The sequence below is a fragment of the Tursiops truncatus genome, chromosome 21 (assembly GCF_011762595.2).
Source record: "Tursiops truncatus isolate mTurTru1 chromosome 21, mTurTru1.mat.Y, whole genome shotgun sequence".
In the NCBI taxonomy this organism is placed as follows: Eukaryota; Metazoa; Chordata; class Mammalia; order Artiodactyla; family Delphinidae; genus Tursiops; species Tursiops truncatus.
This window is the reverse complement of record NC_047054.1, coordinates 6,326,608-6,470,786: the sequence shown is the minus strand read 5'-3', so window position 1 is coordinate 6,470,786 and position 144,179 is coordinate 6,326,608. Positions and strand designations below refer to the sequence as shown.

Here is a 144,179-nt window from a genome sequence, read left to right as displayed (position 1 = left end):
TCCAATTAATGTATTTTTTTCTATTGCCAGTAGATTTGGGGAGGGATTTTATTGAACCTGTAGATAATGTTGGGTAGTTTGTCATGTTAGCAATATTAAATCTTCCAATCTATGAACGTGCATTCTCTCTCCATTTACTTACGTCTTTAATTTCTTTCAGAAATTTTTGTAGTTTTCAGTGTACAAGTCTTTTGTCTCCTTGGTTAAATTTATCCTTAAATATTTTACTCTTTCTGATTCTATCATGATTTTTTCTCTTAATTTCCTGTTTGGATTGCCTAGTGCATTAAAATAAAACCCATTTTTGTGCGTTCATTTTTTATCTTGCAACTTCGTTTATTAGCTCTAGCAGGGTTTTTTTGGTTGTTTTCGAAACTTTAGTGTAATTCTATCAGAGTTTGCTCCATATTTTTTGATACCCTGTAGTCAGGGGCATTCGCATTTAAGATTGTTTTGTCTTCTTAATGAACTGACCCCTTTATCATTACGTATTTTGTTTTGGCCCCTTCAGCTTTCTTTGGATTAGTGTTTGGATATTACTTTTCCCATAGTTTTACTTTTAAGCTATCACCATATATAAAGTGGGTTTCTTGTAATAATGGAGTCTTGTTTTTATCTAATATGAAAACCTCTGTCGTTTACTGGGTGCATTTAGACTTGTCACATTTAATGTTATGGATGTGTTTGAATTTAAGCTGATCATTTTGTTTTCTGTTTGTCCTGGTTTTAGTTGTTGTTCCTATCCTCCCCCTTTCCTGCACTTTTTGAATGTATTATTTGAATGTATTTATTACTATTCCATTTAAATTTATCTTTAAAAAAAACTCCTATTGCGTATTTTTTTCCTGGTAGCTCTATTACAACATACACACTTTATAGTCCAGTTACAGTTAATTTCTCTTTTTAAGCAAGACATAGAGGCCTTACAAGCATATCAGTCCCTGTAGCCTCATCCCTTTTTTATTACTGTCATATGTATCACAACTATGTACATTGGCAGCCTCACTAAACAATGTTCTAGTGTTTGCTTGCTTTCCATCACACACATTTTAAGCAGCTTAAAGAAAAAATACTTTATCCAGATATTTATAATTTCTCTTGCTATTCCTTCATTCCTTAAGTTTCAAGTTTCCCTTAGCCAGGAGAACTTCCTTTAGCATTTCTTTTAGAGCAGAAGTGCTGGTGCCAATAGCTCCTAGCTTTTTTCATTTGAAAGTGTATTTTGTATTTCCAAAGGACATTTTTGGTACATATAGAATTCTGGATTGATAGCTTTTTTTTTTTTCTTTCAGCACTTTAAAGATGTTTGACAGTCTTCATGCCACCATGGTTTCAGATGAGAAATATTCCATCATATGTAATTTTTATCTATATGTAATGTGTTTCTATCTACTGCTTTCATAGTTTTTCATTTTTTCTTCTTCTCTCTCCCTGTGTCTCTCCTCTCAGTCTGTCTCTCCTCCTTTTAAGTCTTCTTCTCCCATTCCTCTTCTCCCTTACCTGCTTTCCACTCCGTCCTTCTTTTTGCAGTTTGGTTATGATGTGTCTTGGCATGGTTTTCTTCAAGTTTTTCCTGATCGAGGTTCACTGAGGTTTATGTTTTCCCTCAAATTTGGTAAGTTTTAAGCATGCCAATTTTTTTCTAAATATCTTTTCTGCACCAATCTTTTTCTTCTCCTTCTGAGACTCCAATGATATAAATGTTAGATATTATTTCGATATTGTCCCCACAGGTCCCTGAGGCTCTGTTAATTTTGTTTTAAATCTTTGTTTGCTGTGTACTTCAGATTGGATTATTTCAATTAATTATTTTCTAGTGTGTCTCTTTCTGATGTGTCCATTCTATTGAGCCCATCCAGTAAACTTTTTAAAAAATTGTATCACATTGTATTTTTCAGTCCTAAAATATTCATCTTGTTCTTTTTAAAAATAGATTTTCTCTCTCTGTTGAGAACTTATTTGTACCTTTTGTTTATCTCAAGCATGGTTATAATTAGCCACTTAAAGACATTGTCCACAGATTCCAACATCTGAGTCATCTCACTGTTGGCATTTGATTGTCTTTTCCCTTGAGGAGGTCATACTTTCCGTAGTTTTTTATATTAAGTAATTCTGCCTTATACCTTAGACATTAAGTATTTGTGATATGAGACTTGGGTCCTGTCTGAGTGCTTTGCGAACGCTCATTTTGTGTGGTCTGTTTTAGCGGGCCATCAGCCTGGTCAGGTTGAGACTGCAAGTCCTTTTTGCCTTCAGTGGCAGTGTTTTCTATCTCGGTTCAGTTTTCCAAGCCTTTCTATTCTTCACTGGGTCTGTTCTGTGCATTCACAGCTCTGGATGAGCATGGGGCTTCTGCAGATTCCTACACAGACTTGGGGGATGACCTTCTCAAACTCACTTCTCTCTGGGATTTCCCTGACAAAGTCTGACTCTCCAGGGCCTCTTTCCCCAGTTCCTCTGACCATAAAGATAGTTTTCCTTTGGGATTTTAGGTGTCTCTGCAAGATGAGTTAGCTTTATGGCTGAGCTGAGAGAGAAAAAAGGCAAAAGAAAAAAGAAAAAGAAAACAGCTTCCCCATCCCCCCTGCCCACTTCAGCTCACAGGGTCCCCTTTTCTTAGTTCTCTGGCCAGAAAAATAGGGTTTCTCTTGGAGGTTTTGCTGTCTGCACCTGCTGTGTAGTTCTGCAACTCGGACTGCGCTCAGGTGAAAGTCAGGAGATAAAAGAAAAACACTTCTGGACACTCACTGGTACTGGTCATTTTTCAAATTCTTATTTCCCCCTCAATGTGCCTGCTGTTGTTTACTTTTCAGTCCTCAGGTAGTTGCTACTTGTATCCTTTTTAGAGATGTTAGCTACAATCAACTAGAGAGTTAAGGAGTAACACATGTTTGTTAAATGAAAAAAGTAAGTCTCATCTATCTCTCTTACTGGGCTGTCAGCTCCAGGAAGGCATGGACTGTGTCTCTTCTCCAATGTGATGTGATGTGCCTGATCCAGTGTGGTACACGGTGAGATCAAAATAGGTTTTGAATTAAATGATATTGGGCAAAGAAGAATGAGTAAGAAAATATTGAAATGATTAAGAAACAAGAAGTTAACCAAGAACATGTATAGGGCGACTACATATGAGAGAATGATAGAAGAATGATGGATCTTTTGCTTAAGACAGGAGATTAATGATAAAAACTCTGTAGACATACCAGGGTTTTGAAAGATATAAGTAGAGGAATTTTGCTGTTGTAATATTAAATAATAAACAAAGCTCTTGGCAGAGAAGGCAAACCTGAAAGTAATACACTGTTCAGTAAACAATAGAAATTGGCATGGATTTCCAAAAAAGAGAAAAACAATCATTAAAAAATCTGGGCTTTAGGTTTTGATAAGAGAAACAGTAATAGTGTGAGGTATAGAAAATAAAGAAAGAGAGGAAGCCTACTGTCCCCTCTGAACAATGCCTAATGAAAGGTTTGAAAGCCAGAGACAATGGGAGATGTCCTTTCTAACTGTTCTATGAGGTGTCAGTGCTTGTTCAAATGAAGCTTCAGAAAGACACTCAGATGCCGGATAACAAAATAGTCACAGGTCAAGGCACGTGACCCATATCGAGGGTCATCAGTACAGAAGAAGTAAAATTACACAGGATGGCTGCTGACATCCCTTGGCAGATGACAAGGGGAATTATCACGGGGATTCTTTAGTAGAACAGAACAGTGACTGATGTTCAGCCACACATAGCTGTAGGTCGTTCAAATGGTCTGTCTCCAGTGGTAGTGTTTTCGTTACAAAATGAAAGGGAGGGGGGGAAAGGAACATTTCCAAAATACATATCTTTCAACAGAAAAAGAACAATGTGTTTAAATCCCGTAAATTATTCGAATAGCACCGATTCAAGAAATGGTATGGTTGAATCTTAACAGTCTTATCTCTTCCAGAAATTTTGAAGCTATTTATAGGAAAACACTTTTAAAAATAATTTAAATGATTTTCAATATTTGTTTTAAAACATGAAAGGCCTTAAACACTGACTGTAACAATATGGTGACCATTTCTAGCCAATGTGATCATTATTATTGGATTACAGACATACAGAAAAAGAGATCAGTCGGGGAGGTGAGGAGGGAGAAATGGCACTAGCGACAACAGTGATTAACTGTGAACGATGTCCAGTGACTTACGAGGAAAGCTGGGGAGAAACCTTCCCTGCTCTAGTGATCTGACTAATGGAACGACCTTTAAATTTATACTTTTTTGTTTGCAAGTTAATAATAACTGGTAATCAGGTCTAAGTGTGATTTTTGTCCTACTGGATGAGCTATAATAAAATTGAAGTTAAGCTGCAGAGAAAGAAATCAGAGTGCTCACTCTAAAGTCCATTTTAGGGACTTCCCTGGTGGCACAGTGGTTAAGAATCCACCTGCCAGTGCAGGGGACACGGGCTCGATCCATGGTCCAAGAAGATCCCACATGCCTCGGAGCAACTAAGTCCCTGCACAACTACTGAGCCTGCGCTCTAGAGCCCGTGAGCCACAGCTACTGAAGCCCGCGGGCCTACAGCCCGTGCTCCGCAACAAGAGAAGCCACCGCAATCAGAAGCCCGTGAGCCTCAAAGAAGAGTAGCCCCTGCTCGCCGCAACTAGAGAAAGCCCGTGCGCAGCAATGAAGACCTAAAGCAGCCTAAATAAATAAATAAATAAAATTTTTAAAAGGACAAAAGCTCTGATAGGGTGTGTCACTCTCAAGAAGAGAAGAATAAAGTCCATTTTATCTGCTGAGATAAACAGAAACATATGAAGCCAAATGTTAATCTGCATGAAGAATATTCTTGATTGAGCATGTACACAAACACATAAGCCAAATGCAAATAAAGTATAAGAGTGGGGAGGAATGGGAAGCCCAGGTTATGTAGTGTAGCTTAGTGTTTCTCCTTCTAACATACAAAATAGGAGGATGCGTATTCCCGACATGCAGATGACGTTGTTTATATCACACACTAGGAGACTCCAAATAGATAACTGGCCCTGCAACCTAACTACCATTAGAAACAGAGACAGAGGTCAGTTATCCTAAAAAAAACTTGTCATTTTCAGTGGGTACCTCCCAACTTGTAACTGGTTTTTAGGTAATAATAATATTATTAGGTAAAAATAATTATTAGGTAAAAAAAATTATATTAGGTAAAAATAATAAGGCAACTTAATCTGTTATCCACAGATAAGGAACTAGCTCATTCCAGAAAGTATAAGTTACTCTGTTCAAAGCTAAACATTCAAAAATAATTATGAGACTATGTAACTAAAAGCTAATAGAGAAAAACTGGGAAAATTTGGTTAATTAAAAAAAAGGGCAGGCAAATGCAATGTGGTACTCTGGATTGGATTGTGGAACAGAAAAAGGACATTACTGGAAAAACTGGTGAAATTCAAATAAAGTAAAAAGAGAAAAACAACTTGTTATATACAAAGAAATCCCCATAATCATATTTTTAAGCAGAAACTCTGCAGAATGGGAAGAAATAGCACAATAGATTCAAAGTGCTGAAAAGAAAAAAACTCCCAAACCAAGAATACTCTATCCAGCAAAGTTATCATTTAGAATTAAAGGTGAGATAGAGTTTTCTTGACAAAAGTTAAAAGAGTCATCACCACTAAACTGCCCTTACAAGAAATGTTAAAGGGAATTCTTTAAGGGAAAAAGTAAAGGCACTAATTAGTAACAAGAAAACATATGAAAGTATAAATCTCACTGGTAAAGGTAAATATATAGTAAATGTAGTGAATTAATCACCTGTGAAGCTAATATAAAGATAAAGGCAAAACTTGTAAAGATAACTATAACTACAATAATTAGTTAAGGAATACAGAAGACAAAAAGATGTAAAATGTGAATCAGAAACATAAAACGTGGGAGAGGAAGAGTAAAAATGTAGAACTTAAGAGTACATTCAAACTTGTTATCGGCTAAAAAACAGACTTATAAATACAGGTTATTATATGGAAGCTTGATGGTCATCACAAAGCAAAATCCTACAGTAGATACACAAAAGATAACGGGAGAGGAATATAAGAATACCAGTAAAGAAAGTCTTCAAACCACAAAAGAATAGAGCAAGAAAGAAGGAACAGAGAGGAACTACAAAAACACCCAGAAAACAATAAAATAGCAATAAGCATATACCTATCAATACTTACTTTAAATGTAAATGGACTAAATGCTCCAGTCGAAAGAAAGAGTGGGGGCTTCCCTGGTGGCGCAGTGGTTGAGAGTCTGCCTGCCGATGCAGGGGACATGGGTTCATGCCCCAGTCCAGGAAGATCTCACATGCCACGGAGTGGCTGGACCCGTGAGCCATGGCCGCTGAGCCTGCGCGTCCGGAGCCTGTGCTCCGCAACGGGAGAGGCCACAGCAGTGAGAGGCCCGCATACCACACACACACACACAAAAGAGTGGCTAAATGGATTAAAAAACAAAACAAACAAATAAAAAAAAACAAGACCCATCTGTATGCTGCTAACGAAACTCACTTTCAGATCAGAGCAAAAATAGAGACTAAAAAACAATAGAAAAGATCGATGAAACTAAGAGCTGGTTCTTTGAAAAGGTAATAGACAAACCTTTAAGCCAGACTCATCAAGAAAAAAGAAAGAGCATAAATGAATGAAATCAGAAATAAAAGAAATTACAACAAGTAACACAGAAATACAGACGATCATAAGAGATTACTGTGAACAACTACTGTATATGCCAACAAATTAGACAACCTAGAATAAATGGATAAATTCCTATGGTATACAACCTACAAAGATTAAATCATGAAATGAGATAGAAAATATGAACAGACCAATTACTAATGAGGAGATTGAATCAGTAATCAAAAACTTCCCAACGGTCAAAAGTTCAAAACCAAATGGCTTTAATGGTGAATTCTACCAAATACTCAAAAAATATCAATCCTCCTCAAACTTCTCCCAAAAAAAAGAAGAGGGAACTCTCCCAAGCTCATTTTATAAAGCGAGCATTACCCTGATACCAAAACCAGACAAGGACGACACAAGAAAAGAAAATTACAGGCCAATGACCCTGGTGAACATAGACGTAAAAATCCTGAACTAAATATTACCAAACTGAATTCAACAATACAATAAGATCATACACATTATCAAGGGAGATTTATTCCAGAGTTTTAAGGATGGTGTAATATCCACAACCGAGTCAATGTGATACACCACATTAACAAAATGAAGGGAAAAGAAAAACATATGTTCTTAATAGATGCAGAAAAAGCATTTGAAAAAATACAAAGTCAGTTCATGATAAAAATCCTCAGCAAAGTGAATGTAGAGGGAACATACCTTAACATAACAAAAGCCATGTATGACAAGCTTAGAGCTAATAGCATACTCAATACAAAAACACTTTACAGCTTTTCCTGTAAGATCAGGAACAAGACAAGAATACCCATTCCTGCCACTTTTATTCAACACTGTATTGGAAGTCCCAGCAACAGCAATTAGGTAAGGAAAAAGTGAAAGAAATCTAAATTGGAAAGGAGAAACTAAACTTCATTATTTTCAGATGACATATTATATATAGAAAATCCAAAGACTCCATCAAAAAACTATTAGAACTAAAAAATTCAGTAAAGTTGTGGGTTACAAAATACACAAAAATTTGTTGTTTTTTCTATACACTAATAATACCAGAAATGGAAATTAAGAAAAAAATCCCATTTACAGTTGCCTCAAAAGAATAAAATACTGGGCTTCCCTGGTGGCGCAGTGGTTGACAGTCTGCCTGCCGATGCAGGGGACACGGGTTCGTGCCCTGGTCCGGGAAGATCCCACATGCCGCGGAGCGGCTGGGCCCGTGAGCCATGGCCGCTGAGCCTGCGCGTCTGGAGCCTGTGCTCCGCAACGGGAGAGGCCACAGCGGTGAGAGGCCCACGTACCGCAAAAAAAAAAAAAAAGAGAAAAAGAAAATACTTAGAAATAAATTTAACCAAGGAGGTGAATGATCTATATATTGAAAACAAGACATTAAATAAATTGAAGATGACACAGATAAATGGACACTTCCACGTCCATGGAATGGAAGAATCAATATTGTTAGAATGTCCATACTCCGCAAAGCAATCTACAGATTCAATGCAGTTCCTATCAAAATTCCAATGGTATTTTTGCAGAAATAGAAAAATCCTAAAATTTGTATGGAACCATAAAAGACCCTGAATAGCCAAGCAATCTTGAGAAAGAAGAAAACTGGAGCCATCATGCTCCTAAACTATATTACAAAGCTACAGTAGTTAAAAGAGTAGGTATTAGTAGTCATATAGTTATATAGTAGTTATATATAGTAGTAGTAGGTATTAGTAGTTATATAGTAGTTAAAAGAGTAGCCCAGAAATCAACTCACACATATATGGTCAATTAATTTATGACAAAGGAGCCAGGAATACACAACAGGAAAAGAACAGTCTCTTCAGTAAATGATGTTGAGAAAACTGGTCAGCCACATGCAAAAGAATGAACTTTAACCACTATCTTACATTAGACACAAAAATGAACTCAAAATTGATAAAAGACTGAATGTAAGACCTAAAACCATAAAACTCCTAGAAGAAAACATGGATGATAAGCTCCTTGCCATAGATCTTGGTTATGATTTTTCAAATCTGGCAACAAAAGCAAGTAAACAACTGAGACTACATTTTTCAATTTAAAAAGCTTCTGCACAGAAATGAAAACCATTAACAAAATGAAATGGCAACCTACTTAATTGGATAAAATATTTGCAAATCATATATCTGACTAGGGGCTAAGATACAAAATATATAAAGAACTGATAGAACTTAATAGCAAAAAACAGACAATGATTTAAAAAGGAGCAGAGGATCTGAATAGACATTTTTCCAAAGAAGATATAAAGATGGCCAACAGGTACATGAAAAGATGCTCAATAGGGCTTCCCTGGCGGCACAGTGGTTGAGAGTCCGCCTGCCGATGCAGGGGACGTGGGTTCGTGCCCCGGTCTGGGAAGATCCCACATGCCACGGAGCGGCTGGGCCCGTGAGCCATGGACGCTGAGCCTGCGTGTCCAGAGCCTATGCTCTGCAACGGGAGAGGCCACAACAGTGAGAGGCACGCGTACCACAAAAAAAAAAAAAAAAGTAAAGATGCTCAATATCACTAATTATCAAGGAAATACAAATTAAAACCACAATGAGGTATCATCTCACACCTATCAGAATGCCCATTATGAAAAAGACAAAAATAACAAGTGTTGGTGAGGGTGTGGAGGAAAGGGAGCCCTTGCGCCCTCTACTGGTGGGCGTGTATATCGGTGCAGCCACTATGGAAAACAGTATGGAAGGGCCTCAAAAAATTAAAATTAAAACTACCGTATGATCCAGCCATTTACTTCTGGATATTTATCCAAAGAAAATGAAAATACTAACTCAAAAATATATATGGACCCCCATGTTCACTGCAGCATTATTTACAATAGCCAGATATGAAAACAAAGTGTCCATCAACAGATAGATGGATAAAAGAGATGTGGTATACATACACACAATGGAATATTGTTCAGCCATAAAAAAGAATGAAATCTTGCCATTTGCAACAATATGGATAGACCTCGAGGGCATTATGCTAAGTGATATAGACTCAGGGAAAGGCAAATACAGAAAGAGCTCTCTCACATGTGAAGTCGTAAAAAATAAAATAAAATAAAGCTCACGGATACCGAGAACAGATTGGTAGTTGCTAGAGGTGGGGATGGCAGAAATGTTTTCTTTCTTTAGTTTAAATAAGTTGAAAAAATAACTTTAAAAAGCTAATCTAGAATGTTAGAAGTTAGGATAGTGGTTATTGGGTGGAGGCAGTGAATAAGAGGGGTTGGGTGCTGCTAATTCTACCTTGTTATCTGGGTACTGATTACATGGAATTGGTTAGTTTATAAAAACTTTCCAGCTGTATGTTTATGATATGTGTACTTTTCTGTATGCATATTATAACTCAATAAAAAAACTTTAATGCTGAAAAACTAGCAAGGTCTTTTGGGTGGTGCCCCTAGAAAGGAAGTGCTAAGCTCCACACTCCTTCCCCCATACCTGGTTTCATTCATCGCTTCCTTATGGGTGCCCCTGAGTTGTATCCTTTGCATTAAGCTCATCCTCTAGCCCAGCTAGAGATACAGTAAGTTCAAGACGTTGCAGTCTAGGCTACCTCCCCTGCCAGGGCAGCACAGATGCTCAGATACAATCACAGGGCCATGAGGGACCCCGTCAGCGCTGGGGGTGCAGAGCCAACGTGAAGCACGGTGACAAAGAAAAAGAATTCTCTTTCTCAAAAGCACAGTTTAAATGCTCTTTGCTGGCAAAGGCAATACTCTTCCTAGAATCTTCTCCCCAATTCTGGTGCCACTGCAAAGGGAAGTTAAAGAGCTTCAAAATCACCTAGTAGAGGTTTGGTGATCCACATGTTTACTAAAAAAAAAAAAAAGAAGAAGAAGAAGACTGGTTGTGGAGTTGGGAGACAAACCTGTCTGCATCTGCAGCCTCATGGCGGTGGCCGTGAGACACCACTTTCAGGTACAAACTTGGACCTGAATAGCATCACCCAGTATCCAGGGAAACATTTTTGGTTCAAGATGGCAATGTAGGGGGATTCTGAACCCCACTCCTCCCACAAACACACTGAACCTACAGCTACATATGGAACAAGTTTTTCTGTTAAAAAAAAAAAACCCTTAGAAAGTAGCTGAGCGATGACTACACATTAAGCAAATGAAAAGAAAACCACAATGAAACTAGTAGGAGGGACACAGTTACCACAAACCCACCAGGCCAGGCCACCACCAACTGGGAGGGAACTCACAACCCTGAGCTTCTCCTTGTGGAACAGAGGGTTTCATCCTCACATCAAGCGTTCCAACTTTTAAGACCTGCTCCCGAGAAATAAGCCCCCGAATATGCAGCTTTGAAAACCAAAGGGGCTCCCGTGCCCGAGACCCACAGGCTATGGCAGTCTGAGAAACGGCCTCACCCACTCCGCCTCACCTGCCAAAGGGCTCAGCACAGAAGCAGCTAATCACACCCACACTTCACGTGAAAGAGGCTCATTGGTTAGTCTTTTTTTTTTTTTTTTGGTGGTACGCGGGCCTCTCCCTGTTGTGGCCTCTCCCGTTGAGGAGCACAGGCTCCAGACGCGCAGGCTCGGCGGCCATGGCTCACGGGCCCAGCCGCTCCGCAGCACGTGGGATCTTCCCGGACCGGGGCACGAACCCGTGTCCCCTGCATCGGCAGGCGGACTCTCATCCACTGCGCCACCAGGGAAGCCCTCATTGGCTAGTCTTAAAGCACCGGCCTGAGTGGCAGGCTTCCAACTTAACATATACCTAGAGGCCTGCAGGGATACTCACCGGGGACAGAGGCTGCTAGGGACCACCTACCCCTGCCATCTGTTTTTTCCCCCCAAACCCAGGCCTTCTCCCCACACCTAATGTTCCCCTCTGCCAAGCTCCCAGCATGCTCCTTTTTTTTTTTTTTTTAACTCCAGGCCTTTGTTTTTGCTTCCCCCGCACTGGCACCAAGCATCAACACCCCCTCCACCTGGCCTGAGGCATCAGGCACCACCTGCTCCCTTCTCCCTGTGCAGCGCTCCAGAGCACAGGTGTGTCCCCAGGGGTTGGGGAGGGACTGTCACCCACATCTGTGGCCCTGATTTTCACGTCTGGTGCTACAGCTTCTGTGGCTGCCGCTAAGGAGAAGCGCCTCGACTACCTGGCTAGGGAGGTCAGGGGGCCTCACGTTCCTGGCGCCCAGTGGACTGTGACAGTCAGGGAGACAGTTCTTGGCAGACTACCGCCCCCAAGGGCGCTGCACGGGCGGCAGACTGAAACGCACCCCTCGTCTTTCTGAGAAAGAGGCCTATTTGTTCGTCTAGGAGCTTTGGGCTGGGGGCAGGATTCTGGTTAGGCACACATTTAGGGGCCTGTGGAGTTGCTCTTGGGAAATGGGGCCAGTGATGCAATCTTCACGCTCTCCCCTCTGCCTCACTCCAACTTTCCGCATCTCCCTGAAAGGAGCACGATTTCTGTAGCTACCACCAGGGGACACCTGGACATCACCTGGCCCCTGTGGCCAAGGGGCTCGTGCCTGCAGGTCCCATAGGGCGTAACTGATGGGGAAAGAGTTCTTAAACAGCTACCAGGCTCAGGGCACAGCAAGAGGACACAGACCCAGGCGTTCAATCTTTCTGTGAAAGGGACCAAGTAGTTTACCATCGTAGCTGCAGCCTGAGGTGCTGGCTTCTAATTAAACACACATCTAAGGCCGACTGTGACCCTTTCAAGAGACCTCAGGCGGTGGCACTGTCTTCTCACTCTCTCTCCACCATGCTTCAGAGCACCAGTATCTCTCAAAGGGGAGCTACTACAGGTTTCTGATGCCCCAGTTTCTGCAGCTGCCCCCTAGGAGATGTCCCTCGATCGCCTGGTCCTGGTGGCCAGGGAGGTTTGCTCCCGGCTCCCGTGAGACTGTAACAGTTGGAGAGACAGTTCTGGGCTGGTGGCCACCCTGAGGGCAATGCAGACAGCAGCAGACTGAAACACACTCCCAAGCTTTCTGTGAAAGAGGCTTATTCGCTCATTCTGGAGCTTCGGACTGAAGGGCAGGCTTTCGCTTTAACACACGTGCAGGGCCCTACGAGGCGCTCTCAGGGACCACAGGCTGGTGGACGTCACCTTTGAGCTCCTCCCCTGCTTTGCTGCAGCCCACCGCTATGTCCTAGAATGGAGCTTATGCACACCTCTGGAGCCCTGATTTTGCGACTCCAAGGGACACCTCCAGATCACCTGGGTCTGAGGACCAACAGCAGAAACACTTGCAGCTCCACAGGACTGTGGATATCTGCCCACTTGAAAAGCCGCTGCCTGGGGGTCTGGCTTCCCATCAGCCTGAACCTAAGTGCTGACTGCGATCTTCCCCTCTGGGACATGGACAGGTCTTTGCACACCCTCAACACGTGGGAGCTATTACAAATAAAAGAGACCACTTCAACAATAAATAAGGTCTGAGAGACAACCAAGAGGTAGAACACGGTTGAACAAGAGGGTTCCTCTCCTACGTGAGGACACTCTTTCAAAACTGGGAGAGGTGTCTTTCATCGAATGCATAGACACAAGCACAGAGTGTCAAGCAAAATGAAGAAAGAGAAGAGTTTGTTCCAAACAAAAGAACATAAAACCATGAAGAAAAAAAACCACTCAAGGAAATGGAGATAAGTAATTTCCTTGATAAAGAGTTCAATGTCCTGGTCATAAAGGTGCTCAGTAAACTTGGGAGAAGACTGGATGAAGAGAGTGAGAACTTCGACAGAGAGAAAATATAAGAATGTACAAAACAGACGTCACAGAGATGTAAAATACAATAAACGGGGCGTCCCTGGTGGCGCAGTGGTTGACAGTCTGCCTGCTAATGCAGGGGACATGGGTTCGAGCCCTGGTCCGGGAAGATCCCACATGCCGCGGAGCAACTAGGCCCGTGAGCCACAACTACTGAGCCTGCGCGTCTGGAGCCTGTGCTCCGCAACAAGAGAGGCCGCGATAGTGAGAGGCCCGCGCACCGCAATGAAGAGTGGCCCCCGCTTGCCACAACTAGAGAAAGCCCTCGCACAGAAATGAAGACGCAACACAGCCAAAAATAAATAAATAAATAAAATACAATAACTGAACTGAAAAAATGCCTTAGAGGGGTTTAACAGCAAACTAGATGAAGCAGAAAAAACAATCAGTCAACTTGAGGACAAGGCAGTGGAGCTCACCCAATCAGAGCAGGAAAAAGAAGGAAAAAGAGTGAAGATACGGCACAGCATCAAGCTTAATAACATTCCTATTACAGGGGTCCCAGTAGAAGAAGAGAGGAAAAGGGGCAGAAATCTGTCTTGAAAAAGTAATGGCTGAAAACTTGTCTAACCTGGGGAAGGGAATAGACATCCATAACCAGTAAGTCTAGAGAGTGGCAGTTGAGAGGAACCTGAGGAGACCCACACAAAGACACATCGTAATTAAAATGTCACAAGTTAAAGACAAAGAGAGATTATTAAAAGTAGTAAGAGAAGAAAAACTTGTTATGCACAAGGAAGTGCCCATAGGACTATAAGCTGATTTTTCAAAAGAAACTTTGAATATATTCACTCCCTTATGGCCTGCAAAGTGCTGAAAGAAAAAAACTTCCAATCAAGAATAGTCTCTCCAGCAAAGGAATCACACATAATTGAAGGTGAGATAAAGGGTTTTCCTCACAAGCAAAAGTTAAGAGTTGAAAATCACTGGATTGGCCTTATAAGAAATGTCAAAGGACTTCTTTAAGACCAAAAGAAAGGGCATTAAAGAGTAACAAGAAAACACATGAATGTATAAATCTCACTGGTAATTGTAAGTACATAAAGAGGTAGTGGGTTAATCACTTGTAAGGTTAGTCCAAAGATTAAAAGACAAAAGCAGAAAAATAATTTGTTAATGGGGTACACAAGATAAAAACGTAAAATGTGACATCAAAAACAAAATGGGAGGGGTATAAATATAGAAGTATAGAATACATTTAAACGCATGTTGTTATTAACTTAAAATAGGCTCTTAAAAATGTAAGTTGTTACACGTAAGCCTCATTATAACCACAGCAAAAACCTATAGTAGAGACACAAAAGATAATAAGTATCAATGCATACCACTAAAGAAGGTCATCAAACCACAAAGGACGAGAGCAAAAGCAAGGAATTACAAAACAGACAGGAAAGAATCAAAATGCTGATAAAGTACCTATCAATAATTACTTTAAATGTAAATGGAGTAAATTCTTAGAAGAGTAGCTAAATGGTTAAAAAACAAGACCCATCTATATGCTGCCATCAAGAGGTTTACTGTAGTTTTAAGTGTGTACACAGAGAGAGAGAGAGAGAGAAGGGATGGGGAAAGGTATTTCATGCAAAGGGAAACCAAAAGAGAGCTGAGTAGCTTTACATATATCAGACAAAACAGACACTGAGACAGACAATAAGAGACACAGAAGAGCACTGCATAATGATAAAGGGATCAACCCAACAAGGGGATATAACATTTGTAAATATTTAGGCAGTCAAGAGAGGAGCACCTACATATATAAAGCAAATATTAACAGAAATAGGGAGAGAAATAGCAATACAATAATAGTCAGGAACTTTAATATTCCACATAATGTTAATGGATAGATTTTTCCAGAGAGAAAATCAATAAGAAAGCACTGGCCTTAAATGCTATGTTAGACCAGACACTTAAACAAAAATATACAGAACATTTCATCCAAAATCAACAGAATACACATTCTTCAAGTGCACATAGAACATTCCCCAGAATAGATCACATGTTCAGCCACAAGACAAGTCTTAACAAATTTAAGTAGATTGAAATCATATCAGATATTTTTCTGACCACAACAGTATAAAACTAGAAATTACAATAAGAAAATTGGACAATTCACAAATATGTGGAGATTACATATCTTATAAACAACCAATGGGTCAATGGAGAAACAAAGGAGAAGTTGAAACCTACCTTGAGACAAATGAAAACGGAAATAAATCATATTAAAACTGATGGGATGATGCTGAACCAGTTTTAAGAGGAAGTTTATAGCAGTAAATGCTTATATCTAAAAACAGGAAATCTCAAATAAATGACTTAACTTTACAACTCAAAGATCTAGAAGAAGAATAACAAAGAAAGCCCAAAATTAGGAGAAGGGAGGAAATAAAGAGCATAAATCAATTTTTAAAAGACAATAGAAAAGATCAATGAAACTAAGAACTTATTCTTTGAAAAGATAAACAAAATTGACAAATCTGTAGCAAGGTTCACCAAGAGAAGGGACTCAAAATCAGACATGAACGAGGAAACGTTATAACTAATACCAAAGAAATGGAAAGGATTGTAAGAGACTACTATGAACCATTAAATGCCAACAAACCAGACTACCTAGAATAAATGCATAAATTCCTAGAAACATGAAGAAATTATGTGAATTTGGAGAAAAAATAAAATTATGAATTATGAAGAATAGAAAATGTGAACAGACCAAATTACAAGTTAGGAGATTCAATCAGTAACGAAAAAACTGCCCCAAAACAAAAGTCAAGGCCCAAACGGCTTCACTGGTGAATTCTAACATTTAAAGAGGAATTAACACCAATCCTTCTCAGTCTCTTCTGAAATATTTAGGAGGAGGGAATGCTTCCAAACTCATTTTATGAGGCCAGCATTACCTTGATACCAAAACCAGATGAGACACCACTAGGAAAGAAAATTAAGGCCAATATTCCTGACAAACATAGACACAAAAATCAACAAAATATTATCAAACTGAATTAACATTAAAAGGATCACACACAATGATCAAGTGGGATTTCTTCCAGGGATTCAAGATGGTTCAACATCTACAAAAATCAATCAATATGAGATGCCATGTATGACAAAGCCACTGTATCATACTGAACAACGAAAAGCTGAAAGCTTTCCCTCTAAGACCAGGAATAAGTTGGGATGTCCACCCTTACCACTTTTATTCAACATAGTTGGAAGTCCTAGCAAGAAAAAATAGGTAAGAAAAGGAAATAAAGTCATTCAAATTGGAAAGAAGCCAAATTGTCACTAATTGTGGGTGACCTGATGTTGTGTATATAAAACTCTAAAGACTCTACCAAATAACTGTTAGAATAAACAAATTCAGTACAACTGCAGAATACAAAATCAATATACAAATCTGTTGCATTTCAATACACTAAATAACTATCAGAAAAGAAGAAAACAATTCCATTTATAATTGCATCAAATAAAATGCCTAGGAATAAATTTAACCAAGGCTGTGAAAGACCTGTACACTGATAAATAAGATATTAATGAAAGAAACTGAAGACACAAATCAATGGAAAGATATTCCTTACTCAGGGATTGGAAGAATATTGTTAGAATATCCATACTACTCAAAACAATAAACAGATATAATGCTATATCCCTATCAAAATTACAAAGGCACTTCACAGAAATGAAACAAACAATTCTAAAATTTGTATAGAACCACAAAAGACCCCGAACAGCCAAAGCAATCTTGAGAAAGGAGAACAAAAAGGAATCACACTTCCTGGTTCCAAACTATATTACAAAGCTAGGGACATTGTATTGGCATAAAAATAGACACATAGATCAATGGAACAGAACGCAGAGTCCAGAAATAAACCCATGCATCTGTGGTCAATTAATTTAAGACAAAGGAGCCAAGAATATACAATGGGGAAAGGACAGTCTGTTCAATAACAGTAATGGGAAAACTGGACAGCCACATGCAAAAGAATGAAACTCAATAGTAATTTAAACAAACTTTAAACACAAAAATTAACTCAAGGACTTTCCTGGTGGCACAGTGGTTAAGAATCCTCCTGCCAACACAGGGGACACGGGTTCGAGCCCTGGTCCGGGAAGGTCCCAAATGCCGCGGAGCAACTAAGCCCGTGCACCACAACTACTGAGCCTGCGCTCTAGAGCCCGTGAGCCACAACTACTGAAGCCCGTGTGCCACAACTACTGAAGCCCTCGCGCCTAGAGCCCGTGCTCCACAACAAGAGAAGCCACCAGAATGTAAGCCTGCACGCCGCAATGAAGGGTAGCCCCTGCTCGCTGCAACTAGAGAAGCCCACGCGCAGCAAAGATCCAACGCAGCCAAAAATAAATGAATAAATAAATGATAATAAAAAAGAAGATTAACTCAAAATGGATTAATGACTTGAATGTAAGACTTGAAACCATAAAACTTGTAGAAGAAAACATAGGGATAAGTTTCTTGATGTCAGTCTTGCAATAATTTTTTTTTAATTGACACCTAAAGCAAAGGCAACAAAAGCAAAAATAAACAAGAGGGACCACCTCAAACTAAAAAGCTTCTTCACAGCAAAAGAAGACAAAGAAAACAAATATAAACAAAAAGAATAGGCAGTCCAAAGAATGGGAGAAAATATTTTCCAATTATATAGCTAATAAGATTAATATCTAAGGTTAATATCTAAGGTATATTAAGAACTCATACAACTCAATAGCAAATAAAAACCCTATTACTATCGTGTTTTTGTTTTGTTTTTTTTTTTTGCGGTACGCGGGCCTCTCGCTGTTGTGGCCTCTCCCGTTGTGGAGCACAGGCTCCGGACGCGCAGGCTCAGCGGCCATGGCTCACGGGCCCAGCCGCTCCGCGGCATGTGGGATCCTCCCGGACCGGGGCACGAACCCGCGTCCCCTGCAGCAGCAGGCAGACTCTCAACCACTGCGCCACCAGCGAAGCCCTATTTTTTAATATATTTAAAAAATGGGCAGAGCCTCATTTTTCTTATAGATGTACTGATGGCCAAAACGTAAATGAAAAGATCTTAAACATCATAATCATCAGGGAAATCCAAATCAAAACCACCATAAGATATCGTCTGACATCTGTTAGAATGTCTATCATCCAAGAGACAGGAGATAACAAGTGTCGACAAGGAAGTGGAGAAAGGGGACCACTTGTGAGCTCTTAGTGGGAAGGTAAGTTGGTGCAGCCGCTGTGGAGAACAGCATGAAAGATCCTCAAAAAATTAAAAATTGAAGCTACCATATGATCCAGCAACTCTGGGTATTTATCGGAAGAAAACATCACTAACTGGAAAAGATATATGCACCCCGACACTCATTGTAGCATTATTTATAACAGCAAAGATATGGAAACAATCTAAGTGTCCACTGACGGATGAATGAATAAAAAAAATGTCATATATATACATACATACATACACACACACACACACAAAATGGAGTGTTATTCAGCCATAAAAAGAATTAAATCTTGCCATTTGCAACAATACGGATGGACTTTGAGGGCATTATGCGCTAAGTGAAATAAATCAGGCAAATACCATATGATCTCACTGACTGTGGGCAAAAGCACTGAACTCAGAGACAGAACATAGATTGGTGGTTGCCAGAGGTGGGCGTAAGGCTGGGGGTTGGGAGAAATGGGTGAAGGTGGTCAAAAGGTACAAGCTTACAGTTAATAAGTCATAAGGATGCAATATACAGCAAGGTGACTATTGTTAATAATAATGTATATCTGAAAGTTGCTGAGAGTGGCTCTTAAAAGTTCTCATCGGGCTTCCCTGGCGGCGCAGTGGTTGAGAGTCCACCTGCCGATGCAGGGGACACAGGTTCGTGCCCCGGTCCGGGAAGATCCCACATGCCGCGGAGTGGCTGGGCCCGTGAGCCATGGCCGCTGAGCCTGCGCGTCCGGAGCCTGTGCTCCGCAACGGGAGAGGCCACGGCAGTGAGAGGCCCGCGTAACGCAAAAAAAAAAAAAGTTCTCATCAAAAAAAAAATTTTGTAACTGTATGGTGACAGGTGTTAACTAGACTTATCATGGTGATCATTTTGCAATATATACAAATATCAAATCATTATATTGTACACCTGAAACTAGTATAAGGTTTTATGACAATTACACCTGAATGAAAAATAAAAGGGTGACTCCAGATTTCCTCTGTGGTGTGTCTCCAGGATGACCCGGGGACCAATGAATCTAGTGCCTTTTATATGTATCCCATCTTTTATTCCCTACTATTTCTTTTTTCAGGTAATCGTTTGTACACTGGTGACTATGTTTTGTTGTTGTTGTTAAAGATTTTTCCCTTGAAAAAAATGCATTCTTCATTCTAATTACATTTACAGCTTGTGCATATCCTCCCACCTTCAGCCCACACAGGTCCGAAGACATTCTCCACAGGCACGTAAAGTCCTACTTTAAACATCTGTTAGGAAGTCAGAGCAATAAGTAGAATAAGTCTCTGTGATTGATTTTAAGCGGAATGATTTAATTTTGAGCTTTATTAACCGATAATGAACACTTTATTAACCTATAATGAAATCTAAACCATGAATTTTGCCGATGTCCATCTTATAACTGAGCTGCATTCTCTCCTGCGGGGGGTAAATGTTTGCTTTATGTTGTGTTTTTCTGGTGGTTTTATGGTATGTGGCAGAAAATCAATTTCCACCAGTGTACTTTGGGGCAAAGGTATTTATCTACATTGGGGGAGGGGAGGGAGACAAGGAATGATCCTTCAGTCCTGCCTTATTTTGAGTCAAGTCCAAAGGCAAAAGGTTTTAAAAGGAATGTCAGGTGACTCTCCAGGTAGTAAATAATCTATAAATAATGACAAATGGGAGAATGAAAGGAAAACCTTTCTGTGTAATCTGAGCCATCCACTGCAGAAGAATATATCATGACTTAATATTAAATATTTTAATTTGTCAGTGAATTCAGAGTATAGAAAACAACTTCTATCCAGAAAGTGATAACTGATTTGTATATGTCACAGGATACATTGTCACTTAGACTGACAGTCACCCAAGCCCAGGTACAGACCAGGGAATCAGAGAATCTCATTATCACTGTCCTGATATAACATTAACCCATGGCTGTTAGGCACGCATATTTGAAAGCAATGCCATTACGTATTAAGTGGTAATTGAAAGTTAAAATTATAGATGCTCATTTTTCTAACTGTGATCTAGAGCTACTTGGTGTGTGTGTGTGTGTGTTTCTGTTGGAATTACTTGAGCCTTTTATCCACGCTATAAAGCCCAATTTGTTTCTAGAATCAAGGATTCCAAATAAATGGGAAATTTTTCTTCTAAAAAAATAGCAAGGTGGTAGACTAAACATTCCAATTAAAAGGGAATTGTCAGAGGGAATTTTTGTAAAGACTCAACTATGTACTGTTTATAAGAGACATACATACTCTAAATATAAGGACAGATTGAAATGAAAAGGTAAGAAAATCAGCAAACATGAAGCAAAAGAAAACTGCTGGGTCTTCATGAATATCAGGTGAAGTATCAATATTTCTAGAGATAGAGAGATGTCCCAGTAATTAGAGGAGTAAATTCAATGGGAAGATGAAACAGTTTGACTGCAACCAATACTATAGCTTTAAGAGATATAAAGCAAAAAGTAATAGAATAAAAAAAGAAATAGATACATCAGCAACAATAATTGGAGATTTTAAGACACATCTCTTAGTAAATCATGACTTGAGGAAACAAAAGAATCAGTATGGATATAGAATATTTGACCCGACACCCTAGTTAACCTAATTGACATATACAGAACATGATACCCAACAACCAAAGAAAACACGTTATTTTTGCCATTACTTGGAACATTTATCTAAATAGATTACGTGTTGCACCACAAAGCAAATCATGACAAATTCAAAAGATCACTATCATACAGAATAATTTACATGACAGTAAGTTTGAAATCAAGAAAAGAAAATAGCTAGAAATTTTCTGAATGTATGGAAATTAAGTAATGCAATTCTAAATTATCCTTGGTGATGAGTGACGTCACTAAGATGGCAGAGTAGGAGACCCCCATCTCTGTCCTCCCACAGCAAACTACAATTAGATGCTCTCCACAAATGAACATCGCTCGGGGAGAGCTCAGGGATTCACTTAAGAAGCTTCACCAATACAGTGGAGCAAAAACCCTGAGAATAACGGCACAAAAAGGGTAAGAGGAACAGTTTCTTTAGCCTGCATCATCCCACCCCTCAGGCTGTCACTGCTCAGTGCCACGAGGTAGCTCACCGGCTGGAAAGACTTCCCCTCTATGGGAAAGGGAGAGCTGGGTCAGGGACCAGCTTCCCCGCCTTTCAGGGCCCCTCATGAAGGACCTGCTTCAGTGTCGCCACCCAGAGACTGGCATAGCTGAGACATCTAGAGATGGCCAGGAACAGGGAAGAAGGGCAGGGGTATCCATTACCAGCCGTGCGGTGTAAGCGATGGAGTCCCCAGTGCAGTGCTGTGCAGAAAACCAAACCCAGTAGCTTTCACCGCGGAGCAGACCAAGGGCCAGCGTAACTGCAGTGGACCCTCTGCAGGGTCCGCTTCTGAGGGCCTCACAGCACTGCACATGTGTAGACTCCAGCTGCCTGAGCTGACCCAGCTCGCACCACGGGGGGCACCCTGGGTGCGAGGCTCCAAGCCAGCAGGCAGCCCCGGCCTCTGGCGGAGTGCATGCTTCACAGCAGTCTAGTCCCCTGTGGCCGCCTCACAGCGGTGCACGCACTGTAACTGCACGAGCGCACACCAACAGCGCAGGCTCCCACCGCGGCTAGGGCACCCAGACTCCGCCCACACCACCACTGGCACGTGAACAGGGCGAAGCCCTGCAGTCACCCGTTTGTAAGCAGCCGCCCTGGCGTCTGGCACAGATACCCACAGCTAGCCCTGCAGCTGCTCAAGTGAACACTGGCACAGCCTGCGTCCCAGCAGCTGCCTGTGTACCTGAATCCAGCCCCAGTGGCAATCCTGTCACTGGCCTACCCTGCCACGTGGGCCCAGTTGAGCCTTGCGTCTTTGTGCCTGCGTGCAGCAAGCCCCGATTCCCGTCACCACTTCTCACCATCACGCACACTCCTACACCGAGCTCCTCCAGCTGTGTGAGCGCACACTCACAGCCCCGGCCCCTGCAACTGCTTTCACGTCCCCAGCTGGCCCCAGGCCTCACCGCCGGACCTGGCCCTCACCACAGCCTGTGTGCCAGCAGCCCTTGCCATGACAAGTCACCTGCCCTGATCCCACACCTCTGATCCGGAGGCATCACTGAAAACCCCAACTGAAGTCATGGACCCTGACGGCCTGAGCCAGCGCGACACCACGCCCACCCCCAACTCAGCGCTGTCGCGTGCCCTCACGCTTGGTGCCCTGCACCGCTCGACACAGGGCCACAGTACGCTAAAGCACGTCCCCACCCGCAGAAGAAGGTCTTTCCTCACTAAACTCAGCCCATGAAGTCTGGAAGAGGTGACTGCTTCCTCAAATGCGCAGATACCCATGGAGGGCTACAGGCTCATAGGAGTCGCGGAAACACACCTCCAAAGAAACACAATAAACTACCAGTGACTGACCGTCCCCCCCAAAATGGAGTTGCACAAGTTGCCTGATAAAGAGTTCAAAACAACTGATCGAACGAAGCTCAGACAGCTACAGATAAACCGTCTAAATTTTAAAAATACAAGAACAAAATAAGTTTGACAGAGAGGGAAAAAAACGACACAAATTCTGGAGACCAAGAAGGCTCATATTAGAAGGGTAAGAAGAGCAGCTACATTCGGACCACGACGCCCCGCCTCCAGGCCGTTGCAGCACTGCCCCGAGAGGGCATCCCTGGGCCTACAGGTTCCCCAGTGGGAAAAAGAAAGCCCAAGTTGGACACCCCGTGTTGTGAGTTGCTTCCCAGGAAGCCCGTTCACGCCCACCTCTCAAGGGGAGTCCTGTGAGGCCTGGTGACTGCAGATCGGATTGTGGCAGAAGGAGATGGGGCTTTACGGCCACCGGCTCTCAGATCCTGACAGAATGGGTACCTACGCACTGCGCCCAAGCAGTCGTGTGTACCAGCAGCTCCGCACATCTACAAAGCCCAAGTAGGGCCTCAGTCTGACCAGGGAACTTCAGTCCTGCCTGGTTTAGGACCCCAAATGGCTAGACTTGCCAGCCTTGGAGGCTGTTCCGCTGACTTTCCCAGGTAGGGAAACTTAATTCATAGCCCCATCTACCGCTAACTATACACTCCCTGTCCCCCACGACCAGGAAGCCTGGGTGGAGCACCTGAGAAGCTACGTAACCCAGCGCACTCAAGCTGAGAGCCCGGCCAGCTGCTCTGCAGGGCAGCAAAGCCAAGATGGTGGCCCTGGCTGGCAAGGGAACTCAGCGCACGGTTCTGCCTCATTTGAGACTTTAAACGATGAGCATGGCCAGCCCTGGAGCATGTCCATTGCCACTGCCGTCTTGGGGCCTGTTCTGCTGGCCCGCCCCAGGCAGGAAAACTCATTCATAGCCCAACTTATTGCTTGCTGCTGTCCCCAGACCTGCCTGATAAGGAAACCTAGCCAGTGCACCCAGGAAGCTGAGTCGCCCATCCTTCAGCCCCACTTAAAGTGGCAAATGAGCAAAGACCAGCCAGCAGCTCTGTCTGTCTGCAGAGCAAAGTCGGCAGCCCCATCTGGCCAGGCAGCTCAGTGTGCCATTCTGCCGGATCTGAGTCCCCAGACAATGAGCCATGCTGGCCTTGGGGCCCTTTCTCCCACCCTCCCCCAAACAGTGACGCTAATTCACACCCACCCAACGAGGAAGCCTGACCAGAGAATCCAGACAACTGCAGGGCCCATCCACACCCTGTGTGTGGGCAGGGAACCAAGCCAGCAGTGCTATCTACCGGTGCTCAGTCAGCCCCACCCACCCCGGCCCCCAGACCTCAGAGCTCAGGCAGCAGCTTCACCTAAAAATAGGTCCCAACAGCCAACGCCATGTGCCCGAGGATGCTACCAGCTGCCCCGTTCAAAAACCCAAGCAGAGTGGACTGGAGAAGAACTGTCTCTGCCCAAGTGAACCTGTGAAGTCTGGAAGAGGAGACTGCTTACTCAGATGCTTAGATACCAATGTAAGGAATCAGGAATCACACACATACAATATCAGGTAAAGATGACACCCCCAAATGAAACTAACAAAGCGCCCGTAACTGACCCTGAAGAAACTGAGATCTATGAACTGCCTAAGAACTCAAAATAATCTTCCTACTTTAGTAAAATACAGGAACACAGAGACACACAAATAAAAGAAATTAAACAATGCATGAACAAAATGAGAATTTCAACCATGAAACAGAAACAAAATCAGAAATTATAGAGATGAAGAATTCAATGACTCAACTGAAGAATTCAATAGAGAGCTTCAAAGGAAGATTCAACCACGCAAAGAATCAAACTCAAATATTGAATATATGTCATGTAAAATTATTCAGTCAGAAGAGCAAAAAGAAAAAAAGAGTGAAGAAAGCCTACGGAACTTTCTGGACACCACACACACACTATATACATATAGCGCCAGCATGCTGAACTGCAAAAAGCCAAAGTAAACAAATAATTCCTTAATGAAGAAAAGTGTTTGCTACATCAAACGTGAAGGCAAAGGTACTATTTCATCAAACATTTTGAAACATCATGGTATTACGGCATCATAAAAAAATAATTCTACAGCAACTGAACTCAAAGGCACAGAACGTTGAGATCTAGCAGATATTCAAAATAGCTATCATAAAGAAATGCAACAAGCTACAAGAAACTCAGAAATGCAATTCAATGAACTCAAAAATAAATGTACAGAAGGAGTTCTTTACCAAAGACATTAAAATTATAAAAATAAACAACAAATTCTGGAGCCGAAGAAATCAACGAATGAGAAGAAGAATTCATTAGACAGCATAGGTAAGAGTGCAGATCAGATGGAAAAAAGAATGAGAGACTCAGAGGATGTGAAGTTAGAAACGATTCAGTTAAAAGAGAAAAGAGAACTAAGATTTTTTTTTAAGTGAAGAAACCCTTTGAGAGTGACGGGATTCAATCAGAAAAGCAAATCTAAGAATAATTGATGTACCAGAAGGAGAAGAGGGCAGAGAGTTTATTTAAAGAAATAATAGCTGAGAACTTCCCAAACCTGGGGAAGGAGTTGGACATTCAAATCCACAAAGCTGGTAGAACATCTTATTATCTCCATGTAAAAAAGATCATCTGGACAGTTCCATTTCAAGATGGTGACGTAAGAGGATTCTGAACTCACCCCCTCTCACAAACACACAAAATCTATGGCTACCTATTGAACAACTTCCTCTGAAAAAGCCTAACACCTGGCTGAGTGACTCCTACACACTGCACAAATGAGACAGCCCACCCTGAAGCAGGTGAGAGGGGCTGGGACACGATCTCGCCATAAAGCCCTACCTCCAGAGCCGAAACCCCCGGTCAGGAGGGAACTCAGCAACCCCTGAGGAGTGAAGGGTTTAAACCCCACGTCAGGACTCCAACTTTTAAGACCTGCCCCCGAGAGGCAAGCCCCCAAACCATCTAGCTTTCAAAACCAATGGGGCTTGTGTCCCCAACAAGGCTATAGACAACCTGAGAAACAGCTCTGAAAGGGCATACACACCCGGACTCATGTGCCCTAGGGCCCAGCGTGGAAGTGGCTGATCGAGGGGTGCCCAGACTTTGTGTTGGGGAGACCCATCTGCTTGTCTGGGAGCATCAGCCCAGGGCCGGCTTCTGATCTGACGTACACCTGGGGGCTGCCTGGGGACAGAGGACTCTTGGGCGCCGGCTCTGGCTCTCCCTCTGCCCTGCTATAGCTGTGGGTGCTATTGTCTTTTAACTCTAGGCTTTTCTTTCCTGGGGGCACCATCTCTATACTCTATCTTTGACTTCCTTCAGCCGGTGGGCACCATCTTCACAATCACCCTGCCTCGTGCACTGGCTGGTGGAGGCCATTTTTCTTTTTTTCATTTCTGTTTCCCAGCAGATGCCATCGTGTTGCTCACCCTCTGCTCCACCCAGTGGTATCATCTTTGCACTCCAGAGCACCAGTTACTCCCAGAGGGGACCTTTTACGTGAATCTGGTGGGCTGGTTTTATGCCTGGTGCCTAGTTTTTGCAGCTGCCACCATGGGACATCTCTATTTTGCCTGGCTCTGATTTGTCAACGGGGCTTACACTCAGGGGTCCCACAGAACTGTAACCAACAGAGAAAGGATTCTTTAAAGGCTACCACTTCTGTGGCACGGCAGGAGTGAACAGACCCAGGAGCTCAGTCTTTCTGTGAAAGATTATTAGCTTATCATCATAGATGCATTAATTAGATTAATTAAACACACAACTAACTATAATCCTTCCCAGAGACCAGGTGCTATCTTCACACTCTCTCTGTTGTGCTGCAGAATACCGATATCTCCTAAAGAGAAGCATTTACACTAATATGGTGCCCTGGCGTTTACATCTGGTGCCTCAGTCTTTGCAGCTGCTACCCGAGGATGCCCCAGCATCTTTTGGCACTGGTGGCCAGGGAACCTTGTGATCCTGGGTCCCATGGGACTGTAACAACCTGAAAGATAGTTCTTGGCATGCTACCACCACCAGGGCGCTGTATAAAAACAAGACTGAAACACATCCTTGGTCTCTCTTTAAAAGAGGCCTATTTGCTTATCTTGGAGCTTCTGAATCCAGGGCAGGCTTCCAGTTTAGCACACATCCAGGGGACTGCAGATGTGTTTTCGGGGGATGTAGACCAGTGCATGCCATCTGTGCCCTCCCTCTCACTACAGCTCATTGGTACCCCCAGACCAGAGCCCTGACTTTTGTGACTGCTGCCCAGGGGACACTTCTAGTTCATCTGGCACTGGTGGCCAGAGTTGTGGTCCCACAGGACTGTATATATTGCATATTTAAAGAACTGCTGCTAGAGGGTCTGGCTTACAATCAGCCTGAGTCTAGGTGCTGACTGAGATCCTGGGACACTGACAGGTCTTGGCATAGCCTCAAATGAAAATAAAACAGAGTGAACCATCAGAAATAAAAGAATGTTGGACACTCAAAAGGTCTGAGAGACAACCAAGTGTGAGGGTAGTGTTGAACGATAAGGTGTATCTCTATATGAAGCCACTCCTGCAAGACTGGGAAAGGGAGCTGTTTTATCTAATGTACAGAAACCAAAACAGAGTCAAGAAAAAAATGAAGAGACACAGGGTGTGTTCCAAGCAAAAGAACATAATAAAATCTCACTAAAAAAAAACAAAACCTTTATGAAATGGAGAGAAGTAATTTACCTGATAAAGAGTTCAAAGTAATGGTTGCAGAGGTGCTCACCAAACTCAGGAGAAGAGTGGATGAACACCATGAGAACTTCAGCAAAGAGAGAAAATATAAGAAAGTACCAAATGTCAAAGAGCTAAAGAACACAATGACTGCCCTGAAAAATACACTAGAGGGGTTTAAGAGCAAACTACATGAGGCAGAAAAAATGATCGGTGAACTCAAAGAGCAGTGGAACTCAGAGCAGCAAAAAGAAGAATGAAAAAAAGTGATTAAAAAATATTAAAAATTTAATTTAAAAATTTAATTAAAATTTTTTTTAAATGATTAAAAACAAGACTCTATGCTGCCTACAAGAGACTCACTTCAGATGTAAGAACACACACAAACTGAAAGTGAAGGGACAGAAAAAGACATTCCATTCAAATGGAAACCAAAAGAAAGCTGGAGTAGCTATACTTATATCAGACAAAATAGACCTTCAGATAAAGACTGTAATAAGAGACAAAAAAGGGCATTACAAAATAATACAAGGGTCAATCCAACAAGAGGATATAACTGTAAATACTTAGGCACCCAGCAGAGCAGCATCTAAATATATAAAGCAAACATTAACAGACCAGAAGGGAGAAACAGACAGCAACACAATAATAGTAGGTGAGTTTAATGTCCCACTTTCATCAGTGGAGAATAAGTAAACATTAGCCTTAACTGACACAATAGACTAGACTTAACACATAGATACAGAACAGTCCATCCAAAAGCAGCATACACATTCTTCTCAAGCGTACATGGAACATTCTCCAGGATAGATCATATGTTTGGAGACAAGCTAGTCTTAATACATTTAAGAAGACATGTCATATCAAGCATCTTGTCTAACTACAATGGTATAAAACTAGAAATCAATTACAGAAAGAAACAGGAAAATTCACAATATGTGATTATACAACAAGCTCCTTGAAAAATCAGTGGGTCTAAGAAGAAATCAAAAGAATAAAAAAATACCTTGGGACAAATGAAATTAGAAATACAGCATTTCGAAACTTTTGTGATGCAACAAAACAAGTTCTAAGATGGAAGTTCATAGCAAAAATACCTACGTCAAGAAACAATTTGAAATTAACTTTATACCTCAGGAACAAGGCAAAAAAAAGATTAAACAAAGGCCAAAGTTATAAGGGAGGAAATAACAAAGATCAGAGACGAAATAAATAAAACAGTGTTTTAAAAGACGATAGAAAAGATCAATGAAACTGAGAACTGGTTCCTTGAAAAGATAAAATTGACAAATGAGTAGCTGGACTCACCAAGAAAAATAGGACTTAAATGAAAAAAAACAGACCTGAGAGAGGAGATGTTACTATTGATAACATTAAAATGCAAAAGATTAAGAGACTACTATAAAAAGCGTTATACACCAACAAATATGATATTTAGAAGAAATGGGAAAATTCCTAGAAACATATGACTTACGAAGACTGAATTAGAAAGAAATATACAGTATGAACAGGAAGATTACTGGTAAGGAGAATTGAATCAGTAACAAAACCTCCAAACAAAGTTCAGCCTTTACTGGCGAATTCTACCAAACATTAAAAGGAGGATTAATACCAATCAATCCTCTAAAACTCATCCAAAAAATGGAAGAGGAGGGAACACTTCTAAGTTCATCTTCAAGGCCAGCATCACCCTGATACCAAAACCAGACAAGGATGACACTAGCAAATTACAGGTCAATATCCCTGATAAACATAGTTGGTAAAATCCTCAACAAAATATTACCAAACTCAACATTAAAAGGATCATACACCATTGTCAGTATAATTTACTCAAGGGATACAATGATGGTTCAATATCTGTGAAATCAAGGTGATATACAACTTCATTTAAAAAAATGAAGGATAAAAGTTATATGATCAATATGATTTACAAAATTAATGTAAAATTGGTGCAGTCACTATGGAAAACAGTAGGGAGGCTCCTTAAAAAATTAAAAATAGAACTACCATATGATCCAGCAATTCCACTTCTGGGTATTTTTCTGAAAAAAAAAACGCAAACACTAATTTGAAAAGGTACATGCACCGTTAGGCTCATTGCAGCATTATTTACGATAGCCCAGATACGGAAACAATCTGGTGTCCATCAGCAGATGAATGGATAAAGATGTGATATATATATTTATATATATACAATGGGATATTACTCAGCCATAAAAAGCCATTGGCAACAACATGACTGGATCTCGATGGTATTATGTTAAGTGAAATAAGTCAGAGACAGAAAGACTGTATGATTTCACTTACAAGTGGACTCTAAAAACACAAGTAAACAAACATAACAAAACAGAAACAGACTCATAGATACATAGAACAGGCGGTTGCCAGAGGGGAGATGAATGAAATAAGTGAGGGAGATTAGAGATACAAAATAAACGAGTCATGGGGGTGTAATGTACAGTTGTAGGATACAGTCAATGATAATGTAATATGTCTGTGTGGTGACAGACGGTAACTAGATTTATTGTGGCGATGATTTTGTAATGTATAGAGATACCAAATCACTGTTGTGCACCAGAAAAAAAATCATATGATCATTTTAATAGATGCAGAAAATCAACTGACAAAATTCAACATATGTTTATAATAACAAGTCTCAACAAGTGGGTATTGAGGGAATGTACCTCGACATAATAAAACCATACATGACAACCCATAGCTAACACCATACTCAATGGAAAGCCGAAAGCTTTTCCCCTAAGATCAGGAACACGACAATGATGCTCACCCCTACCACTGCTGTTCACCATAGTACCGAAAGTCCTAAGCAGAGTAATGAGGTAAAAAAAAAAAAGAATAAGAGGGTTTCCCTGGTGGCGCAGTGGTTGAGAGTCCGCCTGCCGATGCAGGGGACACGGGTTCATGCCCCGGTCCGGGAAGATCCCACATGCCGCGGAGCAGCTGGGCCCGTGAGCCATGGCCGCTGAGCCTGCGCGCCCGGAGCCTGTGCTCCGCAACGGGAGAGGCCACAACAGTGGGAGGCCCGCGTACCACAAAAAAAAAAAAAAGGTACAAACCCAGTCTCAATTAGGTTCAATATACTATTTCAAAGGCTTCCCTGGTGGCGCAGTGGTTGAGAGTCCGCCTGCCGATGCAGGGGACACGGGTTCGTGCCCCGGCCCGGGAAGATCCCACATGCCGCGGAGCGGCTGGGCCCGTGAGCCATGGCCGCTGAGCCTGCGTGTCCGGAGCCTGTGCTCCGCAACGGGAGAGGCCACAGCAGGGAGAGGTCACGGCAGGGAGAGGACACAGCAGTGAGAGGCCCGCGTACCGCAAAAAAAAAAAAAAAGAATAATGAAAGGCATAAGAATTGGAAAGAAATAATTTAAGTTTTCTATATTTGATAACATAATTTTATATACATATGCATATATATATTCATATTCCTAAAGTCTCCAAATCAAAACCAGAATGAGACATCACCTTCGACCTGCTGAATGACTATATTTTTTGTTTTCATTTTTGGCTTCACCACACGGCATGCAAGATCTCAGTTTCCCAACCAGGAATCCAACCTGTGCCCCTGCAGTGGAAGCGCAGAGTGCTAACCACTGGACCGCCAGGGAATTTCCATGAGTGACTATCTTTAAAAAGATAAAACGTAAGAATTGCTAGTAAGGATGTGGAGAAAAGGGAACCCTCATGCACTGTTTTGGGGGATGTAAATTGGTACAGCTGCTATGAAAGACAATATGGAGTTTCCTTGAAAAATTAAACGTAGGTGGATTCTGGTTCAAGATGGTCACGTAGGAGACTCCTGAACTCACTCTCTCCTGGGAACACACTGAATCTACCTACAAATGGAAAGAATTCCCTCTGAAAGAAGTCCAGAAATGCCCTCGCATAGTGACATACATTCAGGAGGAACTCACAACTCCCAGCTCCTTTCTGAAGAGTGAAGGGCTCTGAGAGGGACGGAGTAAAGGGACAAAGTAGGTGATTAAATACTTAATCCCATGAGGGGATCATAAGTAGAGAGGGAACTTTGGGAGACCCCTGTAAGTTAATGATCAGTCAAGAAAGCAGGCTTGCTTAACAACAAAACTAACAAAACTGTAAATCAAGGCAATGACACCTGCACCCTGCTGGTTGAGGTCACTCTATGCACACTAAAAATAAAAATACAGGGGAAAGGTGACATTATACTGAAACCTGAGATGATTTACCATATTTTAGTATATGTTACCACCTTTTTGCTTATTTCCATAGCACCATGACTGTCCCGGTTGGGCCATATAGGGTCAAAAACTCCCCAACCCAAAGTGTAGGAGGAGTTAATGATGGAAGACTCAAAGAACAAGGAAGAAGGTGGTCTTTTCCCCCTCCCCACTTTTCCTTCGGTTCTAAAACTGTAGCCCACTAAGTTCTCAGGATGGTACCCTCTTGCCTGCCCACCTGTATCTCTCACAAGCATCCTATACTAATAAATGACTTCTGTTGCCTGTCAATTTGCCTCTTGGTGAATTCTTTCTGCACTGAGACAGAAGAACCTGGACTTCATTAAGTCCTGAGTTGAGTTCTGCAGTTTCAGACCAGGTGAATGGTTTTAATTAAAAGACAGTGGTTTTGAGTCCCCTCCTAAGTCAGGGATGGTGGGTTCAAGTCCCATCCAAGGAGGAATGTGGGTTCAGTCTGAACTCAAAATTTCGCAGCCCAGCTTTTAAATTTCCACCCAAGGGACAAGCCCCCAAATACCTAGCTCTGAAGGCCAACGGGGCTTGCATGCACGAGACCCACAACGTATGGGAAACCAATGGGCTCGCAGGACTCAGTGGTGATCCCCCCAAGTGTCAGCACAGAGGCCGCAGACTGGCACGTCCATCTCGCGGTCTTTCCGTGAGCTAAGCCTATTTATGTATCTTAAAAGCCGCAGTCTGACGGTCAGGCTTCTATTTAACACACATGTAGGGGCTGAATGGGCCCTTCTCTGCAGACCAGCAAGGCTGACGGCACCATCTTGCCACTCCCCTTCTCCCGAATCCAGGTCACCAGTGTCTCCCTGAAAGGAGCTTGTGCACATGTCTGATGCGCTGGCTTCTGCAGCTGCCACCCTGGGGTCACGCCCCCTGGCTGTGGTGGCCAAGACAGCTTACGTTCACCGGTCCCACAGGACTGTAACAAACGACAAAGCAGTTCTTAACCGGGTATTCCCCAGGGCTCAGTCCAGAGGGAGGAGACGGAAAGGCCCACTTCCCGGTCTTTCCCTTAAAGAGGTCTATCTGCATTCTTTAAAAGCTGCTGCCTGAGGGGCTGGCTTCTCCTTTGGGACGCTTACAGTTCTTCAAAAACCCTCAACTACTGGGAGCCAGAAACAACAAACAACACCTTCTCCCCCCATGCCCCCAAACACAAAGAAGAAAGCTTGGTCACTCACACAGGTATGAAGGAATCAAGAGGTGGGGTTGGGAGGAAGCATAAGTTTCATTTCTTACACAAGACCACTCCCTCAAGACTGAGAGAGGTGGCTGTTTATCTAACGCACAGAAACTACAACAGATGGTCAAGAAGGATGAAGAAACAGAGGACTATGTTCCAAACAAAAAGATAAAACTCCAGCACAGACCTTCATGAAACAGATAAGTCATTTACCTGGTAAACAGTTCAAAATTGTCCTCACCGAGGTCAGGAGGGAAAAAAATGCATGAACAAAGTGAGAATTTCAACAAAGAGATAGAAAATACAAGAAAGTACCAAACAGAAATCACAGAATTGAAGAATTCAATAACTGAACTGAAAAAGTCCACAGAGGGGTTCAATAGCAGAATAGATGAAGCAAAGGAAGAATCGGTCAGCAAACTCCAAGAAAGGGCAGTAGAATTTGTCCAAAGAGCAAAAAGAAAAGAAAAACAATGAAGACAGGTTAGTCTTACAGGACTTCACCAAGGGCACCCACATTTGCATTGCAGAGATACCAGAAGCGAAGAGAGAAAGGGATAGAAAGATTATTCAGAGAAATAATGGCTGAAAACTTCTCTAAACTGGGAAAAGAAACAGACAGCTACATCCAGGAATTCTAGAGTTCCAAAGAAGATGAATCCAAAGAGACTCATACTGAGACACATTATAATTAAAATGTCAAAAGTTAAAGACAAGGAGAGAAATCTTAAAAGCAGGAAAACAATGTGTTACATATAAGGGGACCTCTGTAAGATCATCAGCAGAGTTTTCAGGAGAAACTTTGCAGGCCAGAAGTGAGTAGCATGATGTATGTAAAGTGCTGAAAGAAAAATATTGCCAATCAAGAATACTCCAACCTGGCAAAACTGTCCTTCAGAAATGGAGAGATAAAGTGTTTTCCAGAAAAGCAAAAGCTGAAGGAGTTCATTACCATTAGACCTGCCTTACAAGAAATGGTAAATGGACTTCTTCAAGCTGCAATTAAAGGTGCCAATTACTATGAAAGTATAAATCTCACAGGTAAAGGCAAATGTATAGTTAAATTCAGAATACTCTAATGTTTTAATGGTAGTGGGTAAATTACGCAAAGTGAGAATAAAAGTTAAAAGACAAAAATGTCTTAAAAATAACTATAAACAACTTGTTAAGGGACACACAATAAAATAAGATGTAAATTGGGATATCAAAAAGAAAATGGATTAGAGTAAAAATGTAGAGCTTTTGTATGCGTTCAAATTTAGATTGTTAGCTGAAAATAAACGATTATAGATATACGATATTTTATATAAACCTCATGGTAACCACAAAACAAAAATTCATAATAGATACACAAAAGCTGAACAGAAAGGAACCTAAGCATACCACTACAGAAAATCATCACATCACAAAGAAAGAGAGCAAGAGAAGAAAGGAACAAAGGAATTATAGAACAGCCAGAAAACAGTGAACAAAATGGTATTGTATACGTCCACCAGAGGGCAAGTATAAGACTGTTCAACTGTATTCATGACAGTTCAGATCTGGACACAATACAAATGCCCATCCACACAATAGGTAAATAAATTGTACTCTATGCATATAATAAATTACTACACCACAATTAAAATGAAAGGAGTACTGATCCGTAGAATGAGAATGTCCCCACCAGGAGAGCAACAACATCTGTGTGAAGGGTACTTACTCTGGCCTCTCTCCATCTAATAGTTCTGAGGATGCAGAGAGCGGTTCTCCCCTAGATGTGTGACACCATCTCTCAGGAACCAAAAGACCTCTGATTTAGCCCAAACTTTTATAAAGTCTCTCACTAAAAAGGTTCTTTTAGCTTCTGAGAGAATTCTAAGTTTGAGGACTCAACTTCCTCCAAGGTGCCAGGTGGGAAACATGTCAAATCATCCCCCTCCATTGACCGTAATCTTTCACAGTCACCCACCGGGGGCCATGGACTCCAGCTTCCAAACAACATCCCCTTTTTCTCAGTTAAGATTAGCTTTAGCTATAATTCTCATACACACTCACACTCAGCAATGGCCCTAGAAGCTCCAAGATCCCAGCTCTTTCCATCTTACTCCTCTGCCACATGGCCCAAAGTAGCTCTTCAAGCTCCAGCCATCACTTTTTCATTCCACCACCCAGAAGAGATAAGTGGGAGAGAAGGAAAACACCCCTTTTTTTCTAAGACCATTTCCCAGTGGTCTCACAACAACTATGCTTACGTCTCATTGACCGAAATGTAGTCAACGTGGCCACACTTGGCTACAAGTGGAAGTTAGGAAAGGCAGTCATCTAGCTGCATGGCAATCTTCCTAGATTGACTCTGGATTCTTTCTATAAAGAAAAGGAGAACTGATATCAGGGCTCTCCGCTACTACCTCTAACCCAAAAATAATGTTTCCAAGCCTATCAGTAGATGCCAGCAATTGTTATACGGCAGCTTTGTGTGTGTGCGTGTGTGTGTGTGTTTCCTCTTCCTGGGAGTGGGAGAAGAAAAATGGTTGTCTACTTTATCGATGTGTAAATCACAGTTCAGCTGGCTCAGATGCCTAGTTACAAGTCCCCTACATACAAATGAGTTCCGTTCTGAGAGGGTGTTCGTAAGTCCAATTTGTTTATAAGTCCCACAACGTTAACCTAGGTACCCAACTAACACAATTGGCTATATAATACGGTACTGTGATAGGTTTATAATACTTTTCACACAAATACATACATAAAAAACAAACAAAAAATAAAGAAAACACTTTTAATCTAACAGTACAGTACCTTGAAAAGTACAGTAGTACAGTACAACAGCTGATATACAGGGACTAGCATGCACGTTTGCATCTTTGAAAGTTTGCAACTTGAAGGTTCGCCTGTAGGGGACTTACTGTACACCTGGATTTGGCAAGACCATTAAAAAGCCTTCTACTCAGTCACCACCCTGTGCTGTGCCTGGTGACCATAAACTGTGTATATCAAGGGCAACTGTTGCTGTGTTACTTGTTACATATTTATTATTGTCATTCTCTAGTGTTAAACGTAAAAACGACTTGTACTTCTCTGTACTCTTGGCTCCAAAAGCTGAGAGCCTACTTCAGGATAAAGCTGTCGTCTCATCACGAAGAGGTCTGCAGGGCGCCAACCTCATCTTGCTATCAGGTACCCACCTCTCCTCAGTGTTCTCATTTTATTACTTGTTCTGTTCTACAGACATCATTGTAAGCTGCCGCATAGTTTATTTGTAACAGACTGAAATGTACACACAACTAATGAAAAGTTATCACCATATGTCAAGTTTAAATATTTCACTAACAGACAAAATTAGAAAAGTCACGACTGCAGCGTCCCGCCAAAAGCATGAGTCATATCTGAAACGGGGTCCAGGAGAAACAGGTGGCCGGACGTTAGCGTCTGCAGAAGGGTTGCTGCTAGCAGGGCAGCTGGAAGGTGGCTGTAAGTCAGGCCAGCGCTTGGGTGTAGAGCCAGCGACTTACATGGTGCTCGGTACAGCTGCAGAGCAGGCGGGGCCAGACTGCGAAAGGCCTAGGAGCCCATGAAGAGTGTGATTTTAAGCTTAGAAAAGAGGAGTCACTGAAGGCTTTCCAGAGGGGGAAGAGTGAGATCAGACTGTTTTAGCGAGGTGGCACTGGCAGCAGCGTGGGGAGGATTTGAAGTAGGGCGGCAGCACAGCGGTCCAGATGAGAGGAGGTCAAGGGCTCAGCAAAGTCCCTGCTACCAGAAGACAGGAGAAGTCAAAAGGCATCTCCTAAAAAAGGAACTGGGATAAAGGAAGCCCGCCAGCCAGCTGGATAATATATAGGGTAGGGTGTGCACGGATGAAGCTGAGGGAAGATGGAAGGGTGACGTCAAGTCTTTTAGCAGCAAACTGAGAGGATTCAGGGAAAAGAGTGGGGTGGTGGTGGTGGAGATACTTTCTGCTAAGAACATTTAAAATTCTTGTAGAATTTTTAGGCTCGGATGTCGAGAAAGCAGATTTTTAAAACATTTTATTTTTGGCTGCGTTGGGTCTGTGTTGCTGCGTGTCGGTTTTCTCTAGTTGCGGCGAGCGGGGGCTTCTCTTCATTGCGGTGCACGGCCTTCTCCTTGCGGTGGCTTCTCTCGTTGCAGAGCACGGGTTCTAGGTGCGCGGGTTCAGTAGTTGTGGCACATGGGCTCAGTAGTTGTGGCTCGCAGGCTCTAGAGCACAGGCTCAGTAGTTGGGGCGCATGGGCTTAGTCACTCCACGGCATGTGGGATCTTCCCGGACCAGGGCTCGAACCCGTGTCTCCTGCATTGGCAGGCGGATTCTTAACCACTGGGCTACCAGGGAAGTCCAAGAAAGCAGATTTTTAAAAAAATGATTGTAGCTCGGGAGAAGTAATCTGTGGATTTGGGGGCCATTAGCAAAGAGTGGATGAGCCAAACGCATAGATGGAAACTCAAGGACGTCTGGGGAACTAGAGTGGTTGAGTGCGGAGAGGCATTTTCAGTAGGCAAAGGCTGATCACAGACAGGCTTAAAAAGGTTGAGTGAAGGACTGAGCATCTGACACGGGGACAAGGGTCTGGGCGGAGGCCACAAAGAGGAGGAAGAGATGGTGTCAAAAGCACCTTCTCGGGTAAGAGAAGCACCAATGGGTATTTCGACAAATGGCAATAACTTAGGGTAAGTTCTGTAACAGAGGCACCTTCAAGGGAGTGTTGAAGGTCAAGGGGCATTTACTACGGTCTGGGGGCTCTTTCAGCAGAAAGAAAACTTGAGCTAGGTCCGGATGGGTAAATTAGAGAGGAAGAACATTCCAGCAGAAACAATGGTGCTTACAAAAATGCTAAGATACCAAACAGCATGGCTGTTTTAAACCATGAAAGGGGTCTGTGGGAATGCAGCTTAGTTTAGAAGGCGGCAAGCAATGGTAAACATTGGCAGAAAGGCAGGTCTGGACCAGACTGGGAAGAGCTTTACAGGTGTCCTTAAGAGCACGTACCCCAAAGAGACGTAAGAAGTCTTAGCAGGATTGTTCCTAAACAACGAACGCAAACCTACTCAGAGTGGATTAGGTAAAAGGGAATTTATCACGAAGAATCAAGGAACTTGCATGAAGCCAGGTGCTGGAAGTCAGCTGGAGATCATGGGAGAGTCCGTGGGCAGCTTGCCTTCCTTCTCTCCCCTTCTTTCAGGGCACATGAGCTGCGCGCAACTTGCACTCATATCTCTGCACGTTCATTTGTTCTTCTCCCAAAGCATCAACACGTGTGTTTGGGGTTTCCATAGCACCAATTATGACTGCAATTCCTCATGACTCCTATGCTCTAGTGTTGAGTCCTGTCTGGCTCATAATCTGTACCTGATGGTCTGTAACTTCATTACCTAGGATCCAACACTGGAGGCTGGAGAGAGGGATTCCCTTGTACAAACCTGATCTTATAGATCTGTCTCACTTAGTCTTGCCTCTGGGGAGCACTGCCAAAGAAGGGGGCATAGAGTAGGAAAGCACCCCCCATGTTTCTACGTAGCAGGAGTGTGCTGGGGGTATTCAGTAAATCCTAGAGAAAACACACGGCACGTCTTCCTGGAGTGCAGATTTCCTGTTTAATTCATCAGCTTTTGATTATTTCTATAGCCTGATCCATGCCTAGCGAATAAAGTAAAAACACAAAGTCCTACCTCTCCAGGAGCCTACCTTATTACAGCAAGGGGGACACAGGTAATGCATACTGTGTCACATAGAAATAAATGTAATATAACATCAAGCGGAGTAAGAGGGAGTATATTAGGATCAGATTTGCTGCAAATAACAAAAACCTAAAACAAGCTTCAACAAGTTCAAAGGTTTTTGTAGTTTTGGTTTTTTTGCTTTCAAGAAGTCTGGAGGTAATAAACTCAATGCTGGTATGACGCGCCATAGTGTCAGGAACTCCAGCTATTTTCATATGATTGTTCTGCCACGTGTGCCTGCCAACGTGGCTGACGCTCCAGCCATTACATCCGATTTTACTAAGAAAGAAGAGTACACAGCGCATCTCATACCTCACATACACCACTTCCTTTTACCTTTCATTGGATAGTCAACCCATCTAGGAGGAAGAAAAGCTGGGAAACAGTCTTTATTTTAGGCAGCCATGTACCTAGGTAAAAATTAGGGATCTAATGATTATAAAATGGGAGGTGGGTATTGGGGAAAAACTAGCAATGTCTGTTGCAAGGTAAACAAGTAATAACAAAAGGGCACACGTGGTTAAGAGACAGTTTCTTTGATGACATTTAACCGAGACTGGCAGAGAGAGGACGAGCATGTCCATACATGGGGAGGAAAATTCCAGGTTCTGGGAAGGCCTGTCCTGCTTGATACACAGGAAAGACAGCAAGAGGTCAGGGTGGCTGACGCTTTAGAATGACCAGAGTAACTCACGGATCAACTGAAACCAGTTCCTTACTGCAGTAAAGAATGTCACCCAGATGGGAGAAGAAAGAGCATTTATGGGTTTGGGGGGTCTGGGTTTGAGGAGGGCTCTGTCCTGACGGCCACTGCGCAGCTGAAGCTGGGAGTCCCAGGCACGGCTGTGGTGCACACAGTGGGGAGGGTGTTCCCGGTAAGGCCTGGAGTCGGGGAGGCATCACAGGCAGGGCTTAATTTGGATTTGACTCCGAGATGCGAGTGCAGTTGACCCTTGAACAGCACAGGTTTGAACTGCAAGGGTCCACTTGTTCTTGGACTTTTTTCAATGGTAAACACTACAGTACTGGAGGAACCACCTTTACGTTACACTCAAATTTTTGATGGTGTGGAGCCCCAGAGCCCCTAGCCCCAAGTGGTTTAAGGTCAACTACCTCGAGCAGAGAATTAACAGAAAGACGGCCTTGGCTGCCGTTTCTGTTCGCTCAGAACAAAGCCCCACAGACCGAGGGCTTAAACAACAGCAATTGTCCCTCAGTTCTGGGGGCTAGAAATCCAAAAGCAAGATGTTGGCAGGGTTGGGTCCCCCTGAGAGCTGTGAGGAAGGATCTGCCCCAGGCCTCTCTCCTGGGCTTGGAGATGGCCGTCTCCTCCCTGTGTTCCTTCCCATCATCTTCCCTTTGTGTGTCTGTGTCCCAGTTTCCCCTTCTTCCAAGGATGCCAGTCATGCTGGATTAAAGCCCACCCTCAGGACCTCATCTTACCCCACCCGCCACTTTTAAGACCTTATCTCCAAATACAGGCACATCCCGAGGTGGGGGGCGGCTAGGACTTCGCCACATGGATTTTCAAGGGGACAAAGTTCACCCACAACAGCTGCTTGCAGAAGATACAGTGACTGGGAAGGGGGAGGGGGCTCGAGGATGGAAATAGGGAGGTTACATTCGTACAGGTGAGACATAACAGCACCTGGATGAGGTGGGGGGGTCTGGGTGACTGTGATGGTCAAACTAATAGTTTACTGAGGGATTGGATGTGGGGTGGATAGAGCAGAGTTAAGAATGACTAAGGGGACTTCCCTGGTGGCACGGTGGTTAAGAATCTGCCTGCCAATGCCGGAGACACTGGTTCGGTCCCTGGTCTGGGAAGATCCCACATGTCACGGAGCAACTAAGCCTGTGTGCCACAACTACTGAGCCTGCGAGTCACAACTACTGAAGCCCGCATGCCTAGAGCCCATGCTCCGCAACAAGAGAAGCCACCGCAATGAGAAGCCCCTCTCGCTGCAGCTAGAGAAAGCCTGCACACAGCGAGGAAGACACAACGCAGCCAAAAAAAAAAAAATAAAAATAATGACTGAGGATTTTAGCCACCAGTAGATTAGAACTGCTGCTTACTGAGCTCCTTCCTTCCTGCCTCAGGACCTTTGCACTTGTTCCCTCAGCCTGAAATGCTCTCATCTTCCTTCTGCTCATCATTCCAGTTTTAACTTAAATGTCTCCTCCGTACAGAGGCATTTCCTGACCTTATGATTTAAAGGAACTACTTCACAACTCTCTCTCACACCTCCCTATTTTAATTCACTGCTTGCCCTTGTAACTGGATCCATCTCTCACTGCTGACACTGAGACAGGGACCTTATCTGCCTATATGACCAGGTCCTAGACCAGGGCCTGGTACATAACAAGCACTCAATAATTGATTGAATGAGTGAGCAAATGAATGAATGACCTAGTGCCAATGGGTGTAGCAGGAGAGGAGCAGGGAAACAGAATAACCTCTAGGTTTCCAGCAGGGAGGACTGAGTAGATGAGAGACGAAACCCACCTCAACCTGGCTTTAATAGAGGCTTCTTTGTTCGTTAACTAGAACGCTGAGAGACGGGCTGTTGAATCAGATCAGCTGTGAAACACACCCTAAGGATTTCAAAGCCTTCATGTCCTATTTCTTAGCTCTGCCTTCAGGTTGGAGCCGACTTCCTGGCTGTAGAGTGCCAAGTTTCACCCTAATATTAATTCATCAGCCCAAAGAGAGGAAGGAACATTTCTGGTAGCATCTTTGGCAGAATCAACAAGCTTCATTTCCAGGACCCACAATAACCTCCACTTGAGTCTCAGAAGCCCTAAGGGGGTTAAGTTCATCCCTAAACAATTTTTGTGTGGAAACAGAAGTAGGGCTGCTTTGATTGTCCTAGAGGAGTGGTTCAGGAACCCATTACTCGTTTTTTACCTTGTTTTTTTAAACCCAGGTTATACTTAACTGCTATTTACTATACTGGAAATTGAAGTAGAAAGTTTAAAATATTTAGTAAGTCCTTTTAGAGAACAGTAAAGTCCATTGTATGTTAATATTTATGGAAAAAATTCAAAACAAAGAATTTAGAGGAGTGGCATTGTTTTACATTTTTTGTTAAATCTCTTTAATGTCTGGCTTAATTGAATACAGCTGGATTCTCTGCATTCCATCTGCTGCCATGATTTTTTGGTTGAGGCATCTGAAGAAAATCCAGCCTCAATCAGATATGTGATTAGAAAAGGGAAAGAGTTTCAATAGCCTTCAGATAATGTGAATATTATTTCGTATTATACTAAAACTCAGGAACTGGTCATTTCTTAAAGGTTGTTAGCGATGTGGAATTTGACATATCCAATTTTTGTACCCTGTTACATTAAAATCCATTGGTCTGTCTTGCACTTTGAAATAACCATTTACCCACATGTGATTTTTAGAGTCCAAGCACTGATTTATAAAATATTGGTTCACTGAGTTATGCAGATCTTCTAAATGTTGACATACAATACTGAAAGCACAATAAGTAATATCACCACAGAACTAAAGAAGTCCAGCTACTGAGAACATGTCAAGTTCATGAGAGCAAATCTAGGTTTTCCAAAATTCTAATGTTCATTGAAAAGCTCAAGGTTATTATCAGCAATATTATCAGTTGTTTTTCTTTGAAGTGACAGAGACGGTTTATTCATTTTTGATAAAATATCTACCAGAATAACCATAGCTTATCTGTTATTCAAGTAAAATTATGTTCTATGAAAAAACTAGCTAGTTGAGCTCACAAATCCATGTTTTTCCTCTAGAGAACTACTGTACATTAATCAGGGTGCAAACATGCTTCACACACACTTACCTTTTACTCACACATGTTAAAAGGATGTGTACTCAAGGGTCAGGATTTAATAGAATTCATGTTTATTGTTTTGTCAAGGGTATTCTTAAGTGAAATGAGTGGTTTTTCACCGAGAGTCCATGGTGATGAACGCGTGGCCACCATGCACTTTGTTATCACCGCCTTGATGCCAAGGTGCTAGCAGGTTTACCCACCAACATTACTCCAAATTCAATGCAAATAATGTTTCAGTGTCATTGTAAATATACTTTTGACTTTGGACCACCTGTAAAGGTCTTCAGGAGCTTCAAGGGATCAATGTCCAGACTTTAAAATGAAAACAAGAAAACCCACAAGAAACCACTGCCTTACATGGATCATGGCCTCTCCTGAGACAGTGGATGGAATCAACTTTCCCCAAAGCACATGAGTTCTGTTGGGGAGCGGTGGATATCTGATCCAAATGGAAATCTTAGGGCTCTCAAGAGCGGAACAGGGCAGGGCATGCACAAACAGCCACTGACGGAAGCACAAGAAAATAACTAGAAAGTTATGTTTATTACAACCATAACCTCTAGGTGTTCATTACAACCATAACCTCTAGGTGAGTAAGTCGGATTCGAGACAGCAGCAAGAACTTCATTCAATATTCAAAACAGTGTTTAAATCTTTTAGAACGAGAATGCCTTCTCTTGGGCTTCCCTGGTGGCGCAGTGGTTGAGAGTCCGCCTGCTGATGCAGGGGACACGGGTTCGTGCCCCGGTCCGGGAAGATCCCACATGCCGCGGAGCGGCTGGGCCCGTGAGCCATGGCCGCTGAGCCTGCGCGTCCGGAGCCTGTGCTCCGCAACGGGAGAGGCCACAGCAGTGAGAGGCCCGCGTACCGCAAAAAAAAAAAAAAAAAAGAATGCCTTTTCATTTTAGTTTTACAGATAAAAGTAAATGAAAGCTCGAATGGAGGCTGAACAAACACAGGCAGTGCTGGGCTACATTCTAAGTTGTTAGTGAAGAGAAGGTACTCTTGTGCCCTTCCTTCACACCGAGACAAGCTTCCCTTTGCTTCTACATTCAGATAGCACCCTTCTGTTCCCACTTAACGGTAGTCAGTTTACAGTATAGCTGATCGTGTTACAGCTTTCTTTAATTACATTCCACACCTGAGTTCAGGTAGGATCAATTTGGGTGTTCCAAGGCCCTCACACACACTAAGACCTCACAGCATTCAGGGTGAACGTTCGTGGTTTTTCAGAGACACAAGTTTATTCAATTCTGCTGTCAGATTGCTCCATGGAGACGCCAAGATCACGAGACTCAATACTTTGTCTTACTATCATGCCAAGTAAAATCTCCTCCTCGTGAAGTTTATAAAACGATTACCCTGTATCTTTTCTAGTATTTTACTTTTTATTTTTAAAATTTATTTATTTTTGGCTGCGTTGGGTCTTCGTTGCTGCGTGAGGGCTTTCTCTAGTTGCTGCGAGCGGGGGCTACTCTTCGTTGCGGTGCGTGGGCTTCTCATTGCGGTGGCTTCTCTTGTTGCGGAGCACGGGCTTTAGGCACGCGGGCTTCAGTAGCTGTGGCTTGTGGGCTCTAGAGCGCAGGCTCAGTAGCTGTGGCGCACGGGCTTAGCTGCTCCGCGGCATATGGGATCTTCCCCGACCAGGGCTCGAACTCGTGTCCCCTGCACTGGCAGGCAGATTCTTAACTACTGCACCACCAGGGAAGCCTGTTTTTAACTTTTTAGATGAAGTTTTATGTTTAAATCCTCCCGTCTGGCTTTTATTTGGGTGTAGGTTGTCGAGTTTGTTTATATAACATTTTCCCCAAATGTACAGAGGTAGTAGCATTTTTTGACTAATTCATTCTTTTCCCTCAGATTTTAAACGCCACTTTCATGAGACACAATACAAAACACACGTACACAGCAGCACCTGTGTCTCTAGACTCTTCCTTTTGCCCTGCTGAGCCGTCCGCTTCCACACCAGCAAGACACTATTACTGTAGCGTTACACTATGTGTCGGTACCTACCGGAAAAATCCCTCCCTCCATGGACCCGCTTCCTATTGTTGCTATCAAAAAATCAGCACCTACTTAGAAACTTAAATAAAACCAACGTATCTTACGGTTTTGAGGTCAGAAGCTCAAAGCAGGTGTCACTGGAGTCGGCAAGGTACCGAGCAGGGCTGTGTCCTCCTGGGGCTCCTGGGGACAGTCCGCGCCCGCGTCCCTCCCAGGCTCTGGAGCCTGCCTTCCCTCGCCGGCCCCCTTCCTCCGTCTAGGAAGCCAGCGAGGGCGAGCGAGCGAGCCCTGCCCCCAGCACGTCGCTCTCCGCTCCTTAACTGCCCCCTCCCACTTTTAAGGCCCCTCGTGACTACATTGGGCCCACCTGGAAAACCGGGCATTCGCTCCGTAAGGTCATGCATTGGCAATCCTAAATCCACCTGTGCCCTAAATTCTCCTTTGCCAAGCAAATTAACGTATTCATGGGTTCCAGAAATGACAGGGATGTCTTCGGATGGCCGTCACTCCGACTGCCATGCTCGGTAGCCCTCCTCTTCAAAAATTTTTGAGTTGTTTCCCTACATGAATTTTACAATGCGTTTGTCAAGTTCCCTCTCCTTCGCACCTCCCCCTCTTCACGAAATAAACCTAGTTTTACTGAAAATGTACTAAAGTCATAGTGTGCGGTTGAATATCATGCATCCTGACAATGAATGATAAAAACCAAGTTTACATTTATCATGCTAGAAAGGCAATTACTTTTCTGTAGAGGAAATGCAAAATGGTTTTCACAGTCAAAACAAAGGTATACTTTATCACTGATCTATGATAGTTACATAATAAAAGTTATTTTTCTGAATATTTTATTTTTGTGATGTCAGCTTGTAAAAATTTATATACTTAAAAATTATTTTTCTCATTCTAAATAAATATCCATGTTCAAATCCAATTTTTTATTTGTAAACTTGTGTTCTTTTCCTTGAAGTGCTCTCTGCCGCACAGGCTGATTGGAAGCTCTGTGCTCCGCAGAACCTGTTTCCACTCCTCGTAGATGAAAGCAAATGCCACCCGGTTACTCAAGCCTGCAACTGGGGAGGCATTCTTCACCCTCCCTGCCGCTCCTTATCACCAAGGTCAAGACTCCCGTGGATCCCACCTTCTAGTTATCTCCTGCAAAAGTCATCTCTTATTTTTCTCCTTTATTTTTATTTGCCTCTGAAATAAATTAATCCCACTGCCCCACCCCAGACCGCAAGGGTCATGACCTCAGGGCCTTTATCTGTTCTCTCTCTTTACCTGACACCCAGCATGAAGTGGGATATGGAAAACTGGATACATATTTGTTGAATCAATATTTTTTTGTAAAAACTTGAAACAATACAGGAAGTCCAGCTGAACTTCATCTAATCTTACTTCCCCTCCCCTGAGAAGACCGCTGTCATCAGTTTTTAGACATTTGCATCTAGAAATATATTGTTTTATTTTTTACATAAATGAGGTAATAGTGCATGTATTATCCAGCAACTTGCTTTTTTCACCTAACGCGCAGATCATTTGGGTACATTTAGGTACATTTGGGTCTACTTGGTCTTTTTCTAACTGCTGCATAACATTTCATGTGTCATCTTTGTGTATTCCTGTAACCACTCTGCTACTGACTGTTCATTTAAGTAGATTTCTTGATTCCAAAGTATCTGTCCATTTGATATGCCTGAGAAGATTCATGGAGTACAGACCACCTTGCATTTCACAACCGTCCTGCCCACTTGCTCCCCAGCCCCCAACCTTACCACACTGTTCTGCAGTGAGGTGGGAAAGGTGTAATAACTTTAGGACACCAGAGGATAATTCGCCAATTTCTTTTAATTAAGGTACCATTAAGACAAGCATTTCCAATCAAACTTTACCTTTATTTACAATAATTATCAGATTTTGTGATATACATTGATTAAATTGTATATTGCTAACAAGAGTCATAGCTCAATCCAGAAGAAATTTTAACTCTTAGGACCCTGATGACATAGTCTGATCAATAAAAGACTTGGAAGCATAAAATATATTCCATTAAGATAAAATGATGTGGCAGAAGTGGAATGAAAATGTTTTCAAGGAGACAAAGGATCAATGTAAAATTCTAATTGGTAAAAATCTTTTTTACATGGAGAATGTTGGTATTAAATCACTATGGTATTTATAACCCATGGGGTCCACTTAAAAGATTTCTGTAATTTTAACTATTTTTTAATTCTGTAATTAATTTTAAAATTTCACTTATAACTCATCATAACTTATTTCTTTTGTAACTAATTAAACTTATGATAAAATAATTTTAGCTATTAACTTACAAATGTGTGAGGGAAATACACAGCACACTTCTAGGGGGCATCCGAATAAAAAACAGAGAAGAGCGGCTCATTACCATGCTGCACACAGGTCTCTTCAGCCTTGAGAACCTGTGGGCTCTTAGCTTCAGTCCTTGAGACTCGCTGCTCTCACTTGGAAGGCTCGTTCACCTTCCTTCCCTTCTCTAGCTCTCATCTAACTCCACCCTCAAACTTCATCTCAAATCTCTCTCTACCTGAGAAGCCTTCTATGTGCCCCGACTAAATGAGATCTCGTTGGTATACGTCCCCAGTGTATCCTGAATATCCCCCTTTACGTAAAGGTCACCCCACACCTAAGTCCCTGCTAAATGCAATCAGTCTTTTCACTGTTATATCCCAGAGCCACTGTATACAGGCTGGGTTAGACGCGCTCTTTACAAGGAACCGTTTCAGTAGAGTGGTGGAAAAGGAAGTCAGACTGCAAGGGGTTAAAAAATGTACACCGTAAGGAAGTAGAGGCAGAGGGTGCGCGCTGAGTACAGCTTGAGAGAGGGGAAGGCAGAAAGGAGGGTAAATCTGTGACCAGCAGGGAGAGAGGAGGCTGAAGAGCACAGGGGATAAGTGAGTGTGTCGGGCTGGGTTTGGATATAAACAGGGGACGAGAGAGGCTCACGTTCTCAGTGTCCCCATGTCAGAACCTGGCACAGAACTCTACAACCAGGTGACTAACAGTAATATGGGGGTAATTCACAGGAAGTAACATACTTACATATCACAACATTTACTGACTGCATGTGTACAGATTGTAACATTAACACTGAACCAGCTTTATCTCTTCACACATTTTCCTAATTGTAGGGATGTCTGGTCTCAGTTAGTTAAAGGAAGCGTGATTAGCATTGGTTGTGCACAGTATCCATACCCGACTTTTTCCCTCCGGAATGAGTCTAGCTCTCACAGGGCATTACTTTCCACAGAAAGAGGGGAAACCGCGTTGAAAATCTTTTGAGTGTTTAATGCTTCCTGTTGGCAATATACCTGTCCAAATAACTGTTCCTTGAGCAATGTCTATTCACCTGGACTTGTCCCTCAAGGTCACCATTTACCAATCACGTTACATGATGTCAATCATGTAGAGACAGTCAAATCAAGCAGCCACCGTCCTGGCCCTGATTAGAATTTTCCGCTAAAATGTCTTCCTGCATAAAGCTACGCACAGGCTTGCATTCAGGCAAAAAAAAAAAATTTTTTTTCCACTTAAATCATTCGGCATTCTTCTGAAGTGCAAATATCCCTGGAAAGGATTACACAGTAAACCACACTCACTGTAGCCAAAGGGCAGTAGAAGGATTCAGAAGGCCTCAGAGTCTGTTTTGACATCAATAAAACGGCTGCCCTGATTTCCCAGATTTTTGTTAAGGTCACAGAAGTAAGTTAGTACTTTCTCCCACATGTGCACTCAAGTACCTTCAAGAACTACTCAAAAACTGAGGCTCATCATAAACTATCAGAAGTTAAAGCGCCAGGCCTGGGGAGGTGAAGCAAGAGTGAATTTGATATAAGGCCTGATAAAACCAACCAGTGTGTCAAGAACCTTGTAAACAGGCTGTCCAGCTGTGCGTAAACTTGTAGCGATGGGAAGGCAGGGGCCTGACTCAGAAACATGCAGGTGGGCGAGTGAAGGGCAGGAGAGGAGACCCTGTGCACCCAGCTGGGAGAAGAGGAGGAAGCCAGGAAGGCGGAGGGGGTGAGAGCCACCGTGGAGAGGAAGGTGAGCCTGGCCCGATAACCCAGGGCTGACGCCTTGACAGCGCTTATCGCACTGCTGTCACTGCGGGCCTTCCCACAGCAGGCCTGACCAGTCTCCGTTGCCAGCAGGAGTCCTCTTAGCCGCCCGAAGCCAAGGTCTGCAGCACCTGCGAGGTACCGCTGGTCACCGGTGCGCCCCTCGGAAAGGGACATCTCGGCTTACGGGTCCATCCCGGGGTCCAGGGGCCCTCAGGTGTGCAAGCAGGAGGTGGGGCGTTCCCTCAAGTCAATCTGCGCCCAGAGCCGGACCAAGGGGCACAAGGCCACCCGGGCCCCTCCTCGGCCGACACCCACCTTCAACCCGCTCCACCCGGAAGTCGCCGCTTCCCTTTGGGGAGGGGGCGGGGGGAGGGCAAGCTTTGGAGCATGCGCAGTAGCCAGAGCGAGCAGTCCACGCGTCCGGGCGGCAGTTGCGTGTCGACTGTCAGCACGACTCGACCAATCGGGAGACGAGTTCTTGCCGCTGAGCCCCGCCCGCGGAGGGGGACTATGGTAACGGGCGGCCAATCAGGAGTCGTGTTGTTGGCGCGGAGCCCCGCCCCCGATAGGGGCATAGGGTGACGGGCCAGGGTCATGGAGTGTGAGTGATCCTGAGCTCTCGACCCCCCGAGGGCCGCGGCTTCCTCTTGCCCCGTGGCCGGGAGCAGCGCGCCGGGCCCCTCATTCGCCAGCCCGCCCACCGTCCAGCGGCGGCGCGGCCCATGCGGCTGGGGGCGGAGGCCGGATCCGGCGCGGGCTGGGCGTCTCAGGGGCGGCCGGCGGCCCGGCGAGGTGAGGGGGCGGCGGCGGGGCCCGGCCCAGCCCGGTGATTGGCCGCCGACTGAGGGCCGCCGGGCGGCCGGCGGCGGCGGGGCGGGGAAGAGCCGGCGGAGCCTTCCTCGTGCGGAGCCGGGAAGATGCTGCTGTCCCTGGTGCTCCACATGTACTCGATGTGCTGCGTGCTGCCGGCCGCCGTGCTCCTGGGCACGGCTCCCACCTACGTGCTGGCCTGGGGGGCCTGGCGGCTGCTCTCCGCCTTCCTGCCCTCGCGCTTCTACCAGGCGGTGGACGACCGGCTCTACTGCATCTATCAGAGCATGGTGCTCTTCTTCTTCGAGAACTGCACCGGCGTGCAGGTGAGGCCCCGCCCGCCGCACCTGCAGCCCCTCCCTGCGTCTGGGGCCCTGGGGGGTCGCAGGCGCATCCCGCAGCTGCCACCCACCCAGCGTCCGTCTAGCTAGTGTAGGCTCGCCCCGCCGTGGCGGGCAGATCCGGCCCCGGGAACACGTGCCATTACGCCGTCCTCCCACCGTGGGGGCAGTTTCACGTTCTCGCTTAGGGTTTGGCCAGGTGCTTCCTTGCGGGTACTCCAGGATTACTAGGTAGCTGCGGTAACGCTGCTCTGCGGCCCCAAGCGGGATCCACCGCCCGCCCTCCCCCTCTCTTGCAACTGCCTGTCTTGATGCTGGGAGAAGTAGGTGCAGATGAACGTTTAAATAGGGCAAGCAGTTGACAGCTTCTGGCGTTTGGTCTAAGAAGATGGTAATGGTTGAACTCAACAGTGCGCTTTTAAAAATCGGACACCTTTTCTTGAAACAGATTGGTGTTACTGTTTGGGCGAGAAGTACAACTTTGTTTTGCATTCTTCCGCAGTACAAGTGAAAGCTGGGCAAGGAAATTAATCCATTTGTTACTGTAGAAGCCTTACCGGAGATAAAATTCTTGCCAACTTTGACTAGGCTTACATGTGTGGCTAATCTTTTGTCTGCTTACTTTCTGTTATTTTCTTTCTCTGTAGAGATTGGATTTGTAGATTAAATTTGTAAAACAAACAAAAGTAGAAGGCCCTTTTAACTCCATTTAATTATTTGAAGTCTCTTACACAGGAATAACAGTTGTGTTTTCCTTCTGTTCCCCAATTTGAAAAAAAAAAAAAGAGAGCTTAATTCTTGGTTTTCCTTATATTGTTAGTCCTCTTCTTTTCTTTTCTTGGTGGGGTGGGTTGGAGTGAATGGGGTGGCATTATTTTGTCTTTTTGTCTTTTTTTTCCCCCTAGAGCAGCTGCTTTCACCCTTTTGTCCACCAGCTACCATTTTGAATTTATAGTTGCATTGCTGTTGATTCCTGATGACTCTATGCGTTTGCCCCAGTTGGAGGTTTGGGGGAAGGGAACTAGAAGCCAGGGACTGTGTTTAAATCAGTATCTATAAGTATTTCCTAGGAAAGAAAGAAAGATCGCTTTTCCAGATACTGGTTTCCTGATAATTGACTTTTTCAATGGGCCACATTTAAAATTTTCACTAGTTCAGACCAGTCATTTCCCCACTCTGTTCTTACCTCACCACGTTTGTCTAAATGTATGGTTTTGTCATGATAAGTATTTAATTTCACATCATATGACAACTGGCCTGGGCTAGGATACAGGATCAGAATATACGACAGTCATTTACCTCTTAGAAAAGTAATTCTACCTATGGCGGGTTTTAAAATTTTCGTTAAAAGCATATAACATGTCCCATGCAATGTAACATGTACCATTGAAGTAATTTGTGTTTAGCGAGTTTCTTATTTTAAAAAAATGACTGTAAAATTTCACAGTATTTCTCAAATTGTATATCTTACCTTATATTTGTTCCGTATAGACCTCCAATTTATTGTTTGAGTTCTCAGCACATGGTTTTTAAAAAGTTTAATCTGATGATGATCAACGGACACTCAGTTCTAGGATTCCTAACAAACTTCACCAAGGAACCTGCATGAAATAAAATTTTGAATTATAATTGAGGGCCATCAGACATCCTTTTATAAATACATGAAGAACCAGTATTCAGTTATAATCTTCTAAATGTCACAATTCATTTTTCTTTATTAAAAAAATTTTTTTTGTTGCTCTTTCCCCTCCTTCTACTGGAATACACCAAAAACTGATCACTGATATTTGCAGGCCAAAATATCTAGTGATATTTATTTCTAGGCATATGCAACATGCCTCGTCATTAACACCCTCTAAATATTTTAGTCACCATTTTCTTCCTGCTGAAATCAGTACTTTAAAATATATTTTACACTAATGGCTCTGTCTGCTAATCCCCACTTCCCCAAATGCTAACATGATACATTATAACAATCAAAAGTAAAATTTGATATAAAATAAATTTAGTTTTTCAGCTGACCTGCTTCAAGTATAAATTAGTTCAAATAACACTGGAAGAAAAACATAGAATTTAAGTCTAAGATTTTAACGTTTTTTATATATAATGTGTTCAGTTAGAATACCCTTAACTTCTCTAATAATTTATACATTTACTTGAAAGATTGTTTCAGTTTCCTCAGAAACCCTCAAGGCCTGCATGTCTAGAGGCCATTTATAACTAGTTCTTTCTCTTGGTAGCACTGTGTCCTCAAAAATAGTCCTAAACTCTTAATGAATTAAATTTGTATTCTGTATCTTGTTGAAAAAGCAGCTAAACTGTTGTATTTGAATGAAACATGTTTATTTAGAATCAGAGAAGGGACCTCACAAGTCCAACACCTTTTTTTTTCAAGTCTGGATTCTTTCTGCATTTCTGCTAAAATGTTGCCCAGATTCTTCTCAAATATCAGTAGTTCTAGATAGAATATAAATTGTTGCTTGTGTCCTTAATTTTTTTTTCTCTGCTTATTTATCATTCATGTTAAGACCTTTAAAGACCTTCCTACAGTTTAACTGGGAGTAACAGAGCCAGGGAGATCTGGATGTGCTTCTGGGTTTGCTTAAGTAGAATGACACAAACCTTTAAGAGGAAATTAAACATTTCTCAATCAAATGTGATTCCAGTCTAACACAATTTAAGTCTGGCCAGGGAATAGACTTATAAGAAACTCTTAGAGAAATGTAATTAGAACCTTGTTTCTATACTTTCTATAAACATAAATCCTGGACTGCGCAAGACAGTTATTTTAGTTTGCATTTGTGCAAGATTTTTTAAAATACCTTGTTTTTCTGTTATGAGTCACAGGTACAATAAAATATTCAAACACTGCAAAAATATATTGAGAAAGTTGAAGTTCCCCTTACCTACACACACCTTTCCTAGGCCTGCAACAGTTTGGTGTGTAACTTTGGATTTCTGCCAAGAGCATTTATATAAATGTATGAATTGTGGGAAGACTCCTTCTCCATTAAATTAACTTCTTGGATGGGTTTTATAGTAACACCAAATATACCATAACCTATGGGGACACCTCTGTGCCATTGTTATGGAAAGCAAAAGAAAATATGACTCTCTATACACAATTTACTTTCCCTCTTTCATAAATTTGTCTAATTTTGTAGAACTGAATACACTGAGAGTGGGCTCTTCTTAAATGGAATTATAAGTTAATTTTTCCTTTGATATTTTCTCATTTTATTATGGTTTTTTAAACAGAGGTTAATATTAGTAGTTAGACGATCCAAAACTAAGTAGTAACGTCTCAGAACCCGCTCTTTATTCATTCATCTGATATTGGAGTGTGCCCTGAATTCCAGGTCCTGTGCTGGACTATATGGGATGGAATGAAGAAAAATCATAGACAAGGTCCCTGCCCTCATGGAACTCACATTCTAGTGGGACACGAAATATAAGAAGAAAGTTAAAATGCACTGTATTCTGTGACTTTGTTAACCTAGTGGGTAGAGGTTGGGGGTTTGGGGAAATGTCCCTGAGCAAGTAACATATGCATTGAGCTCTGAAAAGGGCCAGTTTGGGAAGTATTGTAGTAATCTAGGTGAGAGATTATGGTCAGAGTCGTGGAAAGAGTGGGCACGGAGAGAATGGAAAAAATCCCAGAAGTATTTTAAGGTAGCTGATGGGGCTTTGTAATTGGATACGGAGTGGAAAGGAGAGGATTGTGTTAGCAACACACCTAGCATTTAGTGAGCGCTGACTGTGTGCCAGGTACTGTTGTCTTATGTGAGTCATCTCATCCTTACCAGATAGGTGCTGTTTTTCCCATTTTACAGATTAGACAACTAAGGCACCCGGAGTTCACACTTGTAATGGTCAAGCCAGGATTTAGTCCAAGGCAGTCTAGCTTCAGGGTCCATTTTCCAAAGATGCTTTGCTAGGTGGTGTGGTTATATTTGTTGAGAGAACAGCCCCACTCCCAAGGTGTGCCTTCTAGGAGTGCCTTCTACTGTAACTGGCAAACAGTTACAGTAGAGGATAATACTGAAAGTAGAGTTTTTGTGTTTATTAGCTTTGTGCTGCAAAGGGAATGTGACTCTGCTGGGTTATTCAAGAAGCCATATCAATTGTTATGAACCTCTGTGAGTTTTTACTTCAAGCAGGAGTAGCATGGTGTGTTAAGGGAAAAGAGATTCTCAACTGATAACTGAATGAAGATGAATACTCCTAAGCATGGCATTCAAGGCTGTCTGAATTCTTCCCTGGCCAGCTTTCCCATTCACTGATTTCACTGTAGCCCAACTACTGCTTCCTCACCAGTCCCTCCCCTAAATTACCAGTGCATTCTCAAGAATGTGCTTTTGGACTCCTCTGTACACTTCCTTCCAACTCGGGCAGCTTTTCCTCATCTGTCATGATCTCACCCCATCTCCATGTCAGGATCACTTATATGTCATATTAACATAGCATTAGCTTATTTTAATATATATGTTATCCCCTTTACAAGATTGTAGCCCCACGGAGGTGGCAATAAAGTGGAGAGTGACTTGCCTTGATTGTTCCCTTTTAACAAAAGGGCAGAGCACTCTGCAGGGAACAGTGGTCTGTGTTTCTGTGGAAATGTGGATGAGAATCTCACTTTTAAGGCATGGGGGCTCTTGAATGGCCCTCTAGTTGACAAGTTTTGATCTAACAGGGTCAACAGGTAGACTGAGTCAATTTGCTTTCTTTACTTAATAGATGGGGGGAGAAAACATGCACTCTACCCACGGAAGTAAGACTGAGAATAAGGTCAGAGACCTTATAAAAGAGGGGATTCTGGAACAGCTAGCAATGCAGAGAAGGCTTTGTTTACTTGTCAGTAAAAACCTGTACTTTTTGCAAGTTTTAAAGGTAAGCTTTGTTTCCTCTGCTTCTTTGCATGGTCTAGCAGTGAAAACCCCAAATAAGCAGTGTTGCATGGGGATTTAGAGGGCTGTATGTGTGTGTAAGTGTAAGCGATAGTTGGAGGCAGAAAGAAATGAGGCGGGTGGTACCTGGAAAGGGGAGTTATGTTAAGTGCTAACCACATGTGAGGCACTAGCATTTCCATTGATAAATTAGTCTCTACGCTCAGCGCACAGTTTAGCAGTTAGAAAGAGGTCAGTTTTTTAAAAAATATATATTTATTTATTTATTTGGTTGTGCGAGGTCTTAGTTGCGGCTCGTGGGCTCCTTTAGTTGTGGCTCGCGGGCTCCTTAGTTGCAGCACATGGGCTCCTTAGTTGCGGCATGCATGTGCGATCTAGTTCCCTAGCCAGGGATTGAACCCGGGCCCCCTGCATTGGGAGCGCTGAGTCTTAACCATTGCATCACCAGGGAAGTACCCTTTTTTTTTTTTAACTGAAGGTATAATGAGATGTTACGAAATGACAAAATGATCAAAGAGCTGAGGAAATACAGGAGTACTACAACTGAATGCAAGTGGTTGCTTAACTGAGGGGAGGTGTGTGAATATAAGGAAATGATTCTTCCACGTTAGATGCGATGCACTGAATGCCAGCTCTTCGTGTGCTTACGTGTTGCTTTGCTCTCATTCTTAATTTGTATTTTTCTGTAGGAAAGTATTTTATGTCAGTTTTTCTCGAGTTTCTTATCTCCTTGTGGTTAATGTTCAAAGTGAAAGAATTGCATAAGCTTCTAATTTATGGGAAGCCTCATTTGACATTTTTTATTTGGAATTTTTGCAGATAATAATTTTGTTGTAGTCAAAAGATTTTTGGATCTGGGGTGAGAAACCTGGGTGTAATTCCTAGTTCTTTGCTATTCTCTGTCAGCTTGAATAAATCAACTTTTCAACTCAGCATTCTCATTCTTAAATGGAATACTTATTGTCATGTTATTTTGTGAAGACTAAATGAGATAATATGTGAAACTGCTGAGCTCAGTGACATCATAGATGCTCAGGAAAAACACGCCCTGTAAATGAGGACAATACAGAGAGACAGATATGACGAATGTATAAAAGGAAGTTTGTGATTTGTATGGTTCCATTTAAATGTTGCATAATAATTATTTTTGTGTACTGATTATTAGACAAATGACTATGTTTATATTTTAACATTGTTTCGGAGGGGCGTCATACTTTTCCTATTCAGGGAAAGGTTTCAAATTGGGCAGAAAAAGACCATAGTTTTGTGTGTATTACGGTAGAAGTCTTGTACTTGATCTTGAAATGATGTATTTCATTGGCACAGAAATACATTTAAAAATCATTTCAAATAATTATAAACGTCATAGAGTGTAAATTATATCTGCAAACTTATTTATGCTGCATTTCTTTATGGCTGCATTTGTATGTAATCTGAGACCTTTTTTTAAGGAAGAGAAATTATATAGATGTTTCTCCTATCCATTCATCATTTAACACGATTTTGAGTAAACAGTCTGACTTTGTTGGATAATAATAAGAGCAACAGCTAACATTTTGGGGGACAGTTCCTATGATCCAGGAGTTGTGGCAGGTAGCTTACATGGTCTTGTTTACCTCACCACACCTGTGGTGAGTAGTTACCATTATTACGTTCACTCTACAGGTAAGGAAAAATAGGCATGGGGAGGTTAGGGACTTCTGCTGCAGTTCACGTAGTTGGTGAGGGGATGGGCTAGTGCTCAGGCCCGAGGCTCAGTTTAAACCCAGGGTTTCTGCCCGGGCCCTTAGTGACTGGTGTGCTGTGCATAGAGGAGATAGAGCTGTCTGTAGCTGGGCCCGCAGATCAAACTGACAAGGCCAGATCCGCAGGAGAAGAGGCACACAGATTTAACGGGCGTTGATCCTTTATGTGTAGTTTAATATTTTACACGCTAGGGTTTTTACTGGCCCCTCTCAGAAAAGAAGGGGAAACTAAAAGAGGCGGTTAGAGTCAGCGCAAGGCAGTAACCTGTGGAGGCACAGCTAGGTGCAGGAAAGGTGGGTTTGGGCTCCTAGGGCTGGTACATTGTGGGAAGGTCCCTAGGAAATGTATGGTAGATAAGGACTGTTAAGTAAGGCTTGCTGACTCATCTCCGTGCTGTCTCTGATCTTCCTGGTCCTCTAGAAAGGAAAAGCTTTACGAGTGTTTTTGATGTCACTGTTACAAAGTGAAGTTTAGGCCTCCTTTAGGCGGAAAAGGGGAGGGCAGAGAGCTGTGTGTGCTGCTTCTCAGTTGCCCTCAGCTCAAAATAATCCTCATGTCAAAGTGGCATGTTTTGGGGCGGCGTGTTCTGATCCCCTTCTACAGCATCATCTGTATCTAAGGACAGTGAAAGAAGTTTTTTTAAAAAAAATTTCAATGTGCATGTGGAAAGGAAATGAATATTATTGAGATAAATAATATCTCAATTTTTTTTTCTTTTTGAAGAGGAAGAGTCCTGTGCCTTATGTGCCCAAGGCGGTGTTGCTTAGATATTCCACCGCGTTAGACACGTGGTTACTGCAGAGTCCATTTTACCACCTCTTCAGGATACAAAAGAGGGAGCTTATCAGATCATGGGAGCAAATTAAAAACAAGGTGAAGAGGCGAGCCCTGTGAGAGGAGAGTGTCTGCATTTAAATCCAAGTCTTCTGAAAGGCGCTTTGTCCAAGATAAACAAGCTTGTTTGACTAAAGCAGCATTGTAACTAGTGTGTCAGTCGCAATGAAGATAATCATTCAAAGAGCATTTTTACTGAATTAATAAAATGAAGAGAGAACATTGTTATTTTCCTCTAGAGGGACTTTACATGAGTGTTTTAAAAATGGAGGACCCCCAACTTGAACAATTATTATGACTTAAAATTACTTAGAGAATGAGGAAGAACCAAAAAGCCGTGTTTTTCATATGGCTTGTTCGAAGGAACAAATTACCTGCCGGAAAGTGATTGTAATTTGAAATACATGTACTAGAAGATTCACAGAATGGTGCCTTTAAAACGTCACTGGTGCATTTAAAGTATTTGTTTATTCCCCGCCTCTTTACTGTTGAAAATGAGGTTTAGCTTATCCACTTGTGAAAAATAAACGTGCAGCTTCTTGATTCAGTGAACATCTGTTGAAAAGCATTTGAGTGCTGGGCTCTGGGTGGAACAAGGATGCAGTCCTTGCCCCTGAGGAGGCTGTGGGCCTTGAGGGGGATGTGATGTGAGTTGGAAATAAGGATGCACAGCGTGACCGGGTTCGTTGTGATGCAAAAGGGGGAGAGATTAATTCTGAGGTCTGGGTTAGAGGGCAGGGGGGCTTCGTGAGGAGGTAAACAAGCGGAAAAGCTGATCTAAGATGACTACAATGAGAGAGCGCAGGGGGCTTTCAGGTAATCAGAGAGTCGTTTAAGAATTTATTTGTAGGGGCATTTTGTAAGTTATTATTAAATTTTAAATTCGGAAAACACTACAGTTATCTTATTAATTATATACTTGTTAGTAGGATAGTAGTAACTGTCTTATTAAGTATTTTGAGAATCTGTACTCTTAAATGAAAACTTTTACTTGCCCTCCATGTTAGTAAATTTAAAAGCAAATAACCTTTTCACTTCAATGAACAGAAGAAGTTTGATAATTTTAAGTTGGAGTGAAATGCTTCATTGAAGCCTCGGAAATAAATTAAGTGAAGGGCCTTAAAAACTGCATATATGTGGTACATAAACATTGTAACCATGCATTCCTTTCTTTGGATAATCAATATTTATTTGAAGTACTTAATAATTTGCGTCTATTGCAATAAGATTTGCAGTTCATCATTTCATTTACTTTGCTTTTAGAGCTTGTAAATTTTTAAATACGAAGGGCTATTCTTTGTAACTTTTTATTTCTGTTGAATTCCAAACAAGTGATAATGACAAATAAAAAAGAAACAACTTAAGAGGCAACCAATCCAAATACCTACTTTGAGATCCTAAATTATGTTACGTCAGAGGCTTACCATCTTCTTTTGCATCTTAATTGGAAATAGCTTTTATTTCAGTGAGATGCATACTGAAAAATAAACTTTAATGAACTTTATAAATAAACTTTATGAACTATGTATTTATTATTTTCCCTTCAATGGCTAGGAATTAAGATTTTGTTCCTTTCACATTTCGCCCATCTGTTTTGCCCACCAGAATTCATTACTTATCTTACTTTCTCTAGATAACCACTGAAGATCTATTTTTAAACACTGGGCATGTTTAACTTTGTTACTGAGATAAGCTAAATATAGAAAATGTCGATTGTTTGGAAGCCATTTAGGGATGGGGAAAATTAGTGAGTTTTACAGGGATTGCAGAGATGGCTTTCCTGCAAAGCTTTTCAGTTCATGTTTGTGTCTGCAAACAAAGTGGAAAACTGTGGCATTTTAAGGCCAGCTTGGTATATAGTATATGGACTAAGCCCAAGTAGTGGAGGTGTGGCATCTTAAACTGGTGGTGCCCATTAACTGATCATGGGTCACTGAACAAGGCAACTTGGGGGTTCTGTGCCTCAGCCTGCTAAAGCGTGAAATCAGAGGCTGGACCAGATAGCGGCCAGACGTTGTTCTGGTGGCAATGCATGTACTGACTATATTCACTGTTGGGGATTGTTTGGCATGACATTAGATGACTGTGCTTATTTTTGTGGTTTCCTTTTCACCCTCAACATGCTTGTTTTATTTTAAAGTGGGATATATTGGGTTTTATAGGAGATAAAGTTTGCAGTGCTGTTTTCTGTATGATTGACATTGTAAATCTTGTGAGACATGCCCATTATTTAAATTTTTTTAAAAATAGATCTTTATTGGAGTATAATTGCTTCACAGTCTGTGTTGGTTTCTGTTGCACAACAAAGCGAATCAGCCATATGCAGACACATGTCCCCATATCCCCTCCCTCTTGAGCCTCCCTCCCATTCTCCGTTTCCCACCCGCGTAGGTCATCACAAAGCACCGAGCTGATCTCCCTGAGCTATGCTGCTGCTTCCCACCAGCCAACTATTTTACATTCGGTAGTGTATATATGTCCATGCTACTCTCGCTTCTCCCCAGCTTCGCCCTCCCTCCCCGTGTCCTCAAGTCCATTCTCTATGTCTACCTCTTTATTCCTGCCCTGCAACTAGGTTCATCAATACCGTCTTTTTTTAGATTCCATATATATGTGTTAGCATATGGTATTTGTTTTCTCTTTCTGACTTACTTCACTCTGTATGACAGACTCTAGGTCCATCCACCTCACTACAAATAACTCAATTTCGTTTCTTTTTATGACTGAGTAATATTCCATTGTATATATGTGCCACATCTTCTTTATCCATTCATCAAAGTGATGGACACTTAGGTTGGTTCCATGTCCGGGCTATTGTAAATAGTGCTGCAGTGAACATTGTGGTACATGACTCTATTTGAATTACGGTTTTCTCAGGGTGTATGCCCAGTAGTAGGATTGCTGGGTCATATGGTAGTTCTATTTTTAGTTTTTTAAGGAACCTCCATACTGTTCTCCATAGTGGCTGTATCAGTTTACATTCCCACCAACAGTGCAGGAGGGTTCCCTTTTCACCACACCCTTTCCGTCATTTATTGTTTCTAGATTTTTTGACAGTGGCCATTCTGACTGATGTGAGGTGATACCTCATTGTAGTTTTGACTTGCATTTCTCTAATAATTAGTGATGTTGATCTTCCGCCCATTTTTTAACTGGATTGTTTGTTTTTTTGATATTGAGCTCCATGAGCTGTTTGTATATTTTGGAGATTAATCCTTTGTTGTTTCATTTGCAAATGTTTTCTCCCATTCTGAAGGTTGTCTTTTTGTCTTGTTTATGGTTTCCTTTGCTGTACAAGAGCTTTTAAGTTTAATTAAGTCCCATTTGTTTATTTTTGTTTTTATTTCCTACTCTAGGAGGTGGGTCAAAGAAGATCTTGCTGTGGTTTATGTCAGAGTGTTTTCCTCTAAAAGTTTTATAGTGTCTGGTCTTACATTTAAGTCTTTAATCCATTTGGAGTTTATGTTTGTGTATGGTGTTAGGTAGTGTTCTAATTTCATTCTTTGACATGTAGCTGTCCAGTTTTCCCAGCACCACTTATTGAAGAGGCTGTCTTTTCTCCACTGTATGTTCTTGCCTCCTTTGTCGTAAATTAGGTGCCCATATGTGCGTGGGTTTATCTCTGGCCATTCTATCCTGTACCACTGATCTGTATTTCTGTTTTTGTGCTAGTACTGTACTGTCTTGATTGCTGTAGCTTTCTGGTATAGTTTGAAGTTGGGGAACCTGATTCCTCTAGCTCCCTTTTTCTTTCTCAGAATTTCTTTGGCTATTCGGGGTCTTTTGTGTTTCCATACGAATTGTTAAATTTTTTGTTCTAATTCTGTGAAGAATGCCATTGATAGTTTGATGGGGATTGCATTGAACCTGTATATTGCTTTGGTTAGTATAGTCATTTTCACGATATTGATTCTTCCAATCCAAGAGCATGATAAATTTTTCCATCTGTTTATGTCATCTTTGATTTCTTTCATCAGTGTTTTATAGTTTTCTGAGTACAAGTTTTTCGCCTCCTTAGGCAGGTTTATTCCTAGGTATTTTATTCTTTTTGTTGCAGTGGTAAATGGGAGTGTTTCCTTAATTTCTCCTTCTGATTTTTCGTTGTTGGTGTATAGGAATGCTAGAGATTTCTGTGCATTAATTTTGTATCCTGCAGCCTTACCAAATTCATTGATTAGTTCTAGTAGTTTTCTGGTGGTATCTTTAGGATTCTCTATGTATAGTATCATGTCATAGGCAAACAGTACAGTTTTACTTCTTCTTTTACAATTTGTATTCCTTTTACTTCTTTTTCTTCTCTGATTGCTGTGGTTAGGACTTCCAAAACTATGTTGAATAAGAGTGGTGAGAGTGAACATCCTTGTCTTGTTCCTGATCTTAGTGGAAATGCTTTCAGTTTTTCACCATTGAGTATGATGTTTCCTGTGGGTTTGTCATATATGGCCTTTATTATGTTGAGGTAGGTTCCCTCTATGCCCATTTTCTGGAGAGTTTGTTTCATAAATCGGTGTTGAATTTTGTCAGAAGTTTTTTCTGCATCTATTGAGATGATCATATGGTTTTTATTCCTTGATTTGTTAATATGGTGTATCACATTGATTGATTTGCATATATTGAAGAATCCTTGCATCCCTGGGATAAATCCCACTTGATCATGGTGTATGATCCTTACAGTGTGCTGTTGGATTCTGTTTGCTAGTATTTTGTTCAGGATTTTTGCATCTATGTTCATCAGTGATATTGGTCTATAATTTTCTTTTTTTTGTGATATCTTTTTCTGGTTTTGGTAGCAGGGTGATGGTGGCTTCGTAGAATGAATTTGGGAGTGTTTCTCCCTTTGCAATTTTTTGGGAGAGTTTGAGAAGGATAGGTGTTAGCTCTTCTCTAAGTGTTTGATAGAATTCACCTGTGAAGCCATCTGGTCCTGGACTTCTGTTTGTTGGAAGATTTTTAATTACGGTTTCAATTTCATTACTTGTGATAGGTCTGTTTGTATTTTCTAATTCTTCCTGGTTCAGTCTTGGAAAGTTGTGCCTTTCCAAGAATTTGTGCATTTCTTCATGGTTGTCCATTTTATTGGTATATAGTTGTTTGTAACAGTCTCGTATAATCCTTTGTATTTCTGCAGTGTCAAGTGTGATTTCTCCGTTTTCATTTCTAATTTGATTGATTTGCATCGTCTCCCTTTTTTCTTGATGAGTCTGGCTTTATCTTCTCAAATAACCAGCTTTTATTGATCTTTGTTATTGTTTTCTTCATTTCTATTTCATTTATTTCTGCTCTGATCTTTATGATTTCTTTCCTTCTATTGACTTTGGATTTTCTTTGTTCTTTTTCTAGTTGTTTTAAATGTAGGGTTAGATTGTTTCTTTGAGACTTTTCTTGTTTCTTGAGGTGAGATTGTATTGCTATAAACTTCCCTCTTAGAACTGCTTTTGCTGTGTCCCATCAGTTTTGGGTTGTCGTGGTTTCGTTGTCATTTGTTTCTATGTATTTTTTAATTTCTTCTTTGATTTCTTCAGTGACCTCCTGGTTATTTAGTAGTGCACTGTTTAGCCTCCGTGTATTTGTGGTTTTTTACGTTTTTTTTCCTGTAAACTGATTTCCAGTCTCATAGCATTGTGGTCAGAAAAGATGCTTGATATGATTTCAATTTTCTTAAATTTTCTAAGGCTTGATTTATGACCCAGGATGTGATCTATCCTGGAGAATGTTCCATGTGCACTTGAGAAGAAAGTGTATTCTACCACTTTTGGGTGGAATGTTCTATAAATATCAATTAGATCTATCTGGTCTATTGTGTCATTTAAAGCTTGTGTTTCTTTATTTATTTTCTGTTTGGATGATCTGTCCGTTGGTGTAAGTGGGGTGTTAAAGTCCCCTACTATTATTGTGTTACTGTCGATTTCTTCTTTCATGGTTGTTAGCATTTGCCTTATGTATTGAGGTGGTCCTATGTTGGGTGCATAAACATTTATAATTGTTATATCTTCTTCTTGGGTTGATCCTTTGATCATTATATAGTGTTCCTCCTTACCTCTTGTAACAGTCTTTATTTTAAAGTCTGTTTTATCTGATATGACTATTGCTATTCCAGTTTTCTTTTGATTTCCATTTGCATGGAATATCTTTTTCCATCCCCTCACTTTCAGTCTGTATGTGTCCCTAGGTCTGAAGTGGGTCTCTTGTACACAGCATATAGATGGGTCTTGTTTTTGTAACCATTCAGCCAGTCTGTGTCTTTTGGTTGGGGCATTTAGTCCATTTACATTCAAGGTTATTATCGATATGTGTGTTCCTATTACCATTTTCTTAGTTGTTTTGGGTTTGTTTTTGTGGGTCTTTTTCTTCTCTTGTGTTTCCTGGCTTAGATAAGTTTCTTTAGCATTTCTTGTAAAGCTGGTTTGGTGGTGCTGAATTCTCTTAGTTTTTGCTTGTCTGAAAAGCTTTTGACTCCTCCATTGAATATGAATGAGATCCTTGCTGGGTAGAGTAATCTTGGTTGTAGGTTTTTCTCTTTCATCACCTTAAGTGTTTCCTGCCACTCCCTTCTGGCCTGCAGTTTCCACTGAAAAATCAGCTGATAACCTTATGGGGATTCCTTTGTATGGTATTTTTTGTCTTTCCCTTGCTGCTTTTAATATTTTTTCTTGGAATTTAATTTTTGTTATTTTGATTAATATGTGTCTTGGTGTGTTTTTCCTAGGGTTTATCCTGTGTGGGACTCTCTGTGCTTCCTGGCCTTGGGTGACTATTTCCTTTCCCACGTTAGGGACGTTTTCAACTATAATCTCTTCAAATATTTTCTCAGATCCTTTCTTTTTCTCTTCTTTTTCTGGGACCCCTATAATTCGAATGTTGGCACATTTAGTGTTGTCCCATGGGTCTCTGAGACTGTCCTCAATTCTTTTCATTCTTTTTTCTTTATTCTGCTCCTCGGCAGTTATCTCCACCATTCTGTCTTCCAGCTCGCTTATTTGTCTTCTGTTTCAGTTATTCTATTATTGATTCTTTCTAGTGTATTTTTCATTTCAGTTATTGTGTTCTTCATATCTGTTTTTTTGTTCTTTAGTTCTTCTAGATCTTTGTTAAACATTTCTTATATTTTCTCAATCCATGCCTCCATTCTGTTTCAGAGATTCTGGATCATCTTTACTATCATTACTCTGAATTCTTTTTCATGTAGATTGCCTATTTCCTCTTCATTTATTTGGTCTTGTAGGTTTTTACCCTGCTCCTTCATCTGTGACATATTTTTTTTGCCATCTCTCTTTTTTTTTTTTTTAATGAGTGGGGCTGTGTTCCTGTCTTACTGGTTGTTTGGCCTGAGGTTTTCTACACTGGGGTTTGTAGGCTGTTGGGTAGGGCTGGGTCTTGGTGCTGAGATGAGGACCTCCATGAGACCTCACTCTGATGAATATTCCCTGGCGTCTGAGGTTCTCTGTTAGTCCAGTGGTTCAGACCCGGAGCTCCCACCGCAGGAGCTCTGGTCCGACAAGGGGCTCGTGAACCAAGATCCCGCAAGGCATCTGAGGCAGCAAAAAAAACCAAAAAACAAAAAAAACAATAAAAAAATAACAAAGTAAAAAGTAAAATTAGACTAGGAAACTAACAGGTATGTTAGGAAGAATATAAAAATATAGCTGAATCAACAACTGGAAGGTACATTAGTACCACAATAGTAAAAAAGAGGAGGAGGGAAAAGAAAAAAAGGGGGTGGGGGGAGGCCTTGGCTGTGGAGGGCGGGGCCTAAGCAGGGGCAAGCTTTGGGTGGTGGGCGGGGCCTATGCTTAGGACCCACAGGGCTGGAAAAGGCCCTGGGGGCTGTGGGCAGTGGGGCTTGAGCTCAAGGAACAAAGGGGCCCAGGCGTGCCCCCCATCCCTGGTCTCAGAGGGCAGGGGACCTCACCTGGGAGCCCAGCAGGCTTTCTGGGCTCCAGTGGGCGGGGCAAACACCCTCCTCTCCTCTCCTGCTCCTGCGGTCTGGGAGGGCCCCTTCCACCTGCCTCTCCTGATCTGCCCGGCCTCCATCCTATGCCCCCAAGGACCCACGCAGCCCGGAGGGGGCTTTGGAGGGCAGGGGATCGGCCTGGGAGCTCACCCATTGTTTAAATTTTTAGTTTATTTTTTAAAAATATAAAATTATACATATTTAAGGTGTTCAATGTGATGTTTTGATATACATATGCATTATGAAATGATTACCACAATGAAACTAAAAAAAATGCCTTTTAATAGCTTGTATGCCATTTACCTTAAAAGGCTGTAGTCTCTAAATGAAGCTCAGAGCAAGAAAAGGGAAGGAGAGTCTCCTAGTGGTTCAAGTTCTATCTTCAGCCTGGGGGCAGGCAGGTCTCCAAAGAGTGGTATTCAGATTGAATCCTTTAAACCACAGCCTTCCATTGTGAATGTCTCATCCACGGAAGTCAAGCCAGAAATACTCTGTCGTGTAGCTGCAGTACTTTAAACCCAGTGCGTGCCACCCGATGGTCTCAAAGCAATTCTGGCTCGTTGGTAGGAAGGGGCATTGCTCACACACCAGGACTCCACTTTTAACCCTGCGTGGATCAAGTGATTGACTTCGTCCTTTTGTTTTGGCACTGATAAGCTTTCTTAATGAAAAACTCTTGAGGAGAAATCTAAACTCATATTACCTGCATCGCACTGTATAGTTTTCTGGGGAAGATATAAGAAATCTCAGTCTGAGTCCCTGGTCTCCAGAACTTTGTCATCTAACTCCGTTTATCTACAGAGAGGTTGGCTTAATGTCTTTTTCTTTGTTCTGTTGTTAAGATATAAATGAATAGTAGTGTGATCAAAAGATAATCTCTGTGGCTATCTAAAAAGATAGATCTGTAGCTAATTCATAATCTTGAATAATCTGTGATGACAAGATACAGAAACAAAAACGCCCTGAATAAAAAAATACCACTGTTAGGAGTCATTTCGTTTGAAGTCTTTAAAAATGTACTTCCAATTTCTTTAAATAATTTATTATGAAATATTTGAGACAGAGAGAACTACAGAAAGACTCATAAGGAGCACCTGTGTACCCACCACCCAGCTAAAGAAAGGAAGCACGACAGCTGGAGTTGCAGCCTGCTGTGTACACCCCGCCCTGTTGTGCAGCTTCCCCTTCCTAGAAGCCACTGATCCTGAACTCCCTGTGCTCTGTATAGAGATGTAAAGAGTCCCAATCGTGGGACCAAGTTTCCCCATTACTTACAGAATAAAGTTTTCATCTTTAGCTTGGTATTCAGAAGACTGTATGTTCTGGTTCAGATCTCCTCCGGTCCGCCTGCACCCCTCACCATCTCTAGGTGCAGCCTGGGTGTGCCAGCACCCTGCCAGGTGCACCCTTACTGGCCTCAGATGCTGCTGCTTCCATTCCTTTGTTCCTCTCTTCATGAACCTTCTCTGCTGAAACCACACCTAATGAATGCTACTACTGCCTGCAGTTGACAGTTCTTTAAAATAGACTGTATTTTCATAATATCTGCATTATGTCTCATCACAGTTATTGTATGCACGCCTGTCTCTTCCACTGCACTGTAGACTCTTTGAAGGACGCTGTACCTTATGAACAGTGTTTCAGATGTTGTGAGCAGTCAGTAAAAACTCAGGAGGATACTGACCATTGCTTTACTTTATGACCATTAACCTGCCCTGCGCTCAACTGCTTTATGGACATGTGCTGTTTATGGTCTCTGAGACTCCTAAGAGAAGTCTAATAGTTGTTAATCATGGGTGGGACTATTCATGACATCGCGTATTTGTCAATTTTTTGACATTGTCATATTTTGTATGTTACAGTAGTACATGTTTTAAAATATCAAAGTAATGTCTCTCTTTATTTTATCTTTTAGATATTGCTGTATGGAGATTTGCCCAAAAACAAAGAAAATATAATATATTTGGCAAATCATCAAAGCACAGGTTTGTATTTCATTTGCATGAAACAGGTGTCTCTACGCACAGTAGGAAAGTAATTCAAAGTAATGTTCTGATATTTTTAAATGGATTTGTTGTTGTTGGTAAAACATGAATTTTCAATGCAGATATTATATGTGACCTCGTATTTTTGTGATTTTAGGTTTTTGGAAAATCAGGAATGTGAAAGCTATGAATTTTCCTTTTCCCTCTGCTGGGTGTATATAAGCTATTTTCTTTCCTTTTTTTCTCTTTCTTTGAATATTCTTCCTTTTTAAGTTTTGTTCTTGGAAGTGGAATTTGTGGATCATACTGTATAAACATTTTATATTTTTGATTGTTAAGCTGCAGAAAGGTTGTACTGATTTGTGAGTACTCATTTCCTTAAACACAGTATTAATTACTAATGTCTGCAGTTCCTTTTGCTTCTTTAAATGTTTGGGTTTAATTATATCTTGCTCTTCTATCAGAGGAATCACAGAAGACTGCTCTCCAGTGTAGCGCAGTATATACGTTAAATTAGCTCAAGGTACTTAAAAAAAACACTTTTTATATTGAAATAATTGTAGATTCACAAGGATTTACAAAAATACTATGTAGAGTCCATTGACTCCACCAAGTTTGTCCCAATGACGGCATCTTATACAGTAACCAAACTAAGAAATTAACAGTGGTTAAGGTACTTTTCAGTTCTCCAAATAATTCAGTCCAAGAAACATCCCACTTCATATTTTTTCAAAGCTGTAACTGCTTTTGATACACACTTCCTAAATTCTATTTTTATTACTTTAAAAAATGTAGTACCCAGAAGTTCAAAGCTAAAAACAAGCTGATGAATGATAACACATGATTGAGAAATCACTAATGCCTGTGGCTGTCCTTTATCTTCCTCCTGTCAGCTGTGTTTCTTCACGGTTACTTTTATTACTACGGATACCTTCTGGAAGGTAAAGAAAGGTAAAGAAGTTGAGGTGCATCTTTCTCAACTTATCTTGTTACTGATTACACTCAGTTTTCTAGGTCAAGAGCTGATGCTCTGAAGGGTGAATAGGAATTTGATGTATCTGTATTTCCCTGGCTTTATTACCATGACTGCTAAGACTATTTGATTTAATTACATTTGACTTTAGCAAAGCAACCAGCCCTGTGGTCAGGGTCTACTTCTAGCTCTGACCTATAAAGCAGCCTGACTTCCTCTTTATTTTGACTGTTTCTTCAGTCATATCGGGCTTTTTACTGCTCACACAGTCTTGCTACTCCTGTTCTGCTGCTGATGGCATATGTCTACCAGGGTTCCCATATCCAAATAAAAAGGGTTTGTGGGTCTAGGGCAGGGAGTGGCTCATGATAGCCCGATTTCCTTTATGTTGCGCCCCTGGTTAATTTCATTTAGAGTTTTCTTTCTGTTTAAAGAGTTCTCTCTTAAAATTCCTTGTTAGGTCCCATGCCAACTTTCCTTTCTCCAGGCTTCAATGGAAATAGCGTTCTGCTAGCAGAGCTTTGGTGCCAGCACAGACCTGTGGGATAAGTACTCCCTGCACATTCCTGGAGGTGGGAGCAGTAGCAATAGAAATCACAATACAAAAATTACAGCCACTGCTGTCGTTTGTCTGCTTACTATGTGTTGGCCTTTATATCCATTACTTCAGAGTGAGGACTTCTGGGAAAACATTTGGAAGGACACAGAGTTTTCACGATTCTGTGTTTGGACCTGGAAGGGTAAAATGGGAAGTGTGAGCTCCTTAGGCAGCCCACGGCTGACGTGAAAACGTTACGTGTCTCATCACAGAGAACCAGTCTGCATTCCCGTCCTCTCACCCGACCTCTGAGTGCCTGGACTTTTAGTACCGGCCCCATACCAGTCCGTCATTCGGGGTTAAGAAGGTTGCTTTTTGAATGCTTTAAAAAATCCATAATTTAGGAACATAACTAGATAGTGACTTTAAATTACTTTAGAATTATAGGCTTCAGTTAGAATATGATAGAAGATACGTAGCCTTTCCCCAGAAAAATGGGCACATAAAACTTTGCCTAGAGTTTGAGGTTCCAGAGGTCCCTAAAGCTTATCCAGGGACATGGCTCGTTGGCCTGCTATGTCTAGGTACCCCTTTTAAAACCCTTTTGAGGTATGAAAAACCACAACCGAGTAATCTGAAAATGTCAGTAGCAGAAAGAACAGAAAGCTGCTGTTCGGCTTAGGCTTCCTTGCTCTCCCTCTGCGAGGCCTGCCAGAATACAAGAGTCTTTCCCTGGCCGGGCAGCCAAAGAATTGGCATTTGAATTCGCCCCTCTGGTCCCGTTTTCACTTGATGTACCCTTGCTGTCTCTGCATTCTTAGTCTCTGTTAACTTATTTATCTCCAGAGTCAGCAAGGCTGCAGTGACCACTATTCCTTCCTCTCGGCCTTCTTTAGCTCTCTGCTTTGGACACTCTGTACCTTTTTAATCTCACGAAGGTTCCCTTTTCTTGGTTTAGGTGACATTTGTCTTGACTAACAACATGTATGGGGAGACCTGGGCTGTGGAGTCAGAGCCCAATTCATAAGCTATTCTGCAATAGGCTGTGTGACTGTGGGCAAATGACTTAGCCTCTCCGAGCCTTATTGGTCAGGTGTGAGTCATGTCTGCTGGTCAAGGCTTTTAGGCAGTTTCCATAGGCTAGCTCGTAATCTCACAGAGAGCCCGGCTCACACGGGCAGCGAACAGTAGGGGTGATGATGATGACAGCTAATCCCGAGGGCATGCCGGATCCGTGTTAGGCGAGTGCTCACATGCAGGATCTCCTTCAGACCGCGCTGTGCCCTTATGAGTTGGGAGCTGTTGTCACCTGATAACACAGATGAAAAAGCTGTCATCTTCTCTTGCTGCCTCTCCTCACTGCCCTCCCCTCCTCTCTTCCCAGTTAATGGGAACAACGGCTTGGGCCGGATCACCATAGAAGAATTCTTACACAGCTGCATTTCTTGATCTCATGCCAGAACACAAAATGTGTGAATAGTTATTATAAAGGTAATACATTAGCATCTCAGCCGTCAGTAACTCAGCTGTAGTCTAGTGTCTCCTATCTGAAACCTAGTTGAGAATTTAAAAAAGTAAAAAAGATAATTGAGTAGCAAAAAATGATGGCACAAAGCTTGTGTCTCTTGACTGCTAAATTAGTTCTTAAAATTTTTCCACTAAATATTTCAGAAATCTAAGGGTATAGCCAGGACAGTCCGTTACAACATGACATACTTTGTAAATTTTACACTTTCTCTTAAAAGTTATTGGAAGATGTATCCTAGCCTACCATATAACCATGTGTGTTTTAATATAAAAATGAATTTTCAAATTCTTCCACATTTTAAAAAATGATTGTTTCAGGAAAAGATACCAAATCTTGTTTTTAGCCTTGTATCCCAAATATGTTCCAGAATATACTGTAGCCTGGAAACTATACGCTAAGTTCTCTGAATTTATTCTGAGTCTGTTTACTTTTACATTAGGTATAGTTATAACATTAGCTTGATTATTTAGTTTCCAAGACATGGTTAGAAAGAAATGTGTTTATCAGTGACTGTTTAATTGATCTGAATTACAGGGAAGGGGATAGGGAGAGGGCTTCAATAGGGAGGTACATACTTTAGAGAAAAGTGATAATTGATAGTTCCATAGAGTAGGCGTCACCAACTGGTAGACACCACTGCTGGGGATCATTTACTACAGGGGAAAATCTTTGCATCACTCTATTGAAAGGAGCCATAATAGGAATTATAGATGTAATCATTGTACCTCTTAAATCATCAAGAAAGAGTTAATTATGAATGATAAAAAAGATTAAAAAGAAAGATTTATAATAATTGATAAAACATTTTTGCAAAAGGATAATTTTTAATGTTTAACTTGGCTAATATACTTCTTTAGGATATTCTGTCCAGTATGGTGCATTGCCTAAAGAATATCACACAGCTAAGAGTTAATCTTCCTATAATCCTGTGGAAAACTGTCCCTTTTGGTTGAAATTTTATTGTTACTCCGTTATTTTCTTGGTTTTTATTTCCTACCGGGTTTTTATTAAAAAAAAAAAAATTTCCTCTCGAATTTGCTCCTTTTGTTTTCATTTCCCTGGCCCTGAATACACTTGTGATCCGATGACTGAATCCTTTCACAGATTCTTATTAATTTTTTTTCAAGTATCCCATCTTCCAGTTCATCTGTAGATACGAGAAAAGTCTCCCTCACATTTCATTTTTTTTTTTTTTTTTTTTTTTTTTGTCGTATGCGGGCCTCTCACTGCTGTGGCCCCTCCCGTTGCGGAGCACAGGCGCCGGACGCGCAGGCCCAGCGGCCATGGCTCACGGGCCCAGCCGCTCCACGGCATGTGGGATCTTCCCGGACCGGGGCACGAACCCGTATCCCCTGCATTGGCAGGCGGACTCTCAACCACTGCGCCACCAGGGAAGCCCTCACATTTCATTTTTATCATTTTCATTCTTATGAAGAAAGAGGGTAGTTGGCAGCCATTTATTTTCAAATCCAGATCTCTCTGGTCCTCCAGACCCTTTACCATTTGCTGGCTTAACTTCATTTTATTTCCTCTTGATCTCTTTAAATCATCTCTTCTGTTTGCCATCTTCTGTACAGTTTGCTGGTCTCCGGTTCTTTGCTTTGGCAGGAAGGCTAGTCCCAAGGAAGGGCTACTTCTGTTCAGAATTTGCTCTGCTTGAAAGATCAGTTAACAACCTGTTTCTTCCTATAGGTTTTTTGAGTTCTTTGTTGGCACCTCACTTGTGCCTTCTTATTTTTGTTTTTTTTGAACTTTTAGTCATAACATATCTATGGAATTAGAGTCATTAGCAGCCTGGCTACGTGTCCTTTGATTATGTAAAGAACACATATGTGCCCAACATAGTTGTAAGCTTTGAGAGATCTTTGTTTTGAATTCCATTATGACCTATTATTGTGTCCTGAAAGTCATTGGTCAAGATAAAATGTCCGGGCTTCCCTGGTGGCGCAGTGGTTGGGAGTCCGCCTGCTGATGCAGGGGACACAGGTTCGTGCCCCGGTCCGGGAAGATCCCACATGCCGCGGAGCGGCTGGGCCCGTGAGCCATGGCCGCTGAGCCTGCGCGTCCGGAGCCTGTGCTCCGCAACGGGAGAGACCACGGCAGTGAGAGGCCCGCGTACCGCAAAAAAATAAAAAATAAAAAGATAAAATGTCCTTGCCTCTTGTTGAACATATTGGTATATACAGAATATTTACTTGCACATGACGGCTTCATTTAGCCATTTTTTTGCTTATAATTTCATGTTTTCTAGACGTCAAGAATGAGAGAAGCCTATTTTATTTTGTTCATGCTGCTTTTGGATTACTCTGATGGTTTGTGACTTTTGCATTTTATCCCTGAGACGAGAAGCTTTTCAAGAACCGTAAAAACAAAAAAAACAAAAACCAACTAAAAAACTCCACAGAATTTATATTTTGCAAATGTCTGAGGTTGTTTTAAAGTAATTTAACAATTCCAACCCTAATATTTTTCAAAGCATATCCTCATACAGTCTTGTGAAGAGGCATTTTGTGTTTCTGTGGAGGGGATGCTGGCGTTCAGCCAGGGCCGCTTATGCACTAATTGATTCTGTCTTTGCAGTTGACTGGATCGTTGCTGATATGTTGGCCATCAGGCAGAACGCTCTCGGACACGTGCGCTATGTGCTGAAAGATGGGCTCAAATGGCTTCCATTGTATGGGTGTTATTTTTCTCAGGTAACTTTCCCATGCTTCTTTCTTTACATATATGTAGCTTATGAAAATTTTAGATTTTAAAATTTTACATACATTTAATATGAATGTATGAGGTTTTTTGGTTTATTTTTATGGGTTTAATAGCTTATTCTAAATTAACATGATTTTGTCTGGCATTTTTAATGATGTGTGTTTATATATATATATATGGTTACCCAGATTGTTAAATTAAATAGAAAAAAATGCCAATGTACAAAAACCAAATAAATAGAAAAATTTAAAGACCTAGAACTTGATGGACACTTACCTTAAGAAACTAAAAAGTAATTATCTGTAGGATATAAAAAAACAGTGAGCTATATATGTAAAGTGCCTAGCATGAGTGTCAAGTACATAATAAATATTCAATATATGTTACTTTATGCAAATCCTTTAAAATTACATAATAACCATCAGGTCATGGAACTATATAACAGGCTCTTTGATATTCAGAAGGGGATTACTAGCATTTTTCTATGCCTTTTCTGAATATATTATTTGATATGTAATTTTCTAAATATTAAGAATGAAATTTGTATGGAAGACAGACTTGTTAATAAGACTTTAATAATCGATTAAAGAAGAAAAGCTAAAGTTATGGTGAGCTCTGAAAATATATAAATCTGAAAGTCATCCGCTGGACACAAGACAGTGGTACCACCGAGCCGTGCTGCCCCAAGTCCCATGATCAGTGACCCTGTGGTGTTGGAGGTTAGTGTACTTACTGCCCGTCTCCTTTCCTCTTTTCCTGAGTCTTTTAAAGGGAAATAAAATTCATATATATTTTGACAAAAAGTATTTTAAACTACTGGGTGCATGTATAAACGGGAATAGATTAATAAGTAGTGGAATTTATGCCACGAAGTAAAATTTTCTTTTAAAAGGATTTTTTTTTTTACAGTTTGTATGAAACAGAAATAATGCTATTCAAAAATAGTTATTTACAAGCAAGATACGAGGAAACAGACTCTCCAGTTTCATATTTCTTATAATTATTGTATTTATAAAATATTAAGTATTTTATATGTGTAGAAAAATGCATATTAATATATAGACATTCAGAAAACTAAATATTTCCAAACTGCCAACTTGTGAGCATTATAAGGTGCAGATTAACTGTAGCATTCAGAACAGAGATCTCTTTGCTCCCTCATCCCAACCAAAAGCAGGTGTTTTGGGAACCTTACTGTTGGGTTAAATTAAAAAATAAATAAATAAAAAGGGCAATAGCGAGCTTTTGCTCATTTAAGCCCTGTGAGTATAACTAGAGATATGTATGACAGCTGTGATTGACCTCCACTCTCTTTCCTCCACTCTGCTTTCGTTTCTGGCTATCTTTATTATAACACTTATCAATTTTCTTTATATCACACACGTATACATATTTTGCTTCCTCACTAATCAGGGAGTTCCTAAGGAAAGATACCTGGTCTTCACTTCCGTGGCTTCCATATACCTGGGAAAGAACTCAGATGTTTTTTAATTAAAATAGACTTTAAGGGACTTCCCTGGTGGCGCAGTGGTTGGGAATCCGCCTGCCAGTGCAGGGGACATGGGTTTGATCTCTGGTCTGGGAAGATCCCACATGCCGCGGAGCAACTAAGCCCGTGCGCCACAACTACTGAGCCCACGAGCCACAACTACTGAAGCCTGTGCGCCTAGAGCCTGTGCTCCGCAACAAGAGAAGGCACTGCAATGAGAAGCCTGCGCACCACAGCGAAGAGTAGCCCCCGCTCACCGCAACTAGAGAAAGCCTGCATGCAGCAATGAAGACCCAACACAGCCAAAAATAAATAAATAAATATATATATTAAAAAAAAGAACAAAAGATGCTCCTAGTTCTCTAAAAAAAAAAAACTTCAATAAGCAAATTAAATGACTGGGAAGAAATAGTATGTGAAGAATAGACGTCATGGCATTGAAAGCTTGGGAAAGTTTCACACTGCAATGTATGCATTCTTTGGCTTTAATTCTAAAGAGTTAGTGAAGAATGAATTTATTCTCATCAGTCCTCTTAGTTTGGGTAAATAGTGACATACATTCTGTAGAGCATTTTGAGTTTCTTCTCCGTACTCAGGCAAGCCAGTTCATATGTGGAAGGAACCATGACCAGAATCTAAGACCATCCTTCCTCTCCTCTTTATCCTATCCCCTCCTTGCTTCTCTTTATTTCCTTTGACTCATATTCTTGATTAAGACAAAATCAAATTCATCCAGTCGGTTAATTTTACAGATGTGTTCAAATTAGTAGAAAGGAGTACAAAAAAATAGCTGACCTGATGCAAAGTTTCAATGAAGTGCACTTATGAGGTTTAATTAAGGTTACCTTAATTTTTATGAAGGTGCCTGTATTAGCCTGCTAGGGCTCTCATAATAAAGTATCACACTTTGTGGCTTAAACAACAGAAATTTATTTGCTCACAGTTCTGGAGGCTGGAAGTCCAAGATCAAGTCCTGGTGTCAGCAGGGTTGGTTTCTCTTGAGGTCTCTTTCTTTGGCTTGTAGACAGCTGCCTTCTCCCTGTGTCTCTCCTTTGCATGCACTTGTCTGTGTCCTAATCTCTCCTTATAAGGCTCCATTCCTGTTGGATCAGGGCCCACTCTTATGACCTCATTTATTTTCCTAAAAGCCCCATCTCCAAATACAGTCACATTGGGGGTTAGGGCTTTAACATAAGAATCTCGGGGGGGAGAACAGAATTCGGTCAATGACAGTACGACATAAATATGTAGCAGGGTCAGTTTCTAAAATTTCGAAGATAGTATTTGTTGAAAGGAGAATTTTTAGTTATTCCAAAATAAGTCATTGGAGAAATTGAGAGCTAAGATCCATCTGATTGAATTTTTGATTTTAAAAAAATGTATTTTTAAGAAAGAAAGCATTTTTAACTGCCAAGAGAACTAAATATTCATGTGTTTTCCAGTAAAATGTCGCGCACAGTTTTATTTGAATTGTATTAAAAACGTAGGAGAATTTTCAGCTAGTGTTCTCTAGATGCTAACAGATGAATGTATTGAATATAATTTAATTCCTAAAATGTAATTTTATTCTTCACTCTTTGGGAATAAAGTTAACCCTTTTGATGACTGGCCGTTGGATATTTTAATAGTAAATACGTTTTTCCCCTCTTTTTTCCTTTTTTTCTTTTTTATGTGGCAGCATGGAGGGATCTATGTAAAGAGAAGTGCCAAATTCAATGAAAAGGAGATGAGAAAAAAGCTGCAGAGCTACATCAATGCAGGAGCTCCAGTAAGATTACGCTCATTTTCATTAATTTTCTTATCATCTCTCATTCTTTAACTTAAACATTAAATTAGCATTTAAGAATTGTTTTGAAAATATAGTATCCTGTGTGTAATAAATAATTCAGAGTTTTCGAGGCAACAAAAACCCTCTAAATATAGGTAAGCAGTTATTTTTGGCCACCAGAAAGATTGCGGCAGGCGATTGGATCCTTTGCTGGTAGTTGTCAGTATTGACCTTAAAGAGGAGTAACAACATTTGCTGTCTTCAGTCTATAAATAGAAAACAGAACTGCGCTTGTAACCTTAGCTTCAGGCACTTCAGAGCTCCTCCAACTCCGCTTCTTCAGTCACATGGAGTTTTAGAACAGCTGTTTTCTGTCGGTATAAATTTGGATTTCTTGTATCTGTTGAGTTATTTGAAAAGTCAGGAAAAGTATGAACATCTACAAATGAAGAACCATTGAGTGTAAATGTTACTTATAAAACCTTGCTCCGCCCAGAAGGAATCTCAATATTCTCTTTGAAGAATGCCGATTGCTGCCCTATAGCTTTTCCCCGGCGCTCTCCGAGGACAGAGCACCATGACTGCAGTGACCTCCTGAGCTTTATTCCCCAGTGCATGGCATGCTTTTCTGTCCTGGTGCTCAGGGGCTTAGCTCCCAGTTACCAGTTCTTTTCTTCTTTCTTCTTTCCTTCCCGCTCTCCTCCTCCCCGCCCAGTTGCCCCCTCTCTCCACCTTCCGCGTCTTCTCTTCTTGCTCATGGTGCCTTCTTTCCTTGTGTGCTTGGTGATCTTTGTCTGCTCCTGATTGTACCTGGAAAATTATTTGCAGAAATCAGCTCAAGCGTAAGATGAAACTGCCTTCCCCCAGAGAATGGTGGCATTTGTTTTAGCTGGGCCCCTCGACTCCCGTCCGGGCCCGCCCAGACCAAACGCTGAGCTTGAGGCTGACTGGACCACCCAGGTGACGCAACCAAGGTGGCAAGTGCACGTGAGGCCTGGATTGCCTGCTTTACTTTTGCACCAGGAGTGAAGGCCGTGGCGTTCCCTCCACTTCTGGTTCACTCTCACTGTTTCCAACAGGAGGTCTGTGGCCTTCGATTTCGGTTCCCCTCACCTTTTGAATCTCTTAGAACGAAAGTTCTTTTCTGGGCTTACTTCTGCCTTACTGTGTTTGCTTTAATCTTGGTCTTACCATCTTGTCAGCTCTTGGATACTTTTAAGATGATGTTATATCCAGCTTTTTAAGTTGTTTTCAGTAGGAAAGTCAGTTCAAATAACCTAATCTTGGGCCACCGGAGAACTTTTCTGTTTTTCAAGGGCAAGAGTCTAGTGTTTTGATGTTCATGCAGTGATGCTGAATGGCAGGCTCGTGAGGCAGTGCTGTGAGCTGCTGTCACTTCAGGTCACTACAGGTCTGAGGCCGGTTTCTTAGAGTCTGGATGAATCGTCTTTTTTTTTTTTTTTTTTTTGCGGTACGCGGGCCTCTCACTGTTGTGGCCTCTCCTGTTGCGGAGCACAGGTTCCGGATGCGCAGGCTCAGAGGCCATGGCTCACGGGCCCAGCCGCTCCGCGGTATGTGGGATCTTCCCGGACCGGGGCACGAACCCGTGTCCCCTGCATCGGCAGGCGGACTCTCAACCACTGCGCCACCAGGGAAGCCCTTCATTTTTTAATATTAAAGGCTATGAAACATACATAATCTCAGACTCTTCATTATGCTCTTCTGTTTCTGAAAGTTAATCACATAATTGACAGGGTGGAATATATTTATCAAGTCAACTTCCATATGGCTTAATTTTCCTCAAAGAAATCTATGGTTAATCATTAAATCAGCTCTTATTATTCACTACTAGTATTATTTGAGAGACTGCAGAATTTTGTTTCCAAAAATATGTCTGAATTATCAATTACTAAGAAATACATCTTCTCAATAAATATTGCTGAGACAATATTTTTATAAGGTACTTATCAGTTGGGGGTGCAAATGAAACATTTATGACAAAAATAACTACTTCATCTATAGAAGTCACTTAGTCAGCATTGGAGCCATGCAGTTTACAGCACAAATATGGAATCTTGTGCTTTGTTTCTTCCCAAATTTAACTCAAGTTCCTTTTCAAATGTGAGGCAACCTAGTGCATAAGAGTATTGGCTTTGATATCAGATTTGAGTTTAAATTCCAGATCTGCCATTTAAACTTTGTTACTTTGTACATCACTTAACTTCTCTAAGCTTTAGTTTCCTTATATGGTAAATTTGTTAATATTTACTTAATTTGGTAGATAAGATTAAATAACATGTTTGAAAATTATGCTTATTGTATTTTCCTATTGCTGCTGTAACAAAGTACCACAAACTTACCAGCTTAAAATAACACAAATATTGGATATAACAGCAAAAGCACAGATAACAAAAACAAAGATAAACAAATGGGACTACATCAAATTAAAAAGTTTCTGCACAGCAAAGGAAATAATCAACAAAATGAAAAAGCAGCCTACAGAATGGGAGAGAATACCTGCAAACCACATATCCTATCCAATAAGGTGTTAATTTCCAAAATATTTGAGGAACTCATGCAACTCACTAGCAAAAAAACAAATAACTCAATTGAAAATGGGCAAGGGACTTGAAAAGACATTTCTCCAAAGAAGACATACAAATAGCCAACAGGTGCATGAAAGGTGCTCAGCATCGCTTATCATCAGGAAAATGCCAGTCACAACCACAGTGAGTTATCACCTCACACCTGTTAGGATGGCTGTTATCACAAAGTCAGAAGATGGAAGTGTTTGTAAAGATATAGAAAAGTTAGCCAATGTTGGTGGGAATATAAGAATTCCATAGTGGTACAGCCATTATGGAAAACAGAATGGAGGTACCTCAAAAGATTAAAAAAAGAACTACCGTATGATCGAGCAATCCCACTCCTGGGTATATATCCAAAAAAATAAAATTACTATCTTGAGGAGACATCTGCATTCCCATGTTCATTCACAGCAGCCAAGATACGGAAACAACCTAAGTGTGCGTTGACAGATGAATAGATAAAGAAAATGTGGTGTACAGAGACACACACACACACAAAATGGAATTTTTTCAGCCTTAAAAAAGAAGGAAATCCTGTTCTTTGCAACAACATGGATGAACCTCAAGGGCATTATGCTAAGTGAAATACGCTTGACACAGAAAGACAAACACTGCATGGTCTCACTTATATGTGGAATCTAAAAAGGCTGAATTCATAGAACCAGAGGGTAGAGTGGTAGTTCCCAGGGCTGGGAGTTGGGGGAAATGGGGAGATTCAGTTACAAGATGAATAAATTCTGGAGATGTAGTGTACAGTATGGTGACTATACTTAATACTAACATATTGCGTTCTTGAAATTTGCTGAAAGAGTAGATTTTAAGTGTTCTACCATAAAAAGAATACGGTAACTATGTGCTGTACACGTATAGTAAGGCATCGCATTGTACACCTTAAATATATACAGTTTTTATTTGTCAATCATACCTCAATAAAGCCAGAAAACAAAATAATACTAATTTATTATCTAAATCATTCTGGAGGCCAGCAGTTCAAAATGGGTCTCACTGGACTAAAGTCAAGGTGGCAGTGCACTGAGGTCCTTAGGGAGATTCCGAGGGAGAATCCATTCTCTTGCCTTTTCCAGTTTCTGGAGGTTTACTGCCCTCCTAGCTCACGACTTCTTTCTGTCTGCAAGGCCAGCAGTGGCCGGTCTGTCTCCTTCGTGCTGGCCGTGTCTGTGGTTCTGACTCTTCTGCCTCCCTCTTTCCTGTCCTTGTGATCACGTGATCGCATTGCCCCCACCCCCCCACCTGGCGTTCTACGATCAGCCCTTACCCTGAGGTCCAGTGGCTGGTAGTCTTAAATCCCCCTTTGCCGTAACCTGCCCTATTCACAGGTTCCGAGCATTAGGAGCTGGACGTTTGGGGGAGGGGCCGTTATTCTGCCTGCCACGCCCGTGTGCATCTGTGTGATTTTATCACTTTTCTGATCATACATAGGGCACTTGCATAATTAAATAATATACTCTTTGAGGAAAGAGATACTTTGTATCTTCCACATTTTTGTATTCTTTCCTCTGTAAATGTGCAATGGAATTTTTAATGGGTTGAATGTTTCTGATTATAAATGTAGAAAACTTTGTAAAGAAGTTATACTGTGCTAGATTGGTTTAATTTGGGAGACAGAAGGCAGAGAGGAACCATCTTATTTATATTCTGTGCATCTCAGTATGAAATAGCTTTTTATTTAAAGAGAAAGCAAGTAATTAAAAGATGTCTAGCTAATCAAAACTTATTACGTTCTGAGATATTATTTCTGTATAAATGCGCCTGCTTTGGAACTCTTCAGTAAACTAGTAGAATTTTTAAAAACCAGCGGGAGAGGAAACAACATGTTTGAAGAGCTGCCACACAGGGCTTGATATTCTCACATATTTCCTTTAATCCTCACAGCAACCCTGAGTCTTCATTTGGGAGTGAGAAACTGAGGTTCACTTAAAAAGTAAATTAACTTTTCCTAAGCATGGAGAAAAGGCTGTTTTTAGTAGAAAATCATCAGTTCAATAGTTGGTTACAATTTGAATATATTTTAAACTCTTAAATAGCTCTTTTCTTTTCGAGTAGACTGTTAATGTGAAATATAGCCTGCTAATTTTCCGGTAGGGGCCAAAGTGCGTGTGTTTAAAGTGGTATGTCACATCTTGAATATAGATTTTTCTTATGTGGAAGGTCATCACTAAAGAAAAACAGACTCTGGTTCCTTCCAAATGAAAATTTAGCAGAATAAAAGAGTTATATGAACAGTAGCAAAAATCTTTTGCATAATTTCATTGGTTTGTGACAGTTTGTCAGTTTTTTCCTGTCCTCATTGCTTCCCTGTCCTTGAGCAGGGATTTCACTTATATTTTCCTTAATTGAGAAGCAGGTCCAGAAATGTCAGTCCCTGTGGCCATTCTTCTCTTGCCCTAGTGCGCTACTTTTAGTCCCTCCACTTCCTCTGCTATCACCTTCTCTATTTCCAGGGGAACTAAAGAAGGGAGCAGCCTTTTGGTCAGCAATTTGAAAGCCGTAGCAAGGAAGTTATCAGATGAGAACACCTCTGTTGTCCTGGGCTCTCATTCCTGAGAGAAGCAGAACTGCTTTGTCTCATGGCCTTTGGAGGGAGTTATTGAGAAGGCAACACACCAAGCTGGTGGCAGGGAAGGCAGGTCCCCTCGGTCAGGGTGATTAGCTACTCATGTCACGTTGTTCTTCTTCCCACCAGATGCACCATCGCAGATTTCTAAAGCAGATCTGTTTTCACTGTAACAGCAAATGGCAACGTTATTTTGCACCAGGCACCATACTGAGTAGACTATATGACTTACCACCTTTTTTTTTTTTTTCTTAAGAAGCGATATGAGTTTAATTACTCTGGAAACAGTCACCCCCCAAATGATGCCTGAACCTGAAAGGTACATAAAAATGACCAAAAATATCTTAAAATAATAGAGCTGAAGGTTAATTGTCGTTTTTCCCTCAGAGCAAGTGTGTGTTCAGCTGGACAGTAAATTACAAACCATGTCAAACCATGTTAAGGCAGATGATAAATCTGGTTGCATTTGTTATGACTCCCGGGCAAGTGACCTTGTGGGAGCAGGGCATTCTTCCTCCCAGCTGTGTGGTCAGTCGGCCCAGGACGGGGCAGCCCTGGAGGCAGCAGGTGGAGACCAGGCCCTGCCTGTCTGGCCACTGCTCGTCCTGCTGACCCTCTGTGACTGAAGTGGACACAGCGCCCTGGCCCTTGTTGACATCACTGATGCACACCCACTGCCCGTCGACCGACTCCTTCCACAGGGTCACCTTGAGGCGGCCTTGTCTCCCCTTGAGGCGGCCAGGATGTTGGCTGTGATGGGCTGGCTCCCGTGCCATACAACATCACTGAACTTGTGCAGCAGTTTGGGGGACCACGCACTGCCCGAGGCACCATCACAGGCCCGGATGAACACTGGACCATCCTGGGAGCAGCTGGCAATGGTGCTGGTGGGCAGGCCGATGGAGGGGGCCCAGGCCACATCTCAAACCCAGTCAGTGTGCGCTTCCAACTTCTGCCCTTCCTTCCACTGCCGCCCTCCTCCTCCGTCCACGGTTTGATGAGGTTGTCACAGCCAGCTAATGCAAACTTCTTGATGTAGTTGGGCTTCTGCCCAGATGGCTGGTCTGTGAGGCTTCCAGGTCTGACAGCAGGGGCCCAGCAGACGGCATTGCAGCCAATAGTGTGAGCATTGTTGGTCTTCTTCACTTCCCACCGACCCAACCTGGTGTAAGTCAGCAGAGAAATGGCCCCATCCGAGCTCCCACAGGCTAGGATCGGGCCGTAGTCATGGGGGGCCCAGCACACAGAGTTTACTGAGGAGTCGTGTCCCGTGAGCTCATGCGTCTTCTCCCAGGTGCCATTTTCCTCTTTCCGGTCGTAGGAGCAGGATGCCAGGACATTGCCATGCATGGGGTGGGCCCAGGCCACTCGCCACACAGGACCCTCATGACGCCTGAGGTCGGCGACGAGGATCTTTCCTCCGCTGAGCACGTCGAAGGTCTTGACGGGCCTGTCGTCAGATGAGCAGGTTGCCCGGCGCGTGCCGCGGTGGTCCGCCTGGGCATCTCGCTGCAGAGGGAGGGCTGCTCCGGAAGCCTGCGGAAATCACGCCCTCATGGGGCGTGTCCGCAGTGGTAATGACTGACGCCACGGTCACGGCAGCTCCAGGCCTTGGACATGGCAGGTCCCAGCGGCGCGTCGACTTACCACCTTCTGTCGTTGTAACATCCCAGTGAGGCGTAGGTGCCACTGTTGCTTCATTTTATAGATGAGGAAACTTAGGTGCAGAGAGGAGGAGGTCATCCAGGGCCACAGGGCCTGTGAGGGGAGAGTCGGGATTGAAGTCAGTTATTCATACTGCTCTGTGCTTTCTCTAGTGACAGTCTTTGTAAATACAATTTCCCATAGAAGACCACCTACTCTGGCGTAATGGCCATAAAATAGCTTTATTTATTGTTTAGCCAGTGACCTTAATAATTTAATAATAATTCATTGTGTGACTGTCATATTTTACTTTTTTAATGTAACTTTTATTCTGTGTAATGATTAGTTTCTTTTAAAGTTTGGAACCCATTCGCTGACTTGTGGAAGATAGTAATGGGCTTTGGCCTGTTTGTTTATTGAGATGTAATTCACATACTGTGAAATTCACCATCCTAAAGCATGTCATTCAGTGGTTTTCCACGTATTGGCCAAGTTGTGCAGCCGTCACCACTATGTAATTCCAGAACATCTTCATCACCCCAAGGAGCCTGTGCCTCTTAGCAGTCGCTCCCTGCTTGCTCCTCTTCCCATCCTGCGCCTAGAAAATCTGTACAACTTGTGTGGTCTAATTTTGCTTCATGCCATTCTTCCACTTCCACATTGAGTTACATTGGCTTTTTCTTAGTCCTGCAGCGCCCCAGCTCTTCCCCAGCTGAGAGTCTGCACACAGTGCGTCTTCCATCCGGTGGCTCCCTCGCTCTCTTTTACTGAAGTACTGTTGGTGAGGTGTGATTGACGTGCAGTAGGCTGCAGACGGTTACTGTGCAGAATTTGATGAGTGTTGGTGTCTGTATACAAACCGTTGCCACAGGCGAGATACTGCCCATATCCACAAGCTCCAAAGGCGTCCTTGTGCCTCTGTGCCTGCTCCGTCTCAAGGCAGTCGCTGAGCTGCTTTCTGTCACTATGGATTAGTTTGTACTTTTCAGAACTTTATATAAATGGAATCATACAGTTTGTACTCTTTGTTTGGGAGTGAGTTGGGCTTCTTCCACTTAGCATAATCATTTTGAGATTCCTCCAGTCATTGTATGTATCAATAGCTTGTTTCTTTTTACTGCTGCTGAGCAGCCTTGAATAGAACTGGTGAGGGTGGGCGTCCTTGCCTTGTTCCTTGTCTGCTGGGGAAAACACCTGTTCTTTTATCATTCTTTAGGCCTTAGACCCATCATCCATTCTAGTTTCCCTCGTGTCATTTTCTTTCATATCACCTTGTTCTTTTTCTTCGTAGTCACATAGTGTGTAATTATATATTTGTATTTGTTTAGTGTACTTTTTTCTCACTTGTCTCCAAAGACCATATTGTTTTGTTACTCTGTATATAGCACCTGGCACATAATAGGTGTACAAGAAATATTTCTTGAATGAACCCTGCATGAATAGTTCTTTCTTACTTTCTTGCTAACCGTCAGTGTTTTGTTGTGTTTTTTTTTTGCGGTACGCGGGCCTCTCACTGCTGTGGCCTGTCCTGCTGCGGAGCACAGGCTCCGGACGCGCAGGCTCAGCGGCCATGGCTCACGGGCCCAGCCGCTCCACGGCATGTGGGATCTTCCCGGACCGGGGCACGAACCCGTGTCCCCTGCATCAGCAGGCGGACTCTCAACCACTGCGCCACCAGGGAAGCCCCCGTCAGTGTTTTTTGAGTAAAACATCTGAGAGACAGAAAATAATACCACATGAGTTATTAACCATTCCAATCATGAATTGTTTTATTTATCAATGATTGAGTGAAAAGCTAATAACCTTCACTAATTGCTTTCATGGCTTTGAATACAAACTTCACTAATTTAAAATGTTTTCTCATGAGAATGAATTTGTGGTTTTGGGAACTAATTTTAGTATTTTTCTTCTGGCTCCTGGAACATCATAAGGAATTCTTAATTAAAAAAATTTTTTTACCCAGTTTTCTACATTTTTTGACCACTCTGAGAAGATAACCAAACACAACCTATTAATTTCTAAGTTAGGCAAAGATAGTAGCTTCTAAAAATTATATATGCAGATGGATAAAAAGCTTCTGCATTTGCATGGAAGTTGAAAACACAAAATTGCAGAGCCACCATTATACCAGCTTTTCAGGTTAAACTTTGGAAGAGAATGATCATATGTTTATCTAATGAAAAAATTCAGATTTTCACATAGGTTCATTTATATCTATGTGAAAATCATAGATCATTCAGATAAAAGAATATTTCTGTGCTGGACATCTAGGTAGATGGTCTTACCTGGGATCTGGTAAGGATGGATAAAATGAGCATACTTTTCTCTCATGAGCTCCTTAAGTTTAGACTAATTGATTACTTAGTAAACATCCAGCTTGATTTATAACTCATTTATAATTGCATTGTTTTAATTTATGAGGCCACTTGTAAATTGAGTCATTTAAATGCATTAAGGGAGTCTTATAAAATAAGAATACTGTGTGAATCTTTTGAAATATGAACATCTATTACCTTTTATATTGTGGAAATTTATATAGTTATGTATATAACTATATATCTCATCCCTCAAATGAGATGTACTTAGGGACCCTGATGTCTAAAATTTACACGTTTTCTTTTTATTTATTTATTCATTTTATTTATTTATTTTGGCTGTTCTGGGTCTTCGTTGCCACGTGTGGGCTTTTCTCTAGTTGCGGCGAGCAGGGGCTACTCTTCGTTGCGGTGTGCAAGCTTCTCATCGCGGTGGCTTCTCTTGTTGCAGAGCACGGGCTCTAGGCGCATGGGCTTCAGCAGTTGTGGCGCATGGGCTCAGTAGTTGTTGCTCGTGGGCTCTAGAGCGCAGGCTCAGTAGTTGTGGCGCACGGGCTTAGTTGCTCCGCAGTATGTGGGATCTTCCTGGACCAGGGCTTGAACCCATGTCCCACGCATTGGCAGGCGGATTCTTAACCACTGCGCCACCAGGGAAGCCCTAAAATGTACACCTTTTCAAAAGTCATTTTGCAGAATCTTAGGGGGAAGAAAACCTCTTTCGTTGATGAATTGAGGCTTTGTATGAGTCATTTATGGCCAGTTTTTAAATTAGTGAATATCTGCATGTAATTAGAAATGTTGGATTCTTAATGACTGACCTACAAATGAATGTAGGACTGTATTTCACATATAGTCTGTTAATATTAAGACTTAATTGAATTTGTGCATTTTGGTGGTTCTGCTTGAAATGAAGGTCATAGGTAATTGAATATACTTTTTTTTTCCCCACCATGGGAAATACTCTTAGAATTAATAGGGTTAGCATTGATAAGTTAACAGCAACAATAAAAACACTCACATAAAACAAACCAAATTTTCTTTATGGCTTCACAGATGTATCTTGTGATTTTTCCAGAGGGAACAAGGTATAATCCAGAACTAACAAAGGTCATTTCAGCTAGTCAGACGTTTGCTGCTCAAGAAGGTAAGTAAAACATTACCTGTATTTGAAAATAAAAATTTTAAAGATAATGACATTTTAAATTTTTGTTCCTAGAGAAGATATTTATGTTTTACGACAGATGAAATGAATGAATGTTTTTATTCCTTGAATGAATGTCTGTATTATTTCTTAGGAAATGAAGTTTCTTCTCATTAATTCATATGTATGTTATTCCATATGTCTGAGAGATTAAATTCAAGTGCTTCCTACAGTACGTATTTTGGTGCCGTGGATTTAGGCAAAATCTATCTGGGCACGTGATTATTTAGATGGAACCTTTTTCTGCAGTCTGGGTTCTGTGTGATGGACAGAGTTTCTATTTTGTAGGTTGACAGACCTAGATTGGAATCCAGATTCTGACATTTATTAGCAGTGTGGCTGCAAGCTGCCTGATGTGACTGAGCATGAGTTTGCTCGTCTCTTAAAAAAGATCTGTGGATTCTGCATCCATGGATTCAATCAACCACAGATGGAAAATATCTGAAATACATTTTTTTCAGGAAGTTCCAAAAAGAAAAACTTGAAATTGCCATGCTGGCAACTATTTACAAAGCATTTACGTTGCACTTACAACTATTTACGTAGCATTTGTGTTGTATCGGTTATTAGAAGAAATCCAGAGCTGATTTAAAGCATACAGGAGGATATGTGCAAATACTAGGCCATTTTATAGAAGGGGCTTGAGCATCTGTGGATTTTGGTGTCCAAGGGGTGGAGTTGGGATTGGGGCTAGTCTTAGAAGCAATCCCCTGTGGATACCAAGGGGTATGCCTAAGTCTGTAAGAATTAAAGTAGAAGATATGTGAAGTTCCTACTGGAGAATATTACACACAGTTAGTTCACAGTTCTTAAAAGCTATTAATGTCCCCAATAATGAGAATGTTCTTAACATCATATTTTAGAAAATTGGATAACTGATACACCAATAAGCTATACAATTTAACCAAATTGGCTGTGTTCTCAAAGGTGTCTCTAAAGATTGACCGTGGATTAGCACGTGGTCTGCCTACTTTGATCAGCAGCGCTACCTGAACAGATGCCCTGTTGCAGCGCTCTGCCAGGGCCTCTGAGGTTATGAGAGCCTGCTGCAAGGGTGGTACTGTTCTGTGTCTGCTCTGACCCATGTGGTAGTGATCATTCGAAATGTGGCTGGTGCATCAGAGGAAATGCATGTTTAATTCTAGCTGGTTTGAGTCAACTCATCATGATCTGAGACGGAATTCTCCCCCTAGACTTCCATCTGGCTAGTCTCCATTTTCCTCCTACCCTCTGGTGCTTCCCGCTTAGTCTCCTTTCTAGCCTCCTCTTCTGCTTCATTCTTTCCTGTTTCATGTTATTTCTGGTGTCTGACTTTGGTCTTTTTCATTTATTTCACTTTCTGTGTTTTTCATGGTGGCCTTCATCTAAAGTCCAGAGCTGTCGCCACCATTTATTTCACTGCAGATGACTCACAAAAAGCTCTCTCCCATCCGCACCTCTCTGCCTGACTCAAGACCTGTATTCACAGTGGCCCAGCGGAGAGCTTCACCTGATTGACTCAAAGGCATGTCCCAAACTTGGTGTGTCAGATACAGTATTTACCTTTCCACTCATACGCTCTGTCAGCTGGGCCTCTCTCTTCAAGGTTCCTTCCGCTTTTCTTTACAGAATATACACGTATCCCTCTTGAACTAGTATTTAGTCTTAGATGAACATTACCACTAGTTTTGGGCTGCATTCCCAAGCACATATTAATTCATATAACCTTAGGCAGGTTACTTTATTTTTTTTGGTCTATTTCCTTATTTGTAAATCAGGAATCATAATATCTCCTTCATAGGGCTTTTGTGAGATTCAGTGACATAATGTTTATAGAAAGCCTGGTATGTAATATATATTTACTAAGTCATTACTGCTAACTTAGAAAATGGAGGAGAGGTACCACCACAGGTAAATCTATTAATAATGGCAAAAATTGATAGCCGATCCTGAGGGATAAAACAGAAGGGCTAATAAAATTGGATGTAAGAACTCCAGTCATTACCATTTGGAGCTATTATGTAAAAGGCAAGCAAGGCTATGTCTTGTAACCACATTCCTTTAAGAAATATTTATTACAAAGCAGATATGAGTCATTATCCAATCGAGGATAGATAAGAACACACGTATATGATGTACAAAGAGATGAGATGTGAGAAGTACAGATAACACTCCGTGGGAGTTGAAGGAAAAGAGAACTAGTGACACACAGGGTGTCTGGACGACTGCCAAGAGGAGGTGACGTCGGAAATGTAGAATTAGGGCCGACACGTATGGGGAAGGGAGGGAATTCTAGATATAAGAAATAACAATAGCAAAGACATGGAGTTAAGAGCAAAGAGTTTGATGTCTTCAAGCAAAAGATGAGTGAGGGAGAGCTGTGTGAGTTCAGTGCATCAGGCTGGCGTGAGTATCAGTCACGGAAGGCGGCGAATTTTAGGCTTCGTGGTCTGGACGTCACTGCAGAGTTGAATGGAAGTCATTGAACAGTATTCTTTGTAATTAGTTCATTATGTTTTATTTAAGAAATCACAGTCTTAATTCCATTTTTCTAAAAGCATGTTCTATAACTGAGCCCACAAGATATTTTGGGGAAAAAAAGGGTTTCATGTCCAAACGGGTTTAGAAAATGTTGCATTTTATATCCTTTCCTTAGGGAGTTATAGTTCACGTTTGTGTATTAGTCTCAGAAAAGTACTGTTGTGAAAATGTCTTATTTTGTTTAAGGAACCGTTTTCTAGATTTGTATAAGAAAACAATGATCTAAAATGGTTACACAAAATTTGGGGTTTTCATGAAGTAAATTTTTATGGTTTCAGAAAATTGCGGCTCTCCTGAATTATTCCTTCTCTAATGATTCTAGGTTGCTGAGCCCTGACTTTAACAAAATATATATTTTACTCTTTGAAGCTTAAAATAGTTTATAGATGAATTAGTTTGAGACTCTTCATAAAAACTTGAGTTATGAAGGCTATAAACTATATAAATTTTCAGTTACACTTGTGTGTCACCTCTTATATCCACTTAAATTCTGTTTAGGAATTACAATTTTATGTTAGATGAGATGAAAGGGAAACAATAAACTTAATATTTGGGGATTTTTTTCCTGTTACTTTTCATGTGTCTTGTAAAATCTGATGCATTTTGTTGTCATTAAATAATCAACTACATCTTGGAACACGTGTTTTCAATGAGTTGAACAGAGAGCTGAACTCTGGAGAAGTTGACCTAGAGTGCTTTAAGTCCTCACAGACTGTGCTGATTTCATTTTTGATTTCTAACATGTAACACATTCTGCTAAGGTGGTACAACTAGCCATAATGTCTTCTAGGAGTTTATAATTTAATAGGAGAGAAAAACATGATTGTATTTGTTATCTATTGAGGTGTAACATATTATTCCGTACCTAATGGCTTAAAATGACAAACATTTATTATCTCACGGTCTCTGTGGGTCAGATGTGTTTAGCTGGTGGCTTCGCGCTCAGGGTCGGTCTGAGGCTGCAGTCAAGGTGTCCGCCGGGGCCGTGGTCACATCCTGGCTTCCCTGGGGAGGAGCTGCCCCCGCGCTCATCACACGGCTGTCAACAGGCCTCGGGTCCTCTGTGGCTGTTGGCTGCAGAGTCCGTTTCTTGACACTTGAGCCTCTTCACAGAGCTCCTCACAACAGGACAGCTTGCTCCTCTAGAGCGATGGATCAGGGAGGGGCGGGGACAGGAAGAGGGAGAGGTAGTGACAGTGGGAGCATAGGGGAGGGTGAGCGAGACAAGCATGGTCTTCTCAGAACCTAACCTCAGAAGTGACACCCCGTCGCTTTTGCCATATTCTCTTCGTTAGAAACAGTTCACTGGGTCCAGCCCACACCCCAGGGGAGACTGCACAGGGGTGTGACTACAAAGAGGGCCGTGCTAGAGGCTGCCGACCTCAGTGGTGCTCAAGTAGGAGTTTTGCGTAAATAGTGACATCGCGCTAGACTGTGATGAGACACCGATGAGCAGAGTGCACTTGAGGTTAACTCAGTTCCAGATGCGGGTTCGGTGAGGCTTCCTGGGAGAGGAAGCATCTGGGCGGCTGTAAAGAGCCTCGCTGGAAGAGGCGTTGGTCGTGGGGAGGCTGCCTTTCAGTAGGAAAGGGTGGCACGAGCCCAGGAGCGCTGAGAGCTCTCTGCTGTCTCAAAGCACAGTCAGTGTGTGGGGCGTAGGGCAGAGTGAGAGCCTGGGGGGTTCCCGCTACTGGCAAAAAGGCCTGAGCGGGGCTCCGCAGGGGCAGTTGAGGTCCTCACAGTAGTAACCAGATGTCCAGAAACTAGTACGCTGTTTTCAACACCTTCGCCTCTTACAACCCTTTTATAATGCGTGATGGACTAATTCATTAAATATATTAAGCAAGTCAGAATTAGCCCTGGACATTTTATTGTATCTTGTCACGGGCCAGATCACTAGTTGTTGTTGAGGTATAATAAGTTTGCATGATGGAATGAGTATAATCCCAGATTACTGTCTGTGTGGAGAATAACATAGAATTATTGTGTGTTTTGGCTTTGAAGGACTAATGATTTCTTTTGTACAATGTATGTGTGTGTGTGTGTGTGTGTGTGTGTGTGTGTGTGTGTGTGTCCTACTATTTAAATATTGGTGTACTTTTTTCAGTTGGGTAAGACAAATGGTTATTTGCAAATAGATTTATTTACTGTGTTATGTTTACGCAGATTTGTCGTTTCAGTCCAGGTTTTAGGGCCTGTGTTAGTCACCTCGGGCTGCCGTAACAAGCCACCACAGGCTGAGTGGCTTAAACAGCAGGCATTTATTTTCTCCCAGTTCTGGAGGCTGGATGTCCAAGACCAAGGTACCAGCAGGGTTGGTTTCTCTTGAGGCCTCTCTTCCTGGCCTGTAGGCAGCCACCTTCTTGCTGTGTCCTCACATGACCTTTCCTCTGTGGGCTCGCTCACAGAGCGAGGTCTCAGGCATCCCTTCCTCTTTTTATAAGGACATCAGTCCTGTTGGACTAGAGCCCCACCTTTATGACCTCATTTAACCTGAATTACCTCCCTAAAGACCCTTTGGGGTTAGGGCTTCAAAATGAATTAGTGGGGCAGGGGTGGGGTGGGGACAGGGACAGACACTTCAGTCCATAACAGGGCCTTAAATTATTTTTCTATATGTAATTACATTTAATACTAATATTTCTTAATTTATCATTTTAAAAACAATGTATATAAATACATTATATAAATATTATTACCTTTTAAATTTAATAGCTTATATATAGCTACTAAAAGTTACTTATTTTTTAAAATGCACACTAATTTTGTAATGCTAAAACAAGTACTTTTTTTTTTTTTTTTTTTTGCTGTATGCGGGCCTCTCACTGTTGTGGCCTCTCCCGTTGCGGAGCACAGGCTCCGGATGCGCAGGCTCAGCGGCCATGGCCATGGCTCACGGGCCCAGCCGCTCCACGGCATGTGGGATCCTCCCGGACCAGGGCATAAACCCGTGTCCCCTGCATCGGCAGGCGGACTCTCAACCGCTGTGCCACCAGGGAAGCCCTAAAACAAGTACTTTTAAGTAATTCTTAAAATAGCATAATAATGATATATACTGTAGGTTTTTAAATTCTGTAACTGGGAAAACTTGCTATCTATTAGAAATATATTTTCTTGTAACTATAAAGGTAATTATTTCCCACCACACATAAAGGAAATTGATTTGTGAACAGTATAGGTAGAAAAAGTGTTTCCTGTTTTCTTTCCTCTTAGGTCACAACTAAATGACATTGCTTGAAAATAAAAACAAATGAACTTGTTTATCCAGCTGCTAAGCTAATTTTTCTTCAGGAAAATTGAAACTTAGTAGGACTTGTTAGTCTGTGATATGTTTTGCTTCAAAACATTATTAATTTTGCTCCTAAAGTACACCTTCATTTGAATCTGACTTGATAAACAAATAGAAAAACAAACCAAAATGAACCTTTTTAATTTAGATTTTTAAAATTTGATACTTGTTTACATGTTAAGTCATTATACCATATACCATTGACGGTGATGGCCGGTTTAAGAGGGAGGAGTGGTGGGTGTGGGTGTGTCTGTTTGTCTGTCTTATAAACCCTAAATATTTCAAGCCCCTGGATAACACTATTTCCTAGAAGTATATGTTGCTTCAAAAAAATACTAACCACAAAATATGTTCATTTATTATTAGAGTTGTTGTTTAAGGTACGTCTGTGTTAGAGCGTCATGAATTCTTAATATTGTCCACTTCAAAGGTTGTCAGATTAATGATCTCTAAATTCCATTCTCACTTGAAACTAAATGTTAGTCATTCCTTTAAAAAAGACTTACTCATATTTCCAAATAAATTAGTCAAGATTTTGTTTAACTACAACCAACCTCTCCAGGACAAACATTAAGATTTTGAGAAGTTTGAAATATCGGTAGAGTCTTCAAGAAACTACTAAGCAAGGTATATATTGAAGGCTGCTCAATTTTGGGAATTGAGCAATCCCTCAATCCCCTACATTTAGGGAAAAGAGAGTTGTTTTTTCAGAAATGCTAACGTAGAACTTGTCATTTCAGAAAACTATGGTAAAACATTTAGTAAGGAAAGCTTCAACATAATATGTAAATATAATAGAATTATATGGTATAACAGTATTATAGAAATGTAAATAAAATAGTATAAAAGAGTACTATACAGTATAATAGTATTAAATAAATATAAAGAAAATAATATGGCAGGTAAAAATGATCTTTTTGTGTTTCTAAATTGTTTATTTTGTTAAGTAACCAATTAGATTATTTTAATTTAAATCCAACGGCCTATCACACAGTGACCTCTTCCTCTTCTGACGTCCCGAGGAAGTTCATTTTCGGCCCGTTGTTGAGCGTTATTGCTGTTTTGTGTCGTTGCGCGTCTGTTAATCTTTGCAGCGATTTGTAGAATGCTCTTGTTCCTAGAAAGGCCACAAAGTAAATCTCATGGATCTCAATTACTGTTGAGTCAGAGATCATAGATGGTTCGGGATATACAAACAGAAAAGAATTATATTGGAAAACCACACTCGAACCTTATATTCCCAGTCTAGAATGTTTTGTTCTTGTATGCTGGTCATTTTTGAAAAAGAACAGGAGTGAACAAAGGGAGTTGAGAAGGCTTTCAAATTATATTTGTAGTGATATAGTCACCATCCTCCTCCACCGTCTAAATCGCAGCCGTAGTTATTTCACTTCTCGATCCTCTGGCCTCTTGCTTCCTTTTTCTGTAGCGTGGCTCCCGCTGGCACCGCTCAGGTCGCAGTCTCAGGGGAACGGCGGCAGCAGGGAGCAGTGCTTGTAGATCTGGAAGAACTCGGTGGGGGAGACCAGGTCACCTGTCACAACATTCCTGTGGGGCTTTGGACATCGTAAACATTCAGGGATTTTGAGAGCTTTGGTTTGCCTCTTTGAGGTCATTTCCATACCATTTACTTAAAAAATTTTTTTTTTTTTTTTTTTGCGGTACGCGGGCCTCTCACTGTTGTGGCCTCTCCCATTGCGGAGCACAGGCTCCGGACGCGCAGGCTCAGCGGCCATGGCTCATGGGCCCAGCTGCTCCATGGCACGTGGGATCTTCCTGGACTGGGGCACGAACCCGTGTCCCCTGCATCGGCAGGCGGACTCTCAACCACTGCGCCACCAGGGAAGCCCTACTTAAAAATTTTACCAGAATAAATACTGCTGTTTACTCCTCCTGCCTTTTCACAGTCCTTTCAGCTGCCCTTTTGCGAATTCTTGATCCACTCAAGCCCGGTCTGAACTCTCAGTCAGCAGTTCCCAGATTGGTGCCGGAACCAGCAACATCAGCATTGTCCAGAAACTGGCATGAAATCCAGATTCTCAGGATCCACCCCAGACCCACTGCCTCAGAAGCTCTGGGGCTGAGGCTCAGCCTTGCAGATGACCCTGAGGCATCCCAAAGTTTTAGAACCACTGGTCCAAGCGAGATTAGTTGTGTGCTCAACAGGCTAGTTGGGTCAGATTCTGGTGTTTTAACTAGAACATGTGGATCTATTATTTATTGGTAAACTTTCATTTTATTCTTGTTTCATTAAGAAAAAGAAAAAAAATAATAGCAGTTACTTACCCATTGTAGGGAACAGACATGGGGAATAGGGAAGGGGCTTTCCATCTGGGTCCTGTAAACTTCAGGTACTGCTTTCCTAATTTAAATCTTTCTCAGTTATGTGAGGTGTTTCATTTGAACTCATTTTCCTTAGAAGCGTTTTAGATATTTGGCTAGGAAAATTGGCATCTTATGTATCTTAATCTTCCCCCTGCAGCTATTAAAGTGAGCTCAGAAGTGGTTTTTACCACAGCAGCCAGCAGGATGATAGACATAAACTTTTAGAACTCTAGTAGTAGAAGACAGAAATTTTAGTGACACACCTATAATGGCAAAACGGATACCTAGAATTTTCATGTTATTGAGCAAGTTATATTATTGATCAAGATCTTTGTAGTTTTAAAACTCTTTAGGATTTGTGGAATTCAGCTTTCATCCTTTGAATAACACTGCCTATTGTATAGGTTTAAGGGTCCTTTCAAAACATAAAAGCAAAAGGATTTTTTTTGGTAGACTTCACTCAGTAGAAGTTATTAGTATGTCTGGAACATCATATAAACAAATTTAAGTGGCAAATGGCAAGCTAATATTTGTAATATAAGGCATATTAATAAACTTAGTATAGAAAGAGATCTTGCTAATTAGTAAGAAAAAGACAAATGAAATAATGGGGAAAAGGACATGAATAGGAAATTTAAGAGATATGAATGATCCACACCAGTGAACAAATGTCCTTCCTCCCTAATAATCAAGGTAATACAAATTAAATGCGCATTGTGAGACCAGCTTTTGAAGGCCAACCTGGCAAACATTAAAAAAGAAAGTTACTGCCCAGTATTGGCCCAGGTTTGGTGGAAAAGACACACTTCTCTTTCTGCTGGGCGCTAAGACGACATACTTGTTTCCCGTGGTGCTGTGACAGATTGCCACAGATGTGTCCTCTTACAGTGCCGGCAGCCGGGAGTGTGAAATGGTCTCACGGGCTGAAATCAGTGTGGGCATAACTAGTTCTGTTCGTAGGCTCTCAGTGAAAGTCCGTTTTCTTGCACAGGATCCAGTGATGGTTTAATGCTCTGCGTTTATAGTCTTGAAATTGCACTGGGTCCTGCAGATTATGTAGCTGGTTCTGCCTCTACCTCTTCCTTGCTGTTCCTTCCTCTGAAGCTTTTTCTTTTTTGGCTTAATTCTGACCTGTCTTTCCTTGGCCCTGCTGTAACTCTGAAGGCCTTCGGGAGCTCTCCTGTGTCTCCTGGCCCTGCACTCTGCTCCCCCCACCTTGTACTTCCCGTCCCCTGGCCTTTTGACAGTCCTTAGCTGTCAGTAACCCGGCTTTTTCTACCTTCTCAGCAACTGGGAACGTGATAAAAATCCATGCTGATTGCCATCTGCAACCAATCCACACCATCAAATCTCAGCTGAGCCAATTACGCTGTGTTTAGCGATTCTTTATTTTTCTCTTTTTGACTATCTGTTCTGTTTTTCAGATTTCCCCCCTCACATCTCAAGGTTTCTCTGCCTTGAAGAAGTTATGTTACTCTGACAAGATTGTATCATACAATCATATTTATCTCTGTTTCAAAGTCTTAATGTGGCTGCTTCAGCAGTTGCCTTTTGCTCGCATTACCTCCACACTGTTCCCCCGGTTCACAAGCACAGCCTGTTTCTCACATGGATGGATCGTGTGTGTGTGTGAGTGTGCACGTATACCCCACCTAAGGCTTTGCTGTTGTCTCTGTCCTTTTCTTTGGCGCTAGAGAAGTGTGGGCCCCGTGCATGCTCACATTTACTCCACCCAGCCTCCAGAAGCTAATCCCAGTGAGCTCTGACTCAACGGAGCGTCACGTCACTTTGGTCACTTGTCGTATTTGTTAATGTGCACGTAACATACAAAGTCATTACTTATGCTCGCCTTGTCATCTCTCCCTTTAGTATTCTCAGTCGCTGCCGTTACTTCAGTTGTCATGTCTAGTCAGATGATTCCCAAATGTTTACTTCTGCCATTTTATAGACCATATTTTCAACTACTTGTAGAGGGTTCTCTCCAACTTCAGCTTCAGCGCCCCAACTGGACTCACCTTTTCCTTGTTAGCTGCCTCGTGCTCTGCCACTTGTGCTCTTTCTGCACGATGGGTATCCGCACACACGCTGACACGCACACACCCTCCGCCGCGCTTCCTCATGCCCATCTCTTCCTATTGATGGCCCAGCCTCGTCCATGTCTGCTAGGGCAGAAGCCTCGTTACTTTTTACTCCGTTTTTTTTTTTAACTGCCACATTTAATTTTTGCTGAATCGATGTATATTTGGTTTTTTGAACATCACTTGACTACATTTTCTCTTTCCAGTTGCACTACTTCAGTCCTAATTCAGGACCTCATTGCCTATGACCTGATGTCCTAAACTATTTCTGAAACCTAAACCGTGCTTCTTAGCACCTAGATATTATTTCTCCTTTGGCCTAAAATCCATGGAGTCCCACAGACCAACATAAGTACATCCGCCCATCGTTCTAAAGCCTTCAGCAGTGTCGCCCGGTGCACTTAGCAGTCTTAACTCCTTACTGGCTCTGGACATGTGCTCCACAGACCTTCCACATCCTGCCTCTCTTCCTTCATTCATCCGCTAGGCTTTCCCCCACTTTCTACCCTACTAGCCTCCATCCTGGCCTCGCTCCAACGTGCTGTTTTTCCTGAAGCCTTTACCAGTAAGTTATGAGTGAGTGACAGTATCTTTAAGTGTGAGTAATATTTTTATATTCTGAGGATATTTTTAATCTCTTAAGACATTCTACCGTGTACTATAGCTATTTATTTTATTGTCTCATTAACCTCTAACCTACATGTTTATAATTTTAGAGTAGTATCTTGTTAATAATTACTGAATAAGAAAGTACTGAACAAGACATTATAAAGTCTTGTGAGCTGTGTGACTTTGAGCAAATGATTTTATCCCTCTGAACCTTGGTTACTTAATTAGTGGGAGTAAAGTGAGATGATAATACGTATGTGTGTGTGCATGTGCATATATATTATATATATATAGATATATATATATAAAATGTAGAATCCCCTGCATGGATCAATAAAGATTTTCTGTCCAATGAGTATCATTCATTTATGTTTCCAATATATAATACTAACAACACAATTTCAGTTATACCAAGCATCACTATAATGGCCCTCGGGGAGAAGCTTGGTCAAAAGGCAAGGTAGAGTATCGTTAGTACCAACTAGAAGTTCAGGAGGTCTAGAGATGGAAACAAGGCCAGCAGATACTAGAACAGGCTAGATATTGACCAGAAGCAGTTTAATTAGCTACCATTTTCCTACTTAGGGCTCAGGGGTTTTCTCTTCCGTAGAGGCAGAGGCAGTCCTCAGTATGGTGAGCTCGAGCCCAAGCAGTTAATTATAAATGCCTGTTATCTGGCTCTCTCTGTACTGAAACTCTAATTGGTCTCTATAGTGTTATTATGAAATTGGTTTTATTTTTTATTTCATATTTATTTATTTTTGGTCGCGTTGGATCTTCATTGCTATGCGCGGATTTTCTCTAGCTGTGGCGAGCGGGGGCTACCCTTTGTTGCGGTGCGCGGGCTTCTCACTGCGGTGGCTTCTCTTGCTGCAGAGCACGGGGCTCTAGGCACGTGGGCTTCAGTAGTTGTGGCATGCGGGCTTAGTAGTTGTGGCTCACATGCTCTAGAGCGCAGGCTCAGTAGTTGTGGCGCACGGGCTTAGTTGCTCCTTGGCATGTGGGATCTTCCCAGATCAGGGCTGGAACCCGTGTCCCCTGCATTGGCAGGCTGATTCTTAACCACTGCGCCACCAGGGAAGTCCCTATGAAATTGGTTTTATAATAATGACCCAAGGTTTGGAGCGGCCCCTAGTACATTCCTCAGTGAGAAGACTTTGCCTTCACTTTGTCTACATACTAGTGATAGGTATTTCTTATTCATCTGCCACAAAGTTGATTTTTCCAAACCTTCACTATAACTCATTTTTAGGGAAGTATTACTTTTCTGTCTTCTTATCTTCTTACTGACTTAACTTAGATTCTAATAATTGTTCTTACTGAATACCACAGTGTGATTCTGTAGAACTATGGACGCAATAAAACTGGGTGAGTTCCAATAGCAAAGAAGGAAGTATTAACTAATTTAATTGACAAACCAATGTTTCCCAGCCTGGTATACTATTCAGATTTTTGTTATAAGTTTGTGAATAAATTAAACTGTTTCTGCCCTAGGGACGCAAGTCAGACATGTGGTTGTGGGAATCTTTGTCTTTCCCACACCACTCTGCATTTTAAAAATTCTTCTGCGGGAAGATCCCAACATACTATAGCTGTTCTTTCTTATGCAGCTAATTTTCCCTGGAGAGAAGCCATAGAAAATCCAAATCAAGTTTTTTTCTAGTCTATTTTCATGTCACTTCTTCGGAGAGCTACACTTTTCTGTTAAATTGTCAATAAATATTCTAATCCAGGAAAAGGGGGACAGTAGGAAATGGGAAGGGGAAAGGAACAAATTCTTCGCGTTGGCAGGCACACTAATGAATGTGTGATGAATTATTCTATACAAATTGCAATATTGTCTCACTTAAAGAAGCTTTTGAAAGTATAGGTGTGGTATGTAACTGATTCAGTTTGCTGTACCCCTGAAACTAACACAACATTGTGAATCAACTATAGTCCAATAAAAATTTTAAAAAATAAAAGTATATGTGTGTGTATATATATAAATAATATACTCAAGAGAACTGAAATCGTATGTTCGTACCAAGACTTGTCCATGTGCAGCATTCATATGCAGTTTATATGAATGTTCATAGCTGCATTGCTCACAATAGCCGGAGGGTGAAAACAACCCACATGTCTGTCAGCTAGTCAGTGGATTTACAAAATGTGGCATATCCATACGATGGAACATTATTCAGCCAGAAAAAGTAATGAAGTGCTGATGTACGTGCCGGACACAAACGTCCACATGCTGTGATTTCATTTACGTGAAATGTTCATAATCGGGACATCCGTAGAGACTGAGAGTAGGTTTGTGGTAGTGGGGTGGGTGTGTGCGGGAGGATGGTGTGCGGTGTCTGCCGTGGCTGAAAGGTGTCTTGGAGTGGGGAAAACGGTCTGGGATTTGTTAGCGGGGTTGTATAGCTCTTTGAATAAACTAAAACCATTGAATTGTATGCTTTACAATGGTGAATTTTATGGTATGTGAATTAGAGTTCAGATTTTTTAAAAAGTTTACCGAGGAATTAGATTCTTTGGTTACCCTAAAAGTCAGGCCAGTATTTCATGTTATATAGACCACATCAGCTCTTAGTTCAAATATTGTACACAGTGGGGGTCATTTCGGTTCCCACCGCATCTCTATTTGAGTAGAAATAGAACTGAAAGAATCAGGGACTTGGAGTCAGAAATTAGGGAATTGTTCCTGAGTCTTGAGTGACCATGGGCAAGGTGCTACCACCTTTATTCTGTTGCCAGAAATGAGGATCATATGTTTACTCTTGTCAGAGTTTTCCAAATCAAAGGGTTTCTGAGAGGCCATAAGCTTCTTGAGGGCAGGTTTCCAACAGCTTCCCACCGGGTCTTATACATGTAGATATTTAATAAATGTGTATTAAATGACTGTTGATTTAAATTGAGGAAGTCATGGGAGTGCTGTCTAAACTTCCAGCGCCCTGTAGGTATGCGGTTTAACCGAAAGTGTATACTGGTCTATTCGTGGAAACTTAAAACCAGTGTAGATGTTATGTTCTATTTCCAAGGTGTTCTGTGACTAATGTATGGCCACACTGAATCAACTTCTTTTCTAGGCCTTCCAGTATTAAAACATGTGCTGACACCAAGAATAAAGGCAACTCATGTTGCTTTTGATTCTATGAAGAATTACTTAGATGCAATTTATGATGTTACAGTGGCTTTTGAGGGGACTGTGGATGATAAAGGGCAGCGGAAAGAAGCGCCGTCCATGGCTGGTAAGTTGGTTTCGAGTGAGTCATGTATGTTCACCCAGGTAGAGTTTATTTTGTAAAAAGGTAGGTGTGTTCTACTACATTACATTGATATGGTTTCCAAGTATATATACTTGTATTTCTCACATATTTTTTATTAATCTGTAACAGTTGAAATTTCATTAGTCCTGCTAAGTTTGGTACTTCTTGGCTGTCCTGTTAGTCCTTGAACTTGCCCAATATCATTAACTCAGCCTCTTTCCTTCCAAGTTTTACACCAAGAAATGGAAAAGTTACATAAATCTAAGGAAGGAGTGAGGCAGGAGAGTGCAACCTAGCAGCGCTGAGGTGTGCACTGATGCTCAGTGTCTATCTTTGTATGTGTTTTTCATATAACATCGGTGACATCTAGTGTCACTGACAGTTATGTGACTTTTTCTTTTTTTCAGCCATGTGCTAGGTATTGGGGACCTTTGAGCTACTGTTTATGTCAGAATAACCAGAAAAAACTAGAATTGTAAGCAAGCAGAATGTTTTAGTTAGACATACCCACAGGCACTCGTGATTGCTGTCGCCGTTGGGACGTGGGGTGGGCACAGGACGCGTGTGGAGCCGCCGTCCCCTCCTCGGGGTGTCAGGCTGGGGCCTCACGCTTCGCCTTGGCAGCTGGCGGCCGTGCGACTAGCTTACTTGTCAGGTGCTTCTCTCCGTAGCAGCTCTTGAAGGCGGCTGTTCAGAAAGTGTTCAGGGGCACAGAGGGTAGCTCCCGGACGTTGGGAGAGAGGACAGATGGCTGAGGCAGGAAGGGACTAAAAGGTGGCAAATTTGATGGTGGCGGGAGGAGGTCAGACCTGGGGCGGCTGCACCTAAAGCAAGACCGACCGACCGCTCTCGTGACCGCCTTCAACTCCGAGGAAAGCCGGAAGCTCACGCTTTTTAAATTTGATTTTAAGTGTAATTCTTTGGCATATATTATACATCATACAGTTTAAAAATCAGAAGTATATAAAGTGTACAGTGAAACGGCCTGTTTCCACCCTGTCCCCATCCACCTGGTCTCCCCCTTCCCCTCCGCAGTGGTAACCACTTTTCTTCCTTTCTTGTGTATCGTGTGTACAAATTTACTGTCCATCCCTCTTACAGAAAAGGCAACGTATAATACTTTTTTTTCTTTTTTAACTGTGGAAGGAGTCATTCACCCAGTTCTCCATTTGAGGACAGTGCATTTAGTTATTCAGCAGTATTGCCACCCGTTTATCAAACGTTGTTCAAAAAGTAAGATTAAACACATTTTTATTGTTTATGAAGACCAGATCTAATTCCCATAATAACCTTTTAAAAATGCTGCTTTATCATGTCACCATCCAGTCCTAGGAACTCGTGGGCTGGGCCGCGCCCACGGGATCAGCGCTGGCGTCCCGGGACTCAGCATCCTGGTCCCTAAGCCCCTCCTTCACATCGTTTCCTCCTACTCTGTGCTGCTCGCTGGGTGGGACCGCTTTCCTCGCTGTCACTGAAACCCTCCTGCACCTCCATGCGGGCTCTGACCGAGGGCCGTGTGTAGGCCAGGCCACCTTCCCCTCTGTTGCTCTCATCCAAGTCTGCAACCTTGTCCCCATGAAGGCTTCCCTCGCTCCTCTGCTTGCTAGCTCACGAAGCTTCCTCTTGCTCTCCACTCCCGTGGCACAAAGTGCACGTAAGGTTAGCACTTGGCATGTGGCTAATCTGCCCCCGCCCAGGTAGATCAGAAGTGCCTTTGGAGGCAAACCGTTTTCAGCTGTGTCTCCCGGGCTCCAGACCCAGCGCCCCATCTCATTGCTCCCGTAGCCGACGGGGCTTTGTGTATTCATGACGGAGGGTCTCTGTTTTTGAAAAGGCTGGCTTTCCTAGCTGTCACACTCAGAAGCCATGTGGAAAACAAAATGTGTCATTTCGTCAATTAAGAGTAAATATTTCCGCAAGGAAGACTACAGCAGAGTAAAAGCAAAAGACAAGCGGAGGGTTGCAGAGAAAAAGGCTGATTTCCTTAATGTACAAAGTGTTCCTATAAATTGATATGATCAGTAGTAACTCAGTAGAAAAATGGGTAAAGGGCAAGAACAGACAGTTCACAGAAAAAAATTGTTCAACCTCATTCATAATAAGAAAAATTCAAATTAAAACGTATAATGAGATACCATTTTTTTACTATCAGACTGGCAAAAATCCCCATTAACAGGTTAGATAACAGGCCCTGTGGGTGAGATTAAAGTATGTCAGAGACTTTCATACTTTGCTGGTAGGAGTGCAATACAGTACAACCTCTGTAGAAGTTGGCCAGACAATGTCTATCAAAGTTACAAAAGCATTTACATTCCCACTGCTGAGACATTATTCTACAAATATACCTGTGCACGTAAGAGATGACATCTGTTGTGTGTTGATTTTGATTGTGAGTTGAGACCTGTAGCTTGAAAAACTCTCATTATTACATAAACTGATTGATACGCTGCTCTACTTAGTCTAGTATAAATTAAGATTCACTTTAAATTTAGATGTAAGTAGGGTTAAGTATAAAATTCCATAACTTGGAATATTGTAGGTACCTTGTGGCTGAGTTGAATAAGTATTAAATGTTATCTCCATACACAGTGGGCTGTTATTTAATATTCATATTTGATAGCCCAATTAAAAATTTTTTTCCATAAAGTTGCTAGATTGTTCATAGATATGCCGTAGACTGGTGTTTCTCAAAGCCCTGTAGGAGGATCGAGGTTCCATCAGAGTTACCTGGGTGGCCTCAGCTGCACTGCAGACTGCTGACAGGCTCGCTGCAGCGGGGCTGAAGCTGCGTGCTGGTGGCCCTGCAGGGGTCCTTGCGGTGGCCAGCGTCTGGTAGCGTGGGTCTCATGAGGCCTCGTGTCAGAGAGGGCGACGGCAGGTAGCGAACCGTGTCCTTCCCGTTTCGTGGTCTGTTTCATTAGAATGTGGGTATGGCTCAGAGCCATCTGGGCGTCCTCTTGTGGTTCATCTGGTCTTTTCAGCAAAGTCTGAACGCTTTCGTGGACAGCGTCCATTGGGCAGAGGTGAGACAGGGCAGTTTGATTGTAATTGATTTATAAATCCTGTTTTTAAAATGGGTGGTGTACCAGAAGAAATTGTGAGCTAAAGGGCAACAATTGATATTCTGTTTAAGCGTTTTATATGGTTCTAGGTAACTTTTTTGCCTTAATATTTTCTTATACGAAAAGAAAACATATTCAGAGGGAAAGAAGGGAAAAAACTCTACAAACTCACCTGTCCAGATGCAGCCCCAGACAACAGTTCAGATGTTTCCCTCAAAGTCTTCTTTTCTGTAATGTCTGTATGTTGGCGTGATGTGCCTTTATGTATTTTTTTAAATGAGATTTTATATATGTATATATATCTTCATATCCTGCTTTTTTCCCCCTTAATAGTGTGTCATGAACATCTTTACATGTCAGTATATACACTTATGTAATTTTTGTATAAGGCTACGTAGTGTTCATTGGTGTGAATATACAACAATGTATCTATCCAGTTTTTGTTGGATTTAGGTCACATTGGTTTTTTGTTTTTGTTTTCAGAGGGAAGGGGGCAGGTTGTAAGGCGGACGGTAAGCAGTATGGGCACCACCTGCGGGCCCGGCGTGCAGAGGCGCACAGCTCAGCCCACACACATCCTGGGCCCCGCTGTCTGTGCTCTGCCTTTCTCGCTAGGTTCCCCAGGCACAGAGCACTCGGTCTCTGAGAGACTAGACCTTGTGACATGTGTGGATACTTGGAAGACTTTCTGTTTGGCCCTAGCGTATCAATATACTCTAGGGACCTGCTGGAAAAGCTGTAGTTAGAAAACAATTACACCTTAGTTTGAGTACTTTTCTACCTTCCCTAAATATTATGGATAATTGTTGCTCATGCCCTATGAAATGTGCCCCAACTAAAAGCGTTTTTACTAATATAGACACAAAAGCTTCATTGACTATCGAGGAAAGTATTCGTTATTCATTTCTTACCTTTGGTGGGAGAACCTCCTGGGTGCGCTGAGAGTTGATCTGGTGCTTGTATGGTCTGTATCTGGACGCCTGACCACAGGGACTGGGCCAGCCTGTCTCCACTGCTGACGACACTGGGCCTTGGTTCATTCATCCCCACGGGGAGACAGCAGTCCTTGCCTAGAGAGGTGCACGAAGGTCCAATGAAGTGACGTGCACGAAAGCGTGGTGTAAATACCACAGTACCGTGTACATTTTAGGTGGGAAAACCTAAAAGCACCCATGCGAACTTCAGGGCCCTTTCCTCACGCCAGCATCTTACTAGAGGCCTTGCTGACACGTCCCAAACACTTGAGTTCACAAGCATTCGTTCCTGACGCTGGAAGTGCAGTCGGTTTAGTTTCCTTGCGGACTCTGTACGTCTGTGCACGGGACTTGGAATATCAAGGATAAACGCAGTGTCAGTTGGATGACCACTTAATTAACAGAAGTGTTGAGGGGCAGGCGTAGGTAATTAAGTGAAGGTAGGAAAGTTGGTGTCGGCATCCGTGTTTTTATGTATCAGAAATAGAAATAGGAAGGTGAGGTGAGAAGTCACGTGCAGCCAACAGATTCTGGTCAGTCACCTGCAGCGCACGCATGTGTGGGGTCCTGTCCCACGTGCTCCCAACACCCTCACGTTGCAAAGAGGAATCAGAGGAGGTGGCTTTCGGTGGTCGGCTACGTCTTGTTTCCCTTCATAATAGCGTAGCTCATGACAACCTCTCAGGCAGGGGCTGCTGCTGTCACCTCCCTCGTACGGACGTGGAAACAGGCACAGAGAGGCTGACAGGTATGCGCAGGGCTGACAGGTATGCGCAGGGCTGGTGAGGGCTCAGAACCCAGGCCACTGGCCCACTGGCTGTGCTCTTGGCCCATGCCCAGTTCAGCTCCTGAAAGCACTTCTTAAGCCAGTCTTTGATTTAAAGGGAAATGGAACTTGAGGAAAATTAAGAGAAAAATATTGAAAAAGTAAAATCTTCCCTGTGGCAGTGTTTTTGCACATTTATCATCAAAGCCAATTCATTCCTAAAAGTGTAGAAAAAATGAGAATTTTTGATGACCTAAGTGCAGCATGTTACTCAGAGCAGTTGTAGCGAGCACTTAGCAGAAAGAGGTGTGTGTGGTCCAGAGGCGGAACCCTCTTTAAGGGTTAGCTTAAAGTCTTCCGCAAACTCTGCAGCACACTAGTCACCGCTTCTCAGAACACGTCTTTGGACGCATATCGGCTTGAGATAAAAGGGCTCGGCCTCCTACTTGCGTACCCACCCAGGGAACATAGTCTTCTCTTAAATCTCGTAGCAATATTTCCTTGTTCTCCAGGAATTTAAGTATGTTAATATGCTCATGTCTCCACAGAAAGCCACCTGCAGAAAAGGGTATTTCCGGACTCAAAGTTCTGTCTTATCTTGGAATAAATCCTGACCTTATCCCTTGTGCCATGTGGGCTGCAAAAAGGACCATCTGCTTTTTTCAAATTAGCATGTTTTGGGAGCTGTAATTATTGAAGGGCTCATAGCTATTCCACGGAAAGAAATTTGGTTCCCGAACCACGTAGAATACGTTAAAATACAGCAAGGATCAGGAAAGCAAGGAGTACCAGTGAGTAGAAACCACTGGCAGGTCACAGAGGAGCGGGGAGGACTGTGGAGCCGTGGAGGCAGGGCCCGGGCCGGCCCAGCACTAGGACCGAGGGGTTAAACGCCCCTGTGCGCCCAGTGCTGCCAGCGACACCCATCCCTGCCCTGTGGGGCTCACCGCCCAGTGGGAGCAGCGGGGACGCGCGACAAACCCTAGGCTTGGGACCGGAGGCTGGTGGCCCCGTGAAGGGGATCGGTGGGTCTGATGGTGGTTGGCATCTGGGGATCCCTTCGGAGGGTGGGTCCGTGCTTCTAGTAGAGGCCAGCCTCCTGACCCTAAAGGTTGTTGTATGGAAAGTCACATTTGGTTGATTTAACTCGTGACCTAGTTAACTGTGGAAGACTTGGAAGTTATTACTACTTCAGCTTGAAACCCAAAACCACCAGTTTATGATCTTTGTTTTCTTCTTCTTTTTTTTTTTTTTTTGGCTAAAGAAAAAATCTGGTCTTCATTGTTTTTAAACTTTTTTAAAGCTCATTTTTATCGTTTTATGTAACTGTGAATTCTAAAATAATAAAAATGAAATATTTTTGTTTCTTGTTAGAATTTCTCTGCAAAGAATGTCCAAAAATTCATATTCACATCGATCGTATAGACAAAAAAGATGTCCCAGAAGAACAAGTATACATGAAAAGATGGCTTCATGAACGTTTTGAAATAAAAGATAAGTGAGTAACGACAGTTCTAGCGCTTCAGAAACAGTGGCTCAACAGTCACTATAGTAAACAGCGTGAGACGAATGTAAACAGTTTTATTATCTTAAAAAAGCCTTTTATGAACTCAAGTCAGATCTCATTCCATGCCTCCTCTGTCCATGTTTTAAACTTGACTGTTACAGGTCACTGTGAAAGATCTTGTTATGGGGGCTGTCCTTTGTTATTTACTGCATTTCAGTAATTTGTGTATAAAGATATAAAATTTTTTAAAGAAGAGAGAGACACACAGAAAGCTTTGTACTGTTGAGCTGCCCCAGGCCCGCCCTCCCGGGTCCAGGGGAGTGTGTGTGTGCTGAGGGCAGGCCGGCAGGCCAGCGGTGTGTAGAGAATCGGGCTGTGGGGTGGAGGATGGTGTCTCACGTGTATGTGGAACTGACTCCAGTGTATTTGTTGGAAGAAGAAGGGGCGGTTGACATTTTCACGAAAAAAGTGTCCTTTTGCTTTTAGTATTTTGGGGCCTAAACCGTTCCTGGGGTTGGCCTTGTGTTTCTCCCACCAATAACATGACTTGGGAGCTAGTGCAGTGTTGGCCCCTGGCTGAGAGTTGCTGTGAGTTAAGTTCCAGGCGGGGCCTCTGGATGCCTCTGGCAAAGGCGGAGCTCGAGGTCAGATGAGGGTGCGCCTGTTAGTCTCCCTGTGATTTACACAGATTTCTAAAGGTAGAAATTTTAGAATTTTCTTCTCTTTTCAGGAAGATAAAAACTGGGTTCTTAGGTTTAGACATAATACTTAGAAATTGAATTTCCGTGGATGAAAATTTCAGCATATATTATTTATTTACTATTCGTTTTGTTTTCAGTGGAAATTTTATCCTTTTTGTTTTTTGAAAGATGTGTTTTAAACATCTATACTTTTTTTCCTCTTTCTGAAAAAAATGGCTCTGTGAGTTATAGGATGCACCATTTAAATTTATTAAGACCACATTGAAAAGAATGGTTTTTAAAGGCTTTAGAAAATACTTCCAGGGCTTCCCTGGTGGCGCAGTGGTTAAGAATCCGCCTGCTAATGCAGGGGACTCGGGTTTGAGCCCTGTTCTGAGAAGATCCCACATGCCGCGGAGCAACTAAGCCCGTGCGCCACAACTACTGAGCCTGCGCTCTAGATCCTGCAAGCCACAACTACTGAGCCCACGAGCCACAGCTACTGAAGCCCACGCACCTAGAGCCCATGCTCCCCAACAAGAGAAGCCACCGCAATGAGAAGCCCATGCATCGCAACAAAGAGTAGCCCCCGCTCGCTGCAACTAGAGAAAGCCCGCGTGCAGCTACAAAGACCCAATGCAGCCGCAAGAAAAAAATACTTCCAAAATTCTGTTTATGTTCAGAAATTTTACCTGTGTTTTAGTCTCCTAAAATGCTTCTTCTCAGGAAACTGCCATTGTTTCTCCTCTCCTTGGTGTATGGCAGTAAAATATTTCCTAATTAACCCTCCTAGATTAACTTTAACAAGTGAAAGCTATTAAAAATGTACTGTGTTGAAAATGAAACTATATGAAGTTTATAAACAAATTTCTGTATTTCATTGACTCTCAATTGTGCATGACAATGTGTTAAACCAATTAATCAGCGCTACCCACTTTGGATATGGAAGAAATTTTAAAAGTACGATTTATGTGTTTTGACATGAAAATCTGTTATCAGAAAAAAAAACCCTGAACAATATGATTAATATCCTATGTATTTTGTGTTATAGGTGTTTATATGTATATTTAGAATGAGTCTGGACGTTTTAAAACAGTGATTTTCTCTAGGGAGTGTGAGTTGAAAGGCAACAGAAAGACTTTCCCTTTTTGTACTTTGTGTTTCAGATTTTTATGTTGAGTGTATTCTGCTATTATAACTTTACATTTTTAAAATAAGGAAACTGCATTAGCTATGCTACTTTTCCTTCTTTTACCTGCTGTTGTAATTCCATGCGAATAGGGGCGCTGGGGGGTAACTCTCCATCTATAAGAGCTGCTGGTCTTTTCTCTGACTTGTGGTAGAATAGGAGCTGCGCTGAGGAGTGTCTGGAGGGGTAAAGACGGGGGAGGCAGAGAAAAAGCCCGTGTGCGTGTCAGGTCCCTGTGAAGTTTTAAAGATCTAAAGTTTAAAAAACATCCCCATAAAGTTACTTGAAACCATCTGTCTTTACATATTACATATAATTCCTATACATTAATCATAGAGCATATTAAAGATATTTTTAGTGTCTAGAAACTCCAATTAAACCAACTCTCTGGGTGTTTCCTATAAGGACCTATAACTTCTCCAGCATATAATAGGCAGCCAATAAATATTTGTTGAATTACAATATTGAAATGGCTAAACCTGAAAGTTAACACTTCTTTTTTTTCATTCTGGCCATAGATTGCTTATAGAATTCTATGATTCACTGGATCCAGAAAGAAGAAACAAATTTCCCGGAGAAAGTGTTAATTCTAAACTAAGTCTCAAGAAGACCTTACCATCATTCTTGATCTTAAGTGGTTTGACTGCTGGAATGCTTATGACCGAGGCTGGAAGGAAACTATATGTAAAAACGTGGGTTTATGGAACCTTAATTGGCTGCTTGTGGGTTAGTATTAAAGCGTAAGCGCGTAGCTGTCTCCAGGCAGTGGGATGTGCTACGTTGTTTATTACTGGCGGCTGCACATTACATCCGATTGTTCCTGAATTTAATAAGAAGTGTAAATAAAGCCTTGTTGATTGAACATTGGATGAAACAGAATTTCTGACTAAAGCCGATATGCAGTTGGTCTTGGGCAAACATACATGGTTTTACAACTTTAGTCCAGAAGCTGCTGGAAAGGGAAAAGATAAACAGAGTTTATGTTATAGTTGGCATTTCCTATGAACTAATGTCAACTCCAGAAGACTGTTAGGATTATCTATTTTGTTACTGTTTTGTAATTCCGATAGCTGCATTCATGAACGTTAATTTGCAGTACATGTCACTGTATTTGTTATCTTCAGTTTTTTACAACTTGACTGGTCCAAACTCTTATCACTGAAATATTTAGTGTCTTGCAGCTGTGTAATATTCTGCCTTGTGTTTAATTTCTCCAAGTCGATGAAAGAAATTGTAGTTAAGTATGGAGAAGGACACGAGGAGAGGCTGAGGAATGCTGGTGAGGGGAGCTCTGGTTAGCGAGGACTTGTATTGTATTGTGTTGTTAGCCGAGTTCACTTCATGTTGGCAAAGTGATTAGCATCTCTGGTATTTACTGAAACAGCTTCATTTGCACACCCTGTACTCTATACAAAAGAATAATGTATAAAAATACGAGAATTAAGTTTAAGTTAAAATTGTGATCCTGATTCATTGTAGCAGAACTTTAAATTGCTCAGCTTTTTGAAGATTTAAGCTAAGCTCCTAGCACTTCATGACATTTGTGCCATAAGTACTTGAAAACCTTAAGATTTCCTGTTATTTTTTATATCGAAATAATCAGTGTGAACCTTTGTTGGACCTGAGTCCATAGATATTTGAGATGGTGGGAGCTCTCAAACACCTGACTAGGTTTATTAGCATGTGCCTTTTGCCTGTTACTCTTGGGTTTAGCAAACTGTTTAATCCCCAAATCATTTTGTTTATGTCATCGTGGTCGGTTTCCACTGTATTCGTGTTCTTTTCCTTTGGATCACTGGCAGGGGTGCTGCTCAGGGCTGGCCCAGGGGCTCACGGGAAAGCGCTGTGTCGCCAGCCAGCGTTGGTCCTGATGCGGAGTTGAGCCTTGTAAGCTCTCGTGAGCAGCCCACCATCCACAGCAAAGGCATTTTGCGTTCGTCTTATGTCAAGAAATCACCTTCCTCAAGCCAGTGAAGTACAGGCTTAATCCATCAGGACGGAGTGAATTTGTTTCATTCCCATTGGTATTAATGGGGCCACACAATTCATCTGTATCACCTGAAAAGAAGAGCTTTGTTTCAGGAACCAAATCACACAATTTTCAGTCATGGAACGATAAATCCCCTAGAAGAGGACCATTTTTAAAGTGCGATCTGCTCTATTTTTAATGTTACAATTCAAGCTTGATTGCCTGCTGGTCATTTAAGATACCAGTTCTGCTTCCGAGTAATGGATTTTTATCACCATTTAAATCATGATAAACAAAATGGAAACACAAATTAAGGGAAATTTGGTCTGATTTTCCAGAACCAGAGTAAGCCATTTCAAGTAACCCCTCTGAAGAGTTGGGTGGTGTGAATTGGTTTGTGTGTGTTAGTATGTGTGTATGTATTGATACACACATTGCCACAGGACACAGTTGGCTTCATTATGAATGGGGGTGCAGGTAAAACTTGTTCTCATGCCAAACTGCAATTTTCTCTTACCCTGTAAAGTGCAATTTAGATCAACCCCATGTCTTCGTTAAATACTCTTTTTAACAGTCCTAAACTTAGAAACTTTTTCTAATTAGATCACAATAAATGTAAGTTGTGTAACTTACTTTGAATGTCATGGATATGTTCTCAATTTAAATTTTAAGAAGCAATACCGTTGGAATCATGCTGATTATAACTGATTTGAAGAAGGCCAGGTGACCTGCATAAGATCACTTGAACAGCATGTTTCTTGTAACTATCCTTATATTCTCGCAAAAGGTCTATAAAATATTTGTTTAAAATTTTTTTTGTGTCAAAATATTTGGAAAATTAGAAGCTTCTTTTTAACATGTATTGATATGACTTGAATTATTTTATGAAATTAAGAGCCCTGTATACCTGTAAATCTTTTCACATAATATCGTTTAAGCTTTTGTTTGTGCTACTGTTGATTTACAGCTCAGTTGGTACCTGGTTTATCTTTAAAAGAATGCGATCGATGTGCATGCTTTTACGTTCTTCGCAGAAGGGTGTGTTGGGATGAAAGTAAAAGAAAAAATAAAATCTTTCACCGTCTCTAATGTCTGTGCTATTTTGTGACCGAAACATTCACCAACAGTCTCTTATTCCATAAAATAGGCTTCATGGCTGGCCTTGTGTTCTGAATATATAAAACTATAATAATTTTTCTTAAGTATTGGGCAAGTGTTTTTTTAATACATTAAAATCTTCAAAATTGTGAAGCAGTATATTTGGTTAACTCATCCTATACTTTATAAGATGTATGGCAAATATTAATTACTTAACAATTCTGTGATAATTAGGATACCTCACAGAAACATGTCAGATGCCTAAAATTAGCCAGGTTGGTGAGTCCAGTGTGAACCTGACTAATCCTTACATCACACATACCAGTGATTTCTTTCATATGTATCATTTCCGTGTGATTTTTTTTCTCATTTAGAATGGTACAGTTCTCCTTTATAGCCAGATTATGTAAACTTTATCGTTTCCTTAGTAATATTGTGTGGTTTATACTTAGTGTTCACTGAATAGGTCCATGTCAATAAAATGATCTGAATAAATTGACCATTAAAACAAAGAAATAATATAAAAAATTTGCCCATCAAGTAAAATTAAACTGTAACCTTAATCGTATTTGTTCTTGAAGTGTCAGATGGGGAAGAGGTTTCCTTGGCCCCTATCCAGATGTCATCTTTGCTTATAAGTAGGTTTTCTTTTTTGGGTAGGGACGTGTTTTTATTATGAATTACACATATTTTTAGATTGAAGATTAGCTAACTTGGAATATTATGTTACCGTTTGGTATAACTGGCGTTATAAACACACTAACTTAACCTAACACCTAAGCATTAGACTGAAAATTGGTACTTGGCCAAACTGATAATTGGAAATACTCAGATAATTGATGTTATATAGGTAAAATCTGCATTGACGGAATCTAAAACTTTTCATTCAGATGTTTTGGAGCGCCATGTTTGCAGTCACTAATTTATGTCAGTTTAGAGTAGTTATGATTTGACATTATCCCTAAGATTTCATTGACACCTTTTCCAATTTGTGGATGATAAAGTAAATCCATTACTTCTACCAACTGGGGGGTCATTTTTGACCTCATTCATGCCTGAGGTCAAAGAGACAGATTCCTGGTTTTTATCCTGAGTAGAAAGAAAAAAAAAAAAAAAAAAAAAACTTTCAGAAGGCCACTCTAGATAGAAAGCTCAGTACCTTCTACCGTGTGGGAGAAAATCTGATGTGGGCGGCAAACTCTCAATAAATGTTTACTGATGGGGACGAGACGGGTCAGTCATTCATCCAAATTAGTGACAATTCATGATCTTATGTGTGAATATGTAAGAGAGACATGTTCTCAAATTTTAGTTTTATGAATCTTTACATCTGAAAAAAAAATGGAAGAAGTTGCTGTGGATGTTCTCCGCGTGTCCAGCAGGAGAGAATATTTACTAACAGCCTTGTCTCCTTACGGTATGTTCAGAATAAATTCTGACTTATATTCTTGGGCTTATTGGTGTTTCCTTATTTCAACAAAAAGGGAAATATAAATCTCAAAAGTTATCTGGTGATACATGGGGTGGTAAAGGATATATTTGGTTACCGTTACTTCATGTATGTGTGATATGTAAGTATGTTTTATTGACACCTGTAGCGATAGAATACTGTATGTTGTTTTAAAAGCTCATTTTGCTTTTATACTTGCCAAGACTTGTTGAGTGCTTACTGTGCGTTGGGTGCTGTGCTTACCCACAGGCGTGATCTCTAATCCTCATAATAGATCCCGAGCAGTGGGGATCTGTTGGCCTTTGAGGGTAACAAGTCTGTAGGCGGACTGCCAGGTTTTGGGTCCTGGTTTTACCACTTGATATCTGACCTTGGGCAAGTTAAAGTTTCTGTGACCCGATTTTTTCATCTGTAAAACAGCGATACTAATCGTGTTTACCTCAAAGAGTTGCTGAGGACTCAGTAAGTCAGTGCATCTGAAGCACGACATGTAGTGCATGGAATGTAGCCGGTGCTAAATAAGTCTTGTTCTTGGAAGGTTCCTCCTGCCTCCGGTTTTACAGATGAGGAAACTGAAGCTCAGAGTTTGAATAAAATAATACAAAGTCACATAACTAATAATTCGGGCAGAAAAAAGCGCTCCCATTCTTTTCTGCTTAGTGACGATGTAACACAGTACTTCAAGCTACTTAAGTGCCTTTAAAGGTGGATGATCGTAACTACAATCATAGTTATTTAAAGATAACAGGTTTTGTTTTAAATCTAGATCAAATAATCCAGAGATCATAAAAGGAAAGATTCTCCATATTTTCATAGGAAAGTCTCATGGTCTCTCCAAACTGACTCCACGTTGGTCCTGAGAGCCAAGGAGGTGCCTGTCCTTCAGGTTGGTAGCACAGCATCCTTCCCACGTTGGTAAAGGGGAGGTGTAACAGCAGGTTCAGAGGGCTTTCCTTACAGTGGTACAGAGGAGCGTAATGTTTGAAATTATCCCACCTAAGTCCCCTTACTAAGGGAAATCACAAACTGTACAATAATCTGGGCTTTATCACTACATGTTTATAATGTTAGAAAAATTACCTTCCCTGTTCGAGCCCTCCTTTATCTATAAAATGAAGAGAATACTTACTTACCTCACAGAGTTTAGTAAGAGTCAAAGGGGTTAATAGTTGTAAAAATGCATCCTTACAGGGACTTCCCTGGCGGTTCAGTGGTTAAGACTCTGTGCTTCCACTACAGGGGGCCCGGGTTCAATCCCTGGTCAGGGAGCTAAGATCCCGCATTGCTGCACAGCACGGCCAAAAAAAAATACATTCTTACATAAAGTTCATGAGTGAGATGATTACAATTCTTCCTAAATTACTTCAGCTTTACTTGCTGTATAATGTGTGACTAAATAATTATTTTCTGATGCACATAGGAATATTAAACATTTTTGAGTCATTCAGGATCGTGTTTATGTTGTGTTCTGTCCATGCATCCTGGAGCTACTTTCCATCTGCATCACAGGACAATTAGCCGGTTTTCATTTGTTCACGACTGTCTCCATCTTTTACGAGGTCTTTGGAAGTTCGTTTCGGGGAAGGTGCCAGAGAAAGTTGTGTTTTTCCGACTCCCCACCCCATCCCAGTGTCTTATCACTGCTCAGAATGGGAAATACCAGTAAGCACATTTGGAGATCATTTCTTGCTGTGTATAATGGAAACCAGGATGAAGAAAGAAAGAACCCAACTTAGAAGAAAGCGCAGTTTCAAATTGAGGAGCCGCTGAAGAGAACTAGAAGTAAAGGAGCATTTCCCTGTCGAGCTGCTGTGTATGGGGTGTGGGGAGCTGACGGAGAACATTCTGGAACCCTGGAAGGTGTCTGAAGAATATCTACGGGGCTTTGTCCCGTGCGTGCTTTGGCTGATTGATTTTATTCTTGGTGGTGGGGGTTACAGTTTGACCTTGTAGCTGAAAGGCGATCTCGAGAGCTAGCAGCACAGTTACTGTCACTTAAAGATTTCGGGGGTGTGATTGTTGTTCCCCAGATTTTCTACAGCTGCAGCCAGCATTGCACATTCACCTCACAAAATATCACAGAGCACCTGCGAGGGCTGAGCTGACACAGCTATTTCCAAAGGAGCCTACTTAGGGTGCAAGGAGAGATGGTGAAGAATCCGGCAAAGCCAAAGACATCTTAGGAAGTAGGGGATACTACTGGACACGGGTTCAGGTTTTCGCAGAGCACGATGGTGCTCCGAGGACCTACACGGATGACAGCTGTTGGTGACGCCATCCATTGCTGGCACGTTCTTCCGAGAGGCAACTCACCTGGAACCAGGAAGAGTAAAAGCAGTTGCTGCGGGCTTCCCTGGTGGCGCAGTGGTTGAGAGTCAGCCTGCCGATGCAGGGGACGCGGGTTCGTGCCCCGGTCCGGGAAGATCCCACGTGCCGCGGAGCGGCTGGGCCCGTGAGCCATGGCCGCTGCGCCTGCGCGTCCGGAGCCTGTGCTCCGTTGCTGCTCTGACCTCGGGGATCTTGAGGATGCTGGCACCTCGGGGGGGGTCACAGCACCCAACGCTGTCAGTTACACACTTCGTGTCTCTTCAGAGAGTGGCTTCGTGTAGCTCTTTATCATCCATTCTGTCTTTTAATGCTTTTTGTTTGGGGAGATTTGGGGAGGAGTGGGGGTGGGGGGGGAGTGAGTGGAGAGGCCGGCGTAAGAGCATGGACTCCGGAGCCAGGCCTCTGGGGTTTGAACCCTCCAGCTCCGCACCGGCTGGGCGACCTTGGTCCGCTGCCTAGTCTCTGTGCCCCCGTTTCCTCACTTATAAAATGGCTATGATGAGAATGGTCCCTACCTCATAGAGTGGTTGTGAGGATTAATGAATAATTAATGATTAATGAAGTTCCTGGATGATAAAGTACGCCTGTCATGTTCTAAGCGCTCGATGTTAGCTGTTGTTATTACTAGTGTTCTGAAAATTCAGAGCCATGAGGTTGGCAGCCACCCTTCCGCCCAGGAATCCCAGTATTAAATTGGTAGCTGAACTACATACAAGTCTGGTGTACCTGTGCCTTTTATTGTATTTTATTGTAAACTACCTCGAATTCTTTGTCCATATATATGTCCATAACTGGCTCTGCCTTATACTAGAACTAATAGCATTCTTGTTTCAGGTTTTTGGTATGTTGGTCTAATTTGGCCTGTGACAGACACAAACTTCACATTGTGAAACGAAATAAAGGATATCGAAAAGGTCAACCCAAAAGTGTATCCCTCTCTTCTTGTGCACTAATGTCTTTATTCTTTTTTTTTTTTTTTTTTTTTTTGGTCTCTGTATTCCTTCCCCATTCTCTTTCTAGAAGTTGAGATAAATAAAGGATTTTAGATCAGAAATAAATCCAATGCAGAGCATCCCTCCATGTGTCCTTTTCTCGGGTACCTCCTGGCTCTGAGGTTGTCTTTGACACTCTTCTTCCTGCGCTCACTCTGGTTACCTGCTGGTCCTCTAACTTTATCAATTGTGGCACTTTTTTTCCAGATATATTTTATTACTGACTGCCGGCCTCACTCTAACGTGCGTATGTGTCTGGCGTTGGTTTCTTTTGGACAGACTGGTCTACAAGATGACAGAGGCCGGGGCTTGTGGGTCCTGAGACCCCACCACAGTTCCCAGCACGTTAGGTACCCAGCAAGGTTTGCTAAACTCACTCAATAGGTACACATCCGAGGCTCGACCGTTTACGGTTAATCATCGTGACATCAGATTGAATATCAACTGAAGGTTTTTTAAAGCAATTGTGTCTTAATTTTATAGTCTGAAGTCAACAAATTCTTTTTTAAAAGTAAATGGTATAACCAACATTCAATAAGTGATAGGGGGCTTCCCTGGTGGCGCAGTGGTTGCGAGTCCGTCTGCCGATGCAGGGGACACGGGTTCGTGCCCCGGTCTGGGAAGATCCCACATGCCGCGGAGCAGCTGGGCCCGTGAGCCATGGCCGCTGCGCCTGCGCGTCCGGAGCCTGTGCTCCGCAACGGGAGAGGCCACAACAGTGAGAGGCCCGCGTACCGCCAAAAAAAAAATAAATAATAAGAAAAAAAAAAAAAGTGATAGGGAAGTTACTATTTGGAAGGACCATCCAGGAATTGATGTTCAAGACAGTAAAGCACAACCAAGGAACAACAATCTGAGGCAAACAGGACAATGTTGAAATGTGTTCATTATGGGTTGGGCTTAGAGCAGATGCTACCTCAAACCATTTTCTGTGCAGGGAGAGGGGGATTTTTTTTTTTTAATCTATAAGTTTTTCCAAATTAAAAAATGTTAAATTTTATCAATACTAGGCACATAGGTTATTTTGTTTAGCAATGTTATCTGAACATGATTCCATATGGTATCATGATGACTAGTTAAATGTCAACACTTTTTTATCATTACTAATCAGTAAAGTCTTAAAATCTGCAGGGATTGAAAAATCCTCTATCTGGTGTATCTAAATGAATGTCATCGGTTAATGTTATGTGGTACAGTGTTTCCAAGTAGTTATTGGAAATAGGTGTGTGCTGTTGCGTCGGCTTCTAATGAAGAGCTAAAATCTTGTCACTTCTGTCTGCTCCTTTCATTCTTCCCAGAGGGAATTACTTGGGATAAATTGTGTTGAAAGGCAGTGTGTTTATAATGGCCTCAGAAGACACATTAAAAATGCTGACAGCAAAAGAATGAGACTTTTTAAGAAGGTTGCAGTTAATTTCCAGCAGTGTATAGGAAACAAGATGATTCCCCCTGAGTTGTTAGAACAATCTTGTAATCTCCTGAATAATGTTCCACTGTAGGTTAAGACTAATAGTTCCAGTATCAGATCAGTTTCTAAATAGCTCGAGGCAGTGATACAATAGGGAAGCTTGAGTTGGAAAAACCAAGGAGAGAGAGAGAGTCAAGCACTCTGGCTCACTTTACAGAAATGACTGTGACGACCAAGGAAGCATGGGGACTGGATTCAGATCTCACAGGCAGAGGGGCGAGTGGTGATGCCAACCAGAGCCAGTTTGAACTGTAATCATCAATGTTGGTGGGACTTTATTAGTATAATATGTTCAGAAGAATGTATAGGATGTAGAAACCTGAGTTCATATTAATGAGACGTATGTGTGTATATACGTATAAAAAATATGATTTACAATTGGTGGCCAGGATTCTCAGGCAATACTGAATTACCTCTCTTCACATCTTTAATGTTGAATCCAGAATCTTGGGGACCTTCTCTGAAGAGTCCTTTCACACTTTTTGAGCTGGTGACCTTCTATTCAATGGCATAATAAACTCTTTAACCAACCTCTGTCCTGAAGCCTCCTAGTTAATTTGGAGACAGCTGACTTTGTTTTTTTTTTTTTACATCTTTATTGGAGCATAATTGCTTTACAATGGTGTGTTAGTCCCTGCTGTATAACAAAGTGAATCAGCTATACATATACATATATCTCCATATCTCCTCCCTCTTTCATCTCCCTCCCACCCTCCCTATCCCACCCCTCTAGGTGGTCACAAAGCACCGAGCTGATCTCCCTGTGCTATGCGGCTGCTTCCCACTAGCTAGCTATTTTACACATGGTAGTGTATATATGTCCATGCCACTCTCTCACTTCGTCCCAGAGACGGCTGACTTTGCTACATGACTTCTTGTGTTCTCTGATATCCATCCATGCCCTGTTACTGTCTCTCTTACCTCGTAGAAATCTTTCTTTCCTAAAGCATACTACATTTATATGTATAGTCATGCCATGTGCATCTGTCTTCGCTAAACTAGGGCAAAAATGTTTAATCGATAAAGGGTTTCACAGCTGACAAAATTCTGAAGTTATCAGCCACACCCATATTCAAATAAAAGCCCCATCATAATAATTAGAATAGCTCCGTTATTTACTATCTGATAGACAACATGCTAAGTGCTCTTCATACATTCTACTTAAATTCTCACAGTAACCTTGGGAAGTAGATAGGGGTCCCTAAAATGTCCTAGTCATAAGAATGAATATTTATTACCTTTGAAAAATCTCATCCAAAAGCAGAGCTGGGTCCTAAGAGACGCCTGACATTTGCTCTTATGTCCATAGAGGATGAAACAGGTCTGCAGAGACAAGGCCAGCTGGAAAAACACCTCCCCTGCCTCTGGGAGGGCAGGGGTTTACAGGGTAAAAGAAGTCACCAATAATTTCTTTTGGAACCGTGAACATGTAAGAAAAGAAATGGCCTAGTTCATAGACAGTATTGCACAATAGCTTAGATTTTCACGATACAAGTTACTTTGAAGCCTACTTCCAGATACCCTGTGGGTAGTGGTGGGTTCCTCTAGGTTCACGGACTTTGGGGTAAGAGGCGGGCATCAAGGGTAGACAGGGTGAGCAGGAACGCCGCCCTCGGGCCTTTGTATTCCAGCCCCTTTTCCATGACTGTTCGACCCCCACCTTGGTGGCCACTTGCAGGCAGGAGCCTCGGGGGAGGCATTTGCCTCATCCTCATTCACGCTGACGTCGGGGCAGGAATGGCGGCGGCCCCGTGCCTTGGTCGGGGTGCCTTGGACAGCACCTGGGGTCCTGTTAGGATAGGGGTGATCTCCTGCGGCCAGTGGATAGACTCGGCCGCCAAGGCTTCGGGGACCCCGCGGGGCCGCCTCCGAGCCGGGCAGACGGAGTGGAGGTGCCTCTCAGGTGAGAGCCGGAGGCCACGTGGGTGAGACCCTTCCCCGGCTCACCTCCTCCGGGGGCCCTGGACCCCGCGTCCCTGACTGTCCTGCGCCCCGTGTGCCACGGGGACGGTGACGAGGGCACAGAGGCCTCAGCCTGGCCGGCAGGGGCCCGCGATCAGGTCTCCCCAGATGCCGCAGCGGCCGAGGGACAGCCATCCCGGGGCAGTGGTGCCCCTGGACCCAGGTGGCAGGGTGAGGGGCACAGCGAGGGCGTCCCAGCACGACCCCCACCTGTGGCCCTGCTCGGGCCTGGGCCGGGGGCACCCTCGGGCTCCGTCTGCCGGCTCCGGGCCCCTCGGCGTGGGGCGCCGCCGTCGCCTTGGCCCTGGGCCGCCCTGGCCGGCAGCCGCTCAGCCCGAGGGTCCTGGACGCCAGGGTGGCAGCAGGGCCGGCCCGCTCTCCTCGGCGGCCCCGGCGGGCGGGCGGCGGGTGAGGTCCTGTGTTCCCGGCGGGAGGGCTCGGCCCCCAGGCGCAGTGTGGCCCGAGGCCACCCCAGGAGCGATGGGGAACGTTCGGGCGCTGAGCCCAAAGCCCGGCCCTTCCCGCGCTCGCGCCTCGGTCCCCGCTTTGCACCGAGCGACCAGAGGCGTGGAGCCCCCCGGGGCGCCTCGCTCCGCGGCAGGACCCCGGGCCCCTGGCCCGAGGCTGTGGCCCCGCCTCCGTCTCCATGGGGAGAGAGCAAGGGGGGAGACGGTGCGTTCTGCCTAATTCTCCGCGGCCCTCAGCCTGGACCTCGCCCGCGTCCCCCCGCCCCCCCGAGGGAGGACCTCAGGCAAGACTCCTGCCAGTTTGCAGCTGAACAGGTGTTAGGCACGTTCCTGAATAACAGGAGGGACAGGGTGGTGGCCCCTCACGAGACTTCAATCTCACTGGAAGGGACAGTGACGCCTCTGGTGACACTGCTGGAGAACGGGCTGGCGGCCGGTGGCCGCGACAGCTCAGCAGTGAGGGTCACACTCGGTCCTCCCGGGTCCCGCTGGGCCACCTCTGGCCCACGGGTGCCATCACCACACAGCCCGGGGGTGACACATGACCAGCCCTGGAAATGACCCGAGACCTGTGAGGTGTCAAGTGTTTCTCATTTCCAGGGGGCACTTAGGCCTGGCAGAGCAGCCGGGTCTTGAGCTAAACTTGAGGAATTACAGCAAAAATGACTCGCGTCTGTCGTATCTCAAATGCCAGCCGCACGTCTGTTGTTTGACATGTTTCATCCTCACCGTTTTATAAAGCAGGCATCACTGTTCCCACTTTACAGATGAGAAAACTAAGTCTCAGAGCCGGGAAGGGACACGCCCGAGGCTGTAGACCTGGTCATAGATGAAAAGCCCTAGGAGGCAGAGAGGTGGAAAGGGAAGGTCGTTTCCAGCAAGGAGAGCACGTGAGGTCGGGCCCGGGCCTGCCGGTGGGGACAGCATGTGTAGCGGTGACACCACGTGGGGCTGCGGGGACGGAGAGGATGTACGGCTCACGCCTGGGACACAGCGGTGCCGCGCTGGGGACTTAATTGTGCACTGTCCCACTCATTCCTTACAAAACCCCAGTGACACAAAAGTTTGTCCTGTTTTAACAGCTGAGGCAAGTGAAGCTCACACAGATTAAGTAACTTATGCAAAGTTCCTGAAAGAGTCAGGGGCTGAGCCAGGTCCAAATCGGTGTGTCTGACCCCAGCACCAGGGCTTCCCCCCACCCCCAAAGCCTCTGATGAAGCTCCGTTGTGAGGCCTCCAGAACCATCACCGGCTGGCAATGAGGAGAAGCAGCTCTGCTGTGGCCCTGGCCTTTGCTCTGCTTGGCCCGGCACCCGTGGCTCTGGGCTGTTTCCCTCGTCCATGGGAAAGTTGGTGGCTTGAGATCATCCGCAAGGTCACTTTCACTTTAGACTCTGGAAAAGGTCAGTTTTCTAGAAAAGTCATCCCAACCGATGGCTAATTGAGAAGCTCTTTGGCTGTGGACTGCACTCTGCCCATAGCGCGAGCCTGGGCAGGTGACCTGAGTCATAGCCCGCGTGCTACTGTGGAGCAGTTTTGTTTTTTTGGTTTTTTTATTTATTTTTCACTGCGTTGGGTCTCCGTTGCTGCGTGCGGGCTTTCTCTAGTTACGGCGAGCCGGGGCTGCTCTTCGTTGCCGTGCACGGGCTTCTCATCGCGCTGGCTTCTCTTGTTGCGGAGCACGGGCTCTAGGTGCGTGGGCTTCAGTAGTTGTGGCTCGCGAGCTCAGTAGCTGTGGCTCGTGGGCTCTAGAGCGCAGGCTTAGTAGTTGTGGCGCACGGGCTTAGCCGCTCCGCGGCATGTGGGATCTTCCTGGACCAGGGCTCGAACCCGGCTGCTGGGGCCGGAATACTCTCTCAGATGGGTCAAGAATACACAGAAACTGTCTAGACAGAAGTGAACTGAGATGCCCTTGAGGCTTTTCCGTCTCCCTTCCATCCTAAAATTGCTGAGATCTATAAACTTCTTATTGTTGACATTCTAAAAGCAACTCAGCAACTCTCAGTCTTGAGATCTCTTAAGGTCCATTATAGGGGAACAGTCAGTCTGGAGGTTCTCCAAGGACTGACTTCTGTGCTGGTCTCTGAGGGACACCCATAGGAGCTGAGGCAAATGCTTTTTGGAGGAGTGATTTATTGGATGGATTTGTTCATTGTTTCACTCTTTGAACAATTGAGAGAGATTGATACTACTTACACCCTTGGATGGGATCCCCTGTCCCCTGGTCTGTAATGTCCCTGGCAAACTCCTACACGTCTCTCAAAACCCAACTCAGGGGTTTGTCTCCCCCAAGTTGAGTTGACTAGTACCTTCTTAAAACTATCCCTCCTTGTTAAACCTCTTAAAACTATCCCTCCTTGTTAAACCAGGTCCGGGTTGCTCTGGACTGAATGTTTGTGTCCCCCCCAAAATTCATATGTTAAACCCCTACCCCCCGAAATGTGATGGTATTTGGAGGTGGGGCCTTTGGGAGGTAATTAGGTTAGATGAGGTCAAGAGGGTGGGCTCTCAAAATGGAATTAGTGCCTTTAAAGGAAGAGACCGGAGCAGGCGCGCTCTCTACCATGTGAGGGTACAGCGAGAAGGCGGCCGTCTGTGAACCAGGAAGCAGGGCCTCCCCAGACACCTGATCTCAGACTTCCATCCTCCAGAACCCAGAGAAACAAACATGCGTTGTTGCATTTTGTTACAGCAGCCCAGGCTGACTGAGATGGTCTACGGGGACCCCTGGGGGGAAGCAGTTTTCCTCTCTGCATGGGGCACAGGCCTTGGAAGGATTTCCATTAACACGAAGTGAATTAATGAGTCACCAGGACTAGGGATCCCGCTCGCGAGCCTGGAGCAACTTAGGAGGTGATGTTATATAAACTTAGGGCCTCATTGTTTCTGTTCATTTTACTTCAGAGGCAGAAGCAAACAAACTGGTGATGTTTTAGGAGGCGAGGAAAAGCCTCTATCCCCTCCGTGATAAGAAGACCACTCTCAAAGGTGATCAAGGTGAAGTTCAGGGAAGCTGGGAATGTTGCTTCTTCAGACCTCTGCCCAGGCCTTCCTGTTTCTCTTGGGACGGCAGCATCCTGCGGGCGCTGACGGCACCGGATGCAGGAGTCACAGCTGCCTGAGCCAGTTCCCCTGCCGCCCGCCGCTCCCAAGGGCCCTACTCAAAAGTCATGGCCCGGAAAGGCAGTTTCCACAGGACGGGCCACAAAGGTGGTAGCTTTCTGCTCATCAGGGGATGAGCCTGCCCTAGGTGCTAAGGGATTCGCAACCAGCCTGGTGAACACTGGAGGCCGGAGCCTGTCCTGTGGACGCAGAGGCACCGACAGCTCGGGTTTCCTGAGGGGGATGGACCAGGCTGATGGGAAAACAAAACCAACCGCCTGCTTCCGAGCGGAGCCCGGGAGAACGCAACTGCGGTGGAGACAGGGAGTCAGGGAGGCCCGTGGGCGGCCCCGCGGCTTCCTGGCGGTGGGGGGCCCCCGTTTCATGTAAGATTTTCACCTTTGGGGGCCTGAGACGATGCTTCCCATGGAGAGCATCCCGGCCTCTGTGACCCAGGAATTATTTTGGCTCCATACGTTTTCCCAGACGGGCTTCCAGATGCAGCACATTTGCCTTTGTCTCTTTTTTTCCTGGATGCTTTCGAAATTCTCCCCTGGATTTGACTCCCCTGCCCGTTTCTCTCCTCTAACCTGCCTTCCCAGCCAGGGTGGGCGCTGGCCCGCAGCTCCCGGCGGGCGAGGGGCAGAGACCGGGGTGGGGCGCCATCTAGTGGCGAGCGGAGAGACGACTGTTCAGCCCCTCGAGGTGGGAGGTCTGCCTGAATCCAAGTCGTTAGGTAAATACGAAGCTGCAGAGGACAAAACAACAGCAGTGACAACAAGAGGCCATCCTGTTAACACGGAGCGACCCTGTAGCCGCCCCAGGTCTTGGGTTCTCTCCTGGGCCCTCGCTTGCCCCAAGGGTGACCTGGTCCTTTCGCCGTCTCCCTCCTGCCTCCCAGTTGCTGGGAGGACAGAACTGACCTTCTGGCAGGACAGCTCCCCAGCCCTTAGCAGTCACCCCTGCCTCGCAGTGTGGGGAGAGGTGGGGTGGGACCCGGGAGGTCTGGTCCTTAAGCTCCCAGGCCCATCCTCCAGAGACGGGGTCAGCAGGTCTGAGATAAGCCCAGAAATTCACTCTGATCACCACCTGTCGGGCGATTCTGACACAGGTGGCCTTTGGATGTAGGAATGCGGCCCGTGGAGGAGGGGAAATGGCTCATATGATAAACGCCGAGGACAGAAGTTCCCCTGTGTACTGTGGACCTCATACCTTGGGCCGGAACCTCCCACTTTCACAGTCTCACACACCAGTAACGCGGGCCCCGCACTTCCGTTAGGATACAACCCCGCCTTTGGGTGGCTGGGGGCTTCCTTCTCCCAGGAGGAGAGCTGCTGTTGCTGGTAAGTGGTGGAGGCCCAGCTAACACGTGCTGGGGAGACTGGTTTTCCCTCTGTGCAGAATACCTGTAAGTAGAGATATCTGCTTTCTCTTTGGACACCAGAGGAAAGATATTCACTGCAAGCATAGAGCAAGGGGACAGCTTCCAAGAGCTGCAGAGAGGGGAATCACAGAGAGCCTGGCCTCAGAGGCCTGCAGTGCTCGGGGATTTCAGAGGCCAGGAGACACAGAGGAAACACCCCTCGGTAATTCCCCTTCCACGGACTAGTGGAAAATCCTGCCCCTAAATGCACACGGCAAGGTCTGAAGAAGGTCTTGGGAAGAAATGCATTGTGGAATGTTATTAAAATACTTAGGGCCCCATGTCTAATCTGCAACAGATCCTAATTCTTGGGGTTACTATTGAAATGCGTTCCTTTCCAGATTGAATGAAGCTGGCGTAGACAGGAGGGTCATGGAGTGCGGGCTTTTGCTCCCATGTCTAGTGTCCGGTGGTCATATAAGCCTGGGCCCCCTGCCCTTACTGAGTGGCTCGGGGAAGAGTCTCTCTGAGGCCTGGTTTCCTCATTTGCAACTGCAGAAGGTAACAGTTCCTTCCCCGTTGGATTGTTGGGAGAATCAGATGAAACGGTGCATCAGGGCTGGCATATAAGTGCTTGATAAATGTTTGCAATTATGACCTGAAGACAGTATAACATTAAAAGAAGTTCATGGAAATCAAAGTAAATTTTAAGCTGGTGTGTTTTGCGGTGACTGGGAAGCTATCATCTTTAGGCTAAAAAAAACAACCGTGTTATTTTTCTTTTTTGGTTTGGTTTTTCATGAAAAAAAAGTAAAAAAAAAGCTCTCCCCGAACTTAAATGAGCCAATGAACTGAAGGAAATTTACAACTGCATGTGCCATTAACTTTCAAGGCCTCCCTGGGGGCCGGGGAGAAGCCATTGCTCCATTGCTGCAGCTCATGGAGTCATTGGAGAATGCCCTTCCCGGGACTGGACAAAATGATGCAGGCCAATTTTCCATCTGCAGTGCTGTGAGGACAGTTCCTACCGGCCACTGACCAGGCCTGTGACTAGGTGATGGCTTTCCTTCCGCATGGAAAAACCGCATTTAATGGGAGAGATCACATCACGGTCGCGGAATCCTTTGCAGCTCACAATGGACAGAAGCATTTCCTAGCTCATTTCCCTGGAGTCCGACCGCCAGAAGGCATTGAGCCCGTTGCAGACACGAAAGTCCACCTGATGTAACGAGAGCTTTCCCCAAGCCACAGCCATCCGCCTCAAGTTGGGAAGCGCCCTTAACGTTATTCCTACGGGGGCTGCTGCCCAGGGTGTGAACAGGAATGACCTTCGCACAGGCCGCTTGTTGAAAGAGGGCTGGATCCAGCGAGTCCAGTCTTAAATCCTAACGGTTACTTACAAACTGTATGATCTTGAGAAATTCTTCTTTTTCAGCTCCCGTGTATTCATCGGTAAAGGAGGTGATTAAACCATCTAACAGAATAAAACCGAGGGAAGTGACATTTTGTTATACAATGCTCGATGCATAGATATTAGTTGAATGTGAGTATGGGGGAGGGGAAGGGTTGACGTGTCGGTGAGGCTCAGGTTAAGAGGGTTGTGGAAACCGTGAGAGCAAAAGCTTGTAGAACGTTCGTAACTAGAGGTCAAAGGCGTATAGTCATTTATCCAGTAAGACAGGTCAGCACCAGGCAACATGGTCCGTATGGGTCCAGGAGGAGGAAGTCTGTTTCCTGGAGACTTCCAGAAAAGTCTCTGGAACATTAGATGCATGTTATATATGAAAAATATGTAAGTCCTAATTGTATTTCACGTACATAATGATAAACACACGTGCAGCAGGAGGGTGAAGTGAGGACACACAGGAGACACACACGATCCTCCACGTGAAGCCAGAGGGTTGGAGACTGGCGTCCACAAGCCAAGGGACGCCAGAGCTCACCAGCAAACCATCAGGAGGGGTTTCAGAGGGGGCGTGGCCCTGCTGACACCTTGAGTTTGGATGTCCAGCCTCCAGAGCTGAGAGACACTACATTTCTCCTGTTTAAGCCCCCAGTCTGTGGTTCTTGGTTATGGGAGCCCTAGGAAATGCGTACAGGTTTGGGGTGGGAGGTTTAACTGATTTAATGAGGAATTCTAACTCAGAATAAAATTAGGTGGAGAAGTTGAGGTTCCCTTGGGTCTGATCAACCATTCTTATACGTAGCAAAGTTGTTGGACCGAAGAAAAACCTACTGCCAAACGCAGTTAACCCTACTTGCAGGTGAAGTTTCCAAACGCAGATAAACATGCAAGCTGGCTGGGCAGACCAATATCTATGAAGGGACAGGATTCGAACATACATAGTTTTCTAGATGAAGTAAAACTGATAAATTAGAAAATTATTGTTTGCTTTCAAAATACTAGCCAGCCCACTTAAAAGATATAAAGGATGCCTTTAAACATAAGTTTGCTAATGAATTAAGATTACCTTGTTACAAATAGTATTTTATCTATATACAATATTTGGGTTGCATGTCTAGTATATTTTTTTAACATCTTTATTGGAGTATAATTGCTTTACAGTGGTGTGTTAGTCTCTGCTGTATAACAAAGTGAATCAGCTATACATATATATATATCTCCATATCCCCTCCCTCTTGTGTCTCCCTCCCACCCTCCCTACCCCACCCCTCTAGGTGGTCACAAAGCACCGAGCTGATCTCCCTGTGCTATGCGGCTGCTTCCCACTAGCTATTGATTTTACGTTTGGTAGTGTATATATGTCCATGCCACTCTCTCACTTCGTCCCAGCTTACCCTTTCCCCTCCCCATACACTTGAGTGTCCTCGAGTCCATTCTCTACGTCTGCATCTTTATTCCTGTCCTGCCCTTAGGTTCTGCAGAACCTGTTTTTTTTTGTTTGTTTTTTAGATTCCATATATATGTGTTAGCATACGGTATTTGTTTTTCTCTTTCTAACTTAACCTCACTCTGTATGAGACTCTAGTTCCATCTACCTCATTACAAATAACTCAATTTTGTTCCTTTTTATGGCTGAGTAATATTCCATTGTATATATGTGCCACACCTTCTTTATCCATTCAGCTGTCGATGGACACTTAGGTTGCTTCCATGTCCTGGCTATTGTCAGTAGTGCTGCAGTGAACATTGTGGTACACGTCTAGTATATTAAGTGCTGGATATCAGTGATTCAGTTCAGCAGGGATCTGTTGTAGCCCTCAGATGTGTCTGGGGACTCTTCCACCTGCTCTCATCTAGAGAAAAAAGCAGAATTCACTCAATCTGGTAACTCTAAATTTTTCTGTATCTATTAAGTGTTTATCTCAGGAAACATGTAATTGTGCCAGTTATTACGAGTACCAATAATCATAAAACTTCATTTTTAAAAGCATTTGATACAGCCTGAGAAGAAACTACATTAGGACAGGCGGTAGAACTGCTTGAACTTCCAGCTGGCGTGTTGAATCCTTTCCTATAAATCGCAGAGAACAGAACGCTTTATCACCCAGTTATGACTTTTTCTGTGAACACAGGATCCTTGTGCTAGACCAGAATTTGCCAACGTGTAGCAGGAAACCCCTTGGAAGTAGCGCCCCCGCCCCCAGATCGCAAGCGTGCTTTGTACAGGCTGTGAAGTGGTTCCATACCTGGAGACAAAAGTGATCACGATGCGTCCATTTCTTTTTCGTCATCTAAAGCAAACTGAGGAGACTCAGCCTTGCCTGTTCTTATCTGTGTCCATGTGGAGAGAAAAGTTGAAAGAGAAGATTATGAAGCCAGATGTCTGCTCTTTCCACCTGCGTCATGTGCTGATAACTGAGCAAACACTAGGAGAGGATTTGGGGTGGAAAGCCATACTGTCTCTGCTTTGGGAAGTTGCTAATGATGTGAGTCTATTGATATGTTCACCTGACATTCATCCTCTCATCCAATCATTCATCCATCCATCTATCCATTCACTCATCCATCCATCCATCCATCTGACCATCCATCCATCCATCCATCCATCCATCCATCCACCCATCCATCCATCCATCCATCCATCCATTCATCCATCCAGTTGGCATTTCTTAAGCAATTTCTCTATTGTGCCTGGTACTTTCTTACCATCAGATGATCTCTTTCTCTTCGTCAGCACGGAGGAAGTCCTTGCTGGGCACCTGTGGACAAGAGTGAACTGTCTTTTGGCCACTGAGTTGCCTGCCCACTCTGGACCAGCCAGCTTCAGCAGAGATGTTTTTTCCTCAAGTTCTCCACTCACCACCTTAAATAATTCTGTCTGGATGAAGAAAAATGGAACCCCTTACGGGGTCCCCCAAAGGTGTCTGGCAAGGTTCTCTAAGTGTCGGAAGAGGCTTGTCAAACTGCTTCCAGACTACTTGTCTCCCAAGGAAGGCACCAAAGGCCACAACATTTTTTATGAGGCGGCTCAGGAGGAGATGCAACTGTTATGGAAAGATGGTCTAGAGGAAGATCAGAGAGATAGTGCCATCCTGGAGGGTGACAGGAATGTTGCTCCGTGCAGGAAACTTTCTCAGAGAGAAGCTGATGGAAGCTGAGACAAGGCTGGGGTCCAGCTCTCTTGGAAGCAGGTCTCCTGGTGTCTTGAGTGCTATAGAGATCCTGCCATGTTGCTTCCAGGACCATCTTGATGTGCCTTTTGATGCTGCTGTTTTGACCCAAAGGAGATCATATTTTCTTATGATATAAGCCAGTGTACAGAGGATAGACTGGACTTCACACAACAGCAGAAACTTTTTTAAAAACTCATTTCTTTAGCGCTCCCCGCAAGTGGTATAGGTTATCTCATTCAATTATCTTAGTATTTGCTACTCTTTCCCCCATCGTTTTTATTTTATTACTTTATTGTTAAATAACTTTATTGACATGTCATTTACATATAAAAATTGTGAATATTTTAGGTGTACAACTTGATGTTTTGACATATGTATGAATTTTGAAAACGTTCGAAATTGACTAAATAATTTATCCATCACCTCTGCATAGTTACCATGTGTGTGCGCGTGAGGTGAGATGATGTAAGGTCCATCCTAACCGTTGTCACCATGCTGGAGGATCTCAAGAACTCCTTCCCCCTGCATAACTGAAACTTTGTACCCCTTGGCCAGCACCTCATTTCCCCCTCCCCCCATTGTTTTAAGTAAATGACATCAGAGAAGCTGTGAGAGATTAAAGACCTTGCACAGAATCACAATGTTACCAATTCTTGGAGCTGCCAAAGCCCTTTGCATTTTAGTGTAAAGGGAGGGTAACAGGTGAAACAATTTCCCAGTTTTTACCCCAACTCACATCCAACCATATACCTAAAAGCATTTGTCCGGAGAGGGTGGTAGAAAGGACTCAGAAACCACTACTGCACAGACCTCAGGCAGCGGTGTGCAGAGCCGGCTGGCATCTAGTGCATACCCTGAATAAAGCTTCCAGTGTCCCCCTCTTTGCTCCGTTTCCCCGGGCGGGGAGGAATGGCTCAGTAGGGAGGAAGGGGGGTGGGAGGGGAGGGACCACAGGGCATACACCCGCCTGGAGGAGGCGTGGTACCCAGAGCCAGGTAGAGGGTGGTGTGCGGTGAGCTGGGGCTGGTACCACTTTGAACTTTGCACAGCCTTCCGCCTGTGGTACCTGCTCTGGGAATGGGAGGAGGCCTTCCCCAAAGACCAGTAACCATGTACCTTTCTTTCCTTACTTACTTGAAAGAAATTATGGTAAGACATACATAACATAAGATTCACTCTTTTAACCATTTCTAAGTGTACAGCTCAGTGGCATCAGTTAGATTCACATTGTTGTGCGACCATCACCACCACTATCCCTCTCCAGAACTTTTTCATCTTCCCGAACAGAATCTCTGTCCCCATGAAACACGAACTGCCCTCCCCCGCCCCCAGCCCCTGGCCCCCTCCACTCTGCTTCCTGTCCCTGTGCATCTGATTCCTCTCGGGACGTCTCGTAAGTAGCATCATACAGTATTTGTCCTTTTCTGTCTGGCTTATTTCATTTAGCTTAATGCCCTCGAGGTTCATCCGTGTTGTAGCGTGGGTGAGAATCTTCTTCCTCTTTAAGCCTCATTAATATTGCAGTGTGTGGATAGACCATATTCGTTCATCTGCCCATCGTTTGGTGGACACTTGAGTTGTTTCCACCTCTTGGCTGTGGTGTATCTTCCTTAAAGACCTCATTTACCCCAGGACCAAGTGCTCTAGGGTATGTCATCCTTTTCACAAATCATCACGTACAGTTACTAGTCAACTTGCCATTTATAAACAATGCTTTTTCCTTAGAAATGACTTTAGCTCGTGAAACTAGAAACAGATGCAAAGCAAGAGAATGATAAACCCAGCATTTGTGAGTGGAGTCCTGTGTGGGTGGGGGGCAGTGGGATGGGTGTTAGTGGGTAATGATGACCTATTTCTCAGGTGAAGCAGTGGTCTCCCCACGATCGCTATTATGTGCACACCCTTGTTTTCTCTATCAAACACAAAAGCAGTAATATAGGAAATTTTTCTCCAGCCTAGTAATTTTCCACATTGGCTCTGAGGTGAGATGTAAATGGTACAAATGACTGGCGGACTTGGCTGAAGTTCACCTAGTTTTGCTTCGGGAAGGGACCACCCCGAGTTCAGTGGCAGGTGGGTGGAGCAGGGAGGTCTGTGGGGTCTCTTCCCTCCCAGCTGTCTCTCCTCTGGGAACCGTTGAGCCTCCAGGACCCGTGTGGCCAGGTTCAGGTTCAGTCGCAGGCTGGGGTCCTCCGGAAGGTCAGCTCCAGTCTCTGTTGGCTCCAGAGGGTGGCCTCTGGGGTCACCAGCGCCCACCTCATGAGCGCCCGCACGGCCCCGGCATCCCTCAGTCCCATCCCTCTCACCCTGTGTTCTTGGCCTCAGGAGAGAAGCGGGACCGCCACGGCCCTGGGTAGTGCTGGGATGAGCACATGGTCTCCAGCCCTGTCTTCCTCTGCAGCCCACGTGCCGGCCAGTGGGCAGGTGTGATGCTGGCAGGAAGTTTTCTCCTTGAGGACACCCCTTACTCCTGCTTCCAGCTCCTTGTACAGCGATGCCTCCCGCTTGCTACACCTTTCCCATATCTGAGGGCTGTTAGCACATGCCCTGCCCCCTCAGTCCCAGTGTAGTGAAATTCTGCAGATCTAGTCACTCCGTCTTCCCTCAAAAACCAGTCCCTCCTTAGATTGGGATTGACACATACACACTACTATATACAAAATAGATAACTAATAAGGACCTGCTGCATAGCACAGGGAACTCTACTCAATACTCTGTAATGACCTATATGGGAAAAGAATCTAAAAAAGAGCAGATATATGTTTATGTATAACTGATTCATTTTGCCGTATACCTGAAACTAACACAACATTGTAAATCAACTCTATTCCAATACATTTTAAAAAATAAAAATTAAAAAAAAATCAGTCCCTCCTTGTTGGTTATGTAACACAGGGGACTCTGCTCAATATTCTGTAATAACCTAAATGGCAAACGAATCTGAAAAAGAATAGATACATGTATATGTATAACTGAGTCACTTTGCTATACACCTGAAACTAACAACATTGTTAATCACCTCTATCCCAATATAAAATAAAAGTTAAAAAAAAAACTCATTCCCTCCTGTTCACTCATCATTGGGCTGTGCTTTGGACTATCTCCGCCACGCACACTCACACACACACATACACACACACACACACACACACGCACACACTAACATGTACACACACAGACACACTCCCAGTCACTCTCACACGCACTATCCATTACCTCACTTCTTCACACACTCTTCTCTCCCTGTTTCAGAGTCAACACATGTCCCTCACCTGCCGGGAAAACTGTGATTTGCCAATCCCGCTAGAATTCTTCTCGTCAAACAGATTTTTAAAACCACAATTCAGTCTGATGCCTTAACTCCTTTATTCTCACAGATGCTGTCATCATTAGGACGAAATAGTTATTCTTAGTGACTAATTGGTGATGCCGGGGGTCATAAGAGGTTATCGGACAGCTTATCATTCACCTGGGAAAAAACTACAGTTCAAAATACGAGGTACGGTTTGTGCTCAATACCTATGGCTATTGCATCATCGTAAAGTCAAAACCTTTTAGTAGAGTTGGGTACCATCTCTGTACATATCTATAGATAGAAGGATAGATACGTTTCTTCCTCCATTCATCCACTGACGGACCCTTAGGTTGTTTCCACGTCTTGAATGTTGCAATGAACATGGGGGTGCATGTATCTTTTCAAGGTCGTGTTTTCCTTTCCTTGGGAGAAATACCCAGAAGTGGGATTGCTGGTACGTATGGTGCTGTATTTAGTTTTTTGAGGGAACTCCATACCGTTCTCCATAGTGGATGAACCAATTTACATTCCCAGCAACAGCGTACAAGGTTCGCTTTTCTACACATCCTCACCAATGCTTGTTCTCCCTTGTCTCTTTGATGATCCCCATTCTGACAGGTGTGAGGTGATATCATTGTGAATTTGATTTGCATTTCCCTGATGATTAGTGATATTGAGCACTTTTTTTACACCTGTTGGATATCTGTATGTCTTCATTGGAAAAATGTCTATTCAGGTCCTCTGCCCATTTCAAGAATCAGATTGTCTGTTTTTTTGCTACTGAGTTGCATGAGTTCCCTCTCAAACATTTTAAGGGTACAGTTCAGTGGCATGAAATACATTCACGTTGTTCTACTCCAATTATCACCATCCATCTCCAGCCTTTCTTCCCCTTTTAAATAGACTTTATATTTTAGAGCAGCTTTAGATTCACAGCGAAATTGAGGGGAAGGTGCAGAGGGTTTCCAGACACCCCCTGCCCCTGGACTCAGCGAGTTCCGAGCGGCTGCTTCCTCACTTCTCCTGCCGTAAGGTTTGTTTTTTTTTTTTAAACATCTTTATTGGAGTATAATTGCTTTACAACGTTGTGTTAGTTTCTGCTATATAACAAAGTGAATCAGCTATACGTATACATATATCCTTATATCCCCTCCTTCTTGCGTCTCCCTCCCACCCTCCCTATCCCACCCCTCTAGGTGGACACAAAGCACGGAGCCGATCTCCCTGTGCTATGCGGCTGCTTCCCACTAGCTAGCTATTTTACATTTGGTAGTGTATATATGTCCATGCCACTCTCTCACTTTGTCCCAGCTTACCCTTCCCCCACCCCGTGTCCTCAAGTCCATTCTCTACGTCTGTGTCTTTATTCCTGTCCTGCCCCTGGGTTCATCAGAGCCATTTTTTTTTTAGATTCCATATATATGTGTTAGCATACGGTATTTGTTTTTCTCTTTCTAATTTACTTCACTCTGTATGACAGACTCTAGGTCCATCCACCTCACTACAAATAACTCAATTTCATTCCTTTTTATGGCTGAGTAATATTCCATTGTATATATGTGCCACATCTTCTTTATCCATTCATCTGTTGATGGACACTTTGGTTGCTTCCATGTCCTGGCTATTGTAAATAGAGCTGCAATGAACATTGTGGTACATGACTCTTTTTGAATTATGGTTTTCTCAGCGTATATGCCCAGTAGTGGGATTGCTGGGTCATGTGGTAGTTCTATTTTTAGTTTTTTAAGGGACCTCTATACACTTCTCCATAGTGGCTGTATCAATTTACATTCCCACCAGCAGTGCAAGAGGGTTCCCTTTTCTCCACACCCTCTCCAGTATTTCTTGTTTGTAGATTTTTTGGTGATGGCCATTCTGACTGGTGTGAGGTGATACCTCATTGTAGTTTTGATTTGCATTTCTCTAATGATTAGTGATGTTGAGCATCCTTTCATGTGTTTGTTGGCAATCTGTATATCTTTGGAGAAATGTCTATTTAGGTCTTCTGCCCGTCTTTGGATTGGGTTGTTTTTTGTTTTTTTTTTTGATATTGAGCTGCATGAGCTGCTTATATATTTTGGAGATTAATCCTTTGTCAGTTCCTTCATTTGCAAATATTTTCTCCCATTCTGAGGGTGGTTTTTCATTTTGTTTATGGTTTCCTTTGCTATGCAAAAGCTTTTAAGTTTCATTAGGTCCCATTTGTTTATTTTTGTTTTTATTTCCATTTCTCTAGGAGGTGGGTCAAAAAAGATCTTGCTGTGATTTATGTCATGGAGTGATCTGCCTATGTTTTCCTCTAAGAGTTTTATAGTGTCTAGCCTTACATTTAGGTCTTTAATCCATTTTGAGTTTATTTTGTGTATAGTGTTAGGAAATGTTCTAATTTCATTCTTTTACATATAGTGGTCCAGTTTTCCCAGCACCACTTATTGAAGAGGCTGTCTTTTCACCATTGTATACTCTTACCTCCTTTATCAAAGATAGGGTGACCATATGTGCATGGGTTTATCTCTGGGATTTTTATCCTGTTCCATTGATCTATATTTCTGTTTTTGTGCCAGTACCATACTGTCTTGATTACTGTAGCTTTGTAGTATAGTCTGAAGTCAGGGAGCCTGATTCCTCCAGCTCTGTTTTTCTTTCTCAAGACTGCTTTGGCTATTTGGGGTCTTTTGTGTTTCCATACAAATTGTGAAATTTTTTGTCCTAGTTCTGTGAAAAATGCCATTGGTAATTTCATAGGGATTGCATTGAATCTGTAGATTGCTTTGGGTAGTATAGTCATTTTCACAATATTGATTCTTCCAATCCAAGAACATGGTATATCTCTCTGTATCATCTTTCATTTCTTTCATCAGTGTCTTATAGTTTTCTGCATACAGGTCTTTTGCCTCCTTAGGTAGGTTTATTCCTAGGTATTGTATTCTTTTTGTTGCAATGGTAAATGGGAGTGTTTCCTTAATTTGCCTTTCAGATTTTTTTATCATAAGTGTATAGGAATGCAAGAGATTTCTGTGCATTAATTTTGTATCCTGCTACTCTACCAAATTCACTGATTAGCTCTAGTAGTTTTCTGATAGCATCTTTAGGATTCTCTATGTATAGTATCATGTCATCTGCAAACAGTGACCGTTTTACTTCTTTTCAGATTTGGATTCCTTTTATTTCTTTTTCTTCTATGATTGCCATAGCAAAAACTTCCAAAACTATGTTAAATAATAGTGGTGAGAGTGAGCAACCTTGTCTTTTTCCTGATCTTAGAGGAAATGGTTTCGGGTTTTCACCATTGAAGACGATGTTGGCTGTGGGTTTGTTATATATGGACTTTATTATGTTGAGGTAGTTTCCCTCTATGCCTACTTTAGGATTCTGCAGTATATCTGGATCAATCAGTGTGATACACCATATTAACAAATTGAAGGATAAAAAACCATATGATAATCTCAGTAGATGCAGAAAAAGCTTTTGACAAAATTCAACACCCATTTATGATAAAAACTGCTGTAAGGTTTTAATGCAGGCAATGCGACGGCCCCTCCAGCTGATGCCATTCTTTCTAGAAGCTGCCATGTTCCCAGCTCATGCAGGGCTGTGCTCCAGCAGACACCCAGACCCCCACCAGCAGGAATTTTTGGTTAGGTTTTGTGAGGGGAATTCAAAGGCCTGTCTGTGTGGTTCTCTGGCAAAGATCCCAGGCCCCAGGGAGGCCTTTTAAACTGGGAACCTGGCGGGAAATGAAGCACTGAAAGCAATTACCTACTGGCAGAGAGTGAGACCCGTTGATTAGAGAACCGAACATACAAATCCATTTACACCTGGTCTTGATGCTGACCAGGTGGGGCTGCAGCAGTCAGGGCCGCTGGGGCGGGCATCACTGTGAAAGCTGTGTTTTGCAGCAAGCGTCTGGCTGGGATGAAGGACAAGCTAAAACCCAACCAGACAGGGCAGACTTTCCTGCCGTGTAGGACGGGGCGACGGGAGCTGGTGGCGGTGAGGGCGGGGGACATGGAACCAAGTTAAGGGCTGACCATCCAGAGAGAGGAAGAAACTAACATCGCGGAGGTTTACGCTACCGTGTTTCAATTTAGGTTCTCTCTTGCTTCCTTTTTTTGGTAATTAGTAAGTATTGCGAGCCTCACATGCCAAACACCACGGTAGGCCCGTTCCTTGTGTGTGACCTCAAGACGGCTTACAACCTCCCTGCAAAACAGGCACTAGCGTTCAGCCCACTTCCTGGAGGAGCAGACTGAGGCAGGAGGCAGGGACCCCGGCTAAGGTCACGGCAGGCCCGCTTGACACAGAGCCGAGCACTGCCCTCTGCATTTGCCTGCCCCTCCTGGAGGTCCAGGTCTTGCTGCTCAATGATGCGTTTATTTTCCACCCGGAGTTTATAGATGTTGTGTACATTTTCAGATAAAAATAGAATCTTTCTGGGAGATGGCCAAAGCATGATGAGAAAGTATCTTGAAAATTGCCAAGTGTTACAAAGAAGGTATTTTAAACAACCTCATTATACATTTCTGCACAAAGTGTTATTGTTTCTATTATTAGGGTGCAGTGGACAAGTTCTAGAATTCTTCTTTCTTTTTTTTTTTCAGCAGGACTGTCTTGGGGATATGTGGGGAGGGAAAGAAAAAAATAAAACAAACATTTCCCTGATTAGCTCTCTAAACAGAGGATGTCTAAGTCTCATGCAGCAGGTACAGTGGTACTGCATCCAGCATATCTTCTACCGGACAAACGTACGGTGGTGCTTTAACTCAGGACTTGAGACAGATGCGAAAAGAATTTGTTGAGGACGTAAATCTGCCCTCTGGAAAGGGAACTATGTTCTGTTTAAAGGAAATTATGAAAATATTCACACTTAACAAACTGATCATTGGATAGTAAATTATTTTAAAATGTCTTTTGCCTCAACCCTTTTCCCCACTGTTCAAGGAACACGGGCTCTGTCTGTGTACACTGTCTTCATCATTATTGCAGAAACGCAATGAGATGGGAGAGACACCCCACCTCAAGAGCAGAGCCTGGAGAAGTAAATGCAGAGAATTGGTTCCCTGTGTTAAATCACAGGAGGAGAGGAGTGCTGGCAACAGGATGAAGTGTAGGGTTGGAAGGGCTGGCTAAGGGGGAGCTAGGGGGTTAGGGAAGAGTTAGTGTCCAGATGGCAGCATCTGTGGGCCAGTGGGGAAGGGGCGGGCGGGGGAGGGAACCAGCCCAAGCAGGAGCCTTCGGAGAGGCAGGAAGAGAAGCCGGTGAGCTGTGGAGTGGGAAGTCTGCTGTGCTGAAATGTGCGCGGTCCCGGGATGCGGAGCTGAGTGAGAGTGGAGAGCGCTCCGAACGGAAAAGGGGAGGTCAGGGTCCAGATCCTGAGTCCTCCTTAACTCCTGCGACTCTGGGCCAGTAACGTCACCTCTGTTGTCTTTCAGCCTTGAAAGGAGAGGGTCAGGTTCGATGGCCCCTGAGGCTTCTTCGAGACCAAATACATTCTCTGTGTCAGCTGGAGGCCATGCATCGGGTTCGGGTTAGGGTTAGGGTTAGGGTTAGAGTTAGGGTTAGGGTTAGGGTTAGGGTTAGGGTTAGAGTTAGCCTCAGGGAGATCCCGAGGATGGGGGCTAGGGTTAGGGGTAGGGGTAGGGGTAGGGTTAGGGTTAGAGTTAGGGTAAGGGTTAGGGTTAGGGTTAGGGTTAGGGTTTGGGTTAGGTTTAGAGTTAGGGTTAGGGTTAGGGTTAGGGTTAGGGTTAGGGTTAGCCTCAGGGAGAGCCTGAGGATGGGGCAGCCTCAGGGGCTGAGCTGGACTTGGAGACGCAGCAGGGAAGGGAGAGAAGGTGGCCTGAGGAGGCGGCAGGGCCGGGAAGGGTTAGAAGCAGTATTTCTTTGTGTGGACACTCAGGTGTGTTTTGAGTCTTAGCAGAAGCATCTAGAGAGAGAGGTGGTGAGGATAACTCATGGAGGGAGGGCGGGGGAAGCAGGAAGGGATGGAGGTGGCAGGGTGGGAGACGGGATCCTATAAGGTAGAGGACAGGAGATAGAAGAGAGGGTGCGTGAAACTCCCAACCGCTTTCCAGTGGAAAATATGGGAAGTTAAGAGGCCCCCCTGATGGGGTCCATCTTCCCAGCTCGGTTAGATTGAGGCACAGGGGAGGGTGTCAGTGTCAGTGCCGTGGGTGACATTGCAGGGGAGAAGGGGAGGGGGGTCACGCATTTCCGAAGAAGAAGCACAAAGAGCCCCCCTCAGAATGAAGAGGGGGGATTTACAGTGAAGCTGGTTTCCTGCTTTGCGGGTGTCCTCCCAGAGCCTGGGTAACGGCTATCAGTGTTGGAGGGTGAGTTAAAGTTGCCATCAAACCTCTCGAACTTCTGGGCGACGATCTGGCCTGTGGGGACCAAGGGGAGGTGGGGAGGGGCTCGGGGCCCTCAGCAGCTGCACACGCATCCTCTGGAGAGGGGAGCACAGGGGCCCCTCAACAGCTGCTGATGAGGGCCTTGTCTCCTCAGGCTCTGGAGATGCCCCTCACTCCAGACTCACCACGCCAAAGAGGACCAGCTAGGGTCTCCTTGCTATTTCACTGCACAGACAAAGACATCGAAAAGTCATTTATTCAATAAATGCATATTGAGTACTTAAGGTATTAGAACCAGGCAGGGTCCTAAGCCCCGGGATGCAGTGCGGGGCAAAGCCACCCCGGGCCCACGTCTGATGGGAGCGATCAGAGGCCACGGTCACCACCTGTGCAGGGAAACAGCTCACAGGAAGGAGAACCTCCAGCGGATCTGCTTCACCCGCCGCGCCCCCCGGCCCTGCACTGAGAGCTGGTTACCGTCCCGTGTGCAGGAGGAACATTCCAGGAGGCCAGCAGGTCCCTCGCTCAGCAGCTGGGCTCTGGCCAGGCTCTGCTCTCACCCCAGGCGAAGCTGTTTTCCTGCGGGTGGGGCTCCCGAACGTGCAGGTGCAGCGGCTTTGCCCTGCGTCCTGCTTTCAGCTCAGCCTTGTAGGTGAGCACGACAGGCAGGTGGTGGGTCGCAGCTGTTGGCACAGACACGCCACCGAGGGTGTCCACGCCTTCCCTTGAAGAAAGGGGACCATTGCCCAGCCTCAGTGCCTTTGCTTCGGGCGCAGAGCCTCTCCAAACGTTGGGGAACTCTCTGGAGGAGGAAAGAAAGGAAGACACCAGGCACCCTCATCACCATAACCCCTGACAGGGCAATTGGTTAAAAGCAGGAGACAGTGGACAGGGGGTCACCTTCCCGCCCAGACTGGAGCAGGGCCTTGGGGACGGGCGCAGAGAGAGCCCCGGTGGAAGCGGTTTGGAATCTCAACTGTGATGCCCGAGACCCCTTTGTCTGGGCAGCAGCAGTGCCAGCCAAGCTGGGGGCGGGGACACGGGTTAGGCTGCAGCCCCAGCCGGGGCCACTTGGACTTATCATGTTTTCCTCTAACCCCGCTGTGGTCCCCACCCCCGGAAGCCTCTAATCTGGAGGCTGTGCTCTCTGGAGCAGCTCCCAGGAGACCGAGCTTTCTCCCAGGGCTGGAAGACTTTCCTCTGTGTGTGATGCTGGAAACATCCCAACTGAGGCGGGAGGAGTCCCCCGCCCCAGAGCCCGTTTGTCCTTCCTTGCAGACCCGTGGAGAGTGTGGTCCCTCGATACCTGCCACCCAGGCCCTCAGGCCTCTGAGGAAGGAGGGAGGAGAGACCATCTGCAGTGCTGGCTGAGAACAAAGCGTTTCCTGTGCACTTTGCTGGGCATGTTCTGTGAGACTGGTTTGTATTCAGTGGGTATTTTCCTTGGCTCGTCTCCAAAACACAGCTTGCCTGGAGGTGGAAGAAACCAATTTGTTAACAATTCTCAGAAAAAAAGAGGCCGGGGCAGATAGCAGAGGAATCTCGAGGCAAAATCCCAGGGCAAGACCACAGCCAGATGAGTGAGAGGCCCTGGTCCAGGCCCGGCTTTTGCCTCCTATCCAGCCATGGGCCCTCACGCCCTGCAAGGCCTCCTCCACCAGGAAGGCTTCCTGCCTGTCTGCATCTTGTGACCAACACTCCTTGCCCTGCAGGACGCGTCCTCCACAGCAATGAGCCGGATTACTCATTTTGATGTACTTTGATGCTTGTTAAGATGGTGAAACCCTGCTTCAGGGTGCCTGCTCTCAGGCCACTGGGGTCACCGTTCCCTGAGTCCAGGGCACCTTTGATCATTTGTTTCCTTTTTCTTCATAGTCTTTATTTTTTGAGAGCAGTTTTAAGTTCTCAGCAAAATTGAGTGGAAGGTGCAGAGATTCCCCCCAGATCCCCTGCCCCATCCACACACAGCCTTTCTCACCAGCTGCACCCTGAGCCACGTGCTACCCTTGTTTCAATCAATGAGCCTCCACCGACAGATAGATCACCATGACCCAGAGTCCGTAGTTTACATTAGGCTTCGCTCCTGGGGTTGTACATCCTATAGGTTCGGACAAATAGATATAATGCTGCGTTTCCACCACTATAGCATCCTACGGAGTATTTTCATCACCCTAAAAACCCTCTATGTTTCACCCCTTCATCCTTTCCAACCCCCAACCTGTGAGGATCTTTACCATCTCTATAGTTTGGCCTTTTCCAGAATGTCATAGGGGTGGAACCAGACAGTATGAACCCTTTTCAGATTGGCTTCTTTCACTCTGTCCTATGCATTTAAGGTTCCCCATGCCTTTTCATGGCTTGACGGCTCATTTCTTTTTATCACTAAATAGTATCCCGTTGTCTGGATGGACCACGGTTTATGTATCCATTCACATACTGAGAGACGTCTCGGTTGCTTCCAAGTTTGGACAACTATGAACAAGCTGATATAAACATCTACGTGCAGATTTTTGGGTGGATGTAAGTTTTCAACTCCTTTGGGTAGATACCAAGGAGTGTGATTGCTGGATCACAAGGTAAGAGTGTGTTTAATTTGTAAGAAAGAAATGTTGCATTCCCACCGGCAATGAATGAGAGTTCCTGCCGCTTCGCATGCCCATCAGACACTGATGTCAGTGTCTGGATCCGGCCATTTTCATAGGTGTGTGGGGTCTCTCACTGCTGTTTTAACTTGCACTTCCCATATGATGTGCAGAGCATCTTCTTTCATGTGCTTGTTTGCCATCAGAGCTTCGTTTCTCCCACACAATGACAGCATCGTACTGGGCAGTCACTGGGATCTGAGCACTGGCCTTGGTCTCACGTTCCTTATTCCTGAAATTAGGAAGAGAGCTTACCGAGGGCAGAGTCTACGTCTCCTAGGTCGGAGCTTATTCCCTAAGAGTCTGGGCACCTCAGGGCAAGTAAGAGCATGTCTGTTTGTGTGATCACGGAGAAGCCACTTCACCCACCTGAGCCTGGGAGAAGCCTAGGACCTTCTTTTTTTTCCTTTCTTTTTGCTGCGCGTGGGCTTTCTCTAGTTGCGGTGCGCGGGCTTCTCATTGCAGAGGCTTCTCTTGTTGCAGAGCATGGGCTCTAGGCACACGGGCTTCAGTAGTTGTGGCACACGGGCTTCAGTAGTTGTGGCTCGCGCGCTCTAGAGCGCAAGCTCAGTAGTTGTGGCGCACGGGCTTAGTTGCTCCACGGCATGTGGGATATTCGCAGACCAGGGCTCGAACCTGTGTCCCCTGCACTGGCAGGTGGATTCTTAACCACTGCGCCACCAGGGAAACCTCTAGGACCTTCTTTAGAGGGTTGTTTCCAGTGGTAAACCTGCTGATGTATATAGCGTAGCTCGGAGCCTGGCACATGGGCGACCCTAGAAAAGATCAGTGGACGGTGATGAGGATTGCTCAGTTTGCATTTTGGAGGAATGACCGGATTCCATTAGTCCAAATAATAGCTGAGCTGCGATAAGGGAGCTGAAATCGTTTTCCAGGAAATCTGAAGCCAGAAACCAGGGTGTCTTCTTGTGTTGTTTCATTATGAATATTTTGTTCTAAAATGGGTGCCTAGGAGTTTGGGGGTGATGAGTAGATAGAAAAGGTTAAGACAAAGCATAGTTATGCCGTGGCCACAGCTCAGTAAACTCCAACTCCTGAAGCACATATTTGGATGGAAAAACACAGTTATGACTTGAGAATGAAAGCTAGAGATTAAGAGAAAATACCTATTGGGGACTTCACCCAGGAGTCAAGCTCAGATATCAGTAAAGGGGCTAATAGAAGGGGTTAATAGCTGGTTAATAGAAGACTAGTTCCCGCATCCCTCGCTCACTTTCTCGACTCCAGCCAAGGCCAGTCCTGGCCTGGCGTCTTTCCTCACACCATCAACACACAATTAATGAAATGCTGGAACAGGCCCAGACAAAAACTTGTTTAGAACACTTCCTCCCCACTTCACCAGTACAAACATCTATTCTGGGTATGGGCTATTTTCCAAGTTAGGTTACATGATAATAAACAAGTTTTTTTTTTTTTTTTTGGTGAGTGAAACTTTAACTGGGTACTTTGCAAAACACAATTTAAAAAATTATTTGGAGAAACTATGAAGTGGAAAAGTTCGAGACGTAAAGAATTGCATGCAGTTATAAAAATGTTTTTCTCTAAGCTCTGTTTATTTCTTGGCATCTGGAAAGACCTGCTTGGACATACTTCTGACCAGGAATATGTGTTTCCCATAGATGCTGGGACTTTCTTATATAGGCTATCAATAATTACCTATCTTATTTTAAGGATAAAAATGGGAATTGAAAAGTTCAAGAAATCAACGAGCTGGCTTAAAGTTGCTGAAAAGTTCAGAATTCATGACTGAAATTTACAAAGTAAATCAACACACTGCAAAGAAGTAAATTAACCCAGAATGACAAAATGAAGGGATGGTTCCCATGTAACCTCATAAATTCCCTGCCTGATGCATTTCAAGTCTCTGATTTCTAATAAAATTCTCATGAGAACATAGTATCGCTCCATAAAAACTCCTGAACTCTCCCCATGAGAACCGACTGGTTTATAAGGGCACATGGGTTCAAGCCTGTGGTTTATTTATTAAAAATTTCTCAGTAAATATATCATGGTCCACTGGAGAGCACACCACGGTTATGGGGTGGCCGTGTGTCATTTCTGCTGTCCCCAAGTATGAAGAAAAACAAGAAGAAGCACGTCAAAAACTCTGAACCATGAAAAAATTGTAATCTTTCTT

At 43.1% G+C, this 144,179-nt stretch overlaps 1 protein-coding gene and 1 pseudogene across 4 annotated transcripts; one reads left to right on the top strand and one right to left on the bottom strand.

Moving 5' to 3' along the window:
- The first annotated feature begins 49,363 nt into the window (after positions 1-49,363).
- AGPAT5 (1-acylglycerol-3-phosphate O-acyltransferase 5) lies at positions 49,364-112,014 on the top strand. 4 transcript variants are annotated; one of them, XM_019921449.3, is made up of 9 exons: positions 49,367-49,945; positions 54,698-54,850; positions 67,314-67,383; positions 73,003-73,118; positions 76,296-76,385; positions 86,561-86,651; positions 100,604-100,765; positions 106,960-107,083; positions 109,480-112,014. In XM_019921449.3, the coding sequence occupies exons 1-9, from the start codon at positions 49,727-49,729 to the stop codon at positions 109,703-109,705; spliced, it is 1,251 nt and encodes a 416-aa protein (XP_019777008.1). In that variant the 5' UTR covers positions 49,367-49,726; the 3' UTR covers positions 109,706-112,014. The 4 variants fall into 4 exon arrangements, with proteins under 4 accessions (XP_019777012.1, XP_019777009.1, XP_019777008.1 ...); XM_019921453.3 differs by lacking the exon at positions 100,604-100,765 and having other exon boundaries at positions 49,364-49,945; XM_019921450.3 differs by lacking the exon at positions 76,296-76,385 and having other exon boundaries at positions 49,365-49,945.
- On the bottom strand, positions 81,977-83,291 carry LOC109547630 (protein SEC13 homolog pseudogene; annotated as a pseudogene).
- Positions 112,015-144,179: the final 32,165 nt, after the last annotated feature.

Excerpts from the sequence above, each read along its gene's own strand:
- AGPAT5 (XM_019921449.3), top strand. The coding sequence starts at position 49,727 with ATGCTGCTGTCCCTGGTGCTCCACATGTACTCGATGTGCTGCGTGCTG. Across the intron at positions 49,946-54,697 it reads AGAACTGCACCGGCGTGCAG|ATGGGGGGAGAAAACATGCA; the intron begins GTGAGGCCCCGC and ends TTTACTTAATAG. Across the intron at positions 54,851-67,313 it reads ACTTTTTGCAAGTTTTAAAG|ATATTGCTGTATGGAGATTT; the intron begins GTAAGCTTTGTT and ends TTTATCTTTTAG.